General features: G+C 40.9%; 2 protein-coding genes across 10 annotated transcripts; one reads left to right on the top strand and one right to left on the bottom strand.

Annotated features, from left to right (window-relative positions):
- Nucleotides 1–532: 532 nt before the first annotated feature.
- On the bottom strand, nt 533–17,204 carry CCNK (cyclin K). 3 transcript variants are annotated; one of them, XM_040559953.1, is made up of 13 exons: nt 16,252–16,488; nt 16,023–16,045; nt 15,391–15,564; nt 14,336–14,602; nt 13,235–13,316; nt 12,502–12,633; nt 11,583–11,688; nt 11,384–11,441; nt 10,180–10,349; nt 9,059–9,342; nt 5,126–5,159; nt 4,008–4,082; nt 533–1,865 (listed from the first exon to the last, which is right to left on the bottom strand). In XM_040559953.1, exons 4-13 carry the CDS (start codon nt 14,530–14,532, stop codon nt 1,243–1,245), a joined length of 1,761 nt encoding a protein of 586 aa, XP_040415887.1. In that variant the 5' UTR covers nt 14,533–14,602; nt 15,391–15,564; nt 16,023–16,045; nt 16,252–16,488; the 3' UTR covers nt 533–1,242. The 3 variants fall into 3 exon arrangements, with proteins under 3 accessions (XP_040415887.1, XP_040415888.1, XP_040415886.1); XM_040559954.1 differs by lacking the exons at nt 15,391–15,564; nt 16,252–16,488 and adding an exon at nt 17,182–17,204; XM_040559952.1 differs by lacking the exon at nt 15,391–15,564.
- SETD3 (SET domain containing 3, actin histidine methyltransferase) lies at nt 16,838–77,198 on the top strand. Of its 7 annotated transcripts, XM_040559949.1 has the most exons (14): nt 16,887–17,005; nt 17,573–17,641; nt 36,827–36,936; nt 38,408–38,500; nt 42,784–42,932; nt 43,936–44,008; nt 44,547–44,803; nt 61,632–61,690; nt 63,477–63,591; nt 68,109–68,183; nt 71,370–71,536; nt 72,156–72,241; nt 73,900–74,060; nt 74,683–77,198. In XM_040559949.1, exons 3-14 carry the CDS (start codon nt 36,834–36,836, stop codon nt 75,124–75,126), a joined length of 1,782 nt encoding a protein of 593 aa, XP_040415883.1. In that variant the 5' UTR covers nt 16,887–17,005; nt 17,573–17,641; nt 36,827–36,833; the 3' UTR covers nt 75,127–77,198. The 7 variants fall into 7 exon arrangements, with proteins under 7 accessions (XP_040415878.1, XP_040415883.1, XP_040415881.1 ...); XM_040559944.1 differs by lacking the exon at nt 17,573–17,641 and having other exon boundaries at nt 16,838–17,005; XM_040559947.1 differs by lacking the exons at nt 16,887–17,005; nt 17,573–17,641 and adding an exon at nt 24,418–24,435.
- Nucleotides 77,199–133,245: the final 56,047 nt, after the last annotated feature.

Raw genomic sequence — 133,245 nt, forward strand, 5'->3', positions numbered from 1 at the left:
GAAACTGTGGGGGAAGAGTACTACTGATCTTTTTCAAACGAAGTGCATGACTGTAAAGTGATAAAATTGTATATTTTTCATAATGTGGGGAAAGTCTATTTGTGCTGCTTTAGAAATCAGTTTAAAGTTTGATTTCTGTTAAACCTGTGATCTTACAGCCCTGCTATATTTTCTGTATATGATTTACAAAGAACTGGAAAAGTTAGCACCTGCTGTTGTGTACATAGCAAAATTCTTTAGACCTTAGCACGCGTTTTTATCTATTATTGAACCACTCTGGCTTTTTTGGGGAGCGAAAGTATTAGTACAAATTTTTTTGATAATGTGTGTAAAACATTCATTTGAAATATTTTAGTAAAAATGAAGTAAGAGATTGATTGTGATAGTGTATACTTCTAGTTGAATAAAATAAAATACCTTCTTTTTAAATAAACTGATGAGTAAGGCTTGGGAGACAACTGCTGAAATATCTTGCAGTAAGTACCGTAGTTACGGATTCTGAACCAAAATGAAAAACCTGAAAACCCTCTAAATTCAGAACCAATTTTATTTGGGTAGATGCGAATGAAGTTAGTCCCATTTATAACCAGGATTTACATCACAGTAGGTTGTTACATTCAGACTTTCACACTTAGAAAATATATATATTATGTACAGGAATTTGCAAATAGGTGTAAACATACAATACTTTTAAGATACCAGTACATTCCAAAACAAAAATATCAGCAAGGCAAACACCTCAAAATGATTCCAGTCAGCTAGCATTCAGAATCTCTCTTAAATAAAGTAGCTTTTATGCTTCAGATTGTGTTGTTTTTAATTATTACTGAAAAATGAAGTTCCTTTTTATAGATGAAATTTCATGGTATCTGGCTATTTTGATACTCAAAAATAGGCACTGATATCTAGAAGGAAATTTACTTCTTACTGATATAATTGAGCCAATATGGCTGGTTAACATTTTTGCTAGTACAAAGTAATCCAGTGCTGGAATAACTCAGACAATTTAAACTTAAGTCAAATGTATAAAGTTAGAATAGATACTGCAAAGCTGATTATAACCTAGAAGCCTATATAACTCACCATAAACAATACTGCAAACAGATAATCTAAATCCTCATTTCACGGTCTCATTTCTTCATCTAAATTATACAAATCACCCTCCTCGTCTTTACAATGTCGGTTTTGGCTAGCTACTCCTGCCTAGGCAGCGTACGGGGGCATCGTGCAAGTTACCTCATGCTATCTCATCCACGTAGCACGGCCGAGTCCCGCTACAGGGGGCATGCCGGGGGGGGGGATCGGAGGTGGCACGGGGGGCTGCCCGCCCGGGGGGACAGTGGGCGGGGGATAACTAGCTGGTGGCATCCCCAGCCCTGGAGGTGGGTGAGGGGGTACCGCGTGAGTCGGAGGCAGCCTGGGAGGTGGGAAATTGGGGTTGTATGTAGGGGGGGGCGGGTACCCGGGGGTAGGAGGGGGAATATTGGGGGGAGGGAACGAGGTAGGGGGCGGCGGGGGGACCGGCGGGGGCGGGTTGGGAGGATAGACGTGAGGATGGTACGGTAGATGAGCCGGTGGTCCGTAGGCCGGAGGCAAAGCTCCGTAAGTTGGTCCTTCTGTTTTCATCATCGACTGCAGGCTTTGATAACCCTCCCCTGACATGTACGAATTTGTGGTAGACATCCCTGTAATGTAACTGGTGGGGGGTGGGGGCGGGGGGCGATGAGGCAGAGGTGGAGGTTGGTGCACCGGGGCAGGGTGAGCAGGGGGAGGAATCTGGACCTTTGGCATGTCTACTGAGTCCACGGTAGTAGATTGCTCTGCTTCTCCCATCGAAACTGCAGTTGTCAAAGGAGGCTTGCGCTCTGGAAAAGAAAATGTCATTTATTTGTCTGAAGGACAGCGGCAATTACTTCTGGATACTTCTGTATTTTCCTCCAGTTAACAACTTTTTAAGTCTCTGACTGCCACATGGTACCCAGTCAGACCTCGTTACATCACTAGAAAATAACCAAGCTGCAGAACAAAATTCCAGCTTTTCCCACTCTAAAAGTTACGTATGTTTTCCTTCCATATTACTATTTTCTTATAATTTAAATGCCTTTCTACAATCAGCAGAAACCGGCAGACTGGATGGACAGAATCACAGCTAGCAGATTTTAAAATATCAGGGGACCCGAGATACCAAAAATCTTTTGATCGGACCTTCAATCTTCTTTAGTCCATGTCTCCCTTCTACCCCTTTTATAGTCCCAGGCAGTGGCCTGGGATTACTCCCTGCACTTCACTTGCTTCCCATGTTGTAAAACATTATTTGAGAATAGAGGCCGAAGTCTCAAGTCTTTAACAGAAAAAGATTTTTTATTTTTTTAAAAGGAGAATAAATTAAGACCTGGGACACGGAATCTTATCAGCTTTGTTCTGCTGATTAACCTCAGGGAGCTCAGTATATGCCAGCCTGACCATAGACTGAATAGTCTGAATTCTGCAGAATTATACTTGGCCAGTTCCAGAAAGAATATGCTTTGAACAGTCTTTTCTTTATATATTTTCCCCTCTTAATACCAACTTTGTGAAGTAAGGAATTCTACAGGAAGAAGACTGACCTAATGGCAACATCTCTGTATCGTCATATGGTCAGTATTAAAAGGTCCAAGCAAAAACGTTCTGGGCACCTGACATCCAACTTGTAATAAATAACCATCTAAAACACTGTCTAGTTAAGAAAAGTCATTAGAAGCCGATATATAGAGAGCATTTCCTGTAACACGTAACAACTAAACTGACAAAGCTAAACAGAATTGGAGATAATTAAGCATTCCAGTACTTTTTTGTTTTTCCCATTTGGTCAATAAACATTCTTAGTTTTCAACTGCTATTTCCTCAAAGCCTGAAAAGCCAAGAGATGGCCTCTAAAGGCTGTTCTTCAAATGTATTTGTGTTTCTACAACGATGTGCTCGTATAACCAAAAGTTAAGAGGAAAATTTCAGATAACAAAGGGAACAAGTTAGTTACCTGCTTAAATAGGATTTTAGCTCGTCTAAGCACTCATAATTTTAACAGCAAAATTGCCTGCTAGGACACCTACATAATTAGATGATGCAAAGTGGGTATGCTGGCTGTGGCACCTACAAATTCCAGAACTTGTAGCTCCTAAATTATAGCAGGCAGTAATTTCTCCATTTGCTCATTGCCAGTATCACTCTGGATTTAAGATGTGCATTCAATATTTAACAACTGATGGAATGATGAATATGGTCTTTAGAAGAACTCTTTCATTCTTAATTAGTTTTTAACAAATGAGGAAAAAATGGTCCTACTATATTTCAGAGCACTTTTTCTCTCTTGCAAATTCCATGTTAGAAGCTGCCATCCTACAGTTACATTATGGACCATGTTCTGTAAAATATTTATGTCGTATTTAAGGGTCAGTGGAAAGACAACTAATGCATCAACACGCTGGAAGCACATTTTTACAACAGTAGAGTTCATTTTTGCAAAGGCAATGCATGCGTGCAGTGTTCAAGTTCTCTGGCAGACAAAAGCCATTTCTGGGACACAGCGAAGTATCCCCCTGTAAGTTCAGAAGTTACACACCTGAAGAATTAAAGATGTAACGTGAAGGACTTTTATAGGGCAGTTGGAAGCTATGCTGGTAATCGTATGGCATCTGCCATTCTGTGGTCTTTAAAGGACTTATGCCTGCTAGTCAGCCACTTTTTGCCTGCCAGCAACATTTAGCTTTATTCTTCCAGTCCTCTGAAAGTCAGAGCTTTGTTTTGCCCTCATCCACACAGTATAGTCTTATCCCTATCACATCGTTTTTGCTTCTGTCTGGAAAAGCTTGTGCTACTACAATGAAATTCCCTCTAGAGCTTATCTACCTAATGCTTTTACTTGCCAAGCTGATTAATCAAGGCAACAACCCCTCCCCCAAGGTCACTACAACCGTATGAATGAAAGATTAACTGCAAGAGTAAATTTGTTTTAGAAAATAAAAGCTTACCTGGAGGTGGGTGTGCAGGAGGTATTGGTGGATGTGAAGTTTCAATTTTAGGAATTTTAGATGGTGGTGGTGGTTCTGAAAAACATTTGCAAGTTCCTAATTAGCTATTGCTCTGCGGTATTTTCCAGAGCCCAAATATAGTCCCATTCTAACAGTTACCATCCATCATATTACTCTATGCAAAGTGCAGTGGAAACATTACACATTAGGCATGTTTAATAAAGAGAACTGAAATCAAGACCCTTGTATAAATTAAGTAGCACCAGGCATCACACACCAGTCTCGCAAAAGAACATGGGCATACAAATTCAAGCTACACGTTTTGTAACTGGAGACAAAGTGACCCAATAACAGTATGAATGCACAGATGCACACACGCACATTTTCTAGCAAAGAGATTGAACTTTAAAAGAGTTAAAGTAAACCTCATGAGAGGCTGAACTGTTATGTTCTGCTAAAATCAGGGAACATGTATCCAAAAACCACAAAGAAAATAAATAGAAAACAAAAGAAAAAAGGCAGTTACATGGGAGAGAGGAGGGAGAAGAGAGAGTTCTCTGGAATCTGTCTGCAGAGCCCAAAAGGGAGAAGTGCCAAAATTACTTAGGAAAGGTTACAGAATTAATCCTAGCTATCCTGAAATAAGTTGCTCCAAAACAGCAGAAGGAAAAAAAAAAAAAAGCACCTCCATACCAAAAGATGTGACGCTGCAGTGAAACATCTCTTAAGTTAGATTGTGTATTGCTGTAAGATGCCTTTTACAACAGCCAGTTACAAGTGTCACTGGTTACCAACAGACGTACTAGTGCAGGCATTCAATGGCACGGTACCTTCCGTCGTTTCAAGGTCCCACAGCTTGCTAAACTTAGTCCAATTAATGCTTGGAGTTGTACGTTGAGAGTTGCGTAGTTTAGCAAGATGCTTACTAAGTGTAAACTGTCTTAAGGGATTCTTGGGGCACCGTTATACTCCATTTTTACAAGTTTTTAAGCTAGGAACGTTTTACAAATCTGACAGTACACAATTAAAGATGCAGCATTAGTATCAAAATAGCTTAGAACTGCCTAAGACAATAATTTTGTTACATAAAATGACAAAAATTGAATGTTAACATTTACCTGTTGTCTTTGTTTCTTCTTTTGGAGACACAGCCTGTTTAAAAAAAAAAAAAAGAGATGGAAACAAGTCAACTATTGCAATACAAAGCATTTTAAAATTTGAAAAAGCAAGCCAAACAGGAAACAACTGATAGCCTGTTGAAGAGCTTTTATACAAATCTGACTAAACCAGAACCAATTTCCAACTCAGCAGCAGTATCCTTGTCCCTCTCCTAAAAGGATTCAGGGAAACCCTTTATTTATTCTCCTATTTTTATTAGAAGGTTATTAATGCACAGCCTCTTTAGCAAGACGTAGTGCAAACACTGAACAAAATCAAACCACCTTGGGAAAGCCCAACTTCACTTGAAGAACGAAGACTGAAAAAAATTGCAGCTATTTTAGATTGAGGATTTCCTGTTGTTCTCATGGTTGAGTATTACATCGCATTTAATCTATTTAGCATCTGCTGCACGTACATCGCGGGCCAGTGTATTACTTGCTGAGCTGAGAACAAGAGACTTGGCCTCTGGTCCTGATTCTGCTTTGACCTGTTGTTTGACCCTTGTCAACATCCCTGCAGGCCTTTACACTTTATTTAAAAGGATAGGACAGTGAAAGTATTGCTCTGTGTAATACCATTCAGAAGCCGTTAGATGGAAAGCTCTGTATAAAAGCCAAATATTATGCCAGGAACAAAAAAAATGCACACTGAGCAAAACCCACAAAACTTCACGTCATCCTTCTGATCACAAGTTGTTGGTTGGTTTCTTTTTTAACACCACAGACAAGGGAATACGAGAAATCTTTCCAGCTTACTTAGTCCAACTGAGATGGCTAGTTAAAGAAAAGCTGAAAACCTGATCAAAATTATGCACAAACGTATTTAAAATTGGGATAAAAGTCAGAAGGGTACATAACTTCTGAATGAAAGCGTGTGCCTTTTAAATGAAAGGGTGTTTTATTACAGGGACTATTTAGGTCTAGTGGTTTTACCTTCCCCAGCTGTTGCTCAGTTCCCACCACTTCAGATTCCGCAGGAAGACGGGACTGACATTTCACTCCGATTTGAACAACAAATTCCCCTTAATTGTGCTGGGTGTTCTCAAGACTTCTGCTGTCCAGTACAAAGGCACCTGAGGCCTGCTTAAGACCACCTTGTTCCTGGACTGCTTTGAGAGTCAATTCAACTCATCTCCGGTCACCTTCTGGCTGCTTTTCAACTTTTTAAGGACAATCTTCATTCTTCCATTCCAAACATACACAATTTTCTTGCTGACTCTCATAGACTCATTTGATGCTTTCGTTTTACTCAGCCGGCCTTTTCCCCATTTTCTAGCACTAAATTCCTTGTTTACAAAACTGAAAACATCAAATACCCTTGCTCTTTCAAACAAATACAAGACCCCATTACTTACTGGCAGAATTTCCAATAAATCACTCAACCTGTGAAGTCAGTTGATTAATTCAAGTGGAAGCAATTTAGTTATTGTGCATTTGTGGACACGGAACGGTGTTCAGAAAATAATGTCACTGAGGTGCACCACCAGTAATATGGCACAAGCAGCTGGAGCCAAACACAAAACAGCTCATGGGACAGAAAAACAAAAATGAGTTTTTACCTTACGCTTTACCTTACCTTTAAAAAAAGTCAAGCAACAAAACCAAAGTCTATCACTTCTCTAATAATGGCAGTTGCTAAAATAGAGATGAGCTTTTTTTTTTTATCTTTGCATCGTATTGTAGTTTCTAGTGCTCCAGACATGACAACCCTGAGCCAAAATTACTTATTTATTAGCATGCTAATTGTTATTTAATATTTTCTTAACAAGCTTAATCCACATAATAATGGAACTGTTCTTTTAGTGCTGTTTTTACATGCATTAAAATTGTTACCACTAATAATTCTTAGTTTAATCAATCTAAACTATCCAATGATTCATGAGTATATTTTTAGTGAAGTCAACTGAACATTCAAGTGCTCTTCACCACCAGAGATGCAGAGGATGTGCAGATGCTTTAGACATCTGGTAAGGGCTTGTAAGTCATGGGCCAATGCCTCAGCTGCTTTAAAGTATCTTGGCTCCGTAAAAGATAATGGAGTTATAGGAGTTCATGTAAATGGAAAATCTGGCCTCCAGTAACAAAGTATATTTATATTCTATACAAACTGGAGGAGAAGTCATGCAAAGCGCTATTTATAGAAGGAGGCAAACATTTTTTAAAAGGTTTATGGCTCATCTAACCAAAGAACATCTTAGAAGCACCAAGTACATCTTTCAAACACTACACATCTTGTTCTCCCACGTTGTTTTCTGGAGAAAGAATTAGTTCAGATCATCATATTTGCTTTCCTCAAATTTTGCTGTTTTGTAGGAAAACAGCACAAAGTCCTGTGAGTCACCCTTTATTTTATAGTTGTTCTGGATGTCTGCACTGTATCAGGCTTACCTTTTTATCTGTATTATTTGCTTCCTTAATTATGAGATGGTGCACCTCAAACTCTAAGAAAAGCTAAGAGGCTCTGAGGGCTTGACCAGAGGGCATTGTTAAAGATCAACAGATACTGTTCGTGCAAAAGGCATTGCTTTTTTTCCTGTGAGATAATTCATTAACACATGGGATGGGGTATAATCAGTAGTGCTGTAAGCATAGAGCTTTGGAACAAGCATTCCCAACAACTTTCAATCAGATGGAAACACACAGAAAAATCCTAATTGCTGTTTATGGTTTCTAATCTGCCAAACTGTCCCAGACATTTTTGTTGAATAAAAGGAGGAAAAGAGTTCCCTGCCCTACTGATCTGACAACCCGAGCAGAGTTTGTGCTGATGGTAGAAAAAGTATGCAAACCAATACATACTGTAGAGAAAGAGCTCTCCCAGTTTTCAAGCTCTTTATCATGTTACCAGCTTTCTATCCTGAATAACTATAAAGCAAGTATTCAGTTCACTAACTATATATTGCAGTGAAGGTTTTTTCTTCTAGTAGTAGGCTGTATCTTGTAAAGACCACGGTTTTAGAAAGTCACTTTTCTCTTTTTCAGGAGTCTGCCATTATGAACATGCTTCATTCTTCCAATCCCACTTCATTACATCATTTATTGCTTCCTTTTTTTTTTTTCCTCTTTATATTTGTTCTCTATTTCGGGCATGCAGTAGTTAAAATAAGTAAGAGCAAAAGCTGTAAAAGCTGGACAAAAGTGTATTTCCTCAGTGGACTTCTTCCAATCAGTTTACTTCCAAAAACACTCACTAGGTACATGCAAGAAGATTTGAGTAACACCGTAACACTTCTTTGGACAACTCAGAAGTTAAACACAAAAAGTGTAGGTAAAGGTTTAAAAGCTTTGCTTGGCCTTGATGACTATAGAAAAGCACATGGGCAACTTAGGATATTATCGAATTGCTCGTGAAGTTTCTTGATTTCAGTGGTGAGGTGATAATACAAAGTGACGCTTCAACGCATGAAGTATTTAAGGGCTTCTATTCAATTATTTTGAAGGACTTTTTCTAAGAATTTTTCATACTTTTAGAAGTGTTTTCTTTTTTTTTTTTCACATTATTAAAGACTTATTAAAGACCAAGAAGTCCAATTAACGTCTTCATTGTGCATATTGCTACTCTAAGAGACCCTTCCTTAATTAAGCCTGCTCAATAGCAAAACCAACAGATTTTGATGGCACGGAACCATGAACCTTAGTAGTTCATGCTGACTTGAAAGTCTGCTGAGTCAGTTTTGACCCACGTGAAATAAGAATGTACTATGCCAGAACTGTCAAGGGTGTTCTATACTAATGTACTTGCCATACAATCAACTGAAGTCCACCATAAAAAACTAACTACCAGGCTCATTCTTAAAGCAAACAGGTCTGCTGCACCACGGCCTTTAAATAAAAGGGAGATCAGGTCAGCTTGAAAATAAAAGGCAAGGTAAAGTTCAAAGTTAAACTTACCGCTGGTCTTTTAATATTTCTAGGAGGGCTTGACTGGGGAGAGGGCTTTTTAGATTGTTGTGCTTGTGTTTGCTGCTGCTGCTGCTGCTGCTGCGATGACTGTTGTGACTCTTTTTGCTGCTGAGTCTGTGATTGCTCTGAACCCTGTGCTTGCTGTGATTGCTGTACTGTAGGTGCCTGGGGAGTAGACTGAAGAGATGGTGGCTGCTGCAGCTGGTGAGGAGTATGATGAGGCATTTGCTGTTTTCCCTGGGAGTACAGATCCAGGATCTGGTGACAGATGTCTTTAAAGATAAATAAAATCCAATGACATTATACACCCATAATGTACAAGTGAATATTTAATACACAATAATCAACTCAGCTTTTTGCTTGATATAAACTTCAGAAAAATTCATTGCAAATATTATTTGTTATAATGACTATGGATTGCATTTTTTAAAAATGGACTATTTTTCAATTTATACTTGCATTTCTGATTTTCTTCTGCCTGTGCTGAACAATGTACAGTCGTATATGCACATTCTTGAGAAGAACAACTAAGTGTCTTGGTACTAGTACACTGCATGTCGTGATCATGTGCCTAGAAAGCCAGTTAACAGCATAGCAACAGGATAACAGCGTAGCAAGAAAGTGAGTGAAAGAAGACTATATGTTAAGACACACACATCTAAATACACAGTCACTGGTCATAACCACCAGGGGTTTACAAGGGGCAAGTCCTGTTTAACCAACTTAACTTCCTTTTACGACAAGGTTACCCACCGGGATATTCAAAGATTCTATAAATAGGCCAGCCACAAAAGTTTCAGGAAACTAAGTAAATGGCTGGTATTAAATTCTTCTTCCAACAGCTGAACGTCTGTCAGACTACACGTCCAACCAATATCCATACACAAGAACAGCACCAAAGGAGGAAAAAACCTTTACAGAAGAGGTAAATGAGTTTTTTATAAGAAGTTCAATTAAAAGTCTGGTTAGGGCATAGCACATACGCCCTAGGCTGCACACTCTACATGTTTATTTTGACTAAGACCCAGAAAGAAAGCAATCTTCATTTACATATGACCCTAGATCAAACAGTTAAATACTCCCCTTTTAGTGGCAAGTATTTTTCATACCTTCCAGAACATCCACAGGAACATCTTGGACAAACTGCTCCCACCACCGTCTGTACATTGGTTTTGATGTCCACTCCTGTATCTCAAACTTACACAAACGGCCTGCTAAGTACATAACTGCAACAGCTATGATCTCCGGTTCCCACTGCAGTGACAGGGTAGTGCAGAGGCTGGAATATAAAATAAAAATAAAAAAAAAATCCACAAACCTGGAGATAACTCTGATTGTTGAAGTACAGAATTTTAATGTACAACAGCCAGAATTACCAAGGTATCAACTCCCCCCACACTTCAACTTCTCAGACAAACTTAACGGAGAAATCTAAAAAGGGCCACATTAAATAAAAAGTTTACAGAACTAAGGTGTTTCTGCTCTACTGCTGCCAATAAACGAGGCAATTTTAGATACACATAACACAAAGGGCATGTGCTTGCTTCACATATGAACACTGAGTTTCGAGTTCAAAAATAGAAAACCTAACACTACATGGGAGCGGAGAGGTGGTTGAGGGGGAAGAGACAGCATTATATTCCAGTGCGGGCAGCTGCGTTCCACTGCAGCCTCACCTCTACTGTTAACTAAATACAGCATTCGTGTTCGTTGCTACTGAAGTGTGCTGTCACTGCATTTCGGCTGGGTAGGGAATGATGCCCAAATTCAGATTTTAGAGTTTCCAAATGTTTTTCAATAAAATGTAGAGACATACCAAACAACACAAAACAAAAACAAAAAAAGAAACAGCTAACACAAAATTGTAAAGCAACTTGTCAAGCAATCTGGATGCAAGTTTTAAATCAAGCTATAAAAACTGCAGAAGGTTATCCACCAAATAGCCTTTAATAGAACTGGTGCTAAAATAACTGCTATTATCGGTATTATTGACATCTACTGAGTAAGTTCACGTCATAATCAAAGCTACTGCTTCCCTGTATTACAAAATCTGTTTTTTTCTCTTCTTCCTTTTCCCTCCATAGACTCCTGGCCTACTTCTGCAGTCATCCTAGATTCCATGCTCAATAGAACTACCATGGGAAAGATGGAAAGAAAAATCTAAAGAATACATAGATCGAGAAATACCTCATCTATCCTCATTATGAGCTGAAAACATATAAGCGCAAAGAAACGTCAGAAATATCTAAACCAAGAATAAAGTAAGCAACAGTAACTATTCAACTTTTAAAAGGTTTCCTAGCAGTACCTTACCTGTCATTGACAAATGTCCATGCCATTTGAACCAGTTTTTGAATTTTATTTTTGTCTCCTGAAAAACAGCAAGGAAAGTTGTAAGAAATAAAGTTATCAGAAAGGACAAATAGCTTGGAAAAGAATACTCTTGTTCTGTTAATGTAAATTAAATGCCAAATGTTAAGAACTGGCATTGCAGCACCCTGTAATATTTTACCTTTGAGTTGTTTGGCATACTTCAGAAGAAATTGGTACGGATGTTCCACTTGCAAATCAAACTTTATTGTTTGTAGTAAAATTCTTTCAAGGACCATCACTTCTTCCTAGAGCACAAAACAAGGTAACCACAATATTATTCCTTTTTTCACTCACAAATATTTTACGCTGCTATGAAGTATGACTACAGAGCATCTCCAGGCAAACATGTTTGTCTGCTTCTGCTTGATTAGAGTTTGTCTCCAAGGAGAACAGAAACCTCTCCAACTTAAAGACTATTTTAAACCCAGATACTCCTCATATTTATTTTGGGCAGAAGGGTAGAAGTGATGTTTAGAATTCCTTTTCCTACATGGAACAAAGAACCGAAAGAGATACAGCATAAAAGTGTCAAATACACAAAACTACAACAAAAAATACTCCCACCACATTTCTTCCTGGAGTTTTATATCTTTCCTGCACTTGTAATAAGCCACTCATAACAATTTTGAAAGAAGCTTAAACAGGAAACTTGATACTTTAAAGATGATGCTCTCTTATTTGACTTAGGATTTGCTATTCTTTCTCAAGACCACAAATCATACTTGGCACTTTTAATGTGGTCTTGATAGCATTTCTAGTTCTGTCCACAATTTCTCAAGTTTAATTTGCAAAGTAACACCAGAAGTCACGTGAAATCAAATGTAAACGTTTTATACCAACGTTTACTGCAGTAGGCTTCCAAAACTACTTGTATTAGCAAGAATTATTTTCATAGTTACCTACCATCTTACCCAAAAGAGCCACAAACACATGTTGAATGTGCAATTTGGAACAACTAAAAATCAGCCACTGTTCTAAGGAATGTCACTTTGCTGGAGTACAATAGGATAAAATCTACTTCAACATGAATTTTTTTTTAAATTATTATTATTTTTTACCTTTGGATCATCTCCAAACTGTCCAAACTGTACATCATTTAGCAAGCTACGGGCTGTTTTAATTATATCTTTACATTTCTTAGGTGTTTCTTCAACTTTTCCTGCCAGAAAGAGACAGCAGGCTCCTGTCACCTAAAAAAGAAAGTGCTTTCAGAAAGTTATCTGCATCTGGACATGCAATACAGTATAGCATTGTTAAAGCACTGGCAGTTTCTAATAACAGATCCATAGAAGTTTCCCAGAAAAGACTTAATAAGCGTATTAATTTTTAATATTATTACAGTGTTAATTTAAGCTTTTCTTTCTCAAAGCAAAAGACAGAATTTTGAGGACTGTCCATTTTATGTAACTTTATTTCATGGTTAGACACCCAAAGCAGAATTTGTCTTGTTTTAGCACTGTCTATTAAGCAGTTTTTGGTTGGTAATTCCACTTTTTTTTTCTTTTAGCCATACAACAGTGCCAGAACTCTTACCTCTTACTTCTTCTAAAGAACAGTATCAGCAAGACATAACCACACTGTCAATATAAACACATTCCCAACCACAAATGAAAATGTATAAATAAGCAAGCAGGTGCAGCATATTTTAAGCTGTGGTGATTAAAAGATAAAATATTTGTTTTTCATCATCCAGAGTCGCAGCTAGCAGTAGTACCCAATCGACTTGTTACTTCAAATAGCCCACGGTTCGTGTAATCACAGTATTAAGCAATCAATATTGTAAATACTTACATATCTCGGGAATTGTTTGAAGGAATGGAACATATAAAACCGATGGAAATAAATTATGCCAGTTGCTAGAGTATCATAGTGTCTGTGGTGCAGAATAAGGAATTTCAAACAAGCCATAAAACAAATTCAAACCCAAACATATACAAAGGAAAAGACGCAACCTGCTATACCAAGTACCTCAGGTAATTATCCATTCAGTGACCTGATAAAAAACACTCAAGTAAAACAGTAGCTTTAGGAAAAAAAGCTACAAAACCCCCTAAGACTGTGTAAATACTATGATTTAACCCAGATACAGCTGATATCTAAAGCATTTATTGGAAGCATGCAAAGCCCTGATCACCTCCATGCATGGTCATCCACATGATAAACCACACCTGCTTCAAAAAAGGTCAAAACCAGTGGTAGGTACGCGAAGGAACAGAAGAACAATCACTTTGCCTGAAAAACGTTACTGTGGAAAATGGTTACTAATTATTCACAACTAGAAAGGCAACGAAAATCCGAACGTGCTCTGTACTCTTCTCTTTAAGGAGAAATGGAAAATTTCGTCTTCACCAGGTTAAACAAAGAACTCAGGAGATTAAGAGAAGTACCAAAAAGGCAGGAAACAAAAAGTTTAAGCGGCAGTCTATGAGAAAGTGAGACAGCAGGGAAAAACTACTTAAACATATACAGAGCTGTAAATCTGAACCTGAACAAAATAAAAAGGACAGGGAGGGGGAAGGTGGGAATATGTTAGAATCTCCAGAGGCAAAATATGTAGAAAAATGAATGGAAAAATCAAAATTTGAGAAATGACATAGATTCATGTGATAAAAGACCACATCTGGAAACAGCCTGAGTATCCATAATTAGCAAGACTGTATCCCCTGACTTCTCTATTGCCCAAGGGCTTCAGATGAAACCTTCACTATCCAAGGAATGGCTAAGAACTATGTAGAAACACATTACATCAAAAGGCATTTAAGCTCAAAATGATTTTTGATCACGTTAAAGAAACATTTGAACAACTAACTACGCATATAATGTTATTTATCTTTTATTCTTAAAACCCCCGTTCGTCAATACCTTTCATGCTACCACGAGTTTAAAGGATACAGCCCTAAACGCGTTCCCACATCGAATATGAATCTGGCCCCCTCCCTGCGGTATCGTGCCTCCGTAGCTGGATCAAGCCCTTCTAGCTGCGAAGGTGTATGTGCCAAATCCTTCTTATCCCAGTACCAGCATGGCTTTGTATGGTCCAGGTTTGCCAAGTTTACAGAAGGGCTGGAGTTTTCTTTGTTCTCCTTCATTTATTAAAACAGAATTGTTCTTGCTTGATAAATTTTCAGAAAAGAAGTCTCCGGTGAGTAGCTTCAGATCCTTTAAGAAAAGCAAAAAGGATTTCTTTAAAAACGGAGGGATGTTTTTTCTGTGCTTAAAGATAAGTCATATTTAACCTCGCCCTTATCTTCCCCACATAGCGCAGCTACAGTTCAAAAAACAGAAATAGGTTATTTTTGCTATTACTTGTTTAATTAAGAACCTTTGAGAATGCCTTACAGAAAATATTTGCTAGTTGTCAATAGAACAGCTTTCGCTCACTTTGTCCACAAGATAAGGAAAAACAATCCAACGATGGTAGCAGCAAGATTTCAAAAGTTGGGGTGGGGGCACAAAATCGAATCGCTGTTCGTAATTAGGACACACACATTAGGTCAGTCTGAACGGCAATTGAAACATCCAGCTGGTTTCTTGAATATAACTGGATGGTAAGATAGCAGCAATCACTGCCAAAAAACTTTTTGAAGTGATCTGTACTTGGGTTACTTGAAGAAAAAATGGTACCAAATTACCGTTCTGTCACATACAGAATTAAGACAACTATTGTGAGCCTGAATGGTAAGGCATCATCAAAAATCCCCCCTAAAACAAGGCAGCTGATTACACGCAGCGCATCCATTTTCCTACGTTGATCAGCATTTCACGTATCTACACTGGCACCACGTTGCTCTGCAAACAGCTTTCTGGTATTTGAGCTGTGACTGACGTTCAGCCGTGCCACAATTTAAAGAGAGAATGAAGCCTGTCTTGGCACTTTCACTTGTCTCAGGCACAAGTCTCTTTTTATCGTAATTCAATAAACTGTGCAGGTACTACACACAAATTACCGTGCACGTAGTCACCGGCAAAGCTTCCAGTAAGAAATGCTGATTAAAATATGATGCAACAGACTTGCTCTAAGCAAAACAGCTGGCGGAAGACCAGAGCGCAAGCTCGTTAAAATTAAGCTGTTTAATTTTCCAGATGTTTTCCTTCTGAAAATGGATGAAAGACCACACAAACTGCCAAAAAAAAAAAGTGCCTGGGTAATATGCCTCTCTCCCTTAACTTCAAAAAGTTTCTTTTTCAGAAGAAAGGAAACCACCTTTGTGCCAGGTTGGTTTGTGAAGAACTTTCATGTTTTATGGTATCAGTGATAGAGCGATACAACTGCTGGTAGTTACACAGAAGTGAATGATCAATACCTCTTCTGTTATTTATAAATATGGAAATGACCGATACAATTTCTGTTATTTACAAATAAATGATCGATACAACTTCAGTTATTTATAAATTAGCGAATAACCAATACAACTTCTATTATTTATAAACGAATGATCAACACAACTTGTTGTTTATAAATAAGGAAATGACCAATACGACTTCTATCACTTATAAATAAGCGAGCAGCTACTCAGAACCACTCCCAGAGCCCGCAGCACGGCTCGGTACCGCACCTACACGCTCCCCCCTCACTTACCGATCAGTCGCTAGCTCTGTAACCTGTAAGGAAGAAGAACCGCAGCGGTTACTTTCATTTTTAACGCGCTAAACGGCTTAACCACCACCCCCCGCCCCCCCCCCCAAAAAAAAAAACCGCCCCTCTACGAACTAAGAGCCGCTTCTGCGATTAAAGCGATTACCACAACGAGCCCCTCGCGGCCCCCCCCGAGCGCCCCGCGCCTCACGGCCCCCTCACGGCCCCTCACCGCGGCGTCCCGGCGCCCCGGCCGGCAGGAAGCCGCAGCCACCAGCACCCAGCGCCGCCCCGCGGTTCCCCTCAGGCCGCCCGGGAGTGCCGGGCCCCCCCTGCCGCCGGGAGCGGCGGCTCAGAGCCGGCCCCAGGAGCCCCTAAGGGCGGCGCGGCCTCAGCGCCCTGCGCGCCGCCATCTTGGGGAGCACGGCCTGGCCGCCCGGGCGGCAGCGCGGCGGGGACGGGGCGGGGCGGGGCGGACGCGGCCCGCTGGCCAATGGGAAGAGGAGGGTTTCTCCGCCGCAGCCAATCGCGCGTCGCTTAGCCGCTGCGAAGCGCCAGGAGCAGGCGCGCTGCGGACCAATCGGAGAGGCGGAGGGGGGGAAGATTGCACGCCGCGTGAGCCAGTAGGAAAGCGGAGGCGTGGGCTTAAGCCCCAGCCAATCGGGGGGCGTGCGGGGGAGCCGCCGTGACCTTTTTTAGGGCCGGCAGCGGCGGGGGGGGGGCTTTAGCCGCGGATTGGCTGCGGCGGGGGGCGTGGCGTCGGCTGGACCAATGGCGGGAGCGGGCCGGGGCCGGCGGGGGCGGGGCCGCGCCGCGCGCTGGGAGTGCGGGGCTGTAGGGCGGGGGAGGGAACTGGGCCGCCGCCTCCCCACCCGCGGGCAGCGGCGTCCGGGGCGCGGCGCTCGGCTCCACTCGGATCCGCTCGGCCGCGCTCGGCTCCCTTCGGCCGCGCTCGGCTCCGCTCGGGCTCGGCGGCGGCGCGGGAGGTAAGGCGGGGGCCTCGCCCGCGGCCCCCCGGCGGGCCCGGAGCTGCCCTCACCCCCCCGCACCCCCTCCCTCCCCCCCCCCGTCCGGCCCCGCGCTGCCGGAGCCCCCCCCCCAGGGCCCCGGGCCCAGTAAATGGCGCCGGGGCGCCCCGTGCCCGCCGCCCCGCGCCGCTCACCCCGCGGGTGCGCCCTGACGGGCCGCGCTCCCGGGCTGCTGCCGGCCTCCCCTCGCGCCCGGCGGCTCCTAACGGCTGCCGAGCCCCGGGGGCGGCGCGCGGGGCTTCGGGAGGGCGCGGGGCTGACAGAACTGACTGGAACCTTCCCTTCAGAGCCGTCCCTCACAGCCCGGTGCTAGCCCGGGAGGATTACCGGGCTCGGTATCTCCTCCCTCGGCTCGATTTGCTTCTGGAAACAAAGTTTCTCCGTGAAATAAAGTTAAAAGCAAGCCGCTTCTCTCCCCTTTAGCCACCTAACCCCCCACAAGCACCTGTCCCCTCAGGCGGCACCTTCACCTCATGGCTTTCTACTGCCCTTATTGACTTAACCTCTTGTGTTTTCTGCTTTCAGTTGCAAGCTCTTTAAAAAAAAAAAAAAAAAAAGAACAAAATCCCACGTAATATTTTGAAGCTAATGTAGGTGAGTAAACAGCCGGAGCATCCTGTGTGTCCGGTACCTGGTGCCTGGTATAAAATAATGAGCAAAAGTGCGAGCTCTGTGATGGGCGCAGAGGCAGGGTGTGCCCCCAGAGCTGTGCTCACTTGGGTAACTTAATATGGTAGGGGCTCAAGCATGTTGGCTTGTGCTTCGGTAGGGCCTTGGGTATGTCTGGCTGGCTGGTCTGGCATACAGTTGAAAATACCTCCTTGGTATGGTGTGGGTAGGGTTGCATTTAGGGCCCTGGGGGAAGGAGTCTGGGAGGGATCCTGGAGTCTTGTGTAGTGTGTCTCGTACTGCTTCCAGTTTGAGGTGGTCTGATCTGTACACTGAACTCAGATCTCAGTCTTTGAATACACCTCTAACTTCAGTATTGCATATAATTTAAAAATAAAATGTTTCTTTCCATAGAAAATGTACATCTTAATGATATTTTTAGTGTAATAGATCTGTGTACTGCATCTCAGATTGCATGCTTTACCATAACGGTGCTCACTGTATGGTTAAACTGACGTACTGGGTAGTCTTCAGCAAACGAGTGGTTTTAGTGGTTGCTCTTTGAAAGAAGGAGGCAATTTGAGAACATTTGATATCTTGGGGGGATCTGTGTCTTTACTATCAGAGTGTCATAGCCTTCGGCACTCGTTAAAGGACATGTCACAATGTCTGTGGCTTAAGCGCCAAGCCTCTTCAGAGGCCTGGGCTGTTTGGTCCGTCTGTGTGCTGATGGCTGCAGTCAACCAGGGTGACTTGTTTCATTCTCAATTAGAAGCTATATTTTTATGAAATTAGCTTAATAAACAAGCAAAAACAGTACACAATTTCTTCATTAGCCTGCTCAAAAGGAATTTGGGAAAAAAAAAACTGTGGTAGTCTTTGGGAAGAGCTAAACTCAAGCAAAGCAACGAAATGACAAAAGCCTATTGGCAAAGCGGTTGGGTTTAACAGTCTATTTACTTGCCTCCTTTCTGTGAAGAGTAAATATTTTTACTTTTCTGGTCAAATAATTGTCTGAGGAGCTGGTTCAAAGGGGAGGCAATAGGACTATTAATCATTAAGGAAGAGCCTGAATTGTTTCCTGTGGCAGCTAGTAAGTCATCTTCCCTTGAAGATCAGTGAGGTGTTTATAGTAAGAAGCATTCCTTCTGCCTAAGAAAGCTTGGTGGGGGGGGGGGAGGAGAGTGTGGAGACATAAATGTACAGTACTGTGGCTATTAGTATAATAATTTGGAATTAGCAAGCTGGTAAGTGATAGTAATTATGAAATACATGCTTAGATTTGGGATCTTGCCTTAGATTTAGCCACTCTTCTTCGTCCGTTAGCATTTTGTGTTACTTTTGAATTAAATATAAACTTCTGGTAAGAAATTATTAATTTGAGGCAGCCTTGAATTTAATGTCTGACTAGCAACTGAAGTGAAACAAAACTCCATCCGACAGTACTGTGTCGTTCAGTAGATCTAGGAGTATCTTTAGCTTCCCAGGCCAGAATATTGTCACAGTGGTGTTATCTCTGGTTCTAATTACACGACTAAATGTGTTTGGAATTTGTTTCCCAATAATTAGATGGATTTGTTGGAGTCAGTGCGCTTTGTAAGCGGATCAAATAAAGATTTAGCTAATTCTGGTAACTTCTTTTGCTATTACTCTGCGGAGTGGCTGCTTCCCTGTATCACGGTAATATTTGCATACCATCATTCTTTTCTCAACCTGAAACCAAGATGGGATTAATAAAGTCTGTTCTCTGTAGGGTAGATGCATGCAGTGTATACAACAGTGGTTCAACTTCCCTCTTTTCTAGGCACCGTAGACTTGTGCTAATGTTGGCAAACCTGTGATTGTGCAGTTTTTCATAGCAAACAAGGGATTATGAATTCAATTTTAGCCATCCTTTGCCAGCTAACTTATTAGAGACACTTCAGCTTCCTAGGCCTGGTTTCAGATGTTTAATAATAATTTAACCAAGAATACTAAGTGTAAAATGGGAGAAAGGACCTCGAATCTAAACGAAGTATACCAGTTGTTGATGTTACCTTCAAAGTGCCCCACTAGTGTTGTATGGTTTTAGCCTGATGTATTTGGAGCCCTACTTTGAAGAGGTTTGTGTTGTAGTAATTAAAAAACAAGTTCAGTGCCCAGGAGTGTTTTAACATTGCTTTACATTCTTGTACTTGCCCTTCGTTTGCCATAACCTTCTCTGCTCCCTTTTTCTGTTTTTAGCTGCTCTGCCCTACATTGGCTCATGCCCGCATCTCTTCCACCAAATGACTATTCCAGTTGTTCCATCTCTCCCTGTCACTTACCCCTTTCCATACTGTTCAGCAATTCTTCTAATATGTCTTCTGTTCCTTACTTTTTGAAGTAGAGGGAAATTAGCACTGAGGGCTTACATTCAATTCTGAGGTCTGCTACCAGGCCAGAGCAGCAGGTCTGTCAGCTGCAGGGAGAATTCCACCTGTCGTTGTAGCCCTGGGCTGAAGCATGCTGAGATGTGAGTGACTTGGCTTCAGGTCAGCTTTATCTCCAGTGAGTATAAGCAAACAGGTGCTTATGAGCTCTGAAGCTGGCCGCATCCAGGTAGTACAACATAAGCACAAGCAATATTTCTGAGACTGCAGCTGCCGATGTCCTGTTAAGAATAAAAATGAAATGTAACTTAGATTTCTTCAATTTTTCAGAAAGATTCTTGAGCTTGATGTTAAAGGCTGTTAAATGTTAGGGGATGACAGATGAGTATCTACTTACTGGCTTATTTTGTTCTTCATGTTCCCGGTATCTCTGAAGGAGGTGGCTCAGCTGTCATGGAAGTAACTGAACAGCAGTGCTTGAGCCACCATTCTTTTCAGCCAGTGTGTTAACGTAGGCCAAAATCGTCTTTGTAGCTGAACACGGACTGTAAATTGTATCGGTTCTGATGAGCTGCTTTGTGGTCGCTTCTGCTAAGAGTGTCAGCTACCTGCACCGAACGGGGGGTGTGCATCTCTGGGTCCCTTGTGCCAGCAGGTGGATTCTAGCCTTTTGTGTGTTGATCAATTTTTAGATATTTTTTACTTGTGTATTTTTATATCTGTTTGGATCTCGTAGACAATGATGGAGTTATGTAACTTAATAAAACTGAGTCACTTCCAAATGCTGCCTGTATTTCTAAAATAGGGAGTCTTCTGTCTTTAATGCTTTATAGTACTACTGACCAAAGTTTTCATGTGCTATTGTTTTAATGGAGTGGGAAGAGGATGTAATATGTGACTTTGTTTCCTTTGAACCTGTATTGACAGTTCAGTATCTCCCATATGCTGGCTCTTACTCCAGGTGCCTGTACGATGATGATATAAGGGGGTATGAGTTACCTTGGGGGGAGGCAGTGGCAACCAAGAGTGAGGTGCAGGCTGTTTCCTGCCCCTGCCAGACTTTCTTGGGGAGTGGATTAATTCTCTTCGGGGCCACTCTTGAAGACATTAGGTTATCTTTATTTAATGATAAATAAATGTAGCCACACGACTTCAAGTACTGAGAGAAGGAGCTTTCAGGCTTAAAATTTGTGCTTTGAAGTATTTCTGAAGTGGACTTCTGAAAGATCTAGTTTTGGAGACTTGCCTGTAAGGTGATTCAATCTTAGTGTCTGCAGCTATTCTGTGAATGTGCATGTGTACTCTGTCCCGTTGTCCAGGTCAGCAGTGAGGATGGTAAACAGTATTTGTCCCAGTACTGACGCCAGGGGTACACCACTAGTGACTGGCCTCCTGCCGGACTTTGTGCTGCTCATCACAACACTTTGAGCCCAGCAGCTCAGCCGGTTGGCAGTCCAGCTCACTGTCTGCCTATCTAGTTGGTACTTCACCAGCTTGTCTACGAGGATGTGATGGTTGCAGTGTCAGAGGCCTGACTGAAGCGGAGACATAATACCCAGAGCTATCCCACTGAGCTTACCAGGTTGGTCAGGCGTGATTTCCCCTTCGTAAAGCCATGTGGAACATTCCCAGTCACTTTCCCCTTCATAGATTTGGGAGTGGCTTCCAGGTGTATTTGTTTCTCCCTCCTCAATAGTGAAGCCACACCTAGAGTACTGTCCAGTTGTAGGATGCCTGGTATGAGAGAGCCCAGTGAAGGGCTACGAAGGTGATTGAAGGATCGGAGCATCTGTCCTGTGAGGAAATGCTGGGAGAGCTGGGACTGTTCAGCCTGGAGAAAAGAAGGTTGGAGGGGAAGGGGGGCAATCTCACACGTATAAAAATATCCAAAGTAAGGGTATAACGGGCACAAACTGAAACACAAAAGGTTCCATCTGAATGTCAGGAAACACTTTTTTTTGTACTGTTCAGATGACAGAGCACTGGCACAGGTTGCCTGGAGGGGAGGTAGAATCTCCATCCTTGGAGACATTTAGAAGCCGTCTGGACGTTGGCTTGGGCAGCCTTCTCTAGATGGCCCTGCTTGAGCAGGGGGCTTTCGAGGAGTCAACCTCCAGAAGTCCCTTCTAATGTGGGATTCCTGAAGGCACGTATCAGTGAAGAAGGCTTGGAATACCGAAGCCTATTTCCATTCTTCATCACCACATCCCCAGCCCCACTCAGCAGCAGGCCTACACCTTGCCTAGTCTTCTCTTCCTTTTGCTGCTGATGCACCTGTAGAAGCCCTTCCTGTACTACATGTGCCTTGCCAGATTCAACTCCAGGTGGGCTTTGGCTTGCCTGACCTTATCCCTGCATACTCGAACAGCATTTTGCTTCCTGCTGTTTCCATCTCTCCTGTTTCCCTGAGTTTTGTCAGGGGTACCTTCTTTATGCAGGTCTTCTGCCACCTGCAAATGAAGATTTGCACATCCTGCTTGTAGGGATGGACCATTCCTGGGCTTGGAAGAAGTGATCCTTCAAAGTCTTTCCTGTTTACTGTTATTAAAAATAGAGCAGTAACAGTATAGCTTTCTATCCTTCTGTTCTCAACCTATTTCTCTTTGAAGAGGTGAAAGTAGTAAGCCGATAGAGCTTATTTCATGAAACCAAGAGCAGATGCCTGAGTTAGCAAACAGTTACCTCGTTGCATCAAATCTCTGACTCCAGGAAGCTAAGTAAGGTTTGTTGGAGAATTTGATGCTACATTTTTCTGAAGTGCAACAGACTGTAACTTACCATTTTGGAAGCTATTGTTGCGAAGTAAGAGTTCTGTTTAGGCATATGGATGGCTCTGATACTTTTTTAACAGACAGCATTTCAGTGTTCGCGTCAAAATGGTTCTGGTTTACTGCATTGATAGTCACCACACCTTATTCTGTTTTTAAAATTGCTTTTCGATCTGGGATATAGTGAAATGTCACCAATATATTCTTCTATTGACTATTGACAGAATGGAATAGAGGTTGTTATCAATGCTTACAAATCTGGGCTTCTTAATTCTTAAGGCTAGTGATAAAAATGCTTGCATCTTCTAGTCTTTGCTAGTGCCCTGCACCTATTTACAGGTTAACTTATTCAGTTTGGCCAATTCAACCCTTGATATAAAAGCAATTCTTTAATACATCTGCATAGATTTTCATGTTGAATGTGTTACTAGGAAATAGCTGCTGTTGTGTGTTTAAAAGCCTGTTTGTGGCCTATTTGTCCTATTAGTTTTTAGTTTTCATGTATGAAACTGAATTTTCAAAATTGGCTCTCAACCTTCTGGGTCAGTACACCATAGCCTTGTACAAGCTGTGTCATTGGGGTGGGCTGTGAGCTTCCAGGTGGCATGGCTAGAGCTACTGGCATTCAGGAACTTGACGAGATTGATACATTTCAACTGTCCTTGTGATATTCCATCGCTGCCATCTCTAAACCAGCAGCACTTTTGTAACGCCTGCTGCTCACATGAAGGATAATACTGTCTGGGTTTTGATATTTCTGGTATTAATGTTTGGAGGCTGGCATACATGTATTTATGATCTTGCAACTGGATAATCTTTTCTGTGGAAGCTGCCTTCTGCAAATAGTGCGTCTCAGCAGGAAGCTCAGCTATGTATGGCTGAATTCCATTCTTCAAGGACCTTTGCCTGCTGGAGTATTATTTTTAGACTTGCAGAAAGTAGCATGGGTTGGCTGGTGAAGAATGGAGAATGGCTGTCTGCTTTGGATGACCAGCAGAAACATTTAATCTTCCACTTTGCTATGCACAGTTGCATCGACAGCATATTAATATACTAACTCTCCGTGAAATAGAGAAGGATCCATTCCCTCTGGAGCTTGCTGCACCTGATTCTGTCAGTCAGGAGCAAATGGAACTGGTGTTGCCAGACCAATTGGAGAGGTTTTGTATGCTGACACAGTGAAGAAGCTGATACAATCACTGTAAGGTTTAGCTGCAGAAAACGTCCCTTGGGTTCTCACGTGGTTGTCAGATTCAGATCGGTATCTGTTCTCTGCTCCTTTTTCTGAAAGTCAGTGTTCAAACAGTAACTTCTCACCTTGTGCCCAAATGATGCTTGGGAACAATAGTGAGGTTTGTAAGGGTTTGTAAAATTGCAAGCTTTCTGTATTAACTGCTCTATTTAAAAGTAAAAAAGTCCTGCTTTCAAGACAATGTCAGATAATGTTGCAATTCTCTTTTGTCATTGTAGGATGTCTGGCTTGTACGACCTGTTTCTCTGGCTTATTAAATCTTTGATTCAGTGTCTGAATAGAAGAAATTGCCCAACTGTACTTTGAGTATGGGCATTTGGAAGGCTGAAGTGAACAATAGCCTAACATGATAACTGCTTGCTTTATTTTGCAGTGTCTTTGTAATTGGTCTCTGGAAGTGGATTGGAGGTAGGAGTGTGAGGTTTTTTTATAATGATACAAGCAGCCAAAGACTTACTCTGCAAACTCTAGTAAACTGCTGTCATAGTCTAAAAGCTAGTGTATGCCTACTTGAGGGTGGGAAGTTAATGTGGTGATGCAACTTCAATTTGTTCCACCAGAACTTTCTTTACCAGAAAGTTCAGGAATGTCAGATCAGATAAATGACACAAACCCGACTTGAACACTTCTGTCACGCTTCTGCTCTGACAATGTGAGACACCTTGTCCTAAAGCACAGGGCACGAGCAGTCTAGTTTTTGCAAAATACTGCTGCTCCCAGAATGCATTTTTCTCTGATGGACAGAGAGACCAGTATCTCCTACAGCAAGCAGTCAGGAGTGGCTCCTTTATGAACACAGTCAGTGTTAGTACCAGTTCCGCCCTTTGTGCTGTTTGAAGAATTCCTCGGTCACTTCCAGAGTGGATGTCTTTATCTAGTGACTTGCCAGACTAGTAGGTAAGTGCTGCTGGTGGAAGCAGCGAGCCCTCTGGTACAAGAACCGGGAAGCAGAACATTAGCACTAGCACCCCTCTCATCAGGAGTCATGCTGCTGCTTTTTTTTCCTCTTGTTCTTCATCTTACACTAGAGAAGGAACATGTTTCAATTCTAGTCTGATGGAGTTAAACTTCATCTTGTAAGTGTTTCAGTTGTGGCTTGCTGGGTGATGCAATTCCAGTGCCAGGTCCTTTCTTGGACACAAAGAAATGGTGATGTTCCTGGTATGTGAGATCGGGCTGTAGCTATAGCAGCAGGACTTGAAGCTTGTTCCTGAGCTGTGCCTCCTTGCTGTTGCCCGTTCAGGTCTGAGATGAGATTGAACGGAGTTGGAGCTCCAGAGGCCTGCAGTGGTTGTAGATCCAGAACACTGGCACCTGTAGGTAGGATACCTATATGCTCAATATGCAGGAATGAGACAGTCCCAGGAAAATAGGAATGTGGCTAGCTGGAAATAACACTGAAGAGTCAATTTGCAGGGGTTGAAGGTAAGAGATGCCCAGACTTCCTAGGGATTTGTAGGGGGACAATAGCTGGTTGCAGCTCCTTATCTGAACACTCTAGAATATTGTATGTAGGGTCTGGTCAGCCCTGTTCTGGGTTTTGATGGATGCCCTGCCTGGGGGAGGGAGGGGAGGGTCAGTGACATGGCTGATGGTTTGTGTGGATGTAAGGCAAGGTAGGAGAACTGACTTACAGCAGGCAGGTTACAGTGCATTAGTATGCTGTACTGAGACAGTTCTCCTGTGGAGAGATGGTGCTCAAGCTCTCTCCTTTAATACAGAGAAGAGAGCTTTCTTCAGAAAGTGATGTGTGGCCTTCAAGGGAGCAACGCGTTTACTCTGCGTGTGCCAAAATAAATGTTTAAACTATTTTTGCTTTGGTCTCTTTTGTCACCTGTAAAGATACACAAAAATATAAAAACCCAAACAACGACAACAAAAACCATGCTACCAAGCAGTTGGTACTACAACTATCCTTGTTCTGAACTGTGAGGATTAACATTTCTTAGCAGCTGACAGCTGTTTACAGCACCTTGTTTGATAAAGTAATAATGTATAGTGACCACATCTGAAAGCTCAGGAGTGAGGCCAAGTACACTTAATGCTGGTGCATCTTTCTTATGCCCGATAGCCCAGTAAATGCCTGTGTTGAAAGCTTTATTTCAAACCACTGTGGTGTTGCTAGGTTGAATTGACTTGGAGACTTTAAGGGTTCAAGTTGCCAACTATGAATGCCAGAAGATGAAAAGAGGCTTAGAGGAACCTGCTCCTTCACTTTTAAGGTCTAGGATAACTTCCAGTATTTCAGCTGAAACTTCTAGTCTCGTCTTCTAGATTAGTCATGATTTTCCACACTAAATGGGTAGTAGACTTAAGGCAAGTGGGTTTGGAAGGCCTTCCAACTGCTATTAAACCGTAAATTGCATCACTTACCAGGCATTCGTAGCAGAAGCTTCTCTTTAAAGTACATATGTATGTATTTGTAACATGCATGGCACTTAAGTATTGTGGGAGTTCCTTTCCTAACTCTCACAACAGCATTCTTTGGGGAATTAGAATGCTAAGTGCTTGGTCTGCTGTGGGTGTTCCCAAGGACACAAATTATTGTATCTTCAAGTGTAGTTGTAACGTGGCTTGAGGGTTGCCAAGTCTTCAGTGAAGGTTTTCCAGTTGAAGGAAAAAATCATTAGCATGTGCTACCAGGCAAGTCTGTAATTTCAGTGGGGAAGTGTTTCCTTTGGGCTATGAAATGCACTGGAAGTGCTGTGTTTGTCACTTGCACTGCCATAAATCTGTGTGCTGCAAGAATTTGTTTACACTGTAGTACCCATTGTAACCATCCTACCATATAATAGATTTATTTTCTTTAAGCTGCACATGGATACACGTGGAATGAAAGGTAGTAATGCTGGTTAGTTATTTGCAGGAAAAAGCAGTGATTTTGTGTGACTAGCTGATGCCATTTCCTGCCTGCAGCAGGAGGGCAGACAGGTGTACTCTGGGTGTGAAGAAGTGCAGCAGGCCTTTGTGGAGGTGGAGTACAATTCCAAATGCTTTTCCACTACTACAACTCCATCCTCTTCCAAAATGGCCTCTAGTGTTTTTCAGAATTGTACGAGGTGCATGAGATCACCTAACAGCAAGCACACTGCCTGGCATTGATACCTCCCCATGACCTGGAGAGGGTAACAAATGGCACACAAATACCTGCTGGATTTTGCATCCTGTGAACTTGTTCACTCAAGCTTGTGCTGTGCTTCCTGGCTGAAGCCTGGAAGCCCTGTGCATTGGTTATGCATTGAATATACACTTCTGTATTCGGATGTGGTTTTTTTATGGTCTGATAGCAATCCTAAGCACTGCCGGTTGGAGTGAAGTGCCAGCAGTACTGTCTTCGAGCACACTTTTAGTGAGTTAATTTGCGTTGGAGAGAAGCTTGATGAGACAGGTGTGCTTCACTGTTACCCAGAGGAAAATACAGCGGTTATTTTAAAACTGCCTAGATTGTGTTCTTTAAGGAAAGGGTATTCCAGGAAACAGCATAAAACTGGCTGAATTCAGATGCTAATAACTTCATGCACGCTGGGTAGTGTCAACTCAGTGTCCAAATAGAGGTCCTTAAACATTTTTTGTTCTGGCAGTGGTGCTGAAACATTCAGCCAATTTAAGATGTTACAGGACATGGATGTATGTATAATGAAACTCATTTTGAAGACAGGAATTGCATGTGCTGCAGTGTAACACAAGACAGGTCCTAAAGCTTGTACAAACTTGTTTTACGCTGTGGTTATCGCCTTTCCTTCCTACTTTCCGTTAGAGAGGTTTGCAAGCTCTTTTATCACCGTGTAAGATTTTAAGGAACGCGTGTGAGTAGGAAGTGCGTATCCTTTGTGAATGAAAGGGAGATGGTATCTGTGTACGGTTACATCTGTATCGCCTTCCTGTTTGGATGAGAAACTTCAGTACCTGGATTAGTTCCATTAGAAAGGCCCAGAGCTGTGGCGAGTACTTCAGAGCATCTGCTGCCCCTGCTCTGACTGGGGATGTGGTTGTCTCTGATGGTCCAACCTAACTGTCTGAACGGAGCAGCCTAGCATGCAATAGTAAATTGTATTGGAGTTGCGCTATGCGTAGAAAGCAGAGGGTAGACAAAGGTGTTAAAACAAAAAAACTGATATTTTTATCCTGCATAGAAATAATCAAGGGCCCTATTGCTGCTAAGTTGCTTGAGCGTATTCCACTTAGGTGGAGTTATTGTTGCAATTAAATGGCAGTCCTTGGCATTAAGCATCTTCAGCTTTAAATCTCTTCCTTGGAGACAGTCCAGTTAATTGGAATATATGTTGTTGCTTCGTTTTCTATTATTTATGTCATTAACTATAATGCAATTAAAGAACTTAAAAAAAAAAAAAAAATCTATGCAGTCATACCCAAGAACTTTTTTTTACCGTTCAGCCAGACTCAGTTTCTTCTGCTCTAGCTGCTATGTGAAACAGACACAGTAATGTATGGTGACATATATCCAATAAACATCCAGTCTTCCCTGTGTATCCTAAAGCACTTGCATATAATATCAAGAATGTGCATTTGATGTTCTCCACGCACATTTTTTAAAGGAAGTAATGTGGAGGAATGGGTTAAGTTCTTGTTAGATGAAGTTCTGTTATTTCGAAGAGGTGTAGTCTCTTTTTTGGTCACCAGAATTATTCTAAGTGACCAAAAAGCATTGAGACATGGCCCATGTGAAATATACGTTTGGGGTTCCAAAAGAAATTGCTATTAAAATGTATGTTTAAATACCATTGTTGTATACTCTACAGTTGCATCCAGGGCTCTGTCAAAATTTTAAAGCTTATAGCTGTCTCAAATGGGGGCAGAACTGGTTTTAATTGTTCACATTGTGGCAAGGAGGTGAGTGATACAGACTGTTTCATTGCACCTCTGTTACCATAGTGTTTTTAACTTCGTGCCTTCACAGTAATCAGCAACAACTGATTTTCATGCTATTGTCACTTAATCCAGTGGTAAGCAAAATACGAAAAACAGTGATAAAAGGCCCTAGTCTTTGACCAAGCCATCACTGATATTAAGGTTTACAGAAAGTAGTTTTAGTGACTATCTTGTATGTGCCCAATGGAGTAAGTGCGCTTACTGGTCGAGCTGTCTGAAATGACACACACACTGAAGTGACTTCTTGAGCATTGTTGTGCTGCAATGGGAAGTAGAAGAGGTCATGTTAAACCATCACAGGAGCTGTTTTGGCAATTTGTGGAATTTCTGGATTTATGGGACTTTTGAAAATCTGTTTAAACACAGTCGAAGGTAGCACGTAATTACTAGCTCATGTCTTAGCATACCAACATTTTAAATTAAACAGTGTAGTCTGTTATTTCCTGATCAATGTGTACAGGCTAATACCTGTACAAATACCTGTACCTAATAAAATCGGTGTATCTTAATGACTCTGTCTGGCATAGCTATGGCAGTAGAGTTTTGGGGCTATATTAACATTCTTGTAGTCATGGTTTTGCTGTACGTTTTGGGGAATTCTCTTCTGTGAACATTAGCTGTTGTCAAGAGCTACCCTCCTAATCTCATTCTCCTTGTGGACCAACCTTTTCTAAAGTTTATAAATCTTTTGAAGGGGTTGCTTTTGGGACTGCACAGCGATAGCAAACAGCTCCTTGAGCACAGAGCATGTGAGTGTTTTCACAAATGATCGAAATGTATTGGACATCAGGGTTTTTTGAAACATAAGTCAGCCATGTGACTGTCTTATGCCTTAGTAAACAGCCCAGCTGTAGAAGTAAAACCAGTATAAAACAGTATCTTGCATGACAAACAGATGCTCTGCATGAACTGGATTTTTTTCTGAATAAGTACAAAAGCAACAGTGTTCTCTCACATCATCTTTTATGTACTCAGTTGATGTTAACTGTTCTTAAAATAGTGACAAATTCATTTGCTGTAACTGTACTCAAACCCGTCCTCTAGGAAGAGAAATAACACATTAATTTGAAAGCATTAAGAATAGAGGCATGTCTTGCAAATGATTTGTTTGCCACTAAGTTCTTTTCATTAGTGAAAACTTGAGATAAATTTTCAGTGTTGGTCTGATATTTCTTCTTTTCTGTTTTGGTTTCGCTTGTTAAGTGTTTTTTGCTTGTTTTCATATTTTATTCTTATTCGGTTACATTCAGTCCCAATACAAATGGGTCGTGGCTAAATCAGGTCTTCAGAGGAAGATAAAACTGAAATTCCTGTATGAAATAGGAGAAGCTGGCTTGGGTAATTTCACAACCTCACGGAGAAGGGAAGCTTGCTAAATTGCAGCTTAGACCACAAGAAGCTGGGTGAACACACTGGAGAGAGAAAAATTCCTCTTTGTGCTTTTCTCGGAGCTCCATAGGTACCTGCTCTTGGTTGCTATTGTGGTTGTTCTTCCTGGGGTAAAAGACTGGGTCAGCCTGGCCTGGCAGAAGGAGAAGTAAAGAGGACAAAGATAAGGATGAAAATAAGACTGTAAAAAGAGGCAGAGCAACTTCTGTTTTTACCATTCCCCCAGCGGATGGTGGATGCTGTTCAGCGTTGTTCTTCAGAGAGACAGGAAGGTAGTAGGAGATGTGGCAACTGGTGTGTTTCATCAAGCTGTTGCCTCTATCTGGTAGATGGCGTGCTAGAAGAGAAGACTGAGGAAGAAGCCCTCTGATTTTATGGAGTGTTGAATCTGGGAATCTGAGGACCGGGCACTAGAAGAGGAGGGAGGAATGGCGAGCAGAATCTCATGGGACTGGAAGAAAACTGCTCTGTGGTGTAAGCAGTATGTACGTGTGCCAGGGTCTGCCTCTTACTGCAGAACATACGTGTTCAGAGCCGTGCTCTGCTGCTGGAGACAGCATGCTTGACATGATCAGATGGAAAAATCTAAGCATGGCAATCCTCCTATTTTATACAGGGAGAGCTCACAGTGCCTTGACCTGCAGGAAGGAACGGCATTTGAGGCTATGCGACAGTATAGCATAAAGATTTATTATAACCGATCAGAAGCAACACAGTCCACACTGAGTTGTTCTGGGACAGGAGAAGAACCCCAGGGTACTCTGTATTTGGCTGTGCCTCAGATTGACTCAGAGTACAGTATCTAGCCATAAGTGCATCAAAGCTCTCTTAATGAAATATTGCAGGCCATAGCCAAGGGAATTCTTGGGAAGCATAAATTTATACTGTATTCTAAGCGGAATGCAATCTTAAGTGGCTTTTCTACCATCAATCTTTTTAGTGTTTTTTTTCTTAAGTTATTTTTGTTAGCATTGTCATCAGCACTATGGCAATATTTCAGATTCCCTTTAAAAAATTGGGGGTCAAGGCTGCCTTGTTATGAGCACTCTCTAATCACAGGAGGTCTCGCTTCCTAAAGAGCTTACAACTTAAATGAAAGGACAGAAGCATGTTGGAGGAAATGTATACAGAGTGAACTGCAATGGTACTGTATTTCACAGAGCTTTTGAGGCAACTTTGTAGAGGAAATGGAAGAAAAAAGAAAGGGCAGTGGTGGGAGGGAAGTAATAGCAAGAAGAGAAGTGATGGAGTGCAGCAAAGATGAGAGATTGAGAGCTGGGGGAAAAGGGACTGAAACTGTAACAGTCATTTATTTAGTGGGAACAACATCTAGATTAATTCCTTAGGAGTGATGAGAGTGTTAATGTGGTTTCCAAGTGACATGATGTAGGTGGTTTTCACAAGCAAACGTAGTGTTCATTGTAAGTGTATAAACTGAATTTTTCTTAAAGATCACAGACATATCTTCCTCCACCCACACTGTTCTTACACTTCTTGATTTTGTGCTTTCTATTCGCTATGAAATGTGTTTATCTCTTTACCAGCAGTCATAGATTCACGTTCAGAAAAGAACTTCAGCAGTGGAAGCAAAAGACCAAATTGCCATTAAACCTGGTCAAATTAAATGTAAAATTGTGTTCTCCTCCATACGCATTGGAGAACTCATACCAATTGCCTATAAGCTTGTCCCTTAAGCCCCTGGCCACTCAGCATATGTTGATACAAGACGATATGCTTCCCTAACTGAAGTAGAGGGGAGAATGACTTCGTCTAGGTAATCAAATTAGGAGAAAAACAAACCCTGCAAGCCTGGTTTGTGTACATCCTACTCATCTGTCCTCCCGCTCAATACAGCCAAGGAATATATCCCACAGCCACCTACTGTCCTCACCTCTTGGTGCTCTTTGCGTAGCTTGAGAATTCCTTCGTCTTCTCCTTGTCTGCCCTTGTCGACCCGTGTCTGTCCTTCTAATACCGATTCCGGATTTGCCCCCCTCACCTTCTGTGCTGGTGTATGCCAAGAAGATGCGTGGGGTGGGAACTATTATGTAAGGAGGACATCATGTAATTAGCCCGGAGGAGGGTCTGAATTAAAGCAGATACAATGTTATGATACTGCCTTAGAAATATACTGGGTCCTTGAAGCAAAGTTAGACTTGACTGGGCACCTCTTGCTGTGGGATTTCCAGACTTGGTGGCTATTTGTAAAAGCTCGGTAACTTTTTTGAATAGCTGATTTACTGTTTTGTAAACTAAAAAGTGATAGCTGAAGCAAACGAGGCTTATGGGATCACATCAGTTCTGTCTGCTGGTCAGCTCTTCCCTCTTGGGAAGCCATCAACTTGTTGGGCATCTTCAGTCAAGTTTCGGAGTGGGAGAGCTCAGGCATGAGCTGGTCAACTTGCTAAAGGAAAAGCTGTGTTGAGAACAGGTTATCTGCTTGGCCTGTTTGCTAGGCAGTCAGCATGTATGGTGATGTTTTTGCCCAGCATGCTTAGGTATATCCTGACCTGCAAAAGGTGATGTTGCCTAGCTAGAAAGGGAGGAGACTGAAAGCAGCACGGAGCCCACGAAGAGGCAAGGGAGGTAACTGAAAGCATTGCAGGGGGTCTGGGAAAGGTGGTATCAGAAAGCGGGAAGAATTTCACAGTTCTTGAAAACTAACACAGGTACATACTAAAAACTAGTATAGTGTTTGCCTAGCATTCACTGTTGTTACACAGGTTGCAAGCTTGTGTTTTCACCCGGTGACTGAGAGGTGAGTATCTTTACAGCTTGTTATGATAGCCTCTTTGTGTATCAGACTTAACTGTGGCTTTATGGACATAGGTGCTGCAATGAACAGCTTGGTGGTCATGTGAATGTGAAAAGTTGGGAATTTTTTGTCAATGGTTAGCATAGAATACTTTTAGTATTATTTTTTTCTGAAGTACTGTCTGGGAAGATCCATATTTTTATCATCCATGCTTGGCATTGCTTCCATATGGAAATGTGATCCTGTGATCAGGTCAAATTCTCAAATATCTGAAGTATTGGCTTTCTTAATGAGAATGTTAAGCAGTACTTTTTAATTATTATTTTATCTTTTTAAATTAAAAAACAAGCAAACATCTTCTGGTATTTTCGTACAGACTTCTCGTGGTTACCTTCTAAAGCTGTTAGGTGAACATTCTCACTCTAAAGCTGTAAGTCAAGGGGAGAATATTTTACAGCTCATTAAAATATTATTTGTGTGAGATGCGGAAACAAAAGTTCAAAGTCTGACACAACACAACTGCTCTTTGACAGCAGTATTAGGAGGGGGAGATGGATCATTTTTGACAGCAGTATTAAAAGGGGTAGAAAGATCATTTACACCCTTCACTGCCAGTGTTTTGGCATGATCCTTCTTGCCAAGCCAGCTGATGCACTATATTTGGAAATGTGGCTGTGCTGTGTATTACCAAGCTTATTCATCATTGCTGTCAGCTTACTCTCCCTTTGCAGAATGCTTTCAGGAATTTTAAGCAGTGTTCATTTGAAAGGAAACATGGCATAGCACTTAAAAATGTTAACCAGAAGACAACCAGAAAAGCAAACTTAAAAAAAAACACAAAGAAACCAAAGCAAAACAAAAAAAAATGCCTCACTGAAATGTAATATTGCTGCTGCTTCAGATATTTATGAAGTTTGCAGCTCATCTCAGTCCCAAAGGTTTTTGTTTTTCTCTGCCTGTTATGCAGCTATATTTTAGATTGCTTCTTCTGTTGTCATGCACATACTGGCAAACAGCCTGGCTTTTCATTGCTGTGTTGAGAAACAGGCTTATATTTCATTTTTCTGAAACATGCCTTTAATCATTAGCAAAAAAAAAAAAAATGGTGCATCATTTTTGAAATTTTATTTCAAATTAAAAAAATATATTTTTCTTAAGTTACGGGTATTTTTGGAAATCCAAGGATTTCTGTGGAATTGAAATCAAACTCTAAAATCTGTTTCATGAATTGTATGATGGAAATATAATTTTAAATACAAAAAGTGGTTTCACAAAGAAATTGCACTGTTTTCTCCATATTGCATCATATGTTATCAGGATAACTCATAATCTATTGGTTAAAAATGGCACGGAGTGTTGCTTAACTAAACTGTTTTTTTGACACGTGTAATTGGATTATATAGTCTAGATTTTAAGAATATTTGATAAAATTTTCATAATATGTTTATTTTATATATATATTACATTAAAATTATTATGTTATGTGACTTGTGCTAAGCAGCTCCCCTGGGTTGGTGTTTGGAATATATTTTCTGGACAAATACACACATACCAGGAATTCCTTTCAGATGATGGCCTTTAGCAAACACCACATTTGTCAGATGCATTGGATTGTAAGTTGTTGTTTTTGTCTCATGTAACTGAGCGAGGAACGGAGATAAGTTATTTAGGAAGTGGAGGTCTATTTTCTGATTGGGGAATTGGATAAAAAGTGCAGTCTTAATCAAGATAGATAATTACTTAAAAGGAAATAGTTTCAAAACAAGATATCTGAAGATGTCAGTGCTGTTTTTGCTTTTTTTTTTGCGTGAGATAAATTTGCTGATTTAATCATGCATGCAGGGTACAGAATTTGTTGTCTCTAGAAATTCTGATGACTGAGAAGCAATAGTTGAGACAAAATGCATCTATGGAGATGCTTGCAGTGTTTTTCATGTACTAGTGAAAATGCTTTTCTGATTACAGTGCCATCAACCTAGTAAGTAGTGTTCGCTGACCTTATTTCCTATGGTATATTCACTGTGTGCTATCTGAGCTGTGGAAGCTGAAACAGATCTTGCATTAGCCTTGAGTTTCTTACAGTTTGTAATATACAAGAGTATATTTCAGCTAGAGGTTACTTTCTGGTCTCTGAGACAATTCACCTGTGATAGTAATGCAAATACCATTGTTTACATTTTTCTTTTCATTCTATTTTGGAAGCCAAAGTTCACATGCTCTGAAATCAGCTTTATCTTTAGACTCCTCGCAATGCTTTCACTGCAAAAATAGGTTCAAATTTCATGCTGAAAAACTTAAAATATACTTAAAATATACTGTTAAAATATACTGTAAAAAATACTTAAAACTTAAAATGTAGTGCTGACCGTGTACTGTATTCGTACAGCTTCATGTATTGGTGTATCATCGTTCTAATTGCATGGTGGCATTTTTCATGTTTTCGTGTATAAAATTTGTTGTCTTTTTTTCTTCTGATGAAATCTACTGATGAACATTTGTATACTAAGTAGATCTTTCCCTAAAAAGAACTTCTGAGGATGTTTGCAGTATTCTGGTAGTTGTATACACAGGGCATTTTCTTAGGCTGCTTTCCATCAAATTATTGGCCGATAAACAATTTCTTCTTGGAGTTGAGAAACCAGAATCCTTCAAAATCACTTCAGTTGTTCAACTTATTTATCTTAGTATTTATGAGCATCTTCTCTGGTATAAACTGTCATAATTTTTAACTTGTAACGTGGAATACACTGAGTACACTGATTTTTTTTTTCTGATGATTCTTAAGGATACAGGGGATTATGCTTAGAACAAATGTGCAAAACCATTTGTGTGAACCAGATTTGCATTGTTTCATGTTGAACCAAGACAGTGCTTGTTCTGAAGATTTTGGACTCTGCTCCCCAGACCTGCAGTCGGGTCCATTACAGACCTGTCTGACTTAATTTCTTTTAAGTATGCAAGGGTTTACAATAAATGTAACAGGCTGGCATGTTGAAGAGCAAACCACTGAAGTGGTCGTGGTGTGCAAATAGAGTCTTTTGTGAAGGTGGCCTCGTGTACCAGGAGCTCTGTTTATTTTCTCAATTATGAGAGCATTACTATAAAAAAAAAAAAAGTATAGCAAGGAAACCACAAAAATAAACTTTTCTAGGTTCTTTATTTTCATCGCCAGTGTTCTTCTGTGGCTTTGTCTTACAGTATATTACAGCAGGTTGGCCATATATATTGATCCTATTTACAGTTCCTACAATTAGAAGTTCATGTGGATATCCTAATGAGTGTCACCTCCTGCATTCTTATGATATGAAAATTAGTCAAATATTGCATCAAATGTGATAGATGGCTTGTGGCAGAGCAGTGTCTTTCTAGAGGACAATGTTTGTTTAAAAAAAACGCTGAGGGATGTGACCAATCAGGAAGTGATTGCAAAGAATCTGAGATCTTTCCTGACCAGTCTGCACGTGAGGGCTTCTCACGTAGAAGCAGTAGAAGCTGTACTAGAAAAGCAAATTATGCGACTCAAGAGGGACTGATAAAATGAAACAGCACGCATGGGTTTGAGCCTCTGATATCTACTAGAGAGGTAAAAAGCCTTTTTATGCCCCAGGACTTCGTAGTCTCCATGTCCTTAGGGACAGTCTGTCTCACTCTCTTGTTTCGTGTCAAGAGGAAATAATTTGGTTTGTTTGTCTTCTTGTCAACTTGTCATTACTGCATTTGGTTTCTTAGTAATTGGTAACAAGTCTGCTTGTTAATCTGTTTTAGTTGGAAGATGGGGAAGAAGAGCCGAGTAAAAACTCAGAAGTCAGGTACAGGAGCCACAGCGACAGTATCTCCAAAGGAAATGTTGAATCTAATTAGTGAGCTATTGCAAAGTAAGTTTCATTTTATGCCTCTTTGGGAGAAGGGATGGCATGTTCATAATGTTTTTTCTGGTTAGTGAAACCAGAATTACACCATTTCTGTTGAACATTTGAACAGCACTTTGAACCAATATCAGAGTAGAGAAATTAATTGTGGAAAGCAACAGTGCAACTCAATTCAACTGCACTGTTATTTTTGTCTTAAATAAAAATGTTTATTTTTATCGTTGTTTGGAAGCCTTCTGTAGTGCTCAATTCTAGCGCGTAGTCCAAAGGTTGTTTCACTTGTTGAGGTTTTTGGAATTCGTCTGTTATTTCTACTAAGCATAAAAAGCAAAGCACAAATTCATATGATGATGTTAAAATACTGTTCACACTTGCTACTGTCACTGGTAACTGTCCTGAGCTACACTGTGGTTGAAACACAGGACCAATTTTCATATCCTGGACACATTTAAATGTTGCCTTAGAAAAATTCAGGATTTTTCTTCAGCGTTGCTCACAAAGAGGAGACAAGGAGTTGGCAGAGCAATTTTGTGCTTGTGCTACAGTTGGCCTGTGCTTTGCTACCAAAAATAAAATATAGATCTAATTTTCTAAGCAAAGACAAGTATCAGCTGTTCTTTTTGTCAAGCTTCCATGTTTCGTTCAGTGGAAAGATTTTCAAATCAGTTGAACAAGGTAATCTTCAGCTGCCCACTTGGATTTATGCAGCTCAGATCCACATGCTGGCATTTAGAATATTGTCAGAGAGAGACTGTGGATTTAATCTAAAGCTAAAGCTTGGCTAAGTGTTCCTTTGCTTGTCCTTCCAGTACGCATGCGTCTTTGAACACTATGTTAATTAGGTAGGTCAAATGTATGTACTAGCAAATTTCTCATTTACCGAAGGTAAGCACAGTGCTATTATCTGCTTTCTTTACAGTAAAAATAACAGCAAACAGGCCAATGTAAATGGTGCTTTGTGGGGGTTATTGAAAACAGAATTTTGTCTGTTTGCTTTATCTGTGAGACTACTGAAAGCTCTGTTTCTTTGCATTTTTTTCTACTAGCTTTTTAAACATTTGATGTTTCTTATACCTGAAAGAATAGAAGACTAGATGAAAGTAAAATAACTTGAGGAAAGTTGTGAAAATTTCAAGAAGTCTGGATATGAAAATTGGTCCTGTGTTTCAACCACAGTGTAGCTCAGGACAGTTACCAGTGACAGTAGCAAGTGTGAACAGTTGTGAAAATTTCCAAAGTCTCTAGCAATTACTTGCCAAAAAATGGGATATTTATAACAGTGAACACGATAGTGTTTACTATGTGAACGTGCTCAAAGGACTAGTACTAAGGTTCACTTAAAGTTACTGTGCAACCATAACCTTTTCTCTGATGTTAAAAAATATTTATATATATATATATATATATATATATATATATATATATATAAATACATATATTATTAAAGAGAATTCTTACATTTGGCTTTTTTTTTCAGAATGCAGCAGTCCTACGCCCGGTCCTGGTAAAGAATGGGAAGAATATGTGCAGATTCGTTCCCTTGTTGAGAAAATTCGCAAAAAGCAAAAAGGTAAATGTGAAAGACTAAGATAATAGCCCACCTGAACTACCCTTAATTTACCCAAAGTCTTGCTTCTGTTGACAGCTAAAGGAGATTTGTTGTTATTGTATAAATATTATGCAATCCTATTATATTAGGATAAAAACACTAGTTCTCCTGACATGCAGTTACTTTTTACACATTAAACTTTCTTAAATGTTCTGGTAAACATAACCAATGGCATTAACAATTTTAGTATTTGCATTTATGAATGAATATCACAGACAACTGATTCTGTGATAATTTTGTCCTGTAATTAGAAAAGACAGTTTGAGATTGTGGTAAAATGACAATCTGAAGGTCTGGAAGTAAAATCCTTTGAGAATAGGCCTCTTTGATTTCTGATTCCATATTCTGCTTTTCTGCTTCTATAAGTCTGAACATTTTGAGTTGAAATCTGTAAGTATTTTAATCTGAACACTTACTGGACATGGAAACAGTTTTTTGCATTCAAAATAATGCCATTAAATTATGACAGAATAAAATGTACAAAATCATCAATTCATATGTCTACCTGCTGCATATCAAGCACATGAATAAACTAAAGAAATGCTTATTGTATCATAGTTTATATGGAGTTTGTTGATTTTCCTAAGTTTAACGTGTGTTTATTTTTCAGATGAGATAATTTTCTTTCACTACCTTTTGCAACAACTCACTGATCAGTTGTTGGTACTATTTTCATATTAGTTTTGTTTTTATTTGGAGGTATGTTCTAAAAAATATTTTCCATGTAACTTTTAGTAAAACCAACCTCTTGAGAGTTATTTTTCTGCCAATAAAACAACTTTTTAATCTGGGAATGAATGTATTTGAACTGGAAATACCTGAAAAGGTCTTGTAACAATTCTTTCTTCTCTAATATTTATACATTGAAGGCAAAAAAAGCCAGCCTGTATTTAAAATGGAGCTTCTGTTTTGTATTCTTGCTTGAAGAAGACTGTACTTAGAAGCTTGAAATGTCCTTTTCACACCTGTTTTTAGTATATATTGATGAATGCATAAACATCTCACTTCATAAAAGACCTTTAAACCTCTGAATGTTAGTTACTAGCAGCAGTCTCTGAAAAATGTGATACTGTTTGAGTGACTGCATCCTGTAGCTGTGTAGAGGTGAACTTGGTTCATTATTTTGCTGTCCCACAACTTCCATAAACTTGTGGTACATGTCCTGGTTTCTATGATGTAATACAAGTGTTACAGTAAAGGATAATTCAGCTTAACAAGAACAGAGTTAGCATTGAGGTTGGGCTGTTCACCGTATCTCCAGCACCAGAAAGATAGAACCATCTATGGAAAAGTATCTGCTGGCACAAGTAGAATTTGTATAACAGTATTATGTTAATAGGACATATTTTTGTCTTGAAAGATGCAAAACCTACTAACCACAACACCGTTTGACACACAAATGCCTTTTAATGTGCATTTTTACATATGTGGTGAGTATGAATAGCACGGTGTCTTTCAAAACTATTTTTGAGTGGAACATACTAATTAAAACTACACGGTTTTCTAGATTAATAACAGCTTTAAACACTTAGGAAAAGAGATGTAAACTGTGGTTGGGAACTTTAAGATGTACAAATGAATGTATTGCCTAAAGTGTCATACTTTGTGATTTTCTCAAATAGGACAATAGGTTGCAAAATGTGAACTAAAATGATCTTGATTATAGAAAACTTGAAAATGGAGTATTTTTGCTTTCTTTTTTTTTCTTGTTTGATTCATTACCAAAACTCTCAATAAAGCTAAATTTTCAGTAATTTTCATCAGTAGAGCTATATTTTGTTTGGTATAGAAATAAATTGTTCCACAGTAGTGACTGTAACTTATGCAACTAGTCTTACTAGACATGCCTTACTAGCCTTAGGTCTAGATATATTTTACAGAAAATAATTCTGTGAAATGGATATGAAATAAAGGAGAAATAGCAGCTTTGTTTAAAAGGAAACAAACAAAATATGGCACAACACATTCTCATTGCATTGAAAAGACTTCATCAATGTACACCTTTTATACTGCATTGTCAAAAAATATAGCTTACGTGATAGTTGCGCTGTCATGTTAATCACAATCACAGAATCATCTAGGTTGGAAGAGACCTCCAAGATCATCTAGTCCAACCTCTGTCCTGACACTAACAAGACCTCCACTAAACCATATCACTAAGGACTACATCTAAACGTCTCTTAAAGACCTCCAGGGATGGTGACTCAACCACTTCCCTGGGCAGCCCATTCCAATGCCTAACAACCCTTTCAGTAAAGAAGTTCTTCCTAATATCCAACCTAAACCTCCCCTGGCGCAACTTTAGCCCATTCCCCCTCGTCCTGTCACCAGGCACGTGGGAGAATAGACCAACCTCCACCTCTCTACAGCCTCCTTTAAGGTACCTATAGAGAGCGATGAGGTCTCCCCTGAGCCTCCTCTTCTCCAGGCTAAACAACCCCAGCTTCCTCAGCCGCTCCTCGTAAGACTTGTTCTCCAGACCCCTCACCAGCTTCGTTGCCCTTCTCTGGACTCTCTCGAGCACCTCCACGTCCTTCTTGTAGCGAGGGGCCCAAAACTGAACACGGTACTCGAGGTGTGGCCTCACCAGAGCCGAGTACAGGGGGACAATCACCTCCCTAGACCTGCTGGCCATGCTGCTTCTTATACAAGCCAGGATGCTGTTGGCCTTCTTGGCCACCTGAGCACGCTGCTGGCTCATATTCAGCTGCCTATCAACCAGTATTCCCAGGTCCTTCTCGGCCAGGCAGCTTTCCAACCACCCATCTCCCAGCCTGTAGCGCTGCTTGGGGTTGTTGTGCCCCAGGTGCAGGACCTGGCACTTGGCCTTGTTGAACTTCATACAGTTGGCCTCAGCCCATCGGTCCAGCCTATCCAGATCAACTGCAGATTTAAACTCCAGGTTTAATAACTCCAGGTTAACTGCAGATTTGATTGGTTTGGGGTTTTGAAATGCATGATTTTGAGGAAAATAGTCTCAGATACACTACTGCTACTTTTCCTGAAACTCTTCTCAAGATCATAAAATCATAGAATAGCTTGTATTGGAAGGGACCTTAAACATCACCCAACCCCCCTGCCATAGGCAGGGATGCCACCCACTAGACTGTGTTGGCCTTGAACATCTCCAGGGATGGGGCACCCACAGCTTCTCAGGGCAACCTGTTCCAGTGCCTCACCACCTTCACAGTAAAGAATTTCTTTCTGATGTCTAATCTAAATCTATCCTCTTTTAGTTTATGACCATTCCCCCTTGTCCTATCATTATCCACACCAGTAGAGAGTCCTTCTCCATCCTTTCTGTAGGACCCCGTTAAGTACTGAAGGGCCACCATAAGGTCTCCCAGAGCCTTTTCCTCATGTCGAGCCTTTTGTCCACCAGAACCCCCAAGTCTCTCTCAACAGGGCTGCTGTCAATGACTTCTCCCATGCCTAACCAAAATGTCTTCAAATGTAAGCCGTTTCCTGATTGCATATTGTCATTCATAAAATGGCCTGAACACCAGGGGTGTTTGGACAATTTTAATGTGATCTGACACTGGAATTTGGATTGAAGAGAACTTAGAGGCAAGAGTTGTAGAAGGATGACTGAGTATAGCTGGGAACCATAATGCATAAGTTCAAATCCGATGAAGGTTAAAGGGAAAGCTGAGGAAGTGAGTAAGACTTGTGATTTCGCTGGAGGACTGCGTGCCTGTTGGAGAATCAGTGTCAAGAATTTGGAAGAGCTCTGTGATATCAGGAGGATGATCAGTTCTTAGTTATTTTAGCATATCCATATGCTATGTGAAAAAGCTAAGCGCCTTGTGCGTGAGAGGAGCTTGATATCTGCTTATCATTTCCAGGGCTCAGTTAATGAAATTTCAACATGCTCCTAAATTCCTTCTTGTGTCTGTATTACCATGTTGTGGTGATTGCATTTATTATCAATATTTAGCTGAGAAATATTTTCGTTATTTTCTTATTTAAAAGAGAAAGAGGAGGGGTGTTTCATATTTCATCATAGCTCTATTTAGATGGTTGTGTTTTTAAGGTAAGCCAATTTTGCAGAATATCTAATTTGATGAAGACTGGGTATGACATTTGTCTACTATCAAGTAATACTTAACAAAGACCGGTTCTCACTCGGCTTCCTCAAAGGATAACTGCTATAGGATAACACATACCTGTTTACATGTGCTTATATATTGTTTTTTTAATCTTTCTCCTCTTATTTCTGCATCTTTAATACATTTTGTATACAGGTTTGTCTATTGTCTTTGATGGAAAAAGAGATGACTATTTCCCTGAATTGATAAAATGGGCAACTGAAAATGGAGCATCCACGGAGGGTTTTGAAATAGCTAACTTTGAGGAGGAGGGGTTTGGTTTGAAAGCAACACGAGAGATAAAGGTAAGCATGTGAACGTTTGGCTAGATTAGAAAATGTTTGGAATGTAGCTGCAGAGCTATGAAATGTTCATCTTCTTCCCTTCCCCCTTTGTTGATGAAATTGAAACACTCTAAACTCTGTACTTGAGAAATAAAATTGAGTATTATTTTGACTAAATAATACTGTGAATTTTATTGGTCTTTTTATCTCCTTGTTTGCCCATAATGTTTACCTAATCACCAGAGTACTCTTACCCCATTGATATAGCCCTCTCACATTGATTTTTATAGCTCTCCTCTTCCACGTCCCAGTGCCTTCTAAAGCGCTGGTCTTTTTGCTTCCTAGAGGTATTGTGATACTTATTTGTAGTGGATTTGGAGGAAAACAAAACCAAAATAAAACCTCGGTACCGAGTATCTTACACTCATTAGGTAAAGAATATAGATGCACACGGTTTGCTAATAGGTAAGCATGTAAAGCTGTTAGCTGTTTCCCATCTGTAAAAAGGAGATGGAAAGAGGCAATTGGCTACTGCAGAAAAAATGTTAAAAATTGAGCATGTTGTATTCATTCTAGGGCTTTAGTAGCATGTAGTTAATAACGCTAGCACTGCCAGTTAATGAGAATCAAAATCCTGAACAGTTCTTCTAAAATCATAAGGGGCAATATGAAAATACTTGTACTGGGAGAAAATATCTGATCAATAATTATTAGCAGTATAATGCATGTTGTAGATCTGAGGTTGTGTGGGCCATCTACACGTTGGCACCTCCAAAGCGAAACACTTTATTTTGTAATACAAGTATCTTTGTTTTAAGCTTTTTATAATGCAGATCTGGACACTTTGGTTACCACAATACGATATTTGTTTAACTTGCAGTGGAAGAGAAGGAAGAATTTTGATTCAAAATAATTATGATTTAAAAAGGAAAAACCCTGGAATTTAATGTTAATGTATGCTTAAGATGGTTGGCACATCATATACATGCTAACTGACCCTCTATGCTTTTTTTTCTTTCTGTAGGCTGAGGAGTTGTTTCTGTGGGTTCCTAGAAAACTCTTGATGACAGTTGAGTCAGCTAAAAATTCAGTATTAGGTAAGAGCTTAAGGAAGTTCTTAACAAGAAATTATGTATGGGATCATTTAATACAAGTCTCTTACTTAGTTGATCAGCTGTACCACAAGACTTGCTTATCATCCTCACCATCAGGTTTGGAATACCTAGAAGCTTGAAGTGTCAGTGGAAGGAATTTAATTTTCCTCTACTGCTGGCTGAACACACTAGCTATCTTCCAGACGCATGTGTGTTATTTTGAACACACAGCTTGTACGATGTTCAGTGTATAATGTACTTATGTGATTTCTAGAATACTGGGAGTTGAGATGTTCACAGACACAGAGTATTGCTCTAGTTTCTTCATGTCTTCAATCATATAATTGTATGAGGCGTTTACTAATAACTTGCAGCATAATACAGTGTGGGTTGCCAAATGTTTTAGAAACCTGAAAACCTTTTTTTTTCTTATTTGAAAATTCTTACATGTTACTTGTCACAATGTTCATTTAAACCGAATTTGGGGTGGTACTTTCCACGGGCTGTTAATTTAGCACCTCACCTTTCTGGGTTAATTCAGGTTCCCTGTATTCTCAAGATCGAATTCTTCAAGCTATGGGCAATATAACATTGGCATTCCATTTACTTTGTGAGCGAGCCAACCCCAACTCTTTCTGGCTGCCGTACATCCAGACTCTCCCCAATGAATACGATACTCCACTCTATTTTGAAGAAGATGAAGTACAGTATCTTCAGTCAACTCAGGCCATACATGATGTTTTTAGTCAATACAAAAATACAGCTCGACAGTATGCCTATTTCTACAAAGTTATTCAGGTAAGGATCTTAAATGTAGTGTATAGTATATGTTGTTCTCGTGATGATTATTGAGGAAGGTGTGAAAACAGTGATGCTAAATAATAGAGAAACTGTATTGCTCTTTAAAGGTTTGAATCATTAAAGCAATTTCCTGCTGCATTTTTGAACTGCTGTTAAAATTTCACAGTTCAGTAGGCTTATGAATATAAAAGAATGTATTTAGCTGGTTGAAAGAAGTGATTACTGCCCTTTGTTTGGCATTGGTGAGGCTTTACCTGGAATACTGTACATTTTGGGGCCAACCAGTACAAGAGATGTTGACAAAGTGGAGCAAGTGCAGAGGAGGGCTACTAAGATGTCACTTACTTAAGCCCTTTATCTGTTATGAAGACAGTGAGGGAGCTGGGGAAAGGGTGATGGAGGGTGGTTCAATTATTCTTTGTAGTTTTTCCTACCAGTAGCCAGACTCCAGAAATTTGCCTGTGGGGAAATTGGGATAGGTGACCTCCAGAGATCTTGTACAACTTACATTTCTTTGACTTCTTGAAAAAAATAGTTTTCAGTAAACAAAGCAAAATTATAATTGTTAATTGATGTAGAAAAGAACACTGCATATGTTGTATTTTCAATGAACGTAGCTTAACTGTTGCTTTCTCCTCTAGTTAATACAATTATTTTGATTGCTTTTAAGTACATAAATTCACCTGATAACAATTTGAGTATGGGGAGTCTTGAGACAGGTGAACTTTTCATCATTCTCTGAAGTAATGATTTAAATCGAATTTCTAAGAGAGAACTGTTACGCTGACTTATGTATAGACATAATCGATGTTGTAGGTTACGTAAATGGTGATGTGTTGTTGTCAAGGCTGTGCTCAATGCCCAACCCTCCAAAGCTTTTTGTGGCACAATTTATATGAAAAATATGTAACCATGTGCTGAATTTCCACAAGTGGGTGGTCTAGATACAACTATTTTGGCCATAGGAGAGGTCAGAAGACAGAGCAATTCTTTTCTCCCTTAATATTATCAGAGTTCTGAAACTTTAATATTAACTTCTTAAAGTCAACAAAAGTTATGTTATTCCGCTTAATGTTTCAAACACAGTCTCAAGTTACCAAGTATTGTGAGGGCATGAGGAATGAAGGAACACCTTTCAGAACCTAAAGTCATTGATATAGTGGGTAAACACCAAGTAAGATTCTCTGTTTTGAGGCAAGGAGTATGGTAGGAACAGTAGCTTTCTACCAGGAAGGAAAAATATTTCTTCCAAGTTTCACAGGGAAGGGTAACTTAGACAACTGTCCTTTTTTGCTGTGTGCTATTCTAGGCTGCCAGGCCACACTTGATCGTTCAGTTCTTTGCTTTTTTTCTCAAATTGTATTGTCTGAACAAATAGAACTACTGAATTTTCTTTTTTCTTGTATATTTTTATATCTCTTTACCCCTGAATAGTTCTACTGTTTTTAAAGCACTGCCAACATAATATTGTGTAACATTCTCTAATTCTTCTAACTGATATTCATGCTCTTGTAAAACTTATTCAGGTAACTACACTATTGCTATGACTAGTTCCATCAGTTTCATGACACTACTAGCAGCATTAGTCAGTGTGAGAGGTTGTGCAGTTACAATGTTAATTAAGAAAAGCCGAAATACAGTTTTGCAGAGAAATGAGATCTGGGATGATACCCTGGATTTTTGACTGTCCAGTATTTCAGAACCTCTTCCCAATGATCGATGAATACATTTAAACTGATACTGAAGTGATGCAAGCAGAACAGAAGAATGTTTACAGAATGCAGTAGTGTAACATCAGTTGAAGCAAGTGATGTCTATTAAGTGAAAAGCAGCTTAAATGTTTGACAAAACATTTTCTGTCCTTGAAAGCTTTGTCACAGAAAATCTGTTTAAGAACAGCAAATACATGCTATTTCTCTTATTGTCTCCTAAAGCTAATCAAAAAGCATTTGTATAAAACATAAGCTACTGTCATCAAAGTAATGTCTCACTAAATAATTCATATTCAGCATCAAAGGCCATGCTGTAGAATGTTAGAGTAAGAAAAGAAAAATAATTAGAAAAAAGATTTGAGCAAAGAAAATAATGTACATGAGATGACTTTAGGGGTAGACCATCTTTAGAGCCTCGGTGTCGGCGATTTGCTTAACATGATAATAAGAGTGTGGTGTATTAAAAGCTTGTTTTGTTTTATATTAGAAATTACATGGAAACTGGTATGGTACCTCCTGGAGGACAATTTCTCAGCAGTGTGCCTTGGCAGCCAAGAAGGCAAAATGTATTGTGGGGTGCGTTAAACACAGCATAGCCAGCTTGTCAAAAGAGGTGATTCTCCCACTGTATTTAGCGTTGGTTCAACCTCCCTTGGAATATTGCATTCAGTTCTGGGCTTCACAACTCATGAAGGATTTTAAGATACTTGAATGTGTCCAGAGGAGGGCAGCAGAGCTGGTTAAAGAGCTGGTTACATCCTATGAAGAGTGGCTGAGGACACTGAATTTGTTAAACTTGCAGAAAGGGAGGCTGAGGAATGACCTCGTTGCTCTCTACAACTTCCTGAGGAGGGGAAATTGAGAGGGAGCTGCTCATCTTTTCTCCCTGATGTCTAGAGCCAGGACACAAGGGAGCAGCTCAAAGGTGTGCCGGGGAGGTTCAGGCTAGACATTAGGTTAAAATTCTTCGCCAAGTGGGTAGTTAGGCACTAGAACAGGCTTCCTAGGGAGGTAGTGGATGCCCTGTGCCTGTCCGTATTTGAGGCATTTGGATAACAGTCTTCATGAAATATTTAAGCTTTGGGTCAGCCCCAAAGTAGTTTGACAGTTGGATGAGATCTTTTTAGGTCCCTCCCAACTGAAGCTATTGTATTCTGATGTTGCTGAGGGTGATTTAATTCAGTTTGATCTGCAGCAATGGGAAACCTTGGTGGAAATAGTGTTTAAATAAATGGTGCTCTTCTCTTTGAGCTTTATATTAGTACATCCAAGAAAGTGTTTAGTTCTGTATTGTTGTCTTTCGTATGAAGTGTGAAACGTACAGTGTGAAGTGTGAAACATTTGCTTGTGGTCCAAAAATCTAGACCAGATATTTTTGTCTCTTGACAAATACTTTTATTCCTTGTATAACGTAGCTATTGTTTCACACTGAACGTCAGTACGAACAGAGATCAGATGGGTATAATTTGCTTTATTTACCTGTTCTTTGGAAAATGAGTGGTAATAAGGGCTAGGTAAATTTTAGGTGTGTTCTGGTTGTTTGGTGCCATGCTTCAGCACTGCTAGCTAGGTAACTCGTTTCAGATGAAAGTTTCTTTTACTGGTATTCAGTAAATATCACATTAGGAAGATATAAACTTCAGGTGGATCCAGGAGTGTCAAGTGAACGGACTAGGTACTTGCTAATAATGCTTTTGATGAAACCTATGGAAGTTTTAAGACTTTTCAATCTTTGTTTCTGCTCTCAAAAATAAAAGCTTGTAAGTTTTCAAACACTGAAGAAAAAGTGCACAGGAAAAAAATGCCTCTCTTTTTTCCCTAAAACAAAGTATCATTTTTCATTATTCAGAAAAAAAATTGAATGAATTTTGGTATCATCTTGCATGCACTCGTTATTTTATAAATAAACTTGACCTACAAAATATTAACACTAAGGGTAATGTTTTTAGGAAATTCATGAGCATATGGAAATGGAAAAAGAGGTGGGGAAAAAAATCATCGTATAAATGAAAAGGCAAAGCAAAGCCGTTTTCTTATGAAAGGCAGAGTACTCTGCAAGCGGTATGAAAGCGAATGTTAGATTTTTGTGTACCATCATTTCATTCACTGCTACTACTACGTTAGAATAAGCATTTTAATGAAAGCTGACTCATGTAACCAGGATTTTGATTCTGCTTCAGGTATGCAGACTAATATTTTTTAACGTTTACAGACACCCTTTTTTGCATTACAGAAGTCTTATATTTGCTTTCTTGAGAGCTCTTCTGTGGCAGGAAGTAAAACAAGTAGAACCTTAAAACAAAAGGTGTTTTTCTAATATTTGGGGACACTGAAAAAGGGATTACTTTGTGAAGTTAAAATATTTTAAATACTTTGCAGTGCTTTTATTCTGCAAAATGTTTCTAATGACTGGGTAATAAAAGGGTTAAAAATCATTTATTCAAATGCTTCATTTTCTTTCCATGTAGGATCTCTAGACTGTTACTACAATCATTTTGCCTCTGATACATGTGCAGATTTAAACATTGTTTGACAAGTGCTGGTCTGTTTTATTTCACTAGTTTCTGTGTAATGGTGGCTTTCTCAAAACACTGTAGTTCTCTTTCTCAAAGTGAGTAGTCCAGATACACGTGAAGAATGGGCAGATTTACACATTTCACAGCTGTTGCAAGCTAAACTGTAGTCTGGTTTGATAAGCAGAAACAGGTGTGATGTTGAGTAGACAAAAATAAACCCTTGAGCATGTTAGCCAGGATGTATAAACCACACTGACACCTTTCTTAATGTATGTTAATTTGATAACTAAAAAAGTTAAAAGTTCTTGCAGATGTACTTTAAAGGTGTGTTTGGCCTCTGCATTGCTATCAAAATACAGTGAGTGGTCAAAAGAGTACTTTCATCATAGAAGACTTGTAGTTTTAAGCTGTTCTTGTAGTTTGTTCCAAAGAAAAAAAGTTTTGTAAACTGCAGGGTTTTATTTTCCCTTGCAAGTTGTATGTGTGACTTCCATTAACATTTATAGGCATTGCATGCATACTGAAAGGTGAACAGAGCTCAAATGTTTGTGGCTTAATGTTAAAAAAAAAATTTGTACACTGAAATGTGGTATAGTAAGCACAAGAGGGAGCCATATAGTTTACAGACATTCACAGTGAGATTATATTCCTAAAGAAAATAAATGAAGTTTGAACCTTTTTAAAAAGAATATGTGGTGGTTTTCCTGTTTGACTTTCTTGCAGCTGCACCTGGGTGCCTGTTTGTAGTCTACCAAAGAGAAATTTCTGTAAATCAAAACAAGACATCAAGGGAGGGAGTGTTCTTAGAGCAGGTGGAAGTGCCAGAGTACTATTTAATCGTTTGGGACACTATGGGTGTAGTAAGACAACTTTATGATAATTTCAGTGAACTTTTAATATGCCTTAAGTGTTAATATGGTAAGTCTGAAATTGGCAGAGCCCTTAACTAGCATGACTTCTGCTGTGGTAGCCAGCTGTATGGAGGTAGTATTCATGTGTAGTTGCCATTCATGCCCTGGACTAGAGGGTCAGTTTTGCGGGACTGTTAAGGATGGCAGTTTAAACAGTAATTTAGACATTTTTAGCCTGTGGTCTCTGGACCACTGGGGTCTGCAGGTTTTTTCTGAAGGGCACTAACAAGCTAGCTGTCTCTTTCAAACCGATACGGGTAAAATTGTAGTGGGTGTCTGCTACAGACTATCTGATCAGGAGAAGGAAAGGGATGAGACCTACAGATCAGACTCTCCACAGAAGTAGCCTCATGTTTGCAGGGCCTGGCCCTCATGGGGGCCTTCAACCACCATGATATCTGAATATAGCAGGAGAATCACCTCCTTGGAGCAGCTGTCTATGCTGGGTTTAATGCAAAATTGCAGGTTGCCCCCTCAGCTGTCAGGGCACGCTGCTGGCTTGTGCCGAGCCTGCTGCCCACCAGCACCCCCAGGTCCCTTTCTGCTGAGCTGGTCCCCAGCCTGGGCCTGGGCACTGCTCTGTCCAGGTGCAGCACCTGGCATTTTCCTCTGGTGAATTAACTTCATGGCGTTGTTAATCGGCCGGTGCTCCCATCTATCTTCCCACCGCAAGGCCTCTCATCCCTCCAGGGAGTCAGCAGCACCTCCCAGTTCAGCATCATCATCAGACTTGATAAGGATATATTGAACTCCTGCATCCAGATCACTGATAAAAATGCTGAACAGAGCCAGCCCTCGACCTGAGCCCTGGGGAAGCCTGCCAGCGACTGGCCGCCAGCCAGATGGGCACAGCGCACCCTCAGCAGGTTTGCTGATCATCCACAGCTGGGAGGGGTGGCTGGAACACCAGGGGGTTGTGCTGCCATTCCAAGGGACTTTAACAGGCTGGAGGAATGGGCTGACAGGAGCTTCATGAGCAATACATGAACGTGCCGGCGGCCAAGTTTAACACGAGCCAGCAATTTCTCTGCCGCAGAGGTCTAACGGTGTCCAGGGCTGCCCTAGGAGGGGTGTTTCCAGCAGATTGAGGAAGGCGATCTTTCCACTCAGTGCTGGTGAGGCCACATCTGCAGTGCTGTGTCTGGTTCTGGGCTCCCCAGTACAACAGAGATGGAGCTACTGGAGAGAGTCTGGTGAAGGGCTGTGATGGTGATTAAGGAACTGGATCGGATCATCTCTTCTGTGAGGAAAGGCTGAGAGAGCTGGGACTGTTTAGCCTAGAGGAGAGGTCCAAGGGGATGTCTTCAATGTGTATAAATATTTGAAGGGAGGGTGCGAAGAAGAGGGAGCCAGGCTCTTTTCAGTGGTGCCCAGAGGCAGGACAAGAGGCAATGGGCATGTGGACATCACATACCCATGGACATCAGGAAATACCTTTTTACTGTGAAGGATGACAGACCATTGGCACAGGTTGCCCAGAGAGGTTGTGGGATCTCCCTCCTTGCCTGGGCATTATCGTGGGCAGCCTGCTCCAGGTGGCTCTGCTTGAGCAGCGGGGGTAGGACCAGATGACCTCCAGAGGTACCTTCCAACTGCCACCATCCTGAGACTCTGAAGCTCAGCTTGGGCAAGTTGAAGGACACAGCTCGTTCAGCTAACTGGTAGAGTTTGGGTGAATGGAAGAATGTTGGAAATCCCTATTGCTCAAACCCACTGCTCTTAAGCCATAACAGAACACTTTAGTTTGTAACAAAACCTCTTTAAAACTTCTTTATATCAAATATATGATATATAAAATTTGCATTTGTTTGTAAAGAATTTGTAAAACTTTGTCTTTTAATAGCTATATCTAAATTGAGAAGCGGTGTTGAAGTCCAGGTGCTTGCAAATAACTGTCCGTTTTATAACCTAACAGAGGTAAGAGACATAGGATTCCATCTTGTGGATGGAATAAATTCAGTCATGTTTTAATTTTGTATGCACTCTTCTTAACTTGTTAAACTATTTTGATTAAAAGAAATGATAATGTAGTTAGGAAGCAGGTTTTCCTACTAACCTGTAAACTGAGATGCGTTTCATGCATACTGTGCATCCTAGCAGTTGAAGTTAACTTTATGAGAAATGCCAGAGACAGGATCTGCTTTCCGCAACTTAACTTTGCACAGAAGTAGTATAAAAATCAGTGAATAAAGAATTGTCAATTAATAAAAAAAAAAAATAGAATAAAACTGATTGGAGAAAGTGAAGTCACTTAAGTAATATTTTAACTAATTTAGTTCTTTTTCACTGAGTTCTAAGTTTCTTAACAATGTTAATGAGCAAATACCTGTAAATGCTTTCTTTGCCTCTGTCAAGCGACTGTTACTCAAGAAGCTGGAAGTGCCCTGTGAGTCATACCTCTTTTTTTTCTTTTAATAGAATCTGTTTGGTAATAGGGCTAGGTAGTATCTGTAGCTTGTATTGTATCAAGTGTTTCACAGGAGCACTTGCTAACCGGGAACAGTTTTCTGACCAGTATGTATTGACACCTGGGTAGTGCTTGTGCAAGTGTTATTGTAGATCCATTGTGAATGCAACCCCTTGCAGTAATCTATCCAGAGGTATTTTGATCTGTTTGTTTGCACTGGTGGACAGAACTTAATCTCTATGAGACTGCAATCCCTTTTGATCAGATACTAAATTTGATTTCTTATTCATATAAAATTTGACTAATTGATTTAGCGTGACTGAATTTCAAAATCTAGTTAGTAGTTGTTGGGCACTGGAATATTTATTTTAGTAAGGAGGTTTTAAAGTAGTAAGTTCTAGATCTCAAAATAATATTTTAGCATCTTTAAATCTGGTATCACATTTGGCTCTTCAATATCGGGTATATTAGGCGAGATATCACATCTCTAGCTTAAATTTGACACCGTTTTCTAAAGTTGTGATACTTTCAATATGACTTATGCCAGTCTTGCGTTATTTCTCCTTATTCTTTCTAATCTCTACTATTCCAATAAGGGTATATTTTTCCAGCAAGATACCACCATTTAACTTTCCTGTGCTAAATAATGTTTGAGTTAAATGCAGGCAAGTATATTGCCTTTTAGAACTCTCTATTCAAATGTTTGGAAGTTGTTTTTTAGCTTTAAATTGATATAATAGATACAGAATATTTGAATACTTCTAAAGAGTTCGACTAATGTGCAGTCAAAAGTAAATGTATTTGGAAGCAGAATACAATTTTGATCATGGAGGAGGTAGGTCTTCAGAACTCCGGTTTTCCCCTCACTTAATTTGTACTCATTGTCATACCAATCAAATAGCTTTTTTCAGAAGTAGTGTCAGTGTCAATAGAAAAGGGAAAAAAAAGAAAGGCACCTGTGAATTCTATATCTTTCCCTTTTGTTTACTTGTCTGCTATAAATGTCAGCTTTAGGAGAGATTTAAAATTTCATTGTGTGGGCAGTTACAGAGGTAAGATAGCGTTGCTATTTATATTTGCTTTGTCCAAATTTCAACAGCTGAGTTGTTCTGCTTGATCAATAATAAATCAATAGACAGTTAATGATGGAATATATTTATGCCTTTCTGTGTTTTTCCTCTCTGTAAGGGCCAAAATATTGTATTAATCTGTTTTGCTGGCAGCAAACTGAAGATTGACTATGCTTGTACTGTACCACTTAGTGTATCTACTGTAAGGTGGTTTTGGCTTCACAAACATGGGCCAATTTCCTGTTTTCTTATTTCTGGTATATCTCACCCCTGGCTATGATGGCAATGACAGCAGTTCCTACGGCTTTGTTGGACCGTTCCTGTGGCCTCCCCTCTCCATCAGAGAAGCAGCTACAGGCTTTGCTGGCTTGTGTGTGTCGCTGTCAGACAAATGAAGAGCTCAAGACCTTGTATGAGTAGGAGGTCTCCTTCCTTCTTCCCCCGTTCCTTCCTTGCCTCCCACTGGAACACGGCGACAGCTCTGGGCTTGGAGCCAGCCGGACACAGGAGGAGGTGTTTGGCTGTTTGGGCAGCATTTGCTCCTCTAACAGCTGTTCCCTATTTCCTCCGAGGAAAAGGTGGCAGGCCATATGGAGGCATCCTGTGGTCCAGATTCAGCCCATGGGTGCCAGTTGGACCATGCTGGCCTAGATCAAAATTCAGGCACATCCTACTTGGTGTCTGTTATTTCTGACAGTTGGAATGTGTTAAATTTTGGACAAGGACAGACAAGATAAAACGTATCTTTCATTTTTGGAGGTGGATATCATCTTTCTTTGGACATTCATTGTTAAATTAAAACCTCCTGATTAGATTTTATTTTATATTCTGAATGGTTTGCATTCATTTACACTAGCCTAAATGCCCTCTTTCCTCTAGAGAAAGAGAGATGTACTTCAAAGTGTGTATGCCAGCACTAAGTAAAATTTGTTTCTGCACAGTTTAAACCACATTTGGGAGGAATAATACATTCTCTTGTTAGTCTTATGGTCTTTAAAGGCTTTATTCTTTTTTCTTTTTTTTTTTGGAAGATAGGGTTCTCAACCACCCTCGTGGTTGAGAATGCAGATAAGCATCTGTTTTTACAGCCTATAGCATGGAGAGCTTTTTTGGTTTGTCTGTTTGCTTTTCTATTAGTTGCTTTTATTTTTATTTTTTAACTCAGTTGCACTTTCTGGGGCAGTTGAGTTTATCCCCAGAGATGTTGTCTGTGTCTTTTGTGGATGTGAGTGCCTCAGTAGACACCAAGAGATCATCACACACTTAGAAGTATACTTTCTCATATAAAGTTTGTACTTATTGTGCAGATTTAATATTTTTCCTGATATAACAGCAGTTACAAATGTTCCATAAATTTAAAATATGATAACAAGCTGATGTTTCTTATAATGGAATACTCAAAGGATGTATTCTTTAAGCACTGCAAAATTATACAGGGGACTTATCTTTCTTAAAATTAGTAATTTAACTAAATTACAAAGTGGATTATCCTCTTCAGTCAGACTCAGTGCTAATACTCCACACAGTAGGAGATTGATATGTTGCTAAGTAAGCTAAAGTTTATTTTCTTGTACGATCACTTGAATGTGAGTTGAAGAGGAAGTGATAAGTTTTTAGCTTTCCATGTGTGCACCGCAGTCCCCGTACATCTGGCTGCAGGACTTACCCTGCCCCATGTGCAGTGTCACTCCTGCGGTACAGTACCTCAGTTATAAGATGATCATCATGATCCAAGTGGCATCCAGTAGGATTTGTCTGTGAACTTGAGGAGTTGATTCACATGGAACAGAGCATTGGCTGTATTGCGTGATATTAATGCTTGTTAGGAAACTCTTTGGAAGGGGAGCAGTTGTGAATAGGAAGTATTGTCCCTGTCTTCTTAAAGCTCATTTCAGGCTTTCCATACAGCACTGTATTCGTGGTTTGTGATTCCCTGAATTAATAGTGGAGTTTTGTGATGAATTTGTGCATGAAGCATCATGTTGCACTGAAGAGAAGTAGTAAAGTAAACCTTGGACCTCAGGAGGAACCTAAAGAGTAAACGATATGTCCCAGTATGCAGGCAGAGTAAAGGGTTTGCTCACAAAGGTCTGTAGCTGTCTTACTGTAGTTGCATGAAGAACCACTGACAAAATCCCTCAATCTGAGGCTCAGCATGAACACTGGAATAGTATTTCATGAGGAGATGAACCAAAGGAGACACGGACCTGGTGCATCCTTCTGTTATGTGAACAGGGACAGGGCAGCAGCTAGGGGGCTTCCTCATTGCAAAACACATCCAGTCTCAGCCGTCGTCTTCTCCTCCTTCATTCCTTCAGCCGCTAGTGGGGCTGCGTTCAGCTCTAAATGATTTTGTGAGGACAGGAAAAGGTACAGAAAACTCGGTCACTAGATTGTGTCGTATCTGAGCGGCCTCTTTTCTGGGGGAAAGGAATATTTTAAAATTCTGCATAAAGAAATATCCTGTAAATGGAGTGATCAAGAAGTGCACGTTAAAGTGAGTCACTTTCCCTCCTCTATTTAATAAAGGAGGTGACACAGGTTTGTGGGCAGGATACTGGTTTGCAGTTGGTTGAAGATGCTTACTGCATACTCCATCAGCCAAAAGGTAATGCCCACTTTGCATACGGGGTGGACTGTCAGTCCTTCAGCCCCTGGTGTTAGGAGCTTATGCTGTGATATAAGCTGTCTGTTATGCCACTGCGGTCTCATTGACTAAATACAATTTTTGCAGGTAGAAGGTACAAAAAAATGGATTGTGCAGTTAAATTCCATTGCACCAGGAGGAGCCATTCCAGTCTGCTTCCGCTACACGAATCCCATAATAGTGTGGAACAGTGCTTTCTTGTGTATATTGGCGGAAAGTAAATAAAAATTGCTGACATAAAGAATAAGCAAGAATGTTATTTAGATTTAATAAGTTTCAATTCTGCAGCACATCTTTAATTTTAAGATTAGGTTTTGCAAAGCAGGATGATCTTTCTTCCATTAGAAAACTCATGTAGCAACATACATTTGTGGATGTAATTCCTTGTGCCTAATGAATCACACTGTTTGAAAATTCCAAAGCATACCTCTGAAGTTATAAGATGTTATTACAAAGTAAAATCTTTGTTTTATTTCTCCTGTCCTGTATGGTGAACTGGCTTTCCTTCGTTAGGTTAGGCAGCGTATGTCCAATGGAAAAAGAGAATTCTTGTGTCCCTGTAGATCACTAGGATCCTCCATTCTGAATTCTTTATTTTACTTTGCTTTAGGGCAGTTAAAGCCTCAGCGGCTCCACAGAGAGGAGTTTCTCTTCAAGGCTGCTGCTTCAAAGGATTTCCAGAGCTAGGAAAGGGACAGTTACCAGCAAACACTGACAGATCTTCCTGCTTCTGGCCTTGAAAGTGTGTGTGTGGTGTGTTTGTGTTTTCATACACCTACACATTGGCCTGAAACCATCAAGTAGCATCCAACAAGACTCATAACGAAATCTCCCCATGCTAATGAGTACATTGGAAAGAGGGGGGAATCTGCAAAGAGGGGGAGGAAAAAAATTGTTTGGTCAAAAGGAACAAACCCTTGGGCTTCATGTTCAAAGGAATGGAAGTTAACAAGGTGGAAGCTTAAGCTGGTTTTGGCTTTAAATTTGTTTCAAGTACCCTTGGTGTTTTGGGGGTTGGGGTTGCAGAGGTGGGGAGTGATGCCTCAATATAATCCCAACACTTGGTATGATGCTTTCCCAAGATACAAATGGAGCTGTCTCTACTTCAGCAGTACACAAGAGGTTTTTGAGAATATTGAAATCTGATTTAGTAATATTGATGCAGAGATTGCCCACTACTTTTCCTTGGACTTGTGAGTACTTGAAATATTCTTCACAGAAATCCAGCCATCTCTGCATCTACAAACACACAAAACCAACAAACGGGTCTGTCACAACCTGAAGCATGTGTATAGCATTGAGTTAGAATGCAGAAAACTGGGACGCAAAGTGGTTTAAGCAAGGACTTTTTTTAGTTACATATTACAGTGGAGTAGTAGGTGACTCAGATAGCCAGCTTATCTCAATTTAGAGAAGATGTCTCTTCAAAAAAAAAAAAAAAAAAACACGACACTACCTTTGATCACATCCAGAAATTCATTTTTTTCTTACTTGGGGGATACAATGGTAATAATAGTACAAAGGAATACATTGGCCAAGATGACATCACACCAAAATACATTAATTCTTTCCAACACATCTAGTAGTGTACATATGAACACAAATTTAACACTACAAAAACTCTAACTTTTACCCAGAAATTTTATTGCATGTTACAGTAATAAGACTTGTACTTTGCATCACTTGGTAAACAAGCAGATATTAAGCTTATTTTAATGGAAGTGCCTTTGTCGAGGTTAGGAGCTCTGATAAATGAGCTCTGGCATTTCATGACTGAATGGAGTAAGGAGTAGTAGCCTCTAATAGTCTGCTCATTCTTGTACAGGAGGCTAATGCCCTCGTAAGCTGGATAGTAGAAGTGATAGCTTCTCAGCTCGAAAGGCACCCACCCTTTCCACATCGACTCCTTCATCCTGTCCAAATAAAATAAGCCGCCTCAAAAGTGGAGGAGTGACCTAGCACCTAGGTTGAGATTTGAGAATCATTAATCTTGTAAAGTTTATCCAAAAACATGGTGAAGAAATAATTAGTGTGAAGGCGTCTCTGAGGGCATCAGGAGTTGCAGTTTCTTTTGCGACACTGAACATGAGATGTGGGCCCTTGGATATCACTGCTTCCCAGAAAGGAAAATATTTAAAAGTCTTTTTTCTTGTTGTTGGGGATTTTTTTTCCTCCCTTTATCCGGTTGCCATACTGCGTAACTGGCTTCTAGTCTGATAGTGTTTTAGGTGACTAGAATAACAGTCTGTCTCTTTCCACAGTGGCTGCAGACAATCTGGCAGCAATCACTGTTACTTTTTAATATTTCTGGTTATTTTGAGATATCCTCCAAATGTCTCAAAGAAGGCTTGGAATGCTGAAGGGGAAGAAGCAATTTTTTTAAAAATTTTTTATTTTTTTTAGGAATAGCAGCATCAGGAGGAAAATGAAATTCAGCATGCTACTATTTGTTTTTGCAGTGGTCATCACCCTGATTGCCAGCTCTGACAATATTTTCACAGAAAGGGTAACTAAATAGATGGTATTTGTTCTTTATAATAACTCTTTCAGTAGAATGTCAGGACCTGCATCTAAATGAATATATTCACATTTTCATGTTCCCATTTTTTATTTAAAGCTTTTCCCCTCCCAACTTTCTGAAACTACTTCATACAGACGTAGTAAGTTAAAATTAGGGTTCATGTAGTGGATAATGTCACATTTCATAGATAATACGTAGAGATCTAGCCACATAAACCTATAAAAGCTAGATCTGATATTTTTTATGTATTAAGTGTTTGTTTAGTTTAAATACATCTATATCTTTTTTGATCAGCCTGAGCAATTTGCATGCTATGCAGCAGACATCTTCTATACTTTATTAAATATCTGTCAATTATAAATATCAAGGTTTTACATTAATGTCAAGATAGTACATCAAAAATTCATGGAATATGTGACTTTTTTCAAGGGTATTTAATACTTAATGCATTTGTGTCATTTTTCTTTCTAGATATATTGACAGGTTTTATTAAGTGTTTGTTAGGGAGATTTCATTTTTACCAAGGGACTATAAAGAGAAGCTGCATACTAAATCAATTTTTTAATCAGAATATTGTTCTTTTTTGTGTGTCTTCAGATTCTTGTAATCTATAGGGTTTTTAAGTTATGTACTAACATAGTCCAAGTCAGAAATCTAACGTGATCAAATATGCTGATCTTAGAGCATCTTAACTTTTAAATAGCTGCTAGTATATTGTACCACAGAATGTTATAAATACAGTAATTATGTACATCAGGGTTTTATTCTGCCTTGTGCTTTTTATTATAAGACCATAGATTTTATCCCTTATCATAATTTACTAGTGTTTTTTTACGAATTGTCTGGAGTGTCCCAATATATGGGCAGTCCCTGAGTTTCATGGATTTACAAGTGGGGAGGGATGCAGAGCATTTGGTGGCACCCAAAACGGGTGCCCGTGGGCTGCGTCGTTACAGTCGGCTCGTTACAGAGGGACTCCTTATGTCAAGTGAGCGATTAACCTCGGCGCAGTGTGCAGTCGTGAGATGTCTTGAACAGAAAAATCATTCAATTAGATCTAATACCAGTTTTGCCTTGGAGATGACTCGGTATTTGCTCCAAGTCAGGGTTGAGCGTGTTGGCCGGTGCTCCCTGTGCAGCATGACCAGGAGCTGCGCGTGTGCCTTGCGTTTGGCTGCAGGGCTTTGAAGTAAAAATCACTGTTGCACCGTTGAGCCCTTTGCGGTCAGTCTGTAGTTAGTGCCTTTGTACTTTCAGCACGTTGTGACCATCGTGATGCTGGTGCTCCCGAAAGGATTTTGTTTTGTTGAAAGTTCTTGTTCAGGAAGAGGGAGGAGAGCGGCAGCGGGCAGAGAGGAGGGTCCCTCCGCGTACCTGGGACCTCCTTAAAACCCCCATTTTAAACTCAAGGCGGCACCGACTTTACGCTAAGACCTCCAAAATTCGGAGTATGGCGGCACCGACTTTACGCCGAGAGTATCGGAGCACGGCAGCGAGCCCCGAGCGCCCGCTGGCGCTGACTTGCGCTGTGTCTGCGGCCTGCCCTCCCTCAGCGGCCCGGCGCCGTTCCGCCATTCGGCCGGCAGGTGGCAGGGGCAGCCCGCGCTGCCGGCCCCAAGCCGAACGGGGCGGCGCGGGGCCGCCGCGTGTGGCCGGCCGCGGGATCAGGGTCAACCTTCCCTGGCAGGCCCAGGGGCCGTGCTCGCCCCGAGCCCGGGAGGTTTCTGCCGCCGCCTCCAGGGCTCGCGCAAACGCGAGGGCTTTAAAAAGAATAATAAAATAGCGAGCGGCGGGCCGGCAGCCGCTGCTGCGGAGCTCCTGCGGGTCTCATCCGAAGGGTTAACCCGAGGGCTTGAGGGGGAGCGGGCACCTGGGACCTGCCGCCCCGCTGGCAGCCTTTTGTCACGTATAATTTGCCTAAAATTGCGCGCTGGGCGCGAGCTTTTGTTTTCTAATTGATTTACGGTTTTGAGCCACTTTTACCTCATCCCCTACTGTCCTGCGCACGGTGCCAGCAAGTACATTACAGCGAGAGATGATAAATTACCACGCACTTGGGATGCTAATGCCTCGCGAGGAAAAAACTGCATACTGCACGGAGCTTCGTGCATTAGGAGTGTCACAAAGACAGAGCTATGCAAAAAAATCATTTGTATCTTTTGAAATAACCGTTTGATCATTTACTTCAATTTGTCTGAGAGACCTAATTGGACCTGGAGATTAAAATTTATGCGATCATGGTTTTCCATTTTGTGACCTGGGACAAAGTTCTAAAGCGTGCACATGTGGGCTTAAAGCTACCTGTATTTGCGAAACTTTAAATAAGTTATTTGTCAGAAAAGTAACAGGCATTACAGCTTCTTAAAGCCTTCTCCAATCTAGATATTTTGCATGTTAATGACAACTACAATATGCTTTCTCGAGTGCGATTGCTCCACTTTCAGAGCGGAGTACATGTAGATGGGTTGATGTAGGTAATCTGTTCTAATCTGATCTAATCTGTTTCTCACTAAAGCTATTCAAATTTTTTAATGTTTGATTTCTGAGGTGTAGCGCAACTCTTACTGAATAAAACATTCAGAGGTATAGGGGAAGAAATGCAAATTTTGTCTAATTTTTTCTTTCTTGCATTTGTGACCACATTCCCAAAATCCTAGCACAGGGGAAATTGTGAGAGTTGGTGAAACCTAAATATGCGCTTAGTGTGATTTCTTTCCCCTGCCTTTTCACCAAGAGCTGTTTTACCTTTGCATACTCAGTCCACCTTAAATTTTTTTATTTTTGTACGATGTCTGTGGGTTCCAGTCTTGAAATATGAAGAAACAGATTTATGGCGGCTGCTGGGCACAACAAATTAAGTTGACAGTGATGTATGAGAGCATAATAGCATGATGATCCCTCTGTAGCGCGGCTGGACGCCTCCTGCTTCATTTGGCTCTTGTTAGGATCTGTTAGGCAGCTAAATAATGAAATTCTGCTGACTGATTTCTGATTTCTGTTTTCTTTCTCTTTTCACCTTTTCTGAAACTTGCATTTCCCAGACCCATCCCAATGCCAGCAAACTGCCCTTAAAGGATTCTTTCACTTACGATGACTACAGGTTGGTCTCTCTTAATTTTTTTTTTTTTTAGTGAATTGTGGGGCCTTGGAAATGCTTCATTGGTGGGAAAACTCCATTGTTATTGAAATGTTAAATGTAGGATTTGATACTAATATACTTAATGAAGAAGAAAGTGAAATAAATATGCAGATTTTAAGTTACAAAGGAATAGTCATTATGAGCAGCTAATTTAGCCAACTGGCACACGCAGTCTGAGATTAGTACGGTAATTTGTTGTTTTTTAAGAAAATCAGTCCGTGTTGCAGGAGGTTTGTTTTTTGGGGTTGGGGATTTTTTTTATAACTTTATTTTTTAAGAAGCTTTACCAACATGTAGTGGAAACTAATATTTACGGTGTCTGTTGAACTGGATAGCTTAAGCTGTACATGTGAAACATGACTGTCATTTGGAGGTGCTGTGGGGGGTGACATAATTAAGATAAAAATAAGAATAATAAAGATAGCAAGAGCTTTAATTCTGTTAAGTGATTAAAATAGCATGAATAAAAAGCATTTATGAGGTATAGAGGCTTCTGGGTAAATCTAAGAAACTGAGTTTTCCAGAGCATGCCTACTTCACTTACCAGGGTCACAGAGGAACATGCCAACTTACCTGTGAAATGGACAGAAATTTTCCAGATACAGAAACATGCTGCTGTTATGTTTCAAGTGGTGTCTGTATATCAGAACTATCCACAACGTTAACATGATTTAAAAAAAAAATAAGTAAACTTCAAGTTGACAGTCTCTCTCTAAGCAATCTGGAGTCCTTCTGGAAAAATCCTTCTGAAAGTCTAATTCGATATATTAAATACTTGCTAGTAGTGGAGTCTGGGGAGTTAAAATTATTTTGTTCTTCTGGTGCTGTTCCTTTTTTCAAAAAGCACAATAAATATATGTACTAAGGCTAGAATGTAGTGAAACTTCTAAGATTTCTTCTTTCTGGCATTTAATATTCATTTTTGTCTGAAGTGAAGTAAAATTGGAAATTCAAGAATGTATAGAAAGTACTGAAATATTAAGCTTTTCTGAGGATTCCTGTAGTTGAATAAGTAGCTGGCATTTCATTTTCTTAACCTGGCCTAGAAAGATTTTGAATTATGTCAGTGCTAAACTATCTTTTTTTTTTTATTCTTTTAACCTGGGTGTCTGATTTTTTTTTCCATTTCTTTATTCTGATGAGTAGAAAATTTACCGATACTGAACTAAGCTAAAAGTTCCTGCACTGAAGAGAAGCACTTACCAAAATATGCCTGCATTACTAGATGACAGTGCCTTGCAGTTCAGGTAGTGTGAGCTCTTTAGGGAACCAGAAGGAAAATGCCACCTGGCTCTTACAAGAGCCTGCACATAGATGAGAACAACTGCTGCTGCGCAGTAGCTGTGAACTCTGAAGCCTGCAGAAATAGCTGACCCCAGGTCTGGGATATGTGGTGAGAGGTATGTGTGCAGAAAAAGGTTGGGAATGTGCAAGGTGACATGGGAGTGGGTCCTGGTTGAGGTCTGGGAGGTGTGAAGATACGGTTCTGTTGCAAAAAGTGTAGAAGAGGCGTGGGATCACAATCCCGATTTGGAAATTCAGAGTCTGCGTGCATGTCTTGGAATCCCTGGAGCCGCTGATTTATCCCATGTTACCTCTTGCTGTTATAAGTCGTTGTGTTATTTAAGAAAAGTAAGTTTGGAAACTCCTGGTGTAAATGACTGCTTCAGTTTGGTTTACAGGCAATCATATATTGATGTTTTCAGCATCGACTGCCTAACGTTTGTAACATTTTTAATTTTCGTAGATGGGCAGTTTCCTCTGTTATGACACGGCAGAACCAGATTCCAACAGAAGATGGTTCCAGAGTTACATTGGCACTAATACCTCTATGGGACATGTGTAATCATACTAATGGACTGGTAAGGTTTTCTTCAGTGTTGCTGAAAGGCTTATGGCTTAAGTATTAAGCCTTTCAACTGCCAGCAAACAGTTTAATAACACTTTTCATTACACTTCTTAATACAGTTATTTTATCTTTCTGAATGGCCCTAGAAGACTAATAGCTGAAAGAAAGCTTTGTCAATTTCTTAAAAGTCTTATGGTACCTTTTCAGTGAGAATCTTCTTCATCTAAACAAAACTTTAGAAGTGATTGCATACTTGCATACAGCTGTGTATTGTGTGCATATAATGGACCTTTAAAAGTTTTCAGCTACATGATACTTTTTTTCCAGACAAGCTTGAATATTTCCATTTTTCTGACTTGAAGTTTTGTTTCTGACAGGTCTGACAAAGATTCACAATACTAGGTAGATCTGTACTGCGAATATGAAAGCAGACAATGATGGAGGTTTCCTCTTGTAGCTACCGCTAGGGAAAGTGGTTAGAAATTTGCAACTAAGAAATACTGCCTGCTCTTCTAAGCATGCCCAAAGAGCCTTGTTATAGAGACAGCAATGATAAGAACAAAGCCTAGTTCAACAAAAACAGTACATCTGTTACTACATCAAAGAAACAAAATGCAAAAATACTACTTTAGGGCATATTAAACATTTAAAAGGTGACATATGTATATAGAAAGTCAGACCTGCTGACGTTTTGTCTTAGGTGAGCTAGTTTGGAGGATGAGGTCTTGATTTCATTAACAGGCTAGTTAACATTGAAGTGAGGAAATAAAAACCTGCAAGAGGATGGTTTTTCAGTGTTATTTAGGCAGTGTCATGTATGCTTCAAAATTTATACCCTCAATTGTATTTCCAGTAGATAATATCGCTTATTGTAAACAGAGAATGTGGCTATACTATTTCAAGTAATCTGGTCCTTTTGTGGGACAGTTGACCTGAGTGTTAGCACAACTAAAAATGGTAGATTTAGATTAGATACTCAGAAGAAATTCTTCACTCAGAGGGTGGTGAGGCACTGTCACAGGCTGCCCAGAGAAGCTGTGGGTGCCCCATCCCTGGAGGTGTTCAAGGCCAGGCTGGATGGGGCTTTGGGCAGCCTGGTCTGGTGGGAGGTGTCCCTGCCCATGGCAGGGGGTTGGAACTGGGTGATCTTTAATGTCTCTTCCAACCCAAACCATTCTGTGATTCTGTGACAACAGCATGTGTTAGTATTGTTAGTATAGGAAAAACTTACTTTAAATGAACAAAACGTAAAACAAATTATTTTTCTCTTTACACTTGGCTAATTTATAGTTACCATGACTGTACCAATAACAGTAGCTAGGCTACAAAGTTGCGTGTTTGGTTTATTTTTTCCCTTTATATGTTGTTCTTTAATGCTGATTCTTGCCTTTTACTATTTATTTTGCAATCTCAACTTTGATTTCTTAACAAAACTTGTATGAGAATCTCTGATACAAAGAAAATTGCTTAAAATTCAGAAATGTATATATTTCTAATATGTCTTAGCTGCAAGCATCAGTACTTCCTGTACCCTTTTCCTGCTGGGCTTCTCTTTCTGATGCTTTTGCAGAGACTTGCCTGTATTTATTAGACAACTCTTAATGAATGCCTTCAAAGTTGGGATTAAAGGGAAAGAGGAAGAGAATTAAGGTTCTGTGAGGGGAAAAAATTAAGTAGCCCATATTAAAAGAGCAGCTAGTTATGTTGTTTTAATCATTCAAACTTCTATTTAAATTGATAAAGTAATTTTTATTTTTATTATGCTCTTTAACAATGGGTTTGATATGGAGCCAGCCTCTGGAGCCAAACCTGCTAGTGCAGTAGTATATCAGGGCTCTAAGCAACTTTTTATGCTTAAGTGTATCCTAAAGGAGGGGAGGGGGGGGAGAGGAAGGAAGCTTAAATGATTTGTATGTATATACAAACTTTACTCATTTGTTTCATATTTCTACACAGGCTACTTTAAAATGTCTGTAGGAAAGATAGACAACTGCAAAATTAGCAGCTTTTCTTAGTCCGTTATCAAGCCTTCTTGTTGTGTGTTAATTTCATGGTATCATTAGAAATTGGGGAAGAAAAAAAAGAAAACCCACAAACCTGCTAAGGTAACTGTAAGCAGTCTGTATTGTAGTTTGTTATTATATAGTGGGATGAAGGTAGATTCTGCTCTAATTGTAGCACATCCCTTTAAAATACATGAAGTAAACAATTTTTCATTGTATAAAAGTAAGAAATGTGAGATGGTGTTGATGTGTTACTGTCTAGTCTCTTCCAAACGTACTGAAATGCTTCCTGAGTCAATCAGCTACTACATATTCCTCTTCTTACTGTATTCCACAGGGCCCCTTTGCCCAAGCTAGATAATAAAATGCTCTTTGGGTTTTAACTGGAGCCAGGTCCATCCAGCTTTTTTCTTCCTTCTGACAGTATTAATTAGATCAACCTACCTCTAAGAACTATATCAAAATGGTTGTCTTCATGCATTTCTTGTTGTTATTCTTCAGTGGGATTGTATTTTGACAGTCAGAGGTTGATTACCAGTTCTGCCAGAGCTTTAAATAAGCTACACTCTGCCTATTGGGCTGGGTCCATCTGTAATCACTGACCAAGTGGGGTACTGCATGCTTTATACACAACTTGCAATTCATGTATCGGTCTGCTTCAGAAATAAAACTGAAGGGATGTAATTTGTCAGCTATCATGTGGGAAGAGACGTAAACACCCTGTTAATTCTCTTACATGACTGCTATTAAAAGAAAGAAATATAAGTCTAGCACGACATTAAGCTTTACAGAAAAGCCTTTTAGAAGTGGTTTTTAAAACAAAAAAACACATTCGAAAGATACAAAAGTTAAATAAATAAGTCCGTCCCCCCAAAAAACTAGTGGTAGTCTAGTGAAGCATGCTTAAACTGACCGAATTCTTCTTTTAACATACTGTAATTCTTCCAGCCCTTGAAATTCTCCTGTTACACAGTCATTTCAAGAGGACTGGAAGAGGGTTTTCATGTTCAAAAGTATTTCATCGACTTTACACTAAGAAAAATTCAGGACAGGTCAAGTGCAGTCAAGAGTTTTCCATTTCTTTGAATGCAAGTTGCAGTCTTTGAGAAGGTGACTGTATTTGAACTTGGAAGGTACATTGCGAGGGCAAATCCTCTAGCACCTGCAACCTGCAGGTCAAGGTTGGATAACCTTCTGAACGATGGATCTTAATTAGGAATTGTTCAGTCCAGCATAACGGATGTGCAGGAACTTCTGTGTTGAAACACTACTGTCTTTCGCAGTAGGCCGTATTGCATGACTCTGATGTTCTCCTCTGATCTCAACATACCACAAATCCTTTTAATAGGTCTTAAGTGGTGGCATCTGCATGTAGTGCAGTTATGCAAGTGTCCCGCAGGGCCAGGCCACCCTAGCTTGTGGCTGCCATTTTGGATTTGCTGCTTCTGAGACGAGTTCCCTGTGGTCACTTTGAAAGCATTGTTTTGGCTTACAAATGCATCTTTGATTAGGCAAGCAGTGTAAAACTATTAATATGTAAACCATCAGCCGGGCTCTCAAAATAACCCACGGAGTTCTATCTTTGGGTAAACTACATCGAAGAATGGGAATTATAGTATAGCTAAACTCAAATGTAAGTCAGCTTACAAAGAAGTATGTTTTCATTTAGAAAGGCTGAGGGAGAATCTTTGGCTTCTTCTAGGTTTTCCCCAGAGCATATTTGTCAGTAAGTTAGCTCTGTAAAGACTAAATCCAGAATACCTACCATAAAAGTTGTCTTCTGATAGTTGACAGTTGTCTTCTGTCTTCTGAGCAGCTGACGTTCCATCCTGTGGTTGCATCTGTGTCTACATCTTTGATAATAATAATCAGTAAAAAGTAAAATTAAAAAGTATTACATTTTTAGGATAGCCTTACTTGGTTGTGTGAACACTCACGGTTTTGGAGAAGTGCAGGTTTAAGAAAATTTGTCCTCTTCCATTGCCTATTATCATCCAAAAAAAAGTTCCTTTAGCGTTTTAGGAGTATTCCCTTTAGATAAAGGGGTTATTTGCAAATAAACTATAATTCTCTGGAAATTGTATCCCCTGAAGATCCACAGTTATCTAATCCATTTTCATTGAGGGATCAAAAATGTGCTGGTAGTTGTAGGATGAAACATAGAATGTATAACTGTCAGTACCTTGCTCCCGTGGGCCTCACAGGAGTACCTGAAAGCTCAAGAACTTTATAACAAGCTGCTGGCTTTAACATGGGACTGTCTATGGAGGGTACTTTCCTCAGAACCTTCCATTCACTTTGGGTAAGTTATTTCTTCCCTTAAACTTCTTTAATGCAGAGAATTTTAAAATGGGTTTTCTGAGGAATCATAAAGCGTTTATTACCAGCTGTATTATATTGGGCAGAGAAAGAAACGTATGCAATTGCGATTGTCAATATACATTTCCAGTAGGACAATGTTTTATCAGTGCCAGGGGAGATGGATTAAAAATGCTAAAGGTGCTTTTGTTGCTCTTTGCTTGGATAGATCACTACAGGCTACAATTTAGAAGATGACCGATGTGAATGTGTTGCGCTTCAAGATTTCAAGGCTGGAGAACAGGTAGTGTGAACAGTTACCTACATAATAGTTCCTTAATAAAGTTTTGTGCAGAAATGTGTTGGCAAGTGAGGGATACTTTGATAAAGGTAGCGTGTACCAATATTTATATGGTAGATAGCTAATCTCAAAAAACTTTGAGCTGTAACAGTTTTGCTAATCTGCTACTAGGAATTGCACAAAAAAGGACACTTGGTAACTTCCTGCAAAAGTGTTAATAGAAGACTAGTGTGGATTAAGTCCTGCTACATTTGAATTTTATTATGATTGGCTAATTCCATGTGAAAATACTGCCAAACTAAATAAGTGCATGGTTTTCAAAATAAAATATTTTCTGTCACTGAGCAGACTCTGATTTTAAGAGGTTATTGAGTCCTTATATTTTAGAGAACTACTTGAAATATTTATTCACTGCTAAATGCACGTACACAGACATTGAGTTTGGTGTTCTAGCTAAGATTAATAAAAGGCTCATATCCAAAGGACCAAAGATAAATATACTTTAGACATCACTTTCTCTGCATTAACAGATTGTAGAGTCTGTCTGAAAATTTAGTTGTTTTACATTTCTTGTTAGTCTTTATTTAAGAAGAGGTTAAATGCAGTGTACTTGTCAGTCATTTTACTCATGTTGCCATTACCATGCTTAGTGAAAATGAGAAGGGGACAAAAAATATAGTCCCTCCCTTGCATGTATGCATGAACACACACTTTTATTCTTTAAAAAAAAAAAAAAAAAGAAAGGACCAAGAGAGGGTCTCGCAAGATGCATGGAACAATCCAGATTCCAATATTCTGTTTAGAACTGCTAGGAAACAAGCACTGAATGTTAAAGCTAAATCTGTCAAGAGATGTACTGAAGGTAGTGCTTCCAGGACTGTAGGAAATCTCTGATAGGAGTTTTTCCATGCTGTGTCAGCAGCCAGCATAAACTGTCAGTGTTGCCGCACTCTGTTTTTCCTATTGCTTGTGCAATGGCAGTCAACGTGGTCAAAAAAAGACTTTTTTTCTCTGAAACATCCTAAAATGTTTTCCTGCGGAGTCTCTGAGGTACTACCTTTAATGTATTATTTTGCCAGTCTTGTGCTTCATAATCTTCTGATTTTCATTTTTCTTATGCATTGCTACCATCTTTTTGAAGAAAGATCTATCTGAATTTTTTTTAAGTATGGCTTTCCAGAGGTATATTTATCCTCATTGCTATGCTGTAGTTCACAGTGATTGTCTATTTTTTGTGTTGCTCTTAGAATTTGTTATGGTAGTCAAATATTTTCTGTTTTTCCAATACCAGTATGTTGAGTTAAAAGGGGTCCACAGTTTTTCTAGTAGTGATCCAATTTATAATTTTCCACAGCTGGCAATAGATGTGTTGTGTAGCTGTTCTGGCTGCTCCCTCCATTTCAATTATAGAGGCTTTCTCTATTTTCATTTTTGTTTTAGTGATTTACTTTGCTATTTATCTTTTTTTAATTTCTGTGAAAACTTTAACTGTTATCAACATTGTTAAATGGTGTTAATATACTATGAAGATGTTACTTCTTACAATTTCAGTAGGAAAAGTGTACTATCTCTGCTTTTACTGCTAAAAAAAAAAGTCCACAGAATCTATCAAATGCTGGCCTTGAATTCAGCAGCTTCTCATACTGCCTAATTTGCTTTCTTTTGTAAGAGAATACTGTCTTGATACACATGCAACAGTTTAATATGAGATACAGCACAGTAGTTTTAAACTGGACTCCTGAACTAATTGAGCTAGTGTTTCTTCTGATCGTGCAACATTTCCTGTAATCAAATGGAGATTTGCACCGGCATTTCATCTCCCCTCGTTTTCCTAAGCATTTTGTGGAAGGGCCTTGCTAACCCGACTTAGCCCCTACCTTAACATACGTAGGCAGGTCACTCATTCATTATCTGAGCGTTACCCTATAATGTTTGCTATAATTAAACACAACGTTTAAACATTTAGTGCTTAGGGCAAACACTTCTAATCTAAAATTGAAAACTCAGAAAGCAAATGGCATTGCTAGTGTTGTTGAACCCTTAAGAGAACATCATGCCTTTCTCTGTCAGCTAGCCAGGAGTGGAAACTTCCAGGTATCCAGAGCATTGGTGTATCCCAAAGTTAAGCAGGGAGTTCTGTAAATGTTGAACTTTTCTTTCTGTTTGACATTTCCATTATCAAACAAAAGGCAAAAATATCCTCTTGATGCAGAAGAAGATTGTTACTACTCAGACCCCTTGTCCCATGTACTTCAAAAAGCCTAGCTCTGAATGAAAAACTATGCGAGCCTGTAAGGCTGTGGATGTGCACTTTGTCTACACTAATAGTTGTAAACTTTATTTTAAACAAATTTGTCATTGTGGTCGCAATCAAAGATTATTAACTATCTATAGTTATTTCAGGAAAACCGGTTACTAGGCATAGGAAATGTATCACAATTGGGGATATTTCCACCACAGGTAACAAAAGGAAAACTTAATTGAATTTTGCCCTTTTTAAGCACCGAAGCTAATCAGATACAAAAGCACCTGTAAGAGATGAGATTCTGCTTCTGCCATTCAGAGCTACCTGTTTTTTATTCACTTTGGTTAAACACTGTTTACAGGTTACGTTTAGAAACTTATCTTTGTATCTGAATTAAAGCAGAAAAATAAATACTGGCTGAACACAGATCAGCTCTCTATATGGTATAGTTTGAAATATCCATATCTATTGGTGACATTAAAACCAAACCAAAGTTGTTCCATTACTCTGTGTAAGCATATGAGGAGGAAAAAATGGCCCCAGAAACACCAGTTCTTTTAATGAGTCTTCCTTGTCTCAAAATGCTTTTGGCCTTTAGAGGTGTAACATCTTTGAAAGCTTATTTCCAAATACAGCTATTTTATGAGACTGTGATGGAGAAGAAAAAAAAAAAGCATTTCTATTTTATGAGTGGCATAAGAACCTTTTCTCTCCTTTCTCTCTGTTACATGGCTATGTTTGCATCTACCTTTAAAGTTTATTGCCACTCTGTACAGCATTTGAACCAATACCAGAAAACAAAGCACAGTTCTTTATATAATCAAGTATACCTTGTACTCTGAAAAGTAACTCTTTCAGGAAATAACTTTCAAATTATGTCAGATTTGTGAGCTGATCTTAAGCTTTTTTTTCCTGTTCCTTCACTTCTCTTTTCATCCTTCTAGATTTACATTTTTTATGGCACTCGGTCAAACGCTGAATTTGTGATCCACAGTGGTTTTTTCTTTGATAATAATTCACATGACAGAGTGAAAATAAAGCTTGGCGTGAGTAAAAGTGACAGGCTGTATGCTATGAAGGCAGAGGTCTTAGCTCGTGCTGGTATCCCAACGTAAGTAAAACACAATGCAATGTTTTTAAAAAAACGTTTCTAATGTATATAGTGTCCAGTAGAGCATATATAAAGCTGTTCTGTGTTAGTTTTCTTAGGTCTAATATTTATCCTGTTTGTATAATAAATTAAAGTTATTGTAATAATATTTACAGAAGTTCTGAGCTATATTATCATCAAATTTGGACCATATATAAGGGAAAAAAGTCTTTGCTTTAATAACTATTTGAACAAAAACAGAGCAAGGATTAATTTGAAGCAATCTGTGGTTTTTCTTTCTTTCCTATCCCTTGCAGACATACTACGATGCTCAGTATGTGAACCACAGCATTTTCCTTTAGTCTTTTCAGTCCAGAGGGTACTGTTAGGAGCAGCAGACGTGAAACATTGCATTTTCATGAATTTATTATGAAAGCCGTATAAAAATCATTGTAAGTGTAAAATTGTAGAGATAATTGTTCTTTCCAGATACAGGTTAGAAAAACCTTTCTTCAGTTTAAACTAGTTGCTTTTGTAACACTTCATTTGTTGTATTCTTTTAAGGTCTTTTGAAATAGGTTCAAAGGTATGACAATAGAACTTGCATTTACTCTTCTTGTTTGCTTGTTTCTTCTGTTAGTTCTAGTGTTTTTGCCTTGCACTCCACTGAGCCTCCAATCTCTGCCCAGCTTCTGGCTTTCCTTCGGGTGTTTTGTATGAGTGAAGGTAAGATATTTGCTAAAGATAATCCAATTCATGTTTAGTGGCTTTGGTTTTTTGGTTTTTATTATGCAGGAAAGCAGTAAACATTTATATAAAACATTAAGCTAGAAGATCAGACAGGAAATATGTTGGAGTTCAGATTGCAAACAGATCTATAAGCTAGTGAGAAACCCAATCTTTGGCCGTGTCACCTGAAGGAATATTTTCGTAACATAGTCCTGTTTAGAACTCCTGAACAGGTGATCCAATTCTTATTTAATCTCCTAGGCTGTTGGGAACGAGTGACTTTTCTTTTTGAAATGGTTCATGAAAGAAGATCATATGAGATCTAGGGTGTTATTACACACTTAAGATCATAGCAGATTAGCCTTTACTACCAGAATCATTCAGGTATGGAATTGGAATATTGTGTATTGTATGAGAAATAACAGAAGAGATTTCAAAGCTGAGTATTTAAAATATTTTGGAAATTTATAATCTAAATTCAATTTATGTATTTACAAGTAGTCTTTATAATGCTTTTCTTACATCAGTGAGATTTATGGGAAGAATTTAACGACAGTGAGAGAATTCTCTTGCAGCTAGGGATGCTGTGCAGATGATATGGATTTTAACACCAGTAGGAATATTGGAGGAGTTAAGTTTTCTGTGTGTGGTCTCTTCACTATATTTTATTTAAAAAAACAAAACAAACAAAAAACTTACCTTCTTTAGTGTTGTGATTTCTCTGCATCCTGGTGTCCATCTGTTAGATCGTACTAAGAAATTCAAGTAAAGAAACTTTAAGATGTTGATGAAGGGGTGAATTTTGTCATGGAGGAGAAAATATAGCTGGTGGACATCTTAATTGCATTTCTCAGATATGATTGTGCTTAGATTATTCATATGTTTTAAATGGTGTATAATAAAACTAATAAGATTATTGGGAAACTCCATGCAGTTATTCCATCAGCAGGAGGTTACTGACTTTTTAATCTTCTTGTAAGCAAGTGGAAATTTAAATACATAGCAATCTATATGGCAGACTTCAGTCATAATTCTGCTGTTTGTGATGCATTTTACTTGAGGTTTGCGATAGCTGTTTTGCAGGAGCGAAATTTGATAATTAAAAAATTAATAGAATTTGTGTAATTCAAGGAGCTGATTAAGCATTGTGTACTCCATATGAGGGTTTTTTGATGGATGCCTTTTTTGCACAGCTATAGGTAGCTTCTGCTACTGAAACAGATTACCAAAACGTTAGGAAAAACTAATTTCATTACTGTTTGTGTACTTTATCTGCACTGTTACTTTTATTAACAAAAAGTCCACTGAACTCTTTAAAGAATTACTCCAATTTGTTTTATTTATCAGTTATTATACAAAACATCCTATCTCAGTGTCACAGAGTGACATTCTGTATTATGAGAAGCTAAAACAAACAAATCTTATTTCAGAGTGGAGGAGAGGGTCCTGCATCTGCTTACCTCAAGACTTCCAATTGCCTCTTTGAGGAGAGTCCTAGCATTAATCAGCATATTTGATAATTCTTATTTGAGGAAAGTTTTTTTTCTTAGCTACTTAAAGCTATACTATTGAAAATATTTTTTTTCTGCAATTTGTCAACTGAAAAAGTGAATGATAAGATTGTTTTTAACAGATTGGTTTTATACTTATTGCAGAAGAGCTGAAGGAACACTTGATAGGTGAGCATGCCATTGATAAAATCTTCACTCTGGGAAACTCTGAGTTTCCCATTAGCTGGGACAATGAAGTTAAACTTTGGACATTCCTAGAAGCCAGAGCATCCCTTCTTTTGAAAACGTATAAAACAACTGTGGAGGTAAAATTATTATTATATATAATTTAAATGTCTGAAATGTTTTGTATTATGATTGTAAGAAAAGATACTTTGTCCCCATCTTTTCTTTACAAACTTTCATCTGAATGGTAGTACATAATTCATTTTGCACTTTTTAAGTGTAGAAACATATTTGCATTATCTAAGGTAAATCAAATAAGATTGCAAAAAAGAAAATTTTGTTAATGTAATTTTGTTAATGTAATTTTTCTTTGATTCTCCAAATAAAGGCTACTTGCTTTTTCTCTGCAAGTAAAATGGGGAATCAGTTTCAACTTGTCTGTTAGTAGTATTCTCCAAACTGCAAAGAAGCGTGCTACTACTGTAAGCATATTTTAAGTGAACCTATGTTTTGTATGTTTGTGAAGTCTCCTGACTTTACTTGTTATGCAGGCTGACCGATGTGGAGAAACATTTGGCTTCTGTATGGATTTGTGATAAATTTCACTGGGACTCCATGCAGGCCCCCTCATTCATATATGTCTGCTTGGATCAGCTTGAAGAAGCTACTGTCACTTACTGTTAAGGCACAGAGAGGAAAATTAACGGATTTGCTATTTTGTTGGTTGTTGGTAGTAAAAACTTGCCTTTTCTTTTCTACCAGGATGATAAGTCCTTCTTGGAGACCCATGACCTTACTTCACATGCGATAATGGCTATCAAACTGCGCTTAGGTGAAAAAGAAATCTTGGAGAAAGCAGTAAAGAGTGCAGCTGCTAGCCGAGAGTACTATACCAAACAAATGGCAGATGGAGCTCCACTTCCTAAGTACGAAGAGAGCAACATTGCCTTGTTGGAGAACACTGTGGCAGACTCTAGACTCCCTATTGTCTTGAGAAACCTAGATGATGTGGAAGATCAAGGGGACTTAAAGATCGATGAAGCTATGGATGCGGAAGTCACAGAGAATGGGTTTGTAAATGGTGAAAACTCTCTATTTAATGGGACCAAATCAGAAAGTGAAAATCTAAATAAAGAGGAAAACAACAGAGAGACTGAAGATGCCAAAGAATCTTCTTCAGAAAGTACTGATGAGGTTAAAGAATAGTCCTAAAATTTGACTTTCTTGTGAAATTAAATTAGCTGAAGTTTATGAACAGTGCATTTATGTTGGTGTGTTTCTTTGTTAACATTTCTCTTTCTGCAGAGAAAAATGTTTTTGCTGCTTTATATAAAAATGAATTTTTAAGTTATTTAAAAGACTTAGCATCCCTTTTCAATTAAGATTGCCATCTTGCTTTCAGGCAAAAACTGGGGAAAGAGGTGCCTTTGGAAGATTTTGCAGCCCTTTATTGAACCAAATGTATTTTCTTCCTGGGGAAGAATTAAGCTCTTCTATCTGCTGTGCTTTTGTTGTTCTGTCACTCTGACTACCGAAATTAAAAGCTTGCTCTGCCTACTGCCAAGAAAAGCAGAAGGCAGGACTGACTCGGTATTGAGCATGAAGGTGGGAGAGCAGTACAGCAGAAAACTGGATAAGAGGATCAGAAACTTGGGAGACTGGAGGAAAGCCTGTTTAAAATCAGGTATGCCAGTCCAGAAAAAGGTAAGGTGGCAACCTTATGATTGGTAGTTTTAAATGTTGACAAGAATCCAAATTGTATACACTTTGTGATCTCTGAAGATTTCAGTTTTCTTTCTCTCTTTTGTTTACTGTATAAGAATATCTCATCTTTCTTCTTCAGTCAGAGCTAGGCTGCTTCAATACAACATTCACCAACTTTTAAAGGCTGACTTTTTTATTTCCAGGCGGTACCTTTTATTTACAAGGTTGGCAAGTGCTACTGGAGAGTTCAAAAGCAGATAGGCCAAGCCACAGCTTTAAACTGTACTGTTCCAAGTGAGGTTGCTTCCCAGCTTCTTCAGGTTTTCACAGTTAGCTAGGGATTTTCAAAGCTCCACTTTTGACTAAACCATTATTAAAAGGAAAATATGATTAATATTCCTGTCTGCAACTCCTTCATTTCTGTGTTGTTGGATGTAACATTGAATGTGACATGGTTACCTGATCTTACTCAATCTTTTGCTTAAGATACTAATTGACACTGTTTTCTTGAAGGAAATGGCAGGTAGGCTAATGTATTTTTGGCCCAAGTCCAAACCAAAGCCAAGTCTGCGGTGTGCTTTGCCATTTAGATTGTGTCTCTGATGCACGTTACTTGATACCTCCACAAGTTAATCAGGTCTACTGTCTCCAGCAATTTTGGTCACCCTCACACTATGTTTTAACTTCTAGATGAAAACAGTACAATCCTACCACAGTGCAATATCAGAACCAGGGTAATTCCAAGGCTTGACTTCGAAATTACCTGGGTACTGGGAGGAGTGGAGGGTGGAATATTTTTATTTTGTGAGTGAATGGAGAGGTATATAAAGGGATTTATTTCTTTCTCAATATTAAGGACATTGTCTTTTACCTTTGTGTCCTTAAACTCAAGATAATGGAAAGAATGGACAAGCTTGGACAACTATTGAAAGTTCAGTAAATGTTGCAACCTGTTCATCCAAGATCAGTTGCAGTAGAATGTCTTCTGGCATATTCGTAGTTTTATTAGATTTTGCTTCTTTTATACTGCAACTTGGAAAATGTGTTTTTGCATATGTTTTTGGTGCAATACACATAAGTAGTGACTTTCAGGTTGTCATAGCAGTTTTGGTGTTCAGCTAGGATCAGTCTGGGGAAAATAGAAAAAATAGTTTTTTAAAAAATATTTCACTAAGAATGGCATGTTGCCATTGCACCTTGGATATTGCTTCACCACTAACAAGATGCTGGACCAGTATTTTTGTAACTATATGCTGCCTTTGGTAGAATGTTATGAATTGTTGTCTTGACAGTTTAAATGTCATACAGAAGTTGTTACTTTTCAGTTTTTATTAGGACCAATATTCTATTTCTGCCAGCTACATTGCACAACATTGTAGTAGATACTATGATGAAATCCTGAATCTAGCCTGCCCTGAAAATGATAACTGTAATCCAGAATTTACATGCTTTGATTAAATCTGATACACTGTGTTTTGTTCCTTTATTTGCTGATATCTATGGCTTAGCAAAGCCTGTGGTCACCACAGGACAGAATGTGTGGGTTTTCTTGAATAAAATATAGTTCTACGATGTCTTCCCTAGTGAGTGTATTATACAAGCAAAATCTCTACCTGCTGCTGACTGCTGTATGTTTCTGGGTGTGGGGAGAGAAATAGCTGTGCAGGTGCACAGATGAAGGTTAAAGGAGAAATGTCTGACCAAAAAAAAAAAAAAGATTCTACTAAACAGGAGAGAAACTGGTCTATTAAGCACAGAGTCGAATTCTTACTCTTCGTATGTTAGTGTTATTTAGCAAAATGTTGCACGCAATAAAAATAGTGAGTAATCTAATTTTGTAATTTGCATTTTTCCTCTATGCATGTAATGATTTCTCAGAAGCACTAACCTAAAACTTAAGCTTTTTGAAAACTGAGGTGGAAATGAAAAAAAATTGGCACTGATGAGCCCTTATTACCATCTGTCATGAAAACAGACCTTTCAAAGCATTTTAAAGTTAACTTTCTTCATAATGTTTGGTTAAGAGGCTGTTCACACTAATCCCAGGCTAAATGCCAAATCTTGCTTCTGTTTAGCTATCTATATGAAGTACTCATGCAAGAAAGACATCACATCACTTGGATTTCTCGGACTGTTCTCCAAAAACAAAACAGAGGAAAAAAAGCCTTTTGAATTTTACATGAGCCTACCTACTGATGAACTGTTTCCCTAACAACCTACAGCTTCTTGGTCTGTACCCTGTAGGACTGTATCCTTAGAGCCCTGCTGCTGAAGTCACAAAATGCATGAAATAGAGCAACAGCCTCCACTGAATAACTGCTTGTGAAGTATATAAATGCAACCGCAGACTGAGTGTTGTCACGAGTACATGAGCTGAAAGCCTCTTGGCTGTGGAGGTAGGTTGTTTTAGGATCTTGGCTAAAATTAGTTGTGTTTAAGTACCTGGGCTAAAATAAGGGTTCCTTCCTTTGGACACTGTTAAAATGATGCATGCGTAGAAGATCTGTGCAGCTCAACTGCATGCTTGAAGCTGATTCTCTTTTAGAGAGGAATGACAATCAAAATCATGACACTTGTGTATTTCAAAGGTATGCTGGAAGGTTTAGGTTACACACACTTTTTCTTCTAGTTTACGTATTTAGAAACTAGTATCTTCCGCTGCCAGCTCTGTCACCCTTATGTTATAGAAAGATGTGAAGAGATTGAGACATTGTAATTTAAAGTGTTTGTCTGACACACCAAAGATGCTCCCCAAGTCCGCTGCTCTTTTCTGATTTGTGGACTGAAAGCAAGTCTTTGCTGTTCCTCGTACTCTGTGCCGAACAGGAGTGTTTAGACAAAACATTGCTCTACCAAACACATCTGATGCAGCAACATCTGATCCTTTTTTCTAGAAGACTTTTAGTCCATGTTGAAGTCAGATATGATCACATGACTTTCACGTAATCACCATCTGTCTTAATAGTTTCTAACATTCTTCCTTCCCCAAGCATCTTGCTTGCTGCACCAAGTACAGCACGTAAGTTGGTGACTCACACATAGAAGAGCTTCCTTAGCATTTCTCTGGTGTCTACGTCTATTTCCTAACACATGCAACAAGCTTGGAAGTCATGCGGAGGTTTTTTCGTTTAAAATAAAATAAAAATCTCAATTGTACTTATGAAAGAGAGGAAGAGGTAAAAAAAACAACACACAAATGGTCCTGGATTCTTTTGGGTTTTGACGCTGCTTCAATTCACTGAAGAAATCAGTGTCTCAAAACTGAATGAATGGCTGCTATAAAGTTAGTGTAAATGACATAAACTTGAGCTTTAGTAACAAAAGTAAGATCTATTTATGATGATTCATTTAGTGAAAAACACAAAGCTGACATTTTGCCAAATGCCATATTGTCTGTCCTACGATAAGAAGCAAACCAAAACACCTATTTTCCTTTTTACTCCATAGCCTTTTGCTGAACGTGATGCGCTCTAATATCCATACCCCTGGATTATCTGTAACAGGCTTTGAAATATGCTCGAATAAGCTGTTTTGTGTAGTGGCATACATTGGGTTGTGTGTGGTACTCGTGTACTTCTAACCATTTTTGCCCTTTTACACTGGTTTTGGTCATTATCGGTTATCTTCAATTTCATTGTTCATAGAAATCAAGCCACACTTGCAAATTAATTTAGTTTCTAGATACGTTAGGTAGCAGCATGAACTGGACCTGGCAGTTTATGAAACAATCAGGTTGGTAGTTGGTGTCTGCACTGTCTGGAGAGTACCATGCACTCAGCACCAGAACGGATGGAAACCAGAGGGCGTTTGACTTCTGTCCTTAGCTCTTGTGCTATGAAGCCTTCCCAGCTGGAGCCAGGGCTATTTCTTGTTATCAGGTTAAGCTAGATAGGGGAGGAGAACAAGGAGATGTCCTTTCTTAATTGGAAAAAACAGGCTGGACAACCCAATGCTAGCTAGTTTGTAGCAGAAGCGGTGGTTGCTGTCCTGAAGAATGACGAGTTTTGGAATTATTTTGGTAAATGTTCAAAAAGACGGTATCTCCAATTAATCCTATAAATACTGTGGATTTTTAGGCGAGCCCTCCATTTCACAATTTGACAAAGGCTTCCCTTTCCCTGGGAACAGGTGAAAACATAAGAAGTCAACTGTTGTAATTCAAGCTGGCAGTGAAGAACAGCTGCAAGTGCCTGCCTGCCCTGCTGCGGGGCTGCGGTCACTGTGCACAACGTGCTCCGCCAGCGCTGCTCAGCACCCAGGGGGAGAGCAAAGGCGGTGTGAGTCCTGCCTGGAAGCATGGGGCAAAGCCCCAGAAAGCAATATTGAAATAGATGACACTGTATTTGAGATGCTCACCCAAAATAATAATGTCTGGATTTGGAGACCTTTGTCCAGGTAATATTTCTGCATGTAGTGTTGCTTTATTATACAAAGATAATCAAGTACAGAAGAGGCTTTTGAACCTCAGTCCTCAGTGTTCCACATGAACCTTGTATTCCCTGTGCTATGAGATCTCCCCATGTCTTTTTATTTATTTATTTATTTCTAATATTTAAAGATTTTTGCGTTTGTCCCACACAGGATACATTAACTTCCCAATTTTTGCTAAACACAATTATTTTCCAACTGAATCCAGTTCAGAGTAAAATAAGTAATGCTGACCACCCCAACTGCCTTTGAGCGGTCTGAATGAGTGGAACAGATCCATAGCCCTTTGAGACTTTGCTTTCCTTCTTCAGAAAGGTGTTTGAAATCTGCATGAGGATAGGGAATAAAAGTTTGCAAGAGTGAGTAACGATTTCCCAACTGAATCGCAATTACTTATGCACAGATTGGGACACTAGCAGAACTGGATAACTGAACTTAAATGCTTTTTTAGTATTAAGCATATATTGTTCTTGAAAAATGGGCCAGCTTGGCAGCCCTGACCACGAGTCAAACATTTTTGTCCTCCAAACAAACGTTTGTCCTCCAAATGCAGCGAGCAGGAGCAGGGTAAGGTTCCCTGCCCCATCCCACTGCTGCTCCTCTGCAGCAACTGAGAGGAGTGTGGTGCCTCATAGCACTTACGGATGTTACTGGCCACGTACCCTCTGTGCTTTTTTTTTGCCACTTGGGGCCGAGCTAAGACCACCCGTCCATTCTGTAGATGCATTTGCACTTCATAGGAGAAATACTTCTGTCCCCCTCACACATCCACCCATGTACAAGTCAGCAGGTTTTATGTTGTGCTGTTGTTTTACTTGGCTTCATGCAAACAGATTAATTTTTATAAAATATTTTATATTTTTTCTTTTATTTTTTTTTCTTTTTGTGAGTGCTGTTTGAGTTAGACATTCTGCAGTTTGTTGTCATATTGACAAAAAGTGACTGTGTTTCTCCTATGTAAGACAAATTTGGGAACTATGTAGGTGTCCTGCATGAGGCATATTTATTCCCTTTGCTTTATTCCTTGTTGGTTCACCACATTCAGTGCTGTTAGCAGCCAAGGCCTAATTTTAGCACTAATAAGTGGTGTTATATACAGATTTGTGGTCCAAAGGTATGAATAATGCACTTTAAAACTGAATCTCCATGCTGAAGCAAGCATGCACAAACAGCCTCACATGAACTGCGAAGGAATTTTTAGATTAACTTCAATATCTGTGAGAGAGCCCCACTGCCTTGCAGCAATTAATTCAAGTGATTGGATGCTAGGAATGGTTTATTATAATTGCACGCAGGTAGTAATTTATTAGGGTGGCTGTTTCTTTTGGCATATGTCAAGAAGGTCAGAGTTTAGACTTTTTTGGACATTAAGCTAGTCTTTTGAAACTCTGAAGTTCCACTTTTTGGTCATTAATTTCATACATGCTGAGATTGTGACAATTAACCCACTTAATAAAGGTCAAGTTTCAATTTTTTCCAATTTCTGGAACACTTAACTTTATTTCTTCTTGAAAATGGGCAGATACAGAATGATAAATAGTTATTAAATGAGAACGAAGATGTAGTTCTGCTGTCAAGATACTATCGAGCGGTTAGTAACAAAAGGGCCCAAACTGCTTTGTATTTGAAGTAGAAGGAATAGCGTAAAACAGACTACAGGAAAATGAAATAGGAAAGTATAGATCACAGCAAGTTGTTTAAAATGATTTCCACTGACATCCCTGTTAACTTACTCTACCTTAGCTTCCAATCATGCAAATCCATAATTTGTCCCTGTAATTTTTTTCATGTATACATAAGATGTTTCCTACAGCTTTAAAGCAGCATCTAGCCGCATCTGAAAGGCATAAACCAGTGAGATCAAAAAAGAAAAGCGGTGGTGGTTTCAGATGACCAAAGCATAGTTATACTGCATTTTATTAATACCTGGATTTCAGTGAGTCACAAGATTAGATAAATATAAACCCTTGGTTCTGTGTAGTAGCATCATTGCTTAAAGGGCACAGGGGTATGTGCTTTTAAGCAAGCTATCACTTAAAAATTAGTACTGACATATAATTTCTGAAACCACTGGAAAGTACCCATCAAAAAGCATATTAATTTTAAATTCATCATCCATAGAAAAATCAAGGTAGTCATTTTCTATGTTAATAAAATCAATGCACCTTCAGTGTTATGTCAGTCATGAGTGATTTTTGAAAACCTATTTTTCATGCACATTTTCACCCAGTTTTAGGTATCAACTAATGCTTCTGAAGTACTACCACAGAGGTTTTGTAAGCTGATGTTAAACACTTTAACACAGGTGTGATCTGCAAATCTTTCAAAGAACAAGAATCTGTGTATTGAAAATAATGTTTCCTGCACAATTTTATTCATGAAGTAGTACAGGTACTGTTACCCAAACCATAGGAATGGAGACATCTTTGTCATAAATTCTCAGTCTTGTTTTGTACAAAACAAAGTGCAGAGGGATGAATTAGCTGGCACTATTAACATGCGTACCAATGTAATTACACAATATTCATTTTCTAATATCATCACTTGAGACTGCAAGATATCTCTCCCCCCTCTTCCGAAGGAAAAAAAAAAAAGAAAAAGAAAAAAAAAGAGTTTGGCTTTTGAGCTTAAAATGCTGTAATGCAGTTTGACACTAACGTGGCTTATTTTTCATGTGAGAGGTCTAGCTGTTGCTTTAAAATCTCTCATGTGGTCCCCAGAGGTCTCTCCACACACGTGTGCGCATGTGCACGTGTATGAGGTACTCAGTGCCCTTCTCCCATTGAGAGGAGTTATTAGCCTGTGCTAATGCTGTCTAAATGCTCACTGGTTAGTAGCAATACTTGTGGGACAGGTGATTTATAGCCACTTGATTCAAAAGATTTTCAGCTAAAGCTAAGTAATCATTTCAAATGATCAAATATCATCTGCCACAAGAAGCAAATACACAGCACAGTGATAGTTATCAAGCTTACTCTCAGCAAAGTATATTAATCTTTTCTTCAGATTTTACTTTTGGGAGTAGTAATATTCTCTGACAGAACATTTCAGTCATCTTAAGCTGAGTTTTGAGAAGCAGCAGCACTTCTCCTCAAAGAAATGAGATCCAACAGGTAGAACTTTGGCCCTAAAATGATGTGCAGTCCTGAGGAGGGCCTCATGATTTTGCATCACAAGAAATTTGCTAGTGTTTTCCTCTTCTTTCTCTTTATTAAGACAGCTATTTTCATTGTCCATATTGGGCGACTATATAAAAATAGTCTGGTTTTGTATCTTGGCAGGATTAAATGAGAAGTATGTATGTCTTTTTTCATTTCCTTGAATATCAAAAGAAGACAAGCCTATTTAGGAACCAGAGTTTTATTGCTTAACATATATTTGCATCACGCAGTGAAGACATTCACTTTCATGGCACGTTTTCTCCCAATGGTTTCCAAATGCCTTGCAGCTCTTGCAAAGCTGAATTTTTGCAGTACTTTTCTGAGATGAAGGAGCGTTATTATGTTTTCTGACATGAATAAGGGGCTACAATAGGGTGCCAGAGCCTGAATCTGTGGTTCTGGTCACTAGAGATACCTTTGTTAAAGGTTTTCAGGATCATGTGAAATAGTTTCACGAACAAACTACAAGACTGTTTCTAGAAAAAAGAAAAAAAAATGCCTGCTACTTGTTTACAACAAATGTTTGCTACAATAAGCAGTCCATCTTTAGGAATAGGAGATCATTAAGCATTGATTTTCTCCTTTGTCATGGATCAGGGGGAGAAAGTAAGGCTGTAACAGCAGTGCTTAGCCTCCCCTAAAGGCAGGCTGGCATTCGTTGGTGTAATTTAACTGTTCTGATCAAGACTTCTCTGGGGTCAGTGACGGCAAATACAAATAAAGCATTAGCATGCGAAACACTGAAGAAAACACACGGATGCGGTCTGGTCATCCTGTTTCCAAGCAGATACAGAGAGTCAAATATAGACAACTAAGTCAAGATGGAGTTTCTGTGCAAGCGAGCCCCTGAACACTATTTCGGTGTGATACTTACATATGGAGTAATGGAAGGTGCTGCAGGGGAAGGCACAGCCGGTTGATTTAGCCACAAAAATGTTCTCTTAGGAAGGTATTGGTCTAAACTGCACTTATCTGCGGGAAAGAGTGAGTTTTAGCACATCCTTCTCATGTAGAAAACTTCTGAAAACATTGGATCTGCCATAGCACCACTATTGCGGTGTTTCAAGGCTGACTTGTTAATGAGATAAAATTTGGGCAGTGAATAAACTTTGGGCAATGAAATAAAATTTCATTGCATTTCGTGATGGAACTTCATGAAAATCACCAGCCAAGTAGAGCCCTGCTTTAGTAACAGACCTGCCTAAAAAGCTCACGTGTGACTAGCCCACAGAAAACCCATGTGGAGACAGACTCTCTTTCAGTTCATTGCCAACCAAGAGACCACAAGAAAACCATGCCTCACTCTTTGCAAAAGGTAGTCACTTTAATTAAACAAAACCAAAACCAAACAAACAAAACCAAACTGATTTGTGTTTCAAACCCTTTATTTGAGAGTTAACAAGATTTTAACAAATTTCAGCTCATTTCTTTGAAATGTTGAACCAAATTCCCAGCGATCCATATCTTTCATGGGTGTATTAGAACGATTCCAGAGGAAGACCATGAAGATGATCAAGGGGCTGGAGCATCTCTTCTACAAAGAGAGGCTGTGGGATTTGGGGTTGTTCAGCCTGGAGAAGGATCAGGGGAGACCTCACAGCGGCCTTCCAGTACCTAAAGGGGGCCTACAGGAAAGCTGGGGAGGGACTCTGTCAGGGAGTGCAGTGAGAGGACAAGGAGTTATGGCTTTAAACTAAAAGAGGTAGATTTAGATTAGATATTAGGAAGAAATTCTTTACTCAGAAGGTGGTGAGGTTGCCCAGAGAAGCTGTGGGTGCCCCATCCCTGGAAATGTTCAAGGCCAGGCTGGATGGGGCTTTGGGCAACCTGTTCTGGTGGGAGGTGTCCCTGCCCATGGCAGGGGGTTGGAACTGGGTAATCTTTAAGGACCCTTCAAACTTAAACCATTCTATGATTCTCTGATCTTAATTTTTACTATTTTTTTCCTCTTTGGTTCAAATGGTCAAGAAATAATTTTGTTGCAATTTAAAGAACAAATTTGAATCTGGATGGAAGAGTTTTTGATCCAGGTCCAGTCCCATTTGCTTTTCTCTAAATAGAAGTACAAGGGGCTGTCTGCTATAACCTGAAAGGCAGGAAACCTTGAACTGACATAGCTGACCACTGACACTGTATGCTATAGCTAACGAAACAAGAATCCCACTCAGGAGGGATCTGCAAAATTGAAACATTGAAAAACATTCATTTTAATGCTTCAGATTTCTGCTAAAGGAAATAAATAAACAAAATTAAGAAGGTAATTAGCCTTCATCCCAAAGACTTTAAGCAGATTCAGATTGAGGGGGGAAGGCACAAACTTATCCCATGGGCAGGTAATTACACAGTTGTCTAAGGAGATAGGTTTTTGCATTGCTTCTGATACTTTTTCTATGCATGACAGAATGGAAGTTCAGTGGTCTGAGCTGGATTTTCTACATTCCTCATAAGACCAGTCAGACTGAGTCTTTGATAACAGACTCATCAGTTTGGCAATACGGAGCTTGAGGAAGTGTGCATAAGTTTCCCTCCTATTTTATTTCATTTGACAACCTTTTTTTTTTGAAGATCAGAGCACACTTACAATTTTTATAGAACTCCTAAATCATTAAACTTACTGCATATACTTATAAATGACTTTTGTAGTCTGCTTCAATTTTTTTCATATGTTGAGTTTATACCAGGTAAACTGCAATAAAAGCAGGCTCATAACTCCCATCTGATTTTTCATATACCCACGAACACTTCCTGGCAAACTGACTAATCATCCACTGCTTAAAATAACCACTAAGTAAGGTCCACATGCTTTTCACCTTTCTGAACTTTTTGGTCTAGTTACAAATCAAAACAGAGCACTTCAATGGTATACCAGCCCCAGAAGAATTTGTTACAGCTGTCCATCATCTTCAGCCTTCACAGACTCCTAGAAAGTCCAATTGTTTTGGTCAGTTGGCATTTGGCTATAGGACCTTGCCAGTTACTAATAAGGAGGATGTGCATAGGGCAGGTGACACCGGGGTTGGTTGAATAGTAATGAGTCAGTGGAAAACATAAACTCAAATACAGAAATATTAAGCCTAATAAGTCTAAGAAGCTGAAGTATGTCAATTTTACTGTTTGTTTAGGTTTGTTGTGTAGGTTTGTTTGTTTTTTTTTAAACATCTTTTGCATTTTCAAGATCTCTGAAGACATCCATGCCCTTTCTGGTAACGAGATAAATACAGTACTTACTGGAATGAGATCTCGTTTTGTTCCATTTCAAACCAAATACGTGTGCTTTAGAGATCACAGGAAGTCTGTAAAGGGATTTACTTCCCAGGCTAACAAAGCAGCCATGGGACAGAGAGAGAATAGCTATTGTTTGAAGTCAGTGGTTACTGGAGTTCATTATGTGGGCACTCTGAGTGCCAGTTTTTTCCTTTGTAAAGCATGATGGAATATTCTGGAGCAAGCATCTCATGTTACAGGGCAGTATCTCTACCTTTGCTGTCCCTCCTTCTACTTCCACGGATGTGCAGAGAGAATATCCAGAATAGGCAGCAAAGATAAACAAATGGAGGGAGAGCAGCATGTAGTGTTTGAGGCCAATCAGAAATGGAAGGCACCTGAGAAGTAAGGTCAGATGCCTTTAGGAGTTTGGATGAAACTTAGGTTTGAAGCCCAGTTTAGCCATGCATTTAAAGGAAGGAAGACAGGTGAGATCCTCTGGGCATGGTCTGTCTTTTTAAAAGTCCAGAAAGCATCTGCTGTGCTATGAGCATTGCTAATAGCAAATGAGTGACATTGCAAAGACCACGAAGCTCAGCTAAATTCTTGCTGCTACCAGCTGCAGAATGAACAGTCTTTGTTGCACCATTCTCCAGACCTCTAAGCAGAGTTTCAGACATTTTACCATTTCTGTCTGGTTCAGATGGGTCATAAGAGAAGATCATTAGTAAATCTAAGAACTGAATCTCGGGTCAGAATCTTAGACACAGGCTCCAGATTATCAGTTCAGCCCACAGCAGAGAACAGCTGCCTCTTCTTCTGAAGTGCCTAACTTCAGGCATGACCAAGCCATGCTCACAGGGTAGGTGCATCCCTGATTTCAACACAAGTAGCATCACCCTTTTTTTTAAACAAAGGACCTGACCATTTCCTGTGCCCTTTGATGTGTTGGAAAAAAAAAAAGAGCCCTAGTTCACAAGCTGCTCTGTTGAGTTTCTGGCTGCATCTCATAAGCCGGTGGTTGGTGCCACGTTCAGAGCACTATTTATTTCTTAATTCTCTCTCCTTCACTTCATGCTTATCTCACTTTAGAGAGTGTGAAATTTTTCAGTTCATTATGTTCTGAACTGTTATTTAATTGAAGCCCCTAATGTTCAGTCAGTACACATTGCACACAGTCATTTAAAATATTCCAGCAGTGCACATTTTTTATAAGTGGCTCAATTGGAAGTGATCAAGGTTTGAGACTTCCAGCCTATAAAGGTTTCTGCTGTGGAAATGTGAAGTGCTGCTCTCAATAATTTCAAATTGCTTCCTAAGCAGGCCCTGTATTCTGACTGTCTTAAACTGTGGCATAATTTCTCAGCACGATGTATGCCCAGAACCTCCACTTAATGTCTTGCACAGAAAGGAGCACGTTGCAGGATTGTCTGAGACCACTAGCTGAGGAGTGTGGTGGGAAACCCTCCTCTCTAAATAAAGACATTACGTGGGAGAGTTTTGTTTCCCTCACCCCATCTTGTCCAGAAGTACTGGAACAGTGATTGCCCTTTCTTCTGCATGGCGTGTGCCGTGGCTGCAGCTTTGTTCCCAGTTCCATGAGGTCGTGCATGTGACTGACACACGAGAGCCTCTGAATGGATTTGTTCCAGCAGAGCACTCTGAAACTCCAGGTTTGTAAGGAGTCGGGTACCCTAGAAGAAACTAATATGAGCAATGGCATTAAGGCTTTAGGAGTTATTGCTCAGATCCCAAGCAACTATGGTTTCACTGCAGGAGTAAAGCCATGGTGAAGAGAAGGTATGACCCAGGGATTAGGTGCAGCAGGGCTACTATTTGAAGTTCACTCTGCCTACATTACCTGTAATCTTCCATTTCCCATAAACTGTGTGTTGATGACAAAAGGAACTGTGTCAGGGGATGGTTGTCGCTCTTCCCAAGTCTGATTCTGCACAGCAAATGAAAGTCTCCACTTGGGAGAGAGAAAATGAAGCTCACCACCTCTTTTCTCCTGCTGCTCAGAGCAAAATGATACTCAGGTGTTATTAGGTGTCGGCTGAGGTGGGGCAGGCTAGTGACAGTGTTAGACAACACTGTGGACCACTTGGAGGAGAGTCTCCATCACTTTTCAGTGCTCAAAGTTAATGCTGAAGATGAGTCAGAGATTCCGGTTTTATTGAAAATGCTCAGTAATCTATAGTAATGACCCAGTCCAACTGAAGAACAAGCACTCGTTAAAGGTCATTTATCTGAGCAGAGAAAAGTGTTCATTTTCCAAGTGCTGTCATCTTCTACTTTAATTAATATCAGTCGTGTATGCTGTTGGCAGTGGCTTCAAATATTGTAGCATGGGAAGACCGGACTTCCAGTGACATTTTTAATGAAAAAATGTAAATCATCTCTCACAAGTGCTGTAGTCGAGCTGTTCATTAGCTAACCCTGGATTGCAGAGGAACACCTATAGAAATAAGCTGAACTCCGTGGATCCTGGATAATTTTGTAGGAATGAGAAGTCCTACAGATACAGCTCAGTGAGTTGCTATCAGCCAGGAGCATGCCTGGGAAGGCCATTTTGGCTCCACACCATGGTCCAGAGAGCCAAAAAGACCATAAAAAAGACAGACAAAGCACAAGGAGGTGGTATCTGCACTACTGTTGCTTAATGGAAATGTAGGACAAGTAGGTCAGGAACCTGCAGATTTGGGAAACCAGCTCTCATGAAGATCCTTTTCTTGATCCTTTAAAGAGATTGATGAAAGCCCTGAAGCACAAGGCAGAAGCTTTTATATCCTTTCTGGAATGCACAAGGGGAAAACACTCCAACTCTAGATTTATATCCTTAGGCTGGAAGGGAAATTAGATCACTGGCTCTTACCTCCTTTTTATTACAGTCCACTAAATTGCATCGGGTTACCTGGCGCATGGCTATGACGTGCATGTGGCTAACACAAAGGCAGCCAGTGCTGATGCAAAGACACGAAGAGATGGTGATTCCACTGCTATTCTTGGCAACTTTTCTCAACTTTTAATCACTCTCACATTCAGAAAAAATTATTTGCCTATTAATGCAAGTCCTAATGGTAGATTTTGTAGTGCTTTGTTTTGCTGGATGCAAAAGCTCCCTATAGTACCTGGAAATTTGCCTCTGTGAATATACTTCTATGAAATAATCAAGTTTACCTCCCAGGCTTCTTCATTTGATCAGGCAAACAGAGAATGCCTCCTATTGTAAGCTGTTTCCTCCAGCTTGAGAGTCATTTTGGGGTGTTCCTCTACTTTTTCAGCACTCTTCAAAGATTCCTCCATTGGAATATGTACTGGCGATTGTAACACCAAGGCTGTTTATAGCGGCGCTAGTGTTCTTAATTATCATTTTGCCTGGTTCCTCAAAAGTTTTTCAATAGTCTTCTTTGTCTTAGTTCTCTCCCACTGAGTTCCTTGCTCACCATTTGAATCATTACCATCAATGCTACAGTTTCCCCTGTCCACAGGTGGAGCCTGCATTCTGATTTCTAGACATCTGGCTTTGACTTCAGTTAAATTAAAAAGTTCTAAGTTTTCATGATCTCATTTTAGCAAATGGTTCAGTAAATGAGTGAGAACTCCATGATTATCTTCATTTATCATTCCTGATATTATTATATCTTCTTCAATTCTTTTTCAGATGGATTTTCTTATTTCTGTAAGTCCAGTGTTGGCTTTTTTTTTTTTTTTTTGATGATGATGATGATTATGATTATTATTATTATGAATCTTTCCAAGTCTGTGTGTTGCATGCCATGTTCTGACAAGAAGCTCTATAGTCAAGTTTAATGTCTTGTGGAATATTTTTACTTACGTAGATAAAAATAGGGACATGTTCTCCAGTACATTTTTTTGGAACGGAGATTGCTAAACTCCACACTTTTCACATTTAGTCATAATTTTAGAAAAACAACAGTACAGAACCACTTGAGAAGTTTGCAAAGTTCAGTTCCAAATTCAGTTTTCTTGATAGCAGCTTGAATGAAAACTTGTCTGTCTAGGTACCTTCACTTTTCACGGAGGACCCAGGCTGTGCAGCGTGGGGGTTAATGGTTCTTCTTAAGCGTGTTCATGCTTAAATGTTCATGTACTTAGTTTGTACAGTTAGTCACTAAGGAAGAACATGGACTGTCTCTTCTAGGTGGCTCCTGATGAAGGTATCTCTTGGAAGTGGTCTGCAAATGAGCGCCTTCACTTGGTCAAGCTGTGTCAGGGCAGAGATGTTATCGAGCTGTGTCGGAGCTGTGTGCATCCTTACCAGCAGCTGTGTGAGCCCTCACAATGGAGCAGAACAGTCAGACTCCCAAAGACAAATTGCACCTCCAAACTGACCTGCAAATGTCAACACGTGTGCAGGTTGCTCAGACGAAGGACCGATGGGTGGCAGGTCTTTGGTGACAGAGGATGGCTGCAACCACTGGGAACCTGTGAAAGGGTGTAAGGAGCTGCTCATCCAAAACAGTTTCTGGAGGGAAGGACTGAAATGGCACTGCATAAGCAGTCCCTGGAGGAGTGGGAAACAGGCAAAGGAGAATAGGAAAGCTCTGCTGAATGAGGAAAATCTTGAAATTCTCTGGTTTCTGTCAATGTTACAGAACATTTAGATGAATTTTAAACAAATGATTCATTATATGTGTTTTCTGAAAATAGCTTGGCCTAGATTATTATCCACTGTGGGCTATCCATTTCCAACGCTTTCTAATGGATTGTGAAGTGCCACATAAAAGTGGGGTTAGGCCCTGTCCACCACCACGGAAGCTGTGTCAAGCTCAGCACCTCCACATTTAGTTTCTCATTAACTCCAGTGGACGACCCCTGTGTAACTGGCTGACTTACTGTATTGGAGCTCACCTGCAGAGAAGTCCATGGCCATGAGAGACTTAAAGTCACGCAAGCAAGAGTGGGATTTCTTGTCAGTGTGTTGCTGTCAAACCATGACAGCATGAAGTGGAGGTAGAGTCCTGCCACGCCTCTCCATCCTGTTGTTCAGGCAAATTTTCTTTCAATTTCTTCTGCATTTTCTTCCAGCCACCCAATTGTGTACCTGCTGTCACAGATGCTGTAGTCTGTGTTCTTCACACGTCCCACACAGATTTCAGAATGTGAAGTATTTCCTGTTTTTACAGCCATGTAATCCATGTTTTGGTGTGCAAACATGGATGTAAGCTTGTAACAGCTTCTTGTGACATTGAAAATGTGTTAGTTTTGCAAACAGCTAGGAAATAGAAAATGTAATGCTAATTATTTGTGATCTAGTGATGCTGGAGGCCACGGGCAGATTGGTGCCCCATCACACTAGAAACAGATTCCATGAAGCCCATAGCCTAATAGCCTGATATTATTTTGTGTGAACATTACTTCCCTCTCTTTCAAATTCTAATGCCATGTTAGCTATTGAGAAGTGTAAAAGTCTGGAAGAGAAGATTTCGAAATGAAATATCACAACTCTTTCTGGTGTATATTCCCCATTAATATCCCAAACCATGCATGAACAAAATGAGTTAATAGTCTTCTGTTTACCACGAGGATCTATTTGTACTCAGAAACTTGCAGTAAAAATCTCAATGACAGCTTTATATGGTGTTAAAAAAATATCTTGGAGGAAGATTGAACCTCATTCGTTTAGGATCAAGCAAAATCACTACTAGCACTCTCAGATGAAAATTGCTCCCTACTTTCCCCCAAAGCTTAAACCAAATGAATCAAGTCCTTTTTATTTTTTTCTCCAAGTTTAAAATAACTCTTTTTATTTTGACTTGAGTCCATTGTAACTACCTTGCGCCTGAGTCATAGAAGTCTTAGCATTTAATTACCTTGGAAAAGCTACTCTAATTCCCAGGATGGGTGGAATGCTTACTGTACCAGGGACGGGCAGAAACCTCTGTGCTAGTAAGTCTGGTTCCCTGAAGCTATTGGTTTTCATATTTATCTATAATCCCATTCATAAACCCATAAAGTTACAGTTTAAAACCAGTTATGTCTCTTGATCCCACTGCCTGTGCTTAGAAGTTGCTTCCCGAAGCCCTGTTTATGTGGATATGATGAGTCAGTTTCTTCTGCTGCTGAAAATGGGGTTCTTCTCCAAAATGCTAAGAATACTTCAAGAGATACTGCTGTATACATGCAACTCATTATGGAGGAGGCTGTCTTTATAGCAATAAGGGGGAAAATATGGTCAAAATGCAGTGAATGAAAGCATTGCACCAGGACACTGTAGTTACAGATGCAATGAAAGAAGAAATACTAACAAGCTCTGTGAACTGTGACATTCCTGCACTGCCTTCAATTAAACCACTACTCCTGCTATCACACAGCTTTGAGCATCAGCATTTGAGCTGATTTGTGTGGAGAAGGTTGCACTAAAATACACATTTTTACACAGAGTGACGAGTTTGTATATTATTCCCTAGCAGAGACGTGTAAAATCCTTTTGGAAGCTATTCAGCGTGGACATTCCTGATTTTCTAAATGTGCAGGTTTCAGTAGACTCTTCTGGTAATACAGTCTTGGGAAGTTTAACATCTGTAAATGCTCGAGTAGAGTCTAGGAAACAAGTTGCTCTGGGTCTTTGAGTAAAGTTTAAAGGACATTGTGCAGCAGCTCCAGTGAAGAGATGCCTGCCATGCGTGGAGGTGGTGCTGCCCAGAAGCAGGATCCAGACCTGACAGGCAGGTGGCCGAGCAATTTTACTGCCCTGTCCTGTGACCTTCAGAGAGAAGCTCTCTGTCTTTGCCTGTATAAAGGACAGCATTTTAAGCTTCTGTGCTTTGAGATTAATAGACACTGTCCACGGGTTTCCTATAAGAACTGTGCTAATTTGGTATCTGAGATGTGGCAGAGGCAAGTCCTGTTTAGTAATGTGCTGATCACGTCAGGAAAGAAGCACTCTTTAGACCTCTGCAGTTTCTTCTTCTTGTGACTGGTGAGTTTAGGCTTAAGGCTACAGTGACATTTCATGAAATGAGTAAGAAATTAGTCTGTTGAGCTGTGGCCTAAACTCCCTCCCACATTAAAATGGGCAGCAATGTTTGTAGCCAAGTGTGAATCACGGTGCAATGTACCACGACAAATCATGTCACCGCTGACAAAACAGCACAGGGGCACTTTGCGCAGAGAAGGCACTACTCCTGCCTTTCAGGAATGCCATCCACCTACATTTCCAATCCAGTCCTGAAGAGTTGCATCTATCTGAGCCCTGTGGTTAAATCCAGAGGTAGAAACGTTGGAAAGAGTGACCGTGGTAAGGACTACTTCTGAGGAGCCATGCAGTGCTCCTCCAACACCAGTAACACCCCACTGCGGGGACATGAACAAAAATGGTGTTTCTAGTCTTGGCACTTGCATTTATCTGAAAAGAATTAGCTGAAGGGAAAATAAAACGCCTTCTATCCTTGCAAAGCTGGGAGGAAAGGGAAGTGCATCTAAGATTGTTGCAAATGAAACAGCAAGGCTCAGAGGAACAGGAGACCTCTGCTTGTGTGCTGCATTCCTCACTCCTGAGACAAGTTTATGAAGGAATGGAGTGTCTTTAATCATTTAATTTGGTTAATTTAAAACTACATATGCATAATTTATTTACAGAGAGGTAAAAACCTCTAATTCCTGCATTTATTATTGTAATGCACAGTATTAGAGTGATTTTTTTTTCACTATTTCAATCTGCACACTGTCTGAGAGCGTTAGTGTTCTACACATCATGCTTGAGCAAGTGTGTTTGAGGAGCTTGAGACTCCAATTCACATATACTATCCTCCATAAATTATATACATAACTTCCATTTATATACACAGGCGTTACAGAAATTATAATACAAATTAATTTACAGGGCTTTCATTCCCAGCCATTGTCTTATGTACCTTCTGTTGAAGGAAGAAAAAAAAAAAAAGTCTATTTCCCACTCCATACTATAAGGGGGATTCATTGTTTTAGGTGACACTGCCTTGTGCTGCAGGAGCATTTAGCTCATTCACAGCAAAACCCAGGGAACCTGCCTTGTTGAAACTGTCTCCAATTACTATTTATGCAACCTATTCATATAAGTGGGACACCTTTTCTGATTCCAGCTTATAGGAATTTAATTGCCAAGTTTGAGTCTTTGTCAGGATATATATCACTTTTCAAGGACTTCATGGATGGATAAAGAATTCAGTAAGGTCCAGATCTTTTAAAAGGCTTGCCAACTAATTCTGACCTTCTGGATGTGTAAAATGTGAGCCCTGGAAGACCTGGCTGAGGCAAAGAGAGAGAATTGATTCCAGAGCTGCCTCATTCCCAGATAGCTTTAAATTATGTTCCAGTCTGACCCAGAAGGTTTCTCCAGCATAAGCACCACCCCTCTCACCTTTAGCTAGCTGAATTTTCCCTCGTTCTTTTTCTGACCTGGGCTATACTTTGAGCAGCCAGCTTCACTGTAGGCATTGTGTGTCCACCATAATGCCTCTCATCACTAATTCACAGTCCCTTGGTGTGTATGAAAGCTTAAATTATTTCCTGCAGTGTGCATTAGCTTGCACACGTCTATGCGGAATTTCAACTTCCATCATGCTGTCTGGTCAAGTCTTTCTGGAACACGTCGCAGCTCCCCATAGTCTTGAGTAACCTAAAAAATTCTGTGTCATCCGGACATTTTGCTAATTCACTATTTACATACCTACTCCCAGGTCACTAAGAAACATCTCTTACTACCAACTTTGGGCTGGCAGGCATAAATTCTTAATGTGTATAGAAGCTGTGAGCCAATCTAGGTCTATTTTTTAGTTTGATTTATTTGAAGTAGCTTTTAGTGGCTTATCAGTAGCTGTTGAAGGCAGCGAATTCTGTGGCAGTGTGTCAGGTTTTGATTTCTTGAGCTGAGTTGGCCACTGGCGACAGTGGGGCTCACATTTTGCTCCCCTGGACTAGAAGATAGCTCTTTCCTAAACCTGTGTGGGAGATGAGCTTCCTCCCTCCACCACACTTTTCCTGTGCAGGGAGGGTAACAAATCCCAGAGGTGGCAGCAGCTAGTCATGGTGCAAAAGGAAAATGGTACAAGTAGATGTCTCTATCCTAGGAAACTGGGTTGACCTATTCCTCTGCCTGCGGTCGGCCCACAGGAGGAAACACGAGCTGACAGAGGCAGCCAGGAGCGTGCACAGGATCAGGAAGAAGGGCTGTGGGCCAGACCTGGCTGCTCTTAAGTCTCCCATCAAGGTTATCTCCCCTATCTCTGGCTGTGCAGTGGGGCGGTTATCAACTCACTCCTCCGAGTATCTCCCTTTCTGCTCTCCCTGGAAATGCTGAAGACAACTTGGTGATGTGGCTCCTTATCCCAACAAGTTGATCCTTAGGACTGATGGGTGATCTTGAGTACAGCAAGTGCTGTGTGCAGTGTCTAATGGTGTCCCTTGGTGGGACACCCTCATCCTTTATGGGACATACCTGGTGCATCATGAATCTGAAGAGATTCATTCAACCCACTTCGTTCTGCACTTGCCATTGTAAAATATTTATATTTATATATATATATATATGTATATATAAAGGTTTGTAAATACTCTGTTTCATTCTAAGCCATATTGTCAATGCTTGAATTGATAAAGAGGGAGGTGCTGTGTGCTACTTGTCACTTTGGACAGGGAGGAGGAGCTCTAGGCAATGCAAGTGATCTAGGAGGTAATGTCTGATTTTAAAATTTCAAGAGGTAGAATTTACAGAAGAAGCTCCTTTTCTCACTGTCCCTCATGTATGATCTCATATGATCTAAAATCTTTGAGATCTGGCAAAGCTAACACCACACTGAAAAGGTTACTTCCAGTGTCTGCTGTGATTTTCAGCAGTAGTGAAGAGAAACATGAGCTGTAGCCTGGCTATTTCCTCAAAAAATCACTTCCTGACTTCCTGGGCTGAATGTTTTTGTTAGAATCATTTTGCAAGGAAAAACAAAAATAAAAACAAACAACAACCACAATCGAGGCCAGAGAAATATCTGACTCCCAGACTGAGCATGCTCTGGAAGACACTGTTCTGCCCACAGCCCCTGCCTGAGTACAGGAGGGAGGCCACAGAGCTGCACAGGTGCCTTTGCCCCCATCACTGATTCACACTGTGACAAGGGACCAGCATCTCCCCAGTCACCAGCCCAGGCCCTGGGAATCCCTCTGGTCCTGCTGGTGGAACCAGCACCATAAATCCCTGTGCAGCTCTGTCCTTGCGCCAGGTAAAGAAGCAGAGGAAGGGTCCAATTCCAGCTTGCTGACACTACTGCATGGAGCTATATTTGTGCAGACTTCTTCCTTTGGAGTCGAGCCTTTTGCACGTGGGTTGCACTGATGCAGATCGCTTTTGCAGCAAGCTAACGAGCTCAGTTACCTCTGGGTGGGGACCGTGCCACAGGTGCTGCGAAGACATCTGCTTCCCCCAGATCATGTCAGTCACCTGGTTCCCAGCCTGCCTGGAGGCCCTGGAGGACGGCCCTGCCTTGGATTACCTCTCCCACTCACCCTGAACCTCCTCGCCCTCTCCGCCCTCCTCCCAGTCCTCCAGCCTTCCCTCTCTCCTCCCGCCCTCGGCCACCCGCCTGCTGCCTCGCCGCCCCTCCAGCCATCCTCGCTCCCTGTCTGCATTCCTCCCTGTCTGCCCTCTTTGCCTCAAACCACAACATCTAACAGACCCTGATGCCGTGCGGATGGACCGGGGCCATCGCCCACAGCTCTCAGTGCCGGTCCCCGGCAGGCAGGAGGGCCCATTTCCCTCCCACTGCACTCGAGGTGGCTCATAGCCCTCAGGAGGCCATGTTGGATTTCAGCAGCATGCGCCCCACAGGATTTTCTTTGGGGCTTGGGGATGGGGAGGAAGGGTAGGCAAATTGGGGGTTGCCGTGTTAAAAAAGGGGAGGCTTTGGGTCTGTAGCTGAGTGGATGAGGCAGTGGGAAGGGGAGTGAGAGGCAGAAGCCCTGAGGTGCAGCGTGAGCTTGAGGCATTTTAAACCCTGTGGTTTTGGAGCTGTGATTTCAGGTGTGAGTTCAGCCAACCAAAGCAAACCGCCCCCAGCACTGCCCTGCTGGGGCATGGAAATGCAGCCAGCCCCTGCCCAAGGCTAACGAGCCCCAAAAGTCCCTCAGCTTCCCATGGCACCCTGCCCCTGCTTGCTTTGCACAGGGCTGCATGCCCTGCGGGGAGCCCCACCGCAGGGGGGTGGTGGTGCTGTGGGATCCCACCAGCCAGGGGCACCGCAGCTCTCCCCGTCCTGCTGCCCTGCAGACCCCCCTGGGACCTGGGGTGGGTATTTGCCCGGAGCTGGGGGTTTTGTAGCACTGGGGGTTTGTTACAGGAGGAGGAGTTTCTCCCTTGACATTTTCACAGCTCTGGAAGGAACAGGAGGGATTGATGACTCTGAGCAGAGCAAAGACAAAGAGGTGATCCTGCCCTACTGGGCTTTGATAAACCTAGGCAACCAGCCACCGCTTGTTCTTACAATCCCTCACTCCCACATATGCACAAGAAACACTAGTATGGGGCTTTTTCAACATTAATGCATGCTTATTAACTGAAGTGCCTTTGTTTTCTATTAAAAATCTTGTTTCTAAACCTCTCCTTAAAACTCACCATATAGACACACACACATACTTATTTTTCTGTCAAATACATCAGATCTGTAACATTTAAAGGGGAAAGAAAAGTACCATTTTAAGCTAAATTTATTTTTTTTTCTTTTCATCATTTTCTTTTACCAAATTGCTCTTTAGCTCTTAATTTCACAGACATTGTGCTCGGTTTCAATAGCCTGAGGAGGTCTGTTGAAATGCAGGAATATGGTGTGATTGGGCAAGCCTTTTGCTAGCAAAAGCCTATTTATTTTTTTTTTTTTTCTCAGAAGCACAGCATTTGCACCTTGCAAACCTGACACTGGTACCAAGGCACAGATTTGTAAAGGTATTTTGGCATCTCCCTCCCAGCAAGTCAGACTCAGATTTGGCTTTTCCAGTGCGACAGTTTGCTCTTTTATTGGCTGAATTTTCCTCCCGTTGGAGGAATTTGACTTCTCTGGGAACAAAACCACAGATGCACAAGGCAAAATACTTTACAAATATCAGCTGATTAGCTCTTGCAGATGCCCATCAGGAAAACTGGGCACTCTAACCCATCTGTGAATAGGAGAACACTATGGCTACCTGGTTGGATGCAGCTACAGGCAGATAGACTGAAGCAAATGTGGCATGGCAGCTGGCTAACAGGGCTGCACTGCTCCCAACACTGCAGTGCTCTTTCAGTGCTAACTCAGTAATTATACATCATGGACAGGCCTACTTTTCCCCCATCACTTCTACATTTCACTGTAACTTTTCAAAATGATCAAATGATTGAGATCTAGGAAGTTCAAGCTCCCCTCTTTTGTTCAGACTATTGCATGACGCTATTGTCTGATTTAGAGCCTTAGTAAAACTTCTTGTTCTTGCCACTGTCCTGTCTAGATGGCCACTGAGAACAGGACCCCGTTGTGCTAACTTCTGTGCAAGCACATAATGAGAGTCCTGGTAATGATGAATCCATGCTATAAATAAAAAGAGACCCAGAGAGAGCTGGGACACAAAGGGGAGTGAACAACAAAGGAGCTGTGAGTATCAGGTCAGTGTGGACGTCAGCTTCCAAGCGTCCTGCTCCCACTTGAAGCCAACCACCTGGATAGCTGTCACAGGGTGGGAGTCTGTCAGATGCCCAAACCACCACGACCACCATGAGGTGGAGCTCAGCACCTGCGTGTGCTCACAGGGAGCACCAGGTCCAGGGGCTCTGCTTGCTCTGCCCTGCAGGATGCTGCATCTGAACAGCACCATTTCTGCCAAGCACCTCCATGAAGGAACCCGAGACATTATAGCTCTCCCATTTTGTTCCCAACACCCACCAAATCCCAGCAAACTGCTGAAATACAGTTGAAATGGCAGAATTCTGGTGTGGTCAATTGACGCCCTTTTACCTCAAACCCTGATACCTGTTTATCAATAAAATAAAAGGTTATAGTGCTGAATTGTTGGCGTAGCTGGGGATGAAAGCAGACATACCATGGTATAATCTCTTCTGAATTATTGATTGGGTGCTGTGATCAGAGCTGGGTTTAGCCTCTGCCCTGCTCCAGGTCATCCCAAGTATACAGCCCATGTCCTCACTCAAAGCATTAAACAGGCATGCCAAAGACAGGATCTTTGCATGACTGCCTCTAGATCCCAACACGTACCCATGTAGCCCCTATAATGGACAAGGACATGTATTATTAAGCAGCAGAAAGCACTTGTACAAGGCTGACGGCACACATGACTTATTTACACTGACCCAAAATAGCAGCACTTTAAGTGATACAAACACAGAAGACTTTAAAGTGCTCCATGGAGATTTGTGAATACAGGAGAACCCTTTGGCTAATCCTGAAACATTGTTTTCTTAAAAAGTCAGCTCATTCTCTTTCATGCACCTGCCATCACTTTCCTTACCTCGAAGTGACTTCCTTCATTTTTCCCTACATATTGGATTATTAGCAGCTCCCTTACTAACAATCCTCCCACTTTTGCAGGCAGATGAAGCCTCTCAGAGCTGATGGCTCCTAAGGGCTCAGGAATACTCTCCTGCAGGCTTGCAGGGTGGAGAACTCGGTGGGGTTTTCCCTTCTTTTAGCAGAGTTTTCTGATGGAAAGTGGCTTAAAAAGGCCCTGCTGCAGTTTTCACACTGGCCAGGTTGTCTCCATTGTCATTCGGTGCCTGCATGGGGACAGGGGCTGGGTGTCCAGTGTCCCCTGGGAGGTTTGTGCCCAGGTGAGGAGGGATGTCATGGCGGGGCTGGATGGGGGAGGCTGCTGGGGGTGCACCAGGAGTATGGGGTGAGAGGTGAGAACCACTAAAACATTAAAATGTATGTGTGTGCGCAGGGAGGGGGGGACCTTAAAGATTATTTAACCGAAAAAAAAATCTCAAAGTCTGACTTATATGAAATTTAATTTAATTTATTTTTACACCAGCAGCTGTCAGTTCAAAGAACAAAAACAAAGTAGCCATCTGTGCTTAATTTCATAAATCTACTGTAGATTGTCACATGATAGTGGAACTTGGACAAAAACGTGTCACGTGATTGGGTCCGGTCCCTTTAAAGTCAGGCTTTCATATACAGGCTGGTTGTGCTGCAGCTATAGGCAGGAGGCCCAACCAAGCAGGCAGCAACCTGCCACGAACTGAGCGGGGTCAGCCTGATAGGAATCTTCATTTCTATGGCTTGTCACGTCTCCCCCTCTTTTTTGTGGCAAAAGTGAAGTTTTGTTTTGTTTTTGATTATGTTTCCAGCACTCAAGCAAAACCTGGTAACAGCCTATCCAGTAACAGCAATGCCCGGAATGTGAAATAATTCCCCTTGCATGGGAGCTGCAATCCCACAGGCAAAGCAGGGTGCCACAACACTGCTGCCATCAGTTGTGCAGGGGACACAGGCTGCCTACAGTGCCAGGCAGGCTCTTCTTTCACCACAAGTCCTTCCTCTGCACTTCACTGAGTGAAAAAGAGCTCATTTTGCACCGCCACAGATCACAGGTGCATTAGAGAACCGTAAAGAAATGGAATTTTTTTAGCCATTAGAGAGTCAGGGCCAGTAGGGAAAGTCAGTGTGTGTTTACTCTCCAAATTCATATTACTAAGAAAGAGCAAGGGAGAGAGATCAGAGGGGGTGTAATTAAAATACAGATCAAAAAGTCGCATTTTTCAATTTGCCATGTGAAAAAAAAAATAACAATCAGCTTGTCATATTCTCATTAAATACCAGATGGTTGAGCATGAGTAATAGATCTCTGGCTGACAGAAATCTGCAAACTCTTTTCTTCGGAGAGTTTTTAACTTAAGCAATCCGACCATATCGAATAGTCAATAATACTCTCAAGGTGAATGTATTTGTTTAGCATTTGTGTGCGTGTGTTTGTGCGTGCAGGATTGTACGTGCGTGTGGGGTGGAAACAGCAGCAGAGCCTCAGAGAAAGTCAAATTAATTCTTAACATGTAATTTTATCTGCCTAGCACTGAGGTTCTTTCTCTTGCACTCTCTCTCTCTCTCTCTCTCACACACACACACACACACACACACGAGTTTCCTGAGGTTTTAGTGCTTTCCACCTTCTCTGGCATAATTAAATGATGACCACACCTATGCTGAAAGGGAAAGACTGCAGCTCCTCTACCCCAGCAGCTACATAACCATAAATCAGGGTGTTGTGCTCGTGCCGAGCCCTGCAGATCAATAGCTTCCTTGCGGCGCTGCCGTCCCCCTCTGCCAGGGCAAGCCGGCAGCTGCTGGAGGAACTCCAGTGAAAGTTTGACCACGATTTCCTAATTTCTCTACTTTCTCATTACTAGCGCTGTGTTACGGTAGCGCCAATAAGGTCCAGTTGTAGACCACCACTGTGACGCTACAAACAAGACACTCATTTCCTCAGTGTACAGCATGAGACAAGGCTTGGGCATGATGAGGTGGGGAAGAACAGACCCACCATCAGGAGATGCTTGTCGAGCCCCAGCAGCATCAGCACCGGTGGTCTTCTGAGCTGAGCCCTTGTGTAGCTGCACTGCCAGCACAAAGACACATCTGACTGCTGCCTTACTGGACTTCAGCCACTTGTGGGGCTTGATATCAGCACGTCCAAGTGACTGGGAACCCTGAAAGGCCAGTGTAATAAAGGAAAGATTTAAGCCTGGCAGCAACACTTGGGATTTCAAAGAAATCTGGATTGTGTGCAGAGGCAGCAGTCATTTTCCTCTTGCCTGCTCCAGCCTGTTGCGGAAGCAAACACGCACTGATGTCTCTCTTGGAGACCTCACAATTTCTTCTTCTTTTTTTTTTTTTTTCTTTCTTCCTCTCTCCTTTCTTGCTGATGTTTTCCCTTAATCTAAAAGAAGTCATTTTGAATGAAAGTAGATGATCTGGTCCTTGTATATGTAAAAACAGCAATTACTGGCAAAGAGCAACAGTCTTTGTGGTAGGAGTGTGGTAGCTTTATTCTCCTGCAAGTTTGGGCTGGACTGCTACTTAGAGTAATAGGCATTAATGCCAGAAGAGAGCTTGTGAGTTTTTTTGGCCTACTCTTTTTGCCAATGCGGGATTTTTCCCTACAGGATATTGTAACCGAGCTTTAATTAAAAAAATTAGAAGGCATTAAAGCAGCACAAAGTAATAGCCTCCTTCGGTGTACCTCACATTACCAACCAACCTGTTAGTCTCAGACCTTCTTCATTCAACCTACTGGTACATCTGTGTTCTTGGCAGATCCGGATCTCACAACACGGTGTTGTTCAGGGATACCTAGAAGTGGTATAGCTGCATTAGCACAATAAATTAGCATGGGTAGAGCACCATGCTAATAAGTCTGGATTGCTTCTCGTCCTCAAGCTAGTTCTTTTAGAGCTAACTCACTTAACGCTGTAATGTGCAGTGCAGATGTACCCATGTGCTATCCTGGTCTTTGGAAATGGCGCTGGTATCATGGGGAGCCCAGAAAATCCAGGTGCAGTGGGAACAGTAGAGAAGTTGAAATCTTGGGCTTTTCCCCCTCAAGACTTTGAGTTAATCAAAATAATGAGCTTTTTGTTGTTGTCATTGTTGTAGTTTTCCCCTGAAATGAAGCTCCTAGGATGAAGTCTTGGCACCACTGAAATCAGTAGAAGTTTTGCCACCAACTACAGCAGGTCTAAAACTTGATCTCCTGTTTATTTTCCAGTCAGAGTGAACGTGTTTTTCTAGTGATAATAGGCTAGTCTCTCAAAACTGTTGATTTCTTCTTACATTCCATAAGGTTTGCCAGTTTCACAACATTTTCCTTATGCGCTTTTCATGTTTTTTAGCTAATACCAGCATATATTACTGCCTGAATCACCTTTTTTGGGAATTGCCATCTTATCACACCAGCCTCACTTTTCAGCTGTTACTTTTTCAGCAGTTCATCCCCCATCTCCACTTTTTCTCGTGGCATGACAAGACTGTCAGAGGCACATGTAATCACTTGCTTTCTTGATCTTGGGCTTTAATGATTAGCTTAAGGAGTCTCATATGCTCCTGTCATGCCTATTGCTACCTCTGTCAACTTTATGTTCAACACAGCAGATTTCGATCACGCCTAGAGACAAGGTCTGCAGCACCTGCTCTTAAAAGAAAGGGAAAGACAGATCTTCTGCTCATGTAGATAGACTAAGTAATGGAGCCATGGCTAACTAATCACCTAGAGTTTTCGTACAGATCTTGAGCGTATGCTTCCCTAATTTGGTAGGATTTACCAAAGATAAATTATTATACGATATCTGGATCCTCAGTGTAGAAGTCAGCAGTGATTTCTGGTGGCTTCCAGACCAGTTTATTTTGTGACCTGTGCACTTTCTATCCAGTGGACCATGCCCTACCTTCTGTCTCCAGTTAATGTGTTTTTGGGGAACTGCTGAGGAGCCCCTTTCAGTAGTTTGTCCATGCTACTTTCATTAGGATGACGTGTCCAGCCACCAATACTCCAATACATAGCTACAGAGGCTCAAACCAGGAGGAAGTTTCAATAGACATTTAGCCCATCCATCAGCTGTTTCATATCTCAGGACCTCCCTCGGGACCAAGGTCAGAGCCTTGGGCAGAGCTGGTATTTGCAGTGCCTGCCACCAGAACAAAGGAAGCCTTTAAGCTGGTTTTACCACCTTATCAAACCTCTGTGGGTGAGGCAGGAGAGAACAAACTAGTTTTCAGGACCACAGAGGTATACAAATCTGAGGGTAAGCAGATATACATATAGGTGTCTGATGACTCGTCTGATATACCTGATTAGTGAGAAAGGACGCTTTTGAGGTTAAGGCCCTGGATAGGATTCAGGAAATCTGTATTCAGTTCCCAGCCCCACCATAGATTGCCTGTGGCATCTTGAAGAGGTCTTTTTGCTTGCCTGTACCTCAGTTCTCCACAGGTAAAAAGGGGGCACAAACCCTTCTAGCTGCTAGCTTTTCTCTGCCTTTTAGACAGACCATGCTCCCATACCCCATGTGGGCCCTCATCTTTCTCAGGATCTCTTGATACCATCAGCATGTGAATCACAGTGCTCAAGGGAAGAGAATGATGTATACTTAATACACATATGTACAATGATTAACGGTTCCAGAAATATCAGCAACGTATCAGAAGTTGACCACTTTGCAAACAGCAATAGTCTTATTGGCATCTGTCTCTGGCAATCTCAAACTGTTAACTGAAATTTGAATCAAACCAAAGCTGAGTATTTTATTTCATGGTTCACTGGACAGCTAAGTATTTAACCACCTCAATTTTCCTTCTTTTGTTCCAGTGCATTTCCAGGTCCTCCTCGCTGTGAGAATAACAGAATTGAAATAAAAGCAGAGCAAGACATATCTCCCTGGACAAAATGGAGGTAGTAGGCAGAAACCTTATTTCTATTTTTTTTTTTCACTGGTCATATTAATCATATTTATTACATGAATCATGGTCTTATCAGTCATATGAGTTACATAATATTCCTTGCTAGATGGGCCTAAGGTACTGAACACTAGAGAAGTTTGTTGTGATAATTTCACATTGTCCTATTAGATCTGAATTCTTCTCTTGCTTGTTGAATTCCAAATACAGCCAGCCCCAGTCATTAGGGTCCCTACACTCTACAGTAACTGAAAATAAACAGTATTTTTATTTGCAATGACATTAACATTAATGAATGAAAATCTCCAGAGATGCCCCATTGTGTGCTCTCTTGGTTGATTCAGTGGTCTTTCTATCCTTTTAATCCCTTCCAGGATATTAGTCAGAGATCCTGCTTTGGGGTTCTAGTTTGCAATGTCTCACTTTAAGGCTGCTGTAAGGCACTCTCTGGAGAGTCTTTTCTTGGCAAAATCTTGTAGCAGCAGGCTTTGTAGGCAGACTTCGTTCATTACGTAACCTTTTCCTCTTGATAGGGCATCTGTAGTACCGGAGGGAGGAGGATGCCTGATGCAGACAGGTTTCATCCTCCCACCCTATTTTCATGTCCATGCATTTTCTCCTCTTTAAGAGGACTCTCACACTTCCCCTTGCTACTGAAAGTAGGTGGAAGAACAGCCAGTCTTTCCCATCCTTGGCAAAACATTTCTCTGGTGCCGTTACTTATTGTGGAGCAGCGAGTGCAGCCACCCTTACGGTTGCAGTGTCCCAGGAGAAAGAGCAGTGCTCCAGCTAGAATTCCCTGGCAGACATTCACTGAAAGCATCAATAGGTAACAATCATCTGTGAAAACAGAGGGTTGCCTTGATTTTATCCAAGAGTAGCATATTTATGCCCAATATTCAGGTGTCACTGAGGTTGCCTTGCTCAAATTTGCCCCAAGGGGAGCACTGAGATTTTGAGAGCTAGCGACAGGAGCACCTGCAAGGGATGTTCTGGGTACAGCTGAGTGTATGGTGATCACCTGCTCGCAGGCTCTGAGCATGCTTAGCAGGGTGGGCAATGCCTTAAGGTCTTCTGGGAACCAGTCCTTTGAAAATGCACAGCCATCTGAGTCCATCTCTGAGGCAGCAGCGATTTAAACTTGGGTCTCTTGCATCCTGGGGGAATATCCTGTCCTTTGGCCTTACAGAGAGAAAGGTGGGAGAGTCAGGTTTGGTTTATAATTGAATGCAGGTTTTTAATTAGCTATGCCAAAGTAGATCAGATTCATCAGAGGTTATTAAGAACATCCTGCTCCCAAATACTTGACAAGGTGGTGGTGAGGCCACTCTTCTCAGTGGGAGACCAAAGTTCACATCTCTGCTGTCTAATCAGGTGTGTGGGTGAGGAGAGAGGAGGAAGACTTGAAAGCAGACTTCCTACCTCTCATGTGGCTAAGGGAAACATATGGGGGCAATGACTATTAGTTGTTTTTTAAGATTTTTCTTATCTTCAGGAAAGGATTTACAGCCAGGACTCCCAAAGGACGTAGGTCTCGCCTTCTCTTACAGTGGTAGCTATTTAACTGCCTCTGCTTAGTTGCCTCACCGCTAAATACTTCACACCACGGGTCTCTTGTAGGTATTTCTTACCATTCAGCCTGAGCAGCTGCTTATTCTCCTCCCCAGCTTCTCTAATCCCATCCTCAGGAAATGTTCCCTGCACCTAACCTGCCACCATGGGACATCTCTGTCTGTAACCCAGGGCTGAGGATTCCTCTATGCACTGGGGTTTGTGGAAGTTAGGTATTGAAGAAGTGTGTTTTTCCTCTTTTGGTGTGAGATCTCCTCTTACCACAACTATGAATGTGTTGCATACAGAGGAAATCAGTACTTCTGGCCTAAGCATGCACACAATCAATCAGGACTTGTGATCTAGACACAGAGGTCTTTGTCTCAAATTCTCTGTGAGCAGTTCCCTCTGGCTAAACCTATATGCTTAAGGTCTTTGTGCCATTACACTGAGCCTACTTTAACCTTTCCACTATGTATGGGACATGAAGGGAGCTGTTGAGGTATAATGCCAATGCTCCTACTGGTACACGACTCTGGCTTTACAAATCAAAAAAGTTTTCAATTACCAGTAGTTATAACTGGTCAAATATATTTACAACTGGATAAATATATTTATTGAAGTTTCTTCTTCTTAATGAACCAGTTGGTTTTGTATGGGAGGTTTCTAGAATTTTTTGCTTCATCATGGAAATTTTTATTTTTCCTTCTTACAGTTAAATTACATCTACTTCAGTAGAAAATACCCCAGTTCCCACATATTTTAACCTCCACTTTCATTCCTGTGAGAGGAAGTAGAAGTGATCAGCAGTAAGGCATTGAAAAACGACAGGGTTGTGCTGTTTTTTTAGACCTACAACTTTCTAACACCTGTTTGTACTTGACAAATAGAATTTTCCACATTTTGTAAGACTTTATTTCACTGTTTTCGTGATTCTGGCCACTCTTTCTCTACCCTGGGCATTTCAGTCAGAAGACAGAGGAGGATGTAAGTGTTTCTCTCTGCTTCAGGACAGAGTTCCCCTTCTCCCTTAGCCAAATCAAGGGTTAAAGCAGCACCCTCCAGTCACAGACTCCCCCGTAAAAAACCCAGTCCCATCCCTCACTGGTCTCACTGAGCCTTAAAACTCTCTCCCTCCAGGAGGCAATTTCACTGATGATGTGACAAATCTTCAGATTCAGGTTTCTCAGTGGCAGTCCCTGATGTCCCAGGTCCTGGTACTCAGAGTATCTCATGTGTGTACTTCCCATTTGTACTTGTGTCAAAAGTTCAAGATTTCTGCCTCTTGCCATAGGCAGTCCACAAGTTTTTTTCACCTTCCCATTTGTGTGGTACCATTTTTCACAGTGCCCAGCTGCAGCTGGATATCATACACCAACTAACCCTTTAAATGACATATTTCTGGACTCTTTCCTGGATCCCATTCCTTTTGTTAGGAAGCCCAGCAGAGTTTCATTTCGTGGGCTCCCGTTCTGCATGTCTTCAGGTTAACCTTTCTAGCTTTAATCAAAAAAGATGATGTCAACAGGAATCATATTGTAGGCTTTCCCGGTGCTGATTGTAACCTTTATTGTTGGTTAATTGACAAAAGTGCTAAAAGTCTGTTTCAGAATTTCTGTTTCATAAAAATGTCTCCTTTGTTGAAGTATCAATTAGCAGTCTTGGTTCAAAGTTTATTTCTCTTGCATGCAGCCATTTATTCAGTAATAATTGTCTCAATTCTGACATTAAATACTGTAATTTCTCCTGCTATGTTTAAAACCACTTCCAAAGACTTCTAAGTTTTATTTCCTTCCCATTTTCTACAGAAATAGCCAAAGTTTGTTCATGCTTAGGAAGATTAATAAAGCTATAGAGTAGATTGTGAAATTCACCCCAAACCAAAATACAATGAGCTCCATTCCAAGACCTCCTGCAGGCTCCATTTCTTTAATTAAATATATGCCAAAGCTCCTCTCCATTAAGTAAATATATAAAACTGAATATTTGAGTGTAATTATAAGCGAGTATATTTTGACATTTCTTCACTGCAAATCTTGTAACCTTTATTAAGGGGATTCTGGCTGAACGGATTTCTGCTTAAGATATATATAGCAAACAACGACAACAAAACTTAATTCCTACTTGAAATCATGGGCAAGATAAAAAGAGGTCATAGGATGTGTGAGTAAATGAAGCCTGATTTTGGCCCTACTGTCCCTTCACCTTTGGGACCAGAGGATAGTGTGCGGAGGCGATGTGTGCTGTGGGGAGGAAGGCTGGCACTGGGCCTCCAGGAGAGGCTGGGAGGCACCGTGGAAGGGAGTGGGGAAGGCTGCTCGGCTGCTACCCTCTGGGTGGTGGAAAAAAGGAACTGGTGACAAATGAGTCTGCTCCTACACCATGCCTCAGGTTGGGGCCAGGGTGGTGCTGACATTGCATTTTTATTTCTGTATACTGAGCCTGCCTGGTATTTTCCCAAAGCTGCTCTGGGTGTCAGGGATAGGGAGAAGGAAACCTTTCCGGTAGAGATGCAAGAGTGGAGGCAGAGAGGAGTTAAAGCGGAGGTAGGGTTTTCATCCTGGAGTGGATAACTGCAAGATGCAAATGTGGCCTGGGGCAGCAGGAGCTCCTGCAGCCACTGCTGCAGCTGCCGGCATGTAGGCATGTTAATGTGGGAAACCCCTGTGATAGGGGAAACGTCCTGGCAAATGTGCCAAGGTATCTGCTTGAGCCAGGAGCCAGCAGTACGCCCGGAGCTTGGCTATCGTTTTGAGCAAACCCAGCAGTTTATGGGAGCTGCTGAAGGCTAGTGGATCTTCACAAAGTATCCACATGGTTCTGCCTTGGGTGTAACCTTGAACTTTACTTAAACTGGGGTTCTGTCCTGGAAACACAACCCCGACACATGCTGCACTTTATGTACTAATAAAGCCAAGCCTGTTCAAACCCGCTTACCTGACAGCAGGCTGCTAGATGAAAGCAGGGTTGGTTCACTTATCATCCAGAAATAGAGAGCTCCAGAAATTTTTCTTACACAGCATAGAAGTTTCCAACTTTTTTTTTTTTTTTTTTTTTTTAATGGTAATCATCCTGCCATGGGAACGAAAGACAGCAGGATAAAACTTGAGCTTGCCATTCTTAGCTGGTCAAAACAGAAGTTCTGTCTGCATAACTCCAACTTTCCCTTCAAGTACATGTGTTGAAACTTTGCCATGGATATTTTTCTGCCATCTAAGGAAACCCATGAGATGATCCATATATAAGAGGGTCTCTGACATCAATTGGTAATGGATACTGCACACTAAAAAGACCCAGTCTGAACAGCTCCTGCCCTGCACAAACCCTAAGCCTGCTTGGCCTGACCTTCTGTGACTTTTCTTGCCTGCAGAATAACTTCTGAAATTTTTAGCATTCCTACAATTGTAACATCTGGGCCTCATTGTTCTATACCTTGGAAAAAAAAAGGAGGGGAGGGGGGGGAAAGGGGCAATGACAAACACACTTTGCATTCACATACTCTTTCACCTGGTTTTCTACATGTTTTGAATCAAAATGCTGAAGCGTAAATTTCTGCTAGTCATTTCTGGCTTCCCTCCTGATGGGCAGCCCTTGAAGCACGAGATGGAGATAACCCGGCACAGTGATTTTGTGCTTACAGCGCTGGGGTGCTCTTTTGTGTCGGGCAGCCTTACAGAAGAGCCGTTCATTCAAAAGATGCTGAATAATTTTTGGCAGTCTATTAAAAGTATCAAATTATCACTGGTGTCTGTGCTGTGTTTTCACTACTTCCTTTCGGAGATCTACAGGAATTTCTCTCTTGCATATCACTGCCCTGTGAGTTAAACACATTAAGAGGCCTTGGGTAATTTGAAGAAAGTCATCTTCCTGTGCTTGTTGCAAGAAGTTCCACAGCTGAAAAAAAATAATAATAATAAAGCAAGATCCATAATATGTTACTCTTTGCAAACATTTGTTTTTGTATCAGCTACTGGCTTAACCATGTTACACAGTGTGTAGGAAATGCCATAAATAACTTGTAAAGCTTGAAAGGTCAGGGGTCATAATATCAATTTGAATGGACAAAAGCATTAGCAGAGCGATGTGTGTGTCTTGGGGCTGGGAAGGGTGAGATTGAAAGGTGCAGTCATAGACTCATTAACTTAAGGAGTACAGTGCCGCTTTGTTGTAATAATTTGATAGAGCACTTGGAAACAAGCAAAAGATCAGTTTGTGTTTGGAAAGGAATAATTCAGCCTCATGTGGATGCCTTTTATTTTTAGAGAAATGTGTCTCCCTCAGACCCTTGTGAAAATAAATCGTGTGGAGCGGAGGGACATTGCCTGCATGCGGAATCAACTATTTGCCAAATGTTTTCTTTGTTTAAAATATGCACTTGCTAGACTGAAGCCCAAACTGCAAAGTTCAAACCAACACTCAAATTCTAAACAGCGCAGACTTTAAAGTCACTGAAGTCCAACTGGGAATTACGGCACTACAAGCAGTCCTGGAGTTAAATTTCTACACCAGCCTTTGCTTACAAAATATCAGAAGAGGTGCAAGTGCTACCACCTGTTTCCTTCTGCCTCACTCCCAGTTTTTGCATCAGCTCAGCGGATAGTGCACTCCGCCAGGATGGGGATGACCCAAGTCCAGTTTCCTGAGAGATGGAAAAGCATTTGTACCCCCAGATCCTCAGGGTATCCTCAGGAGGGACTCCTTCAGTCAGTCCTGTGAAAGGTGAAAAACCACCAGATGCTAGATGTAAAAAAAAATAAATAATTAAAAGAGGAACTGGAAAAAGAGGGTTGGTTTCCAAGCCTTCCTCCAGAAAAAGCTTCCTCGGTGTGAAATACTAAAGCAGGGGTTGGAGTGAAGAGCTGGGACTCAGGTTTCTTGTCTCAGAGGATCTCCTACATCCTTGTTAAGAGTCAGGCCCATGTGCTGTGTCCCTGCGCGGCTCCATTAGCACACAGGATTAATGCAGGCAGGGCAGGACAACTACTGAGTGCTTGGAGTGGGGAGGAAGCGATGGGGCAGGCTGGTGGGGAGATGGAGCAGAGAAGGGACATCTCCATCAGCGCAGGAGGGCTGCTCTTTCACATGCTGTGTGAGGCACGTTAAGCCACCAGACAGAAGAGGGGGGGATTCATGCCCTGATATTCTCCACCCACCCAGTCTTGGAGGCACTTCTGAGGTTACTTACGGCATAACCCCATTGATCAGGGGCCATAATCAGTGACAACCTTTGGGGGAATTTTGAGTTGCCAGATACGTGGGTTTAATTGATTTGGTTTAATTATCTATGAAGATCTTTGCAGACAAGAAGCTATTTGGTGAAGTGGAAGGTTTCTTTCAATCTAGATTTTACTGTGAATGAAGCACAACCCAGGAAAACTAGGGATAACAGTGCCAGTATATGAAAACAGGAGCTTTATCATTTAATTTCTCACAGTGTGGGGCTTGAATCTCCAGACTAGATCAGGTAATTGTTTCTTAATGATATTAAGGTGATACTAGTGAGCTCTGGGCATCTAAATACACCCAGGTCTTTGGCCCAAAGTGACTGGGCTGTCTCATGAACCCGGTTCAGAGCTTTCAGCAGGGAAATGTCCTGTGCAAGACTCATGCTTCCTCTGTGGTCTCTGGTAGTCCCTAAAAGAAAAATCTGCATCACCGTGGCTTGATTTAAGTATGCAAGCAGAGCTCGGCGTCTTCCATCATGTTGTAATTAATGCACGAAGTACCCACCTCTTGGCAATATCTCCAGGGTGGTGTGTGGCACACCAGGACTCAGCCCACCCGGGCACCAGAATCACCAAAGTGGGCAGTAATTGGGGGAAAAAAAATGAATGGAAGGAAGGGTGCCATGCTCCAAGATGAAGTTACCTGAAGAGAGAGGCCTGATGTGCCCAGCTGGGATGGCAGCCACCGAGAAACCCCAGCGGACATCCTGGGGGAAGAAGCTCCACAAACGGAGTCCCCGCCGAGAAGGTTCAAACAGCAAAACCGAGCGCAACAAAACTGTACAGTTAAAAAAGAAAAAGAAATAAAAAAAGATAGTTTTCATGTTCCATAAGGCTATGATTATGTGATATACATATTTTTGTTCGAGATCAAAGCGTTGTTTTTAATAGTTAAATATTCACAGATGCAAATGAGCCTCGATTTGCATAAAGTGATAATTATGTTATTCATTAGGACTTGGTAAATGTTGTGTTCAAATTCCACGATCATTTTGCTTTAGGGTGACCGAGAAACAAGTTTATGAGTTTGAGGGGAAACCTATTGTGAAACTAAATGGCGGAGCCTATTTTCGCCGAGCAGCCGGGATGATTTACCTACCTCCTACGTTCTCAGCGCGGCATGTCCAGTCTAGCCCATTATATCAGCTCCCGTCTGTGGGGAGGGAGGCCCAGGGCTGCTGTCCCTGCAAGGTCATCTGTCACTGCCAGACGGGGAGGGGGAGCTGTCACTCTCCCCGTGTAATTGTGCCTTCCCAGCTGCACCGCCTGCCTTCCCCGGGCCCCTGCTCCGGGTGCTGTGGGAGAGCCCCATCTTCCCTCCCCGCCGCGCTCGCACACCTTCCCCTGGGTCAGGGGGAACAATGGAGCAGGGAGGACAGGGCAAGCCTGCTTCGAGCTGCAGACACTTGATAAATGGGTGGGCAGGCGGCAAGTGACAATATGCAGACAAGTGATATCATTTGCAAATGGATTCAGCAAGGGAAGCAGGAATACAGAGAGGGGGGAAGACAAAGTCAGGGGCATGGAAAAGGTTTCTCCTTAACCCTTTCAGGAGGGTGGGAAATACGATAGCCTGGCTCTCTGGGAAAAAAGGGGTTGGGAATACTGTTTTTCGGTTCTTCACCTCTGGGAGAGCAAAACACCCCACCAGGAAGCCACGTGACACTAATTGCCTTCTGAAAAACCACATTTTTAATATCTGCACCGAGGGCCTTCTCTCCAGATGCATAGATATGGGCATCTTTGGATTTACCTGAGATTCACCTTACCGAACTCTTCCTTTGGAGAGATTCCTATCTCCTTCTTCAGAAGCTGTGATGGGTTCCTCAGAATAGTGACCAGGTGCTCGGGCTGCAGTGACCCCCTCTTTACACACCCCAGTGATGGCATTGCCCCGTGTGGTGACGCAGCCCCATTGCCCTGGTGAGCCAGCATCCTGCTGGTACCTACATGCCACTGGCAGGCCAACAGGGATGGCGTGGGGTCAGGACTGCCACAGGCACAGAGGTCTCTGTGGGAGAAAGTCACCAAGCCAGAAAAGTTGGCAAAGAGAGATGTGCTGTACTTTTTACATAATCATGTATGCAAATACTTTGTAACGGTCATGAGAATAAATCACCTCCTTTCCCTCACACCCTCTCAAAACTAGTACAAGAAACACCGTGGTTGTGGTCATCCAGCAAGTTGAATCCAAAAAGGGACTAAACAACCTGCTAAACTATAGCACCATTTTTTCTTATAATTATAAAACTATTCTGTATCTTCCCTAGTAGCTGACAATCTCCACCTTTCTTCTGTGCATGCATTTTTCCTGCTCCCAGTCACACCCGAAGTCTGGACACGTTATACCCAGTGGCTTCATGCTATTTACTTCCAATGAACATGGGCTGTGTCTGCACACTAGAAGATTTGCTTTCCTGTCTCACATTCCTGCACGTTCCAGTGGAGCTGATCCTGCACTGCTGAGCTCAGGCTATCCCGGTGCATGTCAAGGAGCTCAGGGCATCTGCCTGGAGAACATGGTTGGGGATGGCTGATGGGACAGAGCACTTTGGGACTGTGGAGGTGGTGCTGTGGTGGTGACAGCAGCACCTCTGCAAATTTCTAAGAGCACCAAGCAGCACAAGTCTTCTGTTCATGAACGGGGTATGGGCTGTGTCACCTACAGTCACAGACTGTGTGCAGCCAGCGCCATTACAAAGTTTTTGCGGTTTGGTTTGTTCCTTCTATCAAAGATGTTCTCGAGAGCTGGTAACAGCTGGATAGACCTTGCGGGATGCTCCTTAGCTGTTTTGAGGTGTTTTGGGCATGGTCACCCAAGCTACAGCAGATAGCAGCCCCCTGCTCTTTGGCAGATACTGGCGCCTTGCAGCAAACCCTGGTACGATGAGCTAGATCAGGGTGCAATTCTTTCCTGGTGATGTCTGGAGCCAGGCTCTGCACTGCAATAAAGGCTCCCAGAGTGCAGTACTTCATGTGATACATCCTCCCCTCCGTGTCTCCTGCCACTCTTGAGCACAGTGTGAACTTTGAAGTAATGCCTTTAGCCCTTTTCCCTGCAAAGAAATGTCATCTTTCTCCCTCTCCCTCTTCACTTGCTGGATATCAGCTATATTTACCATATTATACTTATTCTATTTAAAAGCACTAAAAATACAGATCAAATAGCCAGATCATCCATTAACTGCCTCATTATCCTATTGAATGAAAGCTCTTTCTGACTTTTACTGTGGACATGGCCAGGATATATTAGAACTTGGCTGTCATTAATAACTTCACACACACACACAAATCTAAATGGTCAATTAATGGCCACATCTGCCTTAATGTTACTTATTAACTTGTATTACCTATAACATCCACTAATGCTTTTGGAACTTATTTCACTTAATTCCTGCCTTTTCTTCTGTTCTTTGGCCCTGCATTAATACTGTATTTCTTTCAGAGCCTCTCTCATTGTAAGGAGGATGGACACGATGACCTGATAGCCTTTCCCATCTCTAATTTCTGTATGCACACTTCCCTCATTATGACACTCCTGCACAATAAAAGACAGATGATCAGGTTTAGCATCTGAAAAAAACGTCCTTTCCCTAGCTATCTTGCTGTGCTGTTGGCCCTGATTTAGCCTGCCTAGCTATGCATCTGTTGCTCCTCAGGACAGGAAGAGCCCAAAGATGGGAGAAGGTCATTAAGGGTCGTACAGACTCCATCATTAGAAACAAAGTCGCACATCTCCTTTCTTATCTGATGCTGGCCTTTTTTTTTTTTTTTCTATTTTTTTTTTAGGAGACTTTTACATTGGCCAGAGAAACCAAAGATATGGGTTTTAGCCTTCTTAGGTCAAGCACTGGCTTTCTGGCAACAAATAGCAGGTCTTTTACTTAAGTCTTTCTGTGCCAGATCACTCAATTGCCAGTGGAAACCCTCACTTCTTATGCACATTGCTTCAATGCTGCGGACATGAATTTAAAGTTGCTTCTTCTACATGTCAGTGTCCGGCGTTAGTCAAAAAGTAAAAAGGAGGTCGGTCTCATGGCCAAAGTTTCTGAGCAGCATTTCAGACATTTGGATTTCCTGTGCCTTTTTTTTTTTTTTTTTTTTTTTTTGGCCTTGTAAGAGGGAAAAAAAATGTAGATTTCTCTGTGCCTCAGTTTCCACATCTGACAATCAAGGTTGCAAATTTTGCAGAATTAAATTTCTTATTCTTTGCAAGATATGTGAAAATCTCACTTGGCTTCTTCCTGTTTCATATTATCTGCACTTGGAAGTGAGCTTGGGCTTGTTCTGAACCATCCTGGAAATCCTCGTTATGACAGTTTTGCTTGATGTTGAATGTGACTGGCCTTTCATTTCACCTGAGGTGACTGAAAAGGAGCTGAAGAGCAGCTCAACAAACAAAAAACTACAAGATAACAAATCTGTAGTCAGAGCAAAACTGAAAATGCCAAATTTGGAATTACAATAAATACCAGCAGATTCTTACGCTGGCAGTTGTTTTCTGCACTGGTCCTTTGGAAAAGCTCCTGAGCCAAGAGGAGCAATGGACAAGGTTTGTCTGTGTGTCCCTGAGGACCTGAACTACAACTCGCTAAGCAGTCTTGTGCACCTCTGCCTATGAGATAATCCTAGGTATTGGTCCAGGACTCTAATTTTGGGGACTGCCAAGTCCTTTCAAAGGGATGACTTCCAGTTCCTCTAAAATCATTGTTAACATAAGGCAAATGTTAAGGTAAATGCAAAGAAGACTGCTTTTAATGCAATCCAAATTTAACAGCATAGTTACTCAATTTCAAGACAGGTGGATAGAAATAGAAAAACATAATTATAACTATCTATATGTTAGATCACCCAAGAGGTGTCTTTCTCTGTTTCATCCAGCTAGCAAGCTGTCAGATGCTTATGCAATCTCTTGGCACAGCCCTTCCTTACACAGAACTGTAGTCTCAGGCTGAGCTTTCAGATTTAGGAACAGGTTTATCTTTACAACCCCCAACCTTCCCTGAGGATCCATTCTGAATCTGATATCTATGCAGGATAAATGTTCCCTGCTGCCTGCCAGAGCAGGGGATCAGCCCTCAGCATATGACTGCTTTATACATCGAGACCGACATTTCTTGTAACCACCTATACTTTATTCAGTCTTACTGCTACAAAGAGAGAAATGAGAATAGTGTGCATAGTGCTTTCCAATTTCTCATCAAGATTAGACATGATGATAAGTAACCACTTCGGAGTGATAGTAGGTGTTAGTTGGGGTGAATGAACCTTAGGCTGGGCTCTGAGGCATTCTGAGCAAGGAATTTCAGTGCTCTGGAGATTACTGACGAATGATAAAGAGGCACACATTCCTGAACTCATCCTTTTATTTTGTATCTATTTAATTTTAATCTTAATTTATTATAAACAGGGGGAAAAAGCATATTCAAACCTCCACAAAGGGAGAAGGTTCTGGTTTTAATATTAAAATATGTCATTTGCAATAACCTTTATGGCTTTGTCATATACTCTCAATAAATGACTTCTCAGATTGATTAAAGACCTTAGCTTTGCTTCACATGTTAATCAATCTCACCAGCCAATTAGGGCTTTGGTGCTAGAGAGCAACAAAGATCATCTCTTAGCTATATATGGCAGCATTTATTGTGCAAGCCAAACCTTTATGACCTAATACTGGTAGAGGAACTCATGACAGTTTATGGGAAAAGAACATCAAAGAAATGCAAGATTATTCATGCTGATACTTAATGAATAGATATACAGAAGCTGTGTTTCAGAAGGGTAAGAGCTAAATGCAGAATTGGCTTTCCAGTGCTGAAGCAGAATTGGTGCTTAAGATTAGCAGACTCCTACTTCTAAGCCACTCCATGCTCCTCTTTCCATTTATGACTTGGAGTATGTCAATTAAATTTGCTTCAATTTCCCTACCTGTGAAATGGGAATAAAAATGCCTGGCTTTACAACTGGATGAGCAGAAAATGAGCAAGCTCATGTTGGAATTAAATCAAAAGCAAGACATCAATACCGATGATATTACAGTTTCCCACCCAAACAAATTATCTGGAAATGAATTTGGAGCAACAAGAGCAGAACTACATCGAGCTTGCAGGTCACTGCTTCCTGGTCCTGCCTGCAGTGAGCATGGTAGGCTATGTAACGAGTAAGGGAAGCTGCTGTCCATTTTCTGCATGTCTCTACAGTTGACCTGCTTAGTGGTTTTTCTAGCAGAGAGGCCACCAGCCAGACATGGAAAATCAACACTTGTTGTGTCAGTTCAGCTCAGTGCTGAGGCACACTGATGTGCCTGAGTTATACATGAATAAACAGATGACTTCAGCCACCAGGGTTACAAGCCCCTGCATTTTTCAGAAGATTTTAACTCACTCTACACATAAAGAAAAATCCTGCCCTGCACTGTGATTAGAAGTCCTAGCAAGAGCTGTCTTTTTGTTAAGTGTGTGTGCCCTGGTCCTTTCACAGTGGGTTGCCGTGTCCTGATTGGAATCTCTGCCTGTTAGTGTAATTTGAATAACTAACTACTAATAAATAAGTCATAAAGTAATAACAAAAATTGAAAATAACTCTAAATGTCACAAAAGGTCTTTTGCATTTTCTGTGGTGAATATTTATTCCAAAACACTTTGGTATCAAAGGTATTGCAAAATGCTTTATTTCACAGAATATACATTTGAAAGTGTTGAAAGATCAAATTCCTGGAATTCATCTAATCTTGAGCTGGATGCTAACAACGTGTTAGTACTAGACTGAGGGCATTATCTGAGTTCCATGTATAGCCTGAATTCCAGACGAGACTGAAGCCAATTTTATTTATGTTTGGTCTCGGTATAATATCTTTCCGTCATTCAATTGTCTAGGTATAAACACTGCAGGAAAGTTACTTTGAAATGAATGTCTGTGTGTCAGGGGCTAGCAAGCTAATAGCATAATTACTTTTGTAGTCTTTATTAGTTGAAATGCTTATTAGAAAGGTTACTTTTTAACCAATGAAAGATGACAAGCTGGGTTTGATTGAGCACTGTTTGTTGTTTTAATATTGTTAGCTGTGTGAATGGGTTAACACACTTCTCATCTTCCAGAAGCTGAAGGCTATGAGAAATCCCAGGGGTAGCCACTCCTCAGCCCACATTTGCTGCCTTTGCCAAGAAAAGATCCCATAAGATTTCCCCCCCTCCATCACTTAAGGGTTGTGATGATTTTTAATGTCACTGCCTAGATGGCCTGGAGATTTTTATCTATTGCACTTACAGGTCACCTTAATATTATCTCACTCAGAGGGGGGAAAAAGTTTCTAGTGGGATAATATTAAGTTATACAGCATGACACAAGGTCAGACTGTGAGAGACAAGAATATATGAATAAAGCCAGTGGCCATGAGAGTCACCAGTGTGAAAAAAAAAAAAAGAGAAAGAAAGAAAGAAAGAAAGAGAGAGAGAGAGAGAAAGAAGAGAATGAGGAACAAAGAGTAAGAGAAGAAAAGTGCTAGTAGAGGAGAAATGAAGACAGGAGGGGGGAAAGAAGAAGAAAAGATTAAAATGGAAAAAGAAAGAATCAGGGTCAGAGTGGGTGATGTAAAGTCATCCTTCTTGTCCCAATCAGCTGCACACTGTATGCTCTCAGTGGCCATGTTCATACTGAATTAGCTCCAGACTGTTTCTTTTCTCTGGGACTCCATCTTTGTGAAAATACATCATCAGTACAACTCCATCCTGAAGGCATATTACACTAATGCATCATTATTGCGATGGCTGACTGATGATGTGCTAGTGTCATACATCACCAGAGCTGTGCCTTGCTCTGATGAAATGTTGGTGTGATACATAATCAGGGAGAAGCACACAGGTCCCAGTTTTAACCACCTCCAGAGATGTGAGCGACCCAGAATTAAAGCTGAAGCCTTGGACAAGGGCAGCCGGGAAAAGCGAGCATCCCTGAGTCCAGCAGCATCCCAAACCTCATGAGAAAACCTGCGCTAACTTCGGGTTGCATTAGTGGAAGTGCCTGGAAGGCTGCCAAAATCCAGCTGCTAGGCTTGGACAAGAGTCATGAATGCTGTAGCAAGATGGTAGAGGCGAGAGGCAGCTACCGCGAGATGGAGAGGGCATAGAGCGATACACCACTCCAACCCTGTCTGTGAAGGGAAAATCAAGGCTTGGATGATGTGCTGGTCCACAGAAAGTTAAGGGGCAGTGGGGCGGAGAGGATGCTGCTAGAAAGTGCTGCTGTCTCTTACCATGTGTAGGGCTGTCTAAGCATGACAGCACCTTCAAGCTGAGGACCCCTCCTCCCCAGAACACTCACTTTCCTTCCTTCCTTCCCCAAAACACTCACTTTGCTTCTATGCCCCCCATGGAAGCCAGTGGCTACCTCTAATCAGAGAGGCTACCTCTAATCAGAATCAGTGGCTACCTCTAATCAGAATCAGGCCCCGGCAAGTGGGAAGCTGCATCACCTTTTTGCTAACCTGACTTTGTTTTGGGAAGCGGGTGGTGGAAGAAAGGAAACTTGGCTGAATGACAGCCTGAAACTTGGCATGAATTTTGAGGTTGGGAAACACATAAAACAATCATTTCTCGATACCCACACACATACACTCTTCCTGTCCTGCTAAGAGTTTGCCCAACCGTACTCAAAACCCCAGCCAATTGTTTTGTACACATGTATCTCAGCGTTTTCTTCCAATACAGCTAATGCACCGGCGTCACTCTCCAAATCAGGCTCTGGTCCTCCCTCTGCTCAAGGCTTTCCATTGTCCTGGAGCAACTTCTGTCTGTGTGCCTCACTTCCCCACCAGGCAGAGTGGGACCACTGGCACAAACCCCCTTTACGTTCAAAGTCTTGTACGGCTCTGCACAAGGTCCCTATTTCAGATTGTTTCTTACAAGGTGAGTCTGAAATAAGGTCCTTCCCTCCCAGAAAGTGGTTCCCTCACCTCACCAGTTGTGAGTTCCTTGAGGATAAGCTTATCAATGCCCCAGCCATTGGCAATCACAGTTTCATGAGCTGGATTCCTCTCAGCCTTGTTCCATTGTGTCACCTGCGTGACAGCAGGTCTAGAGTGCATCTGTAGGAGCTCTCTTGTTCAGAATGGAATTACTCCAGATCTACACCCACATTGCTGAGAGCTGAATTGGCTCCAGTGGTGCTAACCAAAGATGCTTTTTACCAAATACCTCAGAAATGTAAACCGTCAAAAATTAGAAAAGGTCTCAACTCAGCATATCAAGGTATCATTTTTCCCTCAGTCTTGCAAAATTGCTGTGCACCTGCCATACTTCATGTATCTTTTAATGGACTTAATATCCTGCTTTTTCACAAGGGAAATAATCCCATCACAAGGCTGCAACTATATTAAGGAGCATTGGTTTGCTGTGTTCATCATATAAATACCAAATTGGACTGTGTGCATGGAGTCTGACATTTAAGAATGAATGTGCTGCAGCAAGAAAATCTGAGGCTTTGCAAGAATGAATGAATTTTGGCAGCATTGAACAATAGTTTTGCTTTTGAAGCCTGACTCCTTGCAAGTCAATGCTGGTTGTAAGATCTTCTAATGTATTCCTCTGTAAATTCCCTTCTAATACAGCAGGCTCCAGAGAAGGTCTCTGGAAGATTAGTTTCAGATCTTTAAGAGATTCTTCAACAATTGGGGTTCACAATCTGGAGGAATGATGGACTGAAAAAGCTTTCACTGAAAAATCACAAGTGTGTATGCAAATGTGCACTCACGGTGCTGATTCTTTACAAAACAATCATTGTCTCTGGGTTTCTAATGACTAATTTATAATTCCTGTTTGGCAGTAACCAGGAGCAGGAGTTGCTGTCAGAGGGTCAAAAGTAACAGGACTAACAAATAACTGCCACAGGATACGTTGAGAGAAACCATACCATGACAGGTTCATCCCCTGCCTGTTAAAGGTGGCGGAGACAGACTCAGCCAACAGCTATGTCCTTGCCTACCCTGCCTAAACATGACAAAGCTCTGTTCAAAGCTAATCACGAGCCTGAAATAAAATTAAAAAAAAGTGACGGTTCAGTTCAGGTAAGCACTCTGAGATACAGATGGCTCTGTGGGCTGTCCAAGTAACTTTGGCCTGCAACAACAGAAACTGCAAAATTAATCTGAAAATATCTATTGCTTTTCTGCTTTTTATCCTGTCAGAAGTGCTGTAAGAACAGTTGTTTCTCAGATGATTTTGCAGCACTGAGACTCACTTGGTTTACAGCTTTGCCCCTCCAGCACAGGTCAGGATCAGGAGAGAGATTCAGAAAAAATAATTAAAAGACAATTACCAGACAAGACCCAAACACCAGGCACGGGGTGGTGATGCCCTCAGGGACAGACAAAGCAGGTAGCAGTATATGGGGCAGACAGGAAAGTGATAAAAGTTCCTGTGCTGCACTCATACATTTGCTTGGATTTAGGGTTTGTTAAAGCCAACAGTTCATGCTGCTATTTGCCCATGTACCAGGATAGAGAAGAACACTTAGAGCTCTGCAACTTTTTGATATCTACTTCATAGCTTGCATCTGTCTCCAGCAATATAAGAAGAAGCCGCAGGGAAGGTGCCTGAAGTTAGCCTCTGAAGAGGTCAAGAGGCTTGTACTGCCTTCGTATCAACCAGAAACATCTATGGGGAAATCAATAATGCAACTTCTTTCCTTCGGATTTAATTAAAGAAACATTTCAGACTGCAATTTGAAAGCAAGCACACAAACCAAAAACCCATTGGCTTTCTTTTACAGCTACTATCTCCCCAGTGCACTGGAAAGTGAGGGGGAGGAATCATTCTCACATAACACGTAGAGAACAATTTTTTAATGTCTTAATTATTTCCCATGTGCACAAAGCTTTTCAGTCCTATTGTTTCTTTTCACAATCTGTTTGAGGTCATTGGTAAGCAGATCACTTTGCCCACCCAGAAGACTGCGAAGCTCCAGGGAAAGCTAGAGAACTGCATGTGTGTTTGCGGGCCCAAGGTTACCACTCGTGATGTTTACAGTCTCCCCCATGTCCTTTGAGTAATCAATTTATAATATGCAGTCTGAGTCTAGTTAAAAGCCCAGTGAAGACAATGCAGTTGGTGTAAAACTCTACAGCAGTGCACTGATTATCAAAAATACACGACGTCCCCCATGATCTTTGGCTTTCTACTGGCTAAACATCAAGCAAGGTAACAGTCAAGTCTTAGATATTTTCCCAAATTATTTCTCCTCCCCAAATCCAGACTATCATTTCAACCTCCTAGCCAGTCTTTATACTGGCCAACAACTGAGCCCTGGGCTCCCTGGTTTATGCTGTTGTAAGACTGAAACTGGACTGAGCCAGGGCTGAGTAAGACCATGGAAGATAGAGCCAAGACCATCATAAGCTAGAGGGTCCTCTGCTGCCAGGGCACCATGCTACTCTTTGCTGTCCTCTTACCAGCATAAGAAGGAAAAGATCCTTGAGTTAAAAAATGGTAGAACAAACCCATTTAATTCTGGAGCAAATTGACCCTGAGAGATGTTAGTCACAACTTTAATACACTTCTATTTACATCCATGGAAAGTAGAAATGGTCAAAGCCTAAATTTTTCTGTATTTCAAAGATAAGAATTAATTTAACTCATCACACTTCTAACACTGACACTGCACCATGTAGGTTCAATCCAGTCCTAGTGGAGCACTTTGTGCTTAGCAGTGTGGATTTCCTTTCCACCTGCATTTAATGTATGAATTGAGTTGCAGTCATAGAACTCAAATTCTTGCAATTAAGTTTCAGTCTGTCTCTGCAGGACAACTTTGTGTATAAGCCATGTTTTAAGATATTCCAAGTATACATTTATTCCAAATGGAGGTAAATAAGTGAGTGATGCTATGGTGTACGTGGGATTTGTAAAAAGAGCCATCAACTGTGGAATATCTTCTGGAAAAAGAAACACATATTAATCTTCAAGGTGCTTATTTATAGTATACACACAGAGATATATATATCAGCAAGGGGTTGTTCAATCACATGTAAGTTAACCTCTCGTTCAGTAAAAGACTTTCTCAAGGAATAGAATAAGCAATTGAGCCTCCAGAATAAGCAAATGAAATTCCAGTTTTACTACTTTGACAATTCTGAATCAGTATTTATTCATAGCAATTCCTAAATTGTCACCAACTGCATTTTTGCACTGAAGGTCTATGCAATTGAAGATGTCCATTATGCCTCCCACACTTATTTGCAAACCACATTGAAGCAGAAGTCTTCCTCCTGTTGAAATTTCTGCTGGTCTGGAGCTGGGACAGAGAGATCATGCAACTTGTCACTCCTGAAGCTTTTCACCCCTGCTCCCCAACAGCAGGACCCCAAGCGCCCAAAGTGACCCAAGCTTGAATCGAGCTTGGTCTTGATTAAAGACCAACCATTTTTCATTCGTAGAAGAGGAAGAAGACCTTTTTTCCCCAAGGTGAACAGGAACAGGAGTTTGGTAGGAAAGCATAACAGGAGAAGCTGAGAGCTATCTAAATATAGTTGTCTTCACAGGGGGAAATAATTTTTTTTTTTTTGACAAATTCTTTGACAAATTCATCCTGGGATTGGAATTACTCTTGGAGATGAGAACAAGGAAAGCAAAGCTGTGACTTGTAATCATTAGAAGTATTGCTGTACTCTCATAGGCAGCATCTGCTTCTGAATTGGCCCAGCTGAGACTTGTGGCCACCTTGGGGTCTTGGGTCTCTGCCTCATCCAGGCTTGGTATGACTAAGTTCATCAAATGTTGTGCCAAGCTCAGTCACTGGTGCAGGCTATAAGTGCAGAAGCTCTAACATGCAAGGTTGCACAGCTAGTCCTTAGTTGTACAGACCGGAGTCTGCACGGCTACAAATGAGGGCTGTAAATCACCACAAGATCTTGCCAGATTTCTTGAGGAAGGCTCAATTTATTAATGAAATGAGCATAGTTAAAAACATTTTGCAGTAAACACTTGTCAGGCTGGGGGGAAAAATAATGTATTTTGGTTCTAAAATCTCAGTTTCTTTTTTTTCATAGTCAATAACGGCAGGATGTATCATGAAAGCTAAATTTCTTGGGCAGGTGGAGACAAATTTTCAAGGGTGTCCTAGGGAATCTGAGCTTCCCTCATCAAGCAAGTACTGGGCGCTTTCTGAAGCTGTGGAGATGACTGCAGCTGTGCATGTTCCTGGGGAGAATGACAAAAAGTTGGATCTCCAGTTTAATGGCACAAGATAGGGAGGGAAAAAACAGAACATATGGGAAAACTGTCGCTCTCATCCCTTAGTGGTATCATCTAATAACATGAAATTCTCCTCGGGACTCTTGGGGTTAGGATTTATAACGTGGCAGAAATGCCTTTCCTAACCAAAGGTAATGTGGAAACCTGCTAAGGTATTTGGAAGGTCATTCCAAACAGAGAAGCTGAACAAAAAAGCTGCAGGCATCCCTGGGATGGGAGAGTACAGGTGTTTCAGGCAGCTCTGCCAGTAGTTTAAGACAGGAAGAAGAAAATACTATATTTTTTTTGGAGCATATCAGAAGAACATGAGTTTGTAAAATATATTTACCCACACTGGTATTTAGCCAGGGCTAAGGAGAGAGTACTTTTGACAACCATATGTGGTCAATATTTCAGCCTTACATCGCAGAATGCCCCAGGTCAGCAGTCTCTGAGCAGGCAAATGGACTTCGAGCCTGGCCCCTGGGGAGCTCTTCTCTTCTTCACCGGGTGCTTCCGAGATGAAATGCCTCCGCAGCGTTTAACCACGTACCGAGCGCATACATCGAACATCCCAACAGCTCCTAGCACACCTGTGCAGCCTGAGGTGACTACATAAAAGAAGCTAATAAAGCAGTACTTACATTTCATTCATTTTATTCACCGGCTCGAGATTTCAGGGATGGAATGGAGCACAGCTGGCCTTTGGATGTTAAATACGCTTCATAAGCCAACACCGGTTCAGCACACAGGCAGAAGCCTTCTTGTCTCGTGGCTCTCCACAGGCAATAGAGAGGAAGTATGTTGGCACTCTCACAGCTGGCAATGGGGCTGGCACCAGAGAGCTGTAAATACTGTGTAGGCATGATGGTGCAGGCTGCCAGGGTGAGAGCAGGTCACCATGCCTCAAGGGGCTCCTAGCCACCCGCACAAAGGCACAATGAATAGCACTTTGCTCATTTTTAACCCAGGTGAAGGGAAAAGGGGAGGGTGGGTGACCGAGACTTAGAGGCAGGGCTGGCCTGAGAGGGGGAGATGTTGCTGGGAGAGGAGGCGCACCTTAGGAGGCCTGGGGAATTTGCCACCTCACCAGAGGAAGGAGATGCCTGCTGTTGTGACCAGGCTTACCCCCATCCGCTACCAAAATCAGTGTCCAGATACCCAGACCTAGGGCCTGAGTACAGAGACCTTTCCAAAATCAGCCATAAACATTGTGAATGGCTGGTCCTGAACACAACGGAGAGGTGGCAGCCAAAAATGTCCTATCAAATGTCCTACCTGACCTAAAGTCTCTTTCTCAAAACCATATTTCTCCCAGGAGAATATCCTTACATCTCCCCCTACTCATGTGAATAGCCAGTCTGCAGACAGCCTGGAGTCTTTCTTCAGGCAATCCTACCTGAGAAGGATCCACACAGAAGGAAAAGCAAATCCAGCAGCTGCTAATATGCCAGGCAATAACCATATTTCACGGAAAGCTACCCATAAAGTTTTTCTTTCTAGGCAATAACTATCAGTTTTAGCAGAGCCCTGTAGTCCTCTGATGGTGGATGGAAGACTGATAAACAAACGAATAGGAATCCAGCCTCTATGTGCAAAAACACTGCATCTGAAATAAATAAATAATCAATCAATCAAACAAACACACAAATAAATAAACGGACAGTGACACTCAAAAGGGCTTGCGCTGAAGAATTTGGCTCTGTCTTTCAACTGCCCCCAAGGCTGAGGATGCTCAGAAGTAGGATTTCAGCTTTGGCTTCTCGTAAAGCCAAGGAGTCATGTGAAAATTTTGAAAGTAAATTGCTTAAATTCAGATTTTCTGAGCCAGAAGTTTAATTTATCCTCTCTCCTCTCCTCTCCTCTCCTCTCCTCTCCTCTCCTCTCCTCTCCTCTCCTCTCCTCTCCTCTCCTCTCCTCTCCTCTCCTCTCCTCTCCTCTCCTCTCCTCTCCTCTCCTCTCCTCTCCTCTCCTCTCCTCTCCTCTCCTCTCCTCTCCTCTCCTCTCCTCTCCTCTCTTTTTTTTTTTTTTTTTCCCCCTGAAAGGGTAAGGTATGAACCTTCCCTTAAGGCTTGCACTATCAAATGGCATCCTAATTTCAGTACTATCTCCAGTTCCTTAAGTCATGTTTTCATCATATTTACACACAGGCATTGCCCAGTGATTTAGTATAATTTACCATATGGCAGTAGAGGAGCAAATTAAACCTAATTTTTTGTTAGGAAACAATTTTTCAGGCAATGTTGGAAACTTTCATCAGCTTGTCTTCATGGTAAACTACCAAAGTAAGCCAACCCCAATTAAACATACATACATATATATATATATATATATATATATATATATTAATACTTGCAGAATACACCATCATCTTTAAAAATGATTTTAAAAGCCCTTGGTACCTCCAAGTTCTAACACTACAAGTATTTTCCCCAGGGCACTTGATTACAGTAGAATATCGTCTTTTCAATTTGCAGAACTCAGAAAAGTCAGAAGATGGCAGCAGTTCATTCATGCTTTAAATGATCCCTAAATCTCATGAACACAGCAGCTCTTCCTTAAAGCTACTCGTGTTATGCAACCATCTAAGAATATACATTTATAATCTGCCAAGCAAAATCATTTTGCTTCCCTAGATTCTAGAGTCATCAAAGCTCTTATTTCTCGTATTATTTTCCTTTTTTTTTTTTTTTTTTTTTTTTTCCCATTGTCATCAAAGCAGTGGAGAAATTTTCAGGGAGCAGGGGAAAGAACATTTTAATGGAAAGAGTTTTTAGATGATTTCATTTAATTCCAAACATATATTTTCAGGATCTCAGATCTCTAAAATTTTCCCTTATTTTTACTTCTACTTTATACAAATTCCACAAAAAATATGATTTTGATATTTGCAAATATCACTAGATGTTAAAAGGAATGTTTTTTTCCCTCCTTTACAGTAGAATGTTTTTTTCCTTCTTGATGCTAATCTACATACCTCATCATTTTCACACCATCAGCAGTGGGCTCTCATCTCTCCAAAGATTCAATAGTGTTAATGTTGCAGTAATGACCTATATTACTAAATTTTCTCTACCTTGAGAAAATATATCACAGTACATTTAAAGTATGACATGAAGTCTTAGCATAAATAATTAAACAAAATTACAGCCATCAAAAAACAAAGCAGGCCAAGCTGCCTCAGAAGAAATCTAGGGTAACTCCATTCCTGCCAGAGGAATTATTCCCAACTGACACCAGCTTAAGGGATGCAGAATCCGGCATCCTAGCTTTTGTAATACAACCTCCTTGTCATTGTGTGTTCACTTATTCACTTAATTCATAAAATTCAATCAATCGCAATGGGCCACCCAGCCACTAGAGTGAAGAAAAGAAAATCTATTGTATATGATATTTCTTTGATCAACTACATCTGAAAGTACGTTCCCCCCTTTTGCCCCCCAGCAGAAGAATGCATCAGAGACTGGGGCTGACATTGTGGTGCTGGGATCTGATATCTCCCTCCAGCCTCGTTTGTATTGCTTTATTGACATGTTAATGACAAAGTACTTCCCCAGCTCCTACGAAGTACAGAACAAGTCAGAGAAATTAGAATAATACCTAGTACTAATTAGAACCCAGGTATCTGCCTGACATGCTCGCTTGTTGTATTTAGCAGCTTCAGATACTTGTACGTTGATTGATTGCCTGCTTCCTTGCTTGATTGATAGAGAGGCTCCACCGAGCTCATAGACACACACATGAAGGAAAGCTTTTGATGTCAATACGAACAAAGATAATGATAGACTTACAAACAATGCCAAATGCTGAGTCTATGAATTAAGCATAATGCAAACAGAAAATGTGCCCAGCACTGTTCTAAGAGCAAAGAGACTAGAAGGAAGATGTGTTGTGTATGACTGAACCTTATAGCTACAGGCAAAATTGTACTGTCAGGAAGATTTGCAGGTGATGCTTCTGATTGTCTGAAGAACTCTGCAGGGCAATGGAAATTAATCCAAATCCTTCCTTCCCGGCACCACAAACACTCTTTTGGAAATGGGCTTCTAGAGCTGGGCTGCTCTGGAAGAAAAATGTTTATCCAGAAAGGAATCAGATTGATTTTCTGTATGTGAAGATCACAGACATGCTTCTCTATCGCCATTAGGGCACTGACTGATGCACAGCATGCAAAGGACAGAAAAGACCAGCAAAACACAGAACTAGAGGGCTGCAGATTCTTCTCCACATCTTTCCCCCATCTGCCCCCAAATAAAAATATTTAACAACAAACAGAAAAACACAAAAACTTGAAGGGGCACCTTGATCCTCGGATGCTGCTGAGCCCATCTTTCTCTGCTGCCTTTGATCTGTACTCCCCTCCTCTGTTCTGCACAGTGACAAATGCACTGCACACAGGGCACAGAGTGCAGCACAGCAGGACAGATCCTTTTAGCCGGAGCTGTGCAAAATGTTCATAGCAGAGCCCCAAATCACAAGAAACTTGCCTGGCTTCAGGTTTCATCACAAACTTGGAACTCAGACCACGTTTGTCAAAAGGTTACTGAGATTTGCTAGCCCTTTGAGAAATTTCCCTCTTTCTTTCCCTTGCGCTCTCCTTTTCTCTCTTTCTCTCTCTAATCTGCCTGAATTTCTAAAGCTATTTCCACAGCATTTAGGAGATAGGAGGACTCACAGGTATGGATTAAAAAACCTGCCAAAAGAACTCTCTCATGGTGTCAATTCAAAACCAGGTGAAAGTAGGTGATTCATTCCCAGAAAAAAACACACAACTAACATTCTCTCAGTTCCTGCACACTTATGAGCCACAGACCCAGTTCATCAATGTTTTGAGCATCTACTTTGAAAGTGTCTCAGTAATGCCAATGATTATTATAGTGTTAGGGACCAAGTTGGATATTTTGAACCCCAAAAGTAAAAATGACATATGGGTGTGTAATTCCTTTGCAGACCATACTGAAATGAATCCCTGAGAAATGAAATCATAGTGTTGCATGCAGCTCTTTTTTTTCAGTACTGTGTTTGCAGACACCATGGAGCACCAAAAGTTTGTATCACCTTGCTTTTATACTGTCTCTTAATAAAAGATCTCACATCACGTTGCAAAGATTATCTGAGTAATTAATTGGCATGTGGTCAAACAGAAAGTCATTGCTACGGCTTGAACCCAAGTCTCCTTAGAGCTTTAAACTCAAACTCATCTGCCTTGCTGACTGAAATGCTGTCTAGTTCTGTTTGTGCCAGTGACATTTCATGATTCAGTTTGCATATTTAAAGAATAGGTGAGTGATCTCTCTCTGGACATACCTTGTGTGCTCTGGTGCACATAATAACAAGTGGCATATGAATTCAGCCCAGTGATATGCACTTTTTCAGAGCTTTTTGCACGGCATTTGAAGTATCTACCCTTTCAGAACCTAACAAAGAGGCTGGAACTTATGCACAGGCTTAATGAACATCTTCTGCTCAAGCCAGACTTTTAAGCAATGTGTGAAGATACCACGGCAGTAGGGAATGTTTTTGTTTTTGATGGACCAGACCCATGAATTTCAAAGAACCTAATGCTTTCACAGATGCTCCATGAACGAAATCACTATTAAGCTAACACCTCTTGTGCCCTGATACAGATGTCAAGCTTGCTTTACAAGCTTGGAGGGACATTAAAAAAAAAAGAAGATAAAATAGTGCCTTAAGCTAGCTCAGGTTCAGTTGAGTCATTATGTTTTAATGCCCAACCCTTGTTTATTTTCTATTTCTCTTTGGAGATCTTTTGCCATGGAGGGTTAAAGATTACTCAGATAACCAACAATAAATGTGTCTGGCATTGTGACTTTTGACCAATAATTATAACTTGGCTTGATTGGAAGGGATCTGTATCCAATTTTATTTAACATCCTGTAGCAGCTAAATTGACAAGGATGTGAACCAAAACCTTAGCCCTGTTGGTTAATATCAAAATGGGGACAGTCATTTCTCTGAGCTTTACGAACCCGAGCACTTCTCTTTTATCAGCAGCATGGACTGCAGTGCTGCAGTAATTGCTTAACTGCTCTTTTGCCCGTTAGGACTCAAATGACTTGGCTTTGGAGTGGACTTGAGAAATGAGTCATAGTTTCAACAGACACACCCAGTTACTGGCTTTGTAGTACACTGAATGCTTTCCAATATAACATATTTTTTAAAGAAAGGCTGTGTATTGCTCTCTGTAGACCCGAGGGCATGTATTCAGCCACAACATAGGTCCAGGTTGAACCGTAACTGTGCAAACTGATGTCTCACACCCTGCCAGTATGCTTCAGTCCTATTCTGAAAGGGTGCCTGGTGGGGGCAGAAGAGCCCCTCTCTGTGTGAGCACAGCCTGACTGCTGCAGCTATCCGGGTTTGCAATAGAGATGCTTACGCAGGAGGCAGTGCCCTTACGACCTGTGTACATTAGAGGTTGCAGCTACTCACAGGTGGCCATCAGCGCACTTCCTGGAGCAGAAATCAAGATTAGGTGAGATTTGCATAGGTGGTCAGTCATTAACTACAGTCACGGTTTTGCTGGTCTGTGCTGAAAATAAGCACCATGCAACCCTACCAGTTATGGGCGCTGTAACTAAGCCAGTCCTAGTGTTAGTCATCTCTGAGACAGCAAGCAGTTTGCAGTCATCAGAAGTGGACAGTTACAAGCCAGGGCTGTGCTGGAATCAGTAACCAAAGAGGCATTACTAATTCTCATTGCTTAGCTGTCGAAGCATCCTGTCACTCAGACCACATAGTCTCCACAACCTGGCCCAGGAACTGACACCCTGGTCCACCCTGATCAGAGACATACTGTAGACACACTGTAAAAAAATAAACATAAATTCTTGAATATAATGCTTTCTTCCATTTACATATCATCAAAAACAAACAAACAAACAACAACAGCAAGAACAACAAAAGTTTGACAAAAATAAATGAACTTGATTTCCAAAAGTTTGTAGATTTCCCTGGTTGCTCTTTCTTTTTAAAAACAGATTAAGTGATTCTTCAACTAGAAAAACTTTAGAAGCACCGTCTTCCACAATCAAACATGTTTATTAAACAGATTATTATCTTTCCTGCTTTAAGTTGTTTCTAGCATTTTGGTGCCACAGAGGAAGAACAGCAGCAGGTCTAGTTGTTAATAATATGTTGTCATGACAATTTTTTTGCAATGTTGGAAAAATGCTCTCAGTAGCATTCTAGGTACAGCTAACTTTCAAGGTAGTTACAATGGCAGATTTGGAGGGAGAAGGGTGATAAAGGGTTAGAGTTGTCCTCTCCTGAAGTTTGAAAGATCTTCTAAGGGATGAATTATGTTCTTCTTGTTTGCATTTGTAATTGTCTACTCATGCAAGTGGTCCCATGACACTTTCTAAGATTATTGGGTGTGAAGGAGAGCACAGCATTCATGACACAGTTGAGATTTTTGTTTATTTTCAAGTCCACTAACGTAGACCAATTTCAGAAAGGTCTTTGAGAGCCTCTTCTTGTGCTAACCTTGGACCCAATAATTCAAATGACAGAAATTCTCAGACAAAATATATATATATATCCCCAGAAAGAGGTTAGTGTCAGAATAGAAATTGTGCTAGAAATTTCTGTTTTGAAGAGACACATCATCTAAGCCAAGAGAGATAAGGAGGTCGTTGTGGTTTTGAACTTTCATCATCCGGAAACTCCATGCCATTTTTAAGGAAAAAAAATTGGATATTAGCCAAATGTGACTTCAGTTCCATCAGAGTAGTAAGCTTTACATTAGAGAGAAGTCCCTTTAGAAAAGCACAGTTACGTTTGAAACTATTTAGGTTTAAACTGAATTTGGGCTCAAGAAAACTGCAAAGACATACAGGAATCCTATTGTACTCAATAGAAACTTCACCATTTGACATAGGATGTGGAGACCATCTTTTAAGCTCTTTACCTGCCTGGTGCACATCATCTCAGCATCATGCTTTGCCCCCAGGTAATCAGATACTCTGGTCTTCCAGTTAGTTTAATTTATATGAAAAAAAAAAAGGAAAGAGGAATAAAGAAAAAGGAAAAAGAAAAAGAAAATATCCATTGAACCCGAGGAAGAGAGAACTTGCACACATGTGAGGGGGAGAGAGACTGAATCTACTGCCAGAAATTAGCAGAGTAATGTGGAATAAGGAAGAGAGAGGTCCAAGTCTCTGGACAAATAAATATTTTAGTATCTACTGCAAGTGGAACGGCTTATGCAAGAGACATCTTACTTACTGCTGAGAACAGAGCATGGTGGATTGGGCCTGTCTCCGGGCAGACCTACCCTTGAGCTCAGGCAGTATGGTAAAAGGAAAGCAAGCCTCTATCTTTTCTATATCTTCACTGTGTTCATGAGGGAAAAAGGATAGGCCCTCAATCTTCTGTGTAC

The sequence above is a fragment of the Cygnus olor genome, chromosome 5, assembly GCF_009769625.2.
Source record: "Cygnus olor isolate bCygOlo1 chromosome 5, bCygOlo1.pri.v2, whole genome shotgun sequence".
Lineage (NCBI taxonomy): Eukaryota > Metazoa > Chordata > Aves > Anseriformes > Anatidae > Cygnus > Cygnus olor.

What these genes read in the sequence shown, in the direction of transcription:
- CCNK (XM_040559954.1), bottom strand. Translation starts at nt 14,532, where the DNA reads ATGAAGGAGAACAAAGAAAACTCCAGCCCTTCTGTAAACTTGGCAAAC. An exon ending in GTGGGAACGCGTTTAGGGCT is followed by an intron (nt 13,317 to 14,335) that starts GTATCCTTTAAA and finishes TCTGCACCACAG; the next exon opens with ACACTATGATACTCTAGCAA. An exon ending in TCAAACAATTCCCGAGATAT is followed by an intron (nt 12,634 to 13,234) that starts GTAAGTATTTAC and finishes TTTCTTTTTTAG; the next exon opens with GTGACAGGAGCCTGCTGTCT.
- SETD3 (XM_040559946.1), top strand. Translation starts at nt 34,963, where the DNA reads ATGCATCTATGGAGATGCTTGCAGTGTTTTTCATGTACTAGTGAAAAT. An exon ending in GTAATCATACTAATGGACTG is followed by an intron (nt 63,592 to 68,108) that starts GTAAGGTTTTCT and finishes TTGCTTGGATAG; the next exon opens with ATCACTACAGGCTACAATTT. An exon ending in CGTATAAAACAACTGTGGAG is followed by an intron (nt 74,061 to 74,682) that starts GTAAAATTATTA and finishes CTTTTCTACCAG; the next exon opens with GATGATAAGTCCTTCTTGGA.